Below are 144,179 nucleotides of genomic sequence, written 5' to 3'. Positions count from 1 at the left end.
CAGCATGCACACATGCAGGAGGAAACCTGGTGAAGCATCAAGACCTGGAAATGGAAAGAAGGTCAGACTGTCATATGAATAACCTGTGGAGAAGAAACAAAGAGAAAAGATCAGAGGCAAGAATGGAGCCAATCCAGGGATGGAAAAGGAGATGTAAAACAAGAAAGACTGAATAAAGAAGGGAGACCCCAAGGAAGAGGAGCCTCCCTGGAGAGTTCATCATGTTCCCAGGAGGGAGAAGGCAACAAGGTCTTTAAGGGGAAAGAAAATGAAAATCGATTATTTTATAGTCCTGGGATTACAGAAAAAGAAGAATGGCAAGCAATCATGTTTCCAGTGCTTTCTTCCCTGATATGCAAAAAAGTCCTAATGTTCATGCCCTGTTTACCCCCATTCCCATTCATAGCACAGAAGTGGGGAGTCCATGGGTAAGTCACAGAGTATAAGAGGAGGAAAAGAACAGCAGGAGCAGTCAGCACAGGGATCTGCCAACTGCTTTCTTCCCAGAGAACAAAGGGAATATATCTGCCTTTCTCTGCCCTTCTCTTCTCCAGAGCCAATAGTTCCTCCACCTTTATGCCCTTTCATTTCTGGATGTTCAACTTTTATCTTTATGATATGAGGAAAGCAAAGGGGGATAAAACAAATCTTCCAAGCTCTCCTATCCCCTAAGATACATCTTAAAAAAAGAGATGCCCTTTGACTACAGTCAAATTTCAAATATGGATTTTTCCTCAAATCCACAACATTTTTCCTTTCTTACCAGAAAACATTCTGATTACAATTAATTTTCCCAGTGGATATCTTGAAACAATGAGCCAGTGTGCATGGGTCAGTCAGGCACTATCACTGAGAAATCCAGCCCTTAGCTAAAGGATAAATTTGGTACAGTTAGTCTTTCTATGAGGGAAAGCCAAGGAAGAAAATTACTAATTGATGGCAGCTATTAAGTGCCAAGTACTGAGATAAATATCTTTATATAAATGCATACTTAATTTAAAAAATCACCCCGGGAAGTCAGCACTAAGATCCATGATTGACAACTAAAACACTGAGGCTAAGTGGTTAACAAAGTAGCCATCTCATCAGAAAGCAGTGGAATGGAAGCCTGAACTCTGCAATGCTGAATCCTAATCTTTTGTTCCCTTTGCCTTCATTACAATGTATCTCTGCCCACATAGGTGTGTTCATCCTTTAGGATGACTCCCTGGCCCCTCACATGGAACCTTGCTCTTTAGGAAGGATTTGTCACCAGTCATTTTAACTTCGTATATTTTCCCATGTAAATATGTTCCAGATAACACAGATACCATGAACTATGGATTCCATAGGAAATTAAATTTGGAAAGCACTAGGTTAAACAAATGTAAACACATTTCTTTATTTAATTCTCAGACCCTTAATTATAGATATGTACAATGTGAAGTAAGAAGCTGAAATAGCAGTAGGACAAAGTGAGATAATGGGAAGGTACATCACAGTGCTCCAAAAAGGAATATTCTAAGACGATACGATGCAGTGGTTAAGCTCTCAGTCTCTGGGACCAGACTTCTTAGGTTCAAATCCCAGATCCATCACTTATCACATCAGATCTAGGGTTTTGGGTAAGTTACTTAACCTCTCTATGCTTTGAAAAATTGAGATAGTAAAAGACTTTACACTTTCATAGGTATGTCATAAAGATTAAATGAAGTTATACATACAAAGTACCTTTAGAATAGAGTCTGTGTGACAGCCATGAAAATGTGTCTCTCAGATCTCCTGCTGCAAAGAGCAAAGTCAACTGATAGCCCCAACTGCCACACCTCTCTGGGTCCACCAGTGTGTTTGTGTTGAGGCCACATTTTCATGGGCAGTACACAGTGCGGGCACTAATATAAGCCTATTCCTAAGGGACACCTCTAATAGGTGTCTTCACTCTAGGACCCTTCATCCTGGCTGAAACGTTCTTAGCATGCACTGTAATCTAAATTTCTTCCTACCCAATCCCCCTCCTTTTCTGTCTCCACCTGATTCTTCCCCTGTATGCTTCAGTTGTTTCCCTAATAAATCTCTTAGGTATCTAATCTCATTTTAGCATTTGCTTCCTAGAAGACCCAAACTGACATGGCTAAGTACAGTCAGGCACAGTCCACAAAGTTAGTTGCCCATGGATACCCTTACTCAAAAGCATCTCATGAGACACATTCCATGAAATGCATGAGTGAATATATCTGTTATTACATTTACCTATAAGGCGAGGCATTCTTTAAACCTTTGTTACAAGGAAGTGTAGATGAAAGATCTTCAGGTTAATCTAAAATCAAACTACATACCAACTACCCAACCTAACACATATGACTGGGAGTATTTGTCATAATAAATACAATTGACTAGTATTTCAGAACATAAGATAATCTGAAATTCTCTTCCTATCATAGGACTCTATGAATTTAAAACACCTTCATGAGAACCCAAATTGCCCTACTGAGGCTAGGAATTAAATGAAGGGCAGGGGGTATATGGATTGTATGACACCAGCTCTCAGTCATCCAGTTATTCATTGACTCATTTAATAAATATTGAGCTCTCACTATGCACTGGTTCCATTTGTAAGTGCTGAGGATGAAGTGATACAAGAGTCACATGCAGAAACAACTTCAACAAAATGTGATAAAGGCTGTAAGACGGAATCAAGTGTGATAGGGGCACAAAGGAGAGAAAGCCTGACTCTGCCTAACACTGAGAAGGAGTCTTTCAGAAAGTTAAAAGGTAAAGGGAATTCCAAGAAGAACTCTGTATACAAAAAATTACAAGTGTGAAGGAAAGAGCACAAAGTTGGCAGAAAGCTGATGCTGATTATAACATCCAGAATCAAAGTTCATGGAAGGTGGATACTGTAAAGACAGGCAGAGGTCAGAACCCAATGGGCTCCCTGTGGCACACTAAGGATAGTGTACTTCCCCATGCAGAAGACAGAAAGTCACATGGTTCTGCTTAGAACTGAGCCCCAACTACTAGATAGAGGAGTGCTGGAAATCTTTAATTGGGTTGGGCCGAAATTGGCAGTTGTTAGGCCCTATCAGTCGGTGACATGGATGTAATAAAGCAGGAATGGAACACATGAGAATTTGCACAGGAATATATGTGCATTATTTTTTTATCCCTAGAAGAAAATAAATATATTCCATTGAAAATCATCAATATACAATTGCTTTGAAGCACTTACAAGTAATAGAAATGGCCCTGTTTTCTGTCATTACAACAAAATAAATACAAAATACAACTTCAGAAAGAGTTGTATTTCAGAGAGGCCTGAATTTTCTTCCTAGCAAATGCCAGGATAAACTGTATTCAACCAAAATAAAAGTTCTAAATCTGAAAAAAAAAAAAAAGTTTCAGGGTCTTTGTAACATGTGACTGTTCTTTGTGCCCTCATTTTACTCTGTGCTCAAATTTTTTGAATTCCTATTTTAAAAACCCATGCATATTTTATGAATTGAGCCTAAATGTCCCATCATCACAAATTCCTAAGACTCTTTCTGCTCAGGAGCTGATCATTAGTGAATTCATTTTGTATTCTAGTGGTTGTCAAAGGCCGTTCTGAAGGTGTTACATTGGATTTTGACATTAATTGATGAACACTTAAACTCATCATAACTCTGCTGGGATTCAGAACAGCAGAAATTAGAAAGATGAATTTCAGGAGATGAAACCATTGAAAGGAAATGTAACTTCAGAGTCATTACTGTTGAATGCTTGGAGTTCCGTGACATCCACACAGAATGCAGTAAGGCCTCCGGCTGCAGTCAAGCATAGTGCTCTGATGGGAAAAGAGGGTTATTCTGCATGTTTCCAGCAAAACCGGACAAAAGCAGCAATCCACCTTCACAGCCTTATGTCCTGGGAATACAGAAGAACTAGATTTACCTTATTCTGTTAACTAGTTAAAGATGAGCATCTCCAAAAGGAGAAAAATCTATTTAGGTGAAAATCATAAAGAGCTCTTATTTCTATTGCTACCAAAGGATTTGTAGAAATGGAAAATGTCACTCTTAGGCTAGCAGACAGGAATCAGGGCCTTGGAATCCCATCAGCTTTGACAAGTAAGTATTAAATAAAGACATTGAGCTAAGAAGAAAATAGAGCAGTTTTCTTTGGCAACAGTGGGTACTTGTTCAGCCATGCTGTTTGAATAACTCATTGGGAGCTTGGTAAGGTTCAAGGTATTACAGAGCTTTCTGAAAACAGGAAAAGATGGTGAAATTATTATTAGGTTGAAAATCAATACATATTCAAAATCCACAACTGCCATCTCAACTTCTCAAACTTCTCTGGGGTCACATACTTGAACTCAAAAAGTCAATCAACAAATACATCGACTTTTCTTTCCTTCTATTTACTCTTCAAAACTCCACAAAGGAATTTGTTTTGCTTTGTTTTTTCATTTGTCCTGTAACCTACAGAGGGGTTTCAACTGGTCAGAATAAAAGACTATATGCCAAAAGGTATGGAGGAACATAGAGGGTTTTGTGAAGAATTTATCTCAGTGAAAGCAAGAAAGTAATTAGCATTTTAGAAACACTGAATTCATTAATATGATTAATAGCAACACCTCCACTGGGTCTGGCACAGTGCTAGCCCCTATAAACTTTCATTTCTCACAGTTTGTATATGAGGAAAGGATATGATTGTCTATGATTTACAAATAAATAACCTGCAGCTTGGAAATGTTCATTGAATTTTCAAAGTCTTAGGCTAGCAGACAGGAATCAGGGTCTTGGAATCCCAAAGCTGGTAAGTTTTGTACCCAGGTTTCAATTCCAGGAACTTTAACCCAATGAACCATTTTATCTCCCAACCTCTGACTCAGTTAACTTGTTTATCAGGGATGTGAGGTGAGCTCTTCCACTGAAGGCAGAAAATAATTGTTCTTACCAAGGCCAATCTTTCATGCAGCCAAGTGACTGACTGAGGTCATGTATTTAAGGTGTAATAGCAAGTCTGAGGATGAATTGATATTCTTATAGATTACAACAGCATCACTGATGATCATTAGATTCATTCAGTCATAGAATTTTCAGAGCCTTTTTGTGAGTATTGTATTCAATTTTTCCACTAGAAACCATTTATAAATGTGGAGGTCAAATGAGTAGATTATATTTTCTTGAATCTAGCATGCACCTTATGTTCTCATGAGTTTCTTGCCTGTTTTGTATTTTTTAAGCAGTTTTTTTCTGGTAACAAAAGCAATATCAGCTAACACAAAGTATCAGATTATCAAATCAGACTTACAAGGAATCAGAGATCATAACCAGTTTCAAGTCTTACCAATCACTTCAAGAATTCAGGTGATCACAAGGCAAGACAGCATGGAAAAGTTGCCCACACTGTACCCTGGGTATTTCTTGCCACATTAAGACATGCTGTGGTCAAGATTAAATATAGAAGTTCTTTATGTGGTGGATGCAAGTAGCAATTATACAAAAGGGAGCTAATTTAGTCAGGAAACATCCTTATTTTATACTTTGATAACTACATAGCTTATCTGACACTTTCTAGTGAGCCATGCCCAGAAACCCATAGATTCCGAGTTTACTTATGTAATACAAGCAAGTCTAGACACACCAGATACCTCTTGCTAAAAAGTATATGGTAGATAAATAATCTATCACTATTAAATGTCACTGATCTGTATGCCAGATGGACTATCACTAGCATATTTACAAAGGTACTTGACCAAGTCATCCTTCTTTCTTTCCCCAGGCTTTCCTCCAAAAACTAAAAGAACAAACGCATAGCTGCTGCTGACCCTTTCCTTTCCAAATAGCATACTCATTACAGACATGTTTGAAAATATAGAAAAAAGTGGCTGAAGGATAAGAACAGACACTTCTCAAAAGAAGACATTTATGTGGCCAACAAACATGAACAAAAGCTGATCATCACTCGTCATGCAAATCTAAACCACAATGAGAAACCATCTCATGCCAGTCAGAATGGCGATTATTAAAAAGTCAGGAAACAATAGATGCTGGCAAGGCTGTGGAGAAATAGGAACACTTTTACACTTGGTGGGAGTGTAAATTAGTCCAACCATTGTGGAAGACAGTGTGGCAATTCCTCAAGAATCTAGAATTGGAAATACCATTCAACCCAGCAATCCCATTACTGGCTATATGCCCAAAAGATTATCAATCATTTTACTATAAAGACACATGCACACATATGTTTATTGCAGCACTGCTCACAATAGCAAAGACTTGAAATCAACCCAAATGTCTATCAATGATAGACTGGATAAAGAAATGTGGCACATACACACCAGGGAATACTATGCAGCCACAAAAAAGAATGAGATTGTGTCCTTTGCAGGGACATGGATGAAGCTGGAAGACATCATTATCAGCAAACTGACACAGGAACACAAAACCAAACACCGCATGTTCTCACTCATAAGTGGGAGCTGAACAATGAGAACACATGGACACAGAGGGAAACATCACACACTAGGACCTGTCGCGGGGGTGGCAGCAAAGAGGAAGGATAGCATTAGGACAAATACCTAATGCATGCGGGGCTTAAAACCTAGGTGACAGGTTGATAGGTGCAGCAAACCACCATGACACATGTATACCTATACAACAAACTACACATTCTGCACACGTATCTCTAACTTAAAAGTAAAACCAAAACTAAAAATGCAAAGAAACAAAAATGCAAAACAAAAAATAAATAAATAAATAAATAAAAATAGAAATCACTTATAAATACTAAGCATCACAAATCCAGAAATATTTACTCTTAAAAATAGTTTGTGGCCAGGTATGGTGGCCCATCTCTATAATCCCCACACTTTGGGAGGCTGAGGTGGGAGAATCACTGAATGAACCCTGGAGTTCAAGACTAGCCTGGGCAACACAGTGAGACTCTATCTCTATTAAAAAATAATAATTAAAATTTTTAATCAAAAATAAATAAAAATACTTGTGTTTTGTTCTAATCATTTTTCTATTCAGATTATGTCTATGCAAATTACTGAGATCATACTCTCATATATGCTGCATTATATAACTGCTTATAACTCTGTATAATACATTGAGGCTATATTCTCATATTTCTAAATAATTTTCTAAAATAGTGTTAGTGATTGTATACTATTATCATGTTTGAATACACTGTTCTTATTTAATACATAGCCATTAATGTATATTTAGATTATTACATGCTGGTAGCTTTTTTCCCCAAGAAAATTTACAACCTACACTACACTCCCAATGAGCTATTCAAATAGCAGAACTAAGATTTTTCTCTACACATCTTAATGCTAGATTTTAAAGCTGTTTTTTTTTTTCATTTTATTAATCAGATAGGAACCTATGCCAACTGGGATCTCTGAGTGGCTACAATTAGTAGAGCTCTCTCATTGCTCCACATTGGCTATATGTACCTATATATAGATGAGAGAGCCATGTGTAATAAGAGAACTCTACTATATAAATATATAATGAGAGTTCTACTATATACATATGTATACACACACATATATATACACACACATATATATAAATATGTATATTTATATATATATTTTAGATGGAGTCTCACTCTGTTGCCTAGACTGGAGTGCTGTGGCATGATCTCAGCTCACTGCAACCTCTGCTTCCCTGGTTCAAGCAATTCTTCTGCCTCAGCCTTCCAAGTAGCTGGGACTTCAGGCACCCACCACCATGCCAGGCTAATTTTTTGTATTTTTAGTAGAGATGGGGTTTCACCGTATTAGCCAGGATGGTTTTGATCTCCTGACCTCGTGATCCACCTGCCTCAGCCTCCCAAAGTGCTGGGATTACAGGCATGAGCCACTGTGCCCAGCCCACACTGGCTATATTATGTGAAAAGGAAGTAAAGTGTTGTATTAAGCACTTGCTATTTTGTGGTTGTTACTTTAGCACAAGCTAGTCTATCCCTATTGATCGATAGATACATTTGCAAGTATTTTTCTAGGTTTTCTTCTTTAATTTAAATATAGCTAATACATTTTATTGCTGCATATAATGTTTTATAATGGCAAATATCTCAAGCTTCAAAAATTGTGGACTCTTTATTTGCTTTAATGCATTGAAAGTGTGTTGCTGAAGAGAGATGAGATAATTCTCCTACATTTCCTTCTGGTTCTTTTTTTTTTTTTTTGCCTATAGATGACTTTTTTTATTATTATACTTTAAGTTCTGGGGTGCATGTACAGATTGTGCCGGTTTGTTACATAGGTATACACGTGCCATGGTGGTTTGCTGCATCCACACCCCTGGTTCTTTTATGGTTTTGGTTTTTGCACTTAATTCTTTTCTAAATAGCATTTACTATATATTTTTTCTAATCATGGTACTACCATTTTACATATTCAAAGCAAAAAGAAACTTAAAAAATATAACAAACAAATGAAATAAAGACAAAATCGTATATTATGCCATCACCCAAAGATAACCAGTCCTAAACACTTAATTATATGAATTGTCAGTAAATTACTTTCCTATGTAGAGACATATAAGTGAATATTATGGGATAATACTTTATGTAATATTTTGAAACTCATTTTTCAGTTACATAAACATAATATTTTCTAAAATAAATAAAAATAGAATGATTTATTTTCTTTTGGATATGAAGCCAGCAATTAGATTACTAGGTTGAAGGACAGTTCTCTTTTAAGTTCTTTGAGAAATCTCCAAAAGGTTTTCTACAGTGGCTGAAATAATGTGCATTCCCATCAACAGTGTATAAGCATTCCGTTTTCTCTGCAGCCTTGCCAGTATCTGTTTGTTTGTTTAACTTTTGATAACAGCCATTATGACTGCTGTGAGATAGTATTTCGTGGTGCTTTTTATTTGCATTTCTCTGTTGACTAGTGATGTGGAACATTTTTTCATATGTTTCTTGGCCACTTGTATATCTCCTTTTGAGAAGTGTCTGTTCTTGTCTTTTGCCCATTTTTAGTGGGGTTGTTTTTTGCCTTGTTCAATTGCTTAAGTTCCTAATCAATCCTGCATATTAGTCCTTTGCTGGATGCATACTTGGCAAATATTTTCTATCATTCTGTACATTGTCTGTTTATTCTGCTGATAGATTCTTTTGTGTGCAGAAGCTCTGTAGTTTTATTAGGTCCCACTTGTCAATTTCTGTTTCTGTTGCAAATACTTTTAAGTGCTTAGTCATAAATCATTTTCCAAGGCTGATGTCCAGAGTGATGTTTCCGAGCTTTTCTTCTAGGATTCTTATAGTTTGAGGTCTTAAACTTAAATCTTTAATCCATCTTAATTTTTGTATATGGTGAAAAGTATGGATCCAGTTCTAATCTTCTGCATATGGCTAGCCAGTAATTCCAGCACCATTTATTGAATAGGGAGTACTTTCCCCATTACTTATTTTTGTTGGCTTTTTCAATGATCAAATGATTGTAGGTGGGAAGCTATATTTCTGGGTTCTTTATTCTGTCCCATTGCTCTATGTATCTGTTTCTTTTCCAATACCATCCTGTTTCGGTTACTTTAGCCTTATGGTATAGTTTGAAGTGAGGTAATGTGATACCTCCAGCTTTACTCTTTTTGTTTAGAATTTCTGTGTCTATTCAAGCTCCTTTTTGGTTCCACATGAATTTTAGAATCATTTTTCCTAGTTTTGTGAAAAATAACATTGGAAGCTTAATAGGAATAACATTGAATCTGTAAATTGCTTTAGGCAGTATGGACATTTTTAATGACATTGATTCTTCCAATCCATGAGCATGAAATATTTTTTCCATTTACTTGTGTTACATATGATTTCTTTCAGTGGTGTCTTGCAGTACTTGTAAAGATCTTTTACCTCCTGTTAGGTGGATTCCTAGGGTGTGTGTGTATGTGTTTATGTGTGTGACTATTGTAAGTGGACTTGCATTCCTGATTTGACTCTACCTGGAATGTTATTGGTGGATAAAAATGCTACTGATTTTTGTACACTGATTTTGTATCCTGAAACTTTACTGAAGTCATTTATGAGTTCTAGGAGGCTTTTAGTAGAGCCTTTAAGGTTTCCTGGCTATAGAATTATAACATTAGCAAACAGAGATAGTTTAATTTCTTCTTTTCCTGTTGAATGCCTTTCATTTCTCTCTCTTGCCTGATGATTGCTCCAGCTAAGACTTCTAGCACTATGTTGAATAGAAGTGGTCTGAGTGGGCATACTAGTCTTACTCCATTTCTCAAAGGTAATGCTTCTAGTGTTTACTTATTCGGCATGATGTCAACTATGAATTTGTTGTAGGTCTCTTCTATTACTTAGAGGTATGTTTCTTTAGTTCCTGCTGATCACTTCTAATTAGAATGTTCCTTCTTTCTTCATGAATACATTAGACCTTTTTTAACTATATCAACTCTTTGTCTATCATATGTGTTGCAGGTAGCTTTCTCATTTTATCCTTTTTCTTTTTGTTTTACTTAAGCTTTTAGCATCCAGAAATATTTACATAGTCAAATTTATCCCTCCTTTTTTATGGTTAATTAATTTTGTTCTATTACCAGAAAAATTTTCTTTCTAACATTACATAAATAACTATCATACTTGAGTTATTCTGATTTCTCCCCTTGCCTAAGGGAGATGAAAAGCATCACGACAAAAAATTTCAGTTTCCTCTAGCCTCTTCCAATGTCTGAAAGGCATCTTATACATTAGTCTTACCTTCCTCTTTCTAGGCCCCCTACCCCTAAAGATGTTTCTGTGCCATAAGGAACCAGAACTGGAATAAAGTATCTACGTAGGCAACTCATGTTACAATTATAAAATTTAGAATCATGGTTGGAGTGGAGAAGATCCACAATTCTTTTGGTTCACTGAAAAATATGAAGCTAACTTTGCCTACTCCTACATCAGAAAGATATAGAGGATTTACCTTTTGTGCAATCTTCAGGCTTTTGGTATGCAGGGTCCTACCATAAATTCCTAGAGGGGTTTATAATGCTGTAGGCTATTTAACAGGTTCAATACAGGATAGGTTGGATGGGGTGCTGTGCAAGTATTGGACCATAGATTAGCATCAGTCCTATCAAATGATCAGCAGATCAACTGATGCCCTGGTTGTGGTTTGTTCCTTTGAGGGGTCATCAAAGTCTCTAGATCTTAGAATCTCCTGTCTTTATATTCCTCTTCATCTTCCCTTTCCCTACCTGAGGCATCTTTTACCTACTCTACATACAGAAAAAGTAGAGATCTAAATACTTTGTAATCTGAAGTACATGACCCATAGCTCACTGTCTGGACTGAAAGGAATAGAAGGAATGTTCTCAAAGTGCAGTTGAAGAATGCAGTGACCACAAAGGGAATAAAAGCCAATCATGAGAGATCAGTCAGAGTTCTTCATTTCAAAACACAAAAAACAACTGGCTAATTTAAGTAGAAAATTAATTGATTAAAAGGATAGAACATGTTTATTCTCTTGATATAATTATGTTTCATTGTATTTTGGGAGTATAACATCACTTTATACCCTATAAGTATATATCACTCTAATTTGTCAATTTACAATAAAGGTATTTTTTTTAATTTTTTATAGAAAAGATACTGGATAGCTTACAGAATTATCGGGAGGGCCGAAAAAAACTAGGTTCAAGAAACTCTACCAGCTTTTGTATGTTTATACAAAATTATGTGATAAATATGGTCCTTTGCAGACATCATTATTACTGCCAAGCTCCAGACATTGTGACAATCAACACCACCAACTCTGGGCCCTGGACACTGCCTTCCACTACACAGCCACAGCTATCTGGAAACCAGATTTTCCTACATGTGCCACCACCATAAGAGAATGTGCCTTCTAGTCTTCTCTTGCATCATGAGACCCCAGTTCAAAGTCTAGAAGATAAGTATCTATTTAATGAAGCTAAGGTCATATGCCTCTACCCTAGGTGCAAGGAGTTCTGGGAAAGTTAGAAGCCATGCTTTTCAGCAGGCTGATGCTACCTACCACTGAAATTAATAAGGCAGGGAATTCCCCAATATAGGAACAAGTTTGGACATAAGTCGCAAAAACATAATGACAAATGCCTTTTGAATTAATATTTTAAAATACTACCCTGACTCAATAATTTAAAACTGTATATATGTCTTTTTATCTCAATGATTTATATACTTTGAATTCAGTTGCTTGCTGCTGTCATAGATTGTTTATAAAGTGGAGGTATTCATTACAATTAGATTAAGTTACAAGTGACAGAGAAACCAAAAATAACTGTGGTTTAATAGGCTTATTTTTTTCAAGTTTAAGAAGTACAAATATAGTCCAAAATAGGATTGCCATTTCATGGTGATGGAGACCTATACTCCTTTAGTCTTCTTGCTCTGCTATGTATGACTTCCATTTCCAAGATACTTTCATGGCTTAATGTAGCTACTAAATCTACAAATATTGTGTTCACATTTTATTCGGTCATAAGAAGAAAAGAAAAAAGAGAGGCATATTCTACCTCTTTAAGGACATTTCTAAGAAGTCGAGCATACCACTTACATCAGTTTATATCCCAATGGGCAGAACTTAGCTACTTAGACATGTGACCATTCTAGCTGCAAAGGAAGTTTAGAAGTAGAATCTTTATTCCCAGAGCCATGTGACCAACTGAAAATTGGGGTTCTCCTTCTATAGAAAATGATCTTAGGGAAAAACTACCAGTCTTTGCCATGCTAAAATACCTTTATAGCTGAGAATGTGGAATTATAGAAGTTAAGTTACCTGTCCATGGTTTGGTGGCAGGCAAACTCTCTAATGTCCTTAGAACTAGATCTGTTTGACCTCCTTGATTATTATTGCAAACTTTTTGGACATGCCCCACCCAAACTTCAAGCACCAGAGTATATGTCACTCTCCATGCCACCTTCCCTAATCAAATGAGCCTACCTGGGCTCTGTGAACTGTATAGTACTTACTATTTCTCTTACTACTGTGGTAGAAGAATTCTAAAATGATCTCCAATATCCCTGCCCCTTGTTGTACCTGCTCTGTAAAATCATCTCTATAGGTGGTGAGAGGGATCTATGAATATGATAATCACCATCATGATTGCTGTATTATATAAAACTTTATCTTAGCAAAGGAGAGAGAGATTATCCTGGTGTCTTGAAGAAATGAGGTGTCATGTTGTGAGAGGGCTGTGTGGCAAGGAAATGAGAGTGACCTCTAGTAGCTGTGAATAGTCCCACTGTTGAGAGCCAGCAAGAAGGAGAACTTTAATCCTACAACTGCAAGGATTAAATTCTGCCAACAGTTGTAAGAATTTGGAAAAGAACCTCAAGCTCCATAAAAAAAACAGAACCCAATTGACACACTGAAGCCTTGTGAGACCCTAAACAGAGAAAGTAACTAAACCATGCTCAGACTTCTGACCCATGGAAACTGTGAGATAATAAATGGGTATTGTTTTAAGCAACTAAGGTATGGTAATTTATTATGCAGTACTACTTTGTATTATTAAGACAAAGAAAAGTGGGGAGATGGAAATAGCAGTGAAGTCTTATTTTGCTGAAGGTATAATGCTAGGGGCTCTACATACACTATTGTATTTAATATCTAATCAACTAGCATATTGGAGGAAAATAGAGCTCAGTTAAGTTAATGCAATTTGCCCAAAGTATAAAGCTAGAAGGCAGCATAACTGACCAACTGGACCAAGAACTGGACCAGCCATTTCTAGTACTTTCTAATGATGGCTTAAATTAAACAAATAAATAAATAAATAAATAAGCAGTAAACTTAAAGCAGTAAACTGTAGGCTTTTTTAATGAAGTTATTTCTATTACTAAAATGTTTGAGTACTTATCACCAGTATTTATTTATAATTACTAAATTATATGTTTATTTATAAATTAGAAATGTTCTTGCTTGAATGAACATCTGATTTTATGTTTGTGGGTTTCTTAATTTATTTAGCCATTAGCTTGTTTAAAGGAAGGAGAAGAGTGTGAGAAAAGAAGGAGGGAGTGAGAGATAGAAGGATAGAAGAAAAAGCAGCTGTGACCCAAGAGTTGAGGGTTATTGAGGAGGAGGAGCCTAAGGAAGGAGGAGATTATGGGACAGAGGACTACATTTGAAAGCTAAAATAGTACAACAAATTCAAGGATTTCTTAAGTGTTTTAATGCAACATAGTATCTTAAGGAGAATTTCTACAAACTTTCCTGGCAACTGTTGTGAGAACATTGAAAGTGAAATGCCGGCTGTTACAGCTTATCTTTAACTAATACTTCCCTATTGTTTAGATTAAATCGTAAGTAGTCCTATTACAAGAGCTCCTGGTCATTGTAATAAAAATTGTAGTGCCCCTTCCACAATTAGATGTTACAGTATGGTAATTAAACTTTTTGAAGTGCTGGTATTCTGGTTTCTATCCTCCTGATTGATTTTATTCTCTCTTTTGTCTTGTTTTTGATTTATTTCAGAAACATTATTATGACTTGTGTTCGTCAATTCAGAAGGCCTCGTTTGTGTAAATTTTCAGTCTCCCAATCTTGTTCCCGTAACGTATTTTATGTCTAATTAGTTTCAGATATTTCAATAGCAGATGACAGTCTGGCTCAAACTAATTACAGCTGTTAATGCAAGATAATGATATAGTGGTAATAAAAATACCACATCTCTTTTCATATTTTGGAATTTACTCTAAGCTCCTCTGGAGCTCATAGAGGATCATGTTTTCATTGCTCATCCCTGAAACTAACAGAAATGTCAGAAATCACATTTCAGTACACAATTAATATTTCTTTGCCCAGCTGGCTGTGTGGGCTTTCAGATTGCAAATCTAATCTGCTTTGCAAGATTTTCTGCCTAATTCTTGGCTTTATCCCCAGATTAAATACTGAATGCTGTTTTAGCTGCTAATTTATTTGGACAGGCCACAAGTACTGCAAAATAGAGGCAACATTTTTTCTTAGCAGTCACTTCTCAAGTTACAGAAATGATTAGTATGGTTTCCACTAAATCAGCTAGGGAAATACATCAATTAATCTCCTGCTGTTTGTATATCTTTCAGAGGTTCAGGGAAGTACAAGTGAATAAATAATAAGAGGATTGACAGCTGCTTATAAGAAGAGACTAAAAAAGACTGAGAATACTTTTATATTTATTTGTAATTTTAAAATGCAGAGGTAGACAAGATAATATCATTAAAACCTCTAAAATCAGAAACCCTGTGAATTAAGTGGCCAAGAGTTGTTCAAGAAATTCTAGAATATCATCACATTCTGATCTAACTGAAGAAGAATGGGGGTAATTGATAATATCAGATTAATATTTGCCAAGCACAGTATAAGATGGACTTAATATTGACTTATCATTTTATAGATATGTAAATGTGTGTAAAATGGAAGATATCAAAAGTTTAAAATAGTCTCTTGTTACGGTTTCTTATGAGACATAAAGACAGAGAAATGAGAACTGAAATTAGAAACTAAAATTGGATGTTCAACAACAGTGTGAATAAGCAAGACCCAGTTCCCATTACCACAAACTGCTTTGAAAGATAAAAGCAAAGACCCTAAGACACTAAATATAACAATTGCTAAAACCCTGTTCTATGCTCCCATGTCAGTTAAAGTGACTACCACCTGCCTGCTTTACCTAATCCCAAATTGTTAGGTCCCATCCCCAAACCACTCAACCTGTAAACCTAATAATTACAATCCTAAGCTGATAAAAACCCAAAGAGTTTTTCAAGATTCCATTAAGTCTTTACTCTTAGCAGTTCTCTACCTTGTTGAGCAGTAACATGAACCAGTTTGTTTGAGACAGGCTTCCTTAGTACTCTTTAAGGAGTCTACAGCACTTATTAGCTTTCATTCTTTTTGTTTTATTTTTCTTTTTTTGTATTCTTGTTGAGTTTCTTTCATTGAGGATTAAAACAAAATCAATGCAACATCAGCTTGCCACTGCGTAAACTATTCCCCTCATCTACTAAACACTCCATGGAGTCCTAGTGAGCAGCTGAATGTTCACCCTATGTGGCTTGTTCATCCTTTGTTCTGCGCCTTTGCTTCAAGCATCTGCCCAGGGCTGTGAAGCCATGATTCCTATACAGCATGTGAAAGCCACTCAAAACTTTCACCACCCTCCTCCTTGATGTCAGAGCCTGGCAATATTTTTCATCTTTCACTCGAAGTGTCTCCTCTTGCTTAAAAAAAAATTGTATAAATACTGTGAAAAAGTATAAGACAAGTTCTAGCCTAAATGCAGACTTCATTTATCAATGCCCCTATTTGGACAATTATACTTGTGGAGTGGAGAATAAACTGACTTGTGTCTTGAAAATCAGAAAGAGATCTCAACAATTTACAGAAATGATAACTTAAATCTTTACTTCTTTCATAAGTCACAGCTGCTCCTGGGGCTTTCTCTGAAACTTCTTCTACCTTTAGCCCACCTGATGTATCAGGCTTCTTCCTGTTCTCTTCTCTCATTACAGTCCTTTTTTATGTAAAGTGTATAATGTGCATTAGCATCACCTGGCGAGCCTGTTAATATACAGATTGGCGGCTTCATGCCGGAGTTTCTGATTCTGGAGGTCTCTGATGGCACACAAAAATTTGCATTTCTAGCATGTGCTCAGGTGATGCTGATGGTCCAGGGATCACTTGTTGAGTACCACTGATGTAGGTCATCTTAGTCTTTCTGGTTGAGTTACTTTTTTCCTCCTGTATCTATAATTCTATCTTCCACTTTCCATTCTCCCAATTATCTGCCACCAAAATACAAATCTTAAAGATATTTGTCAACTTGGGCTGTCATAACAAAATACCATGAACTGGAAAGCTTAAACCATAGGAATTTATTTCTCATAGATCTGGAGGCTGGGAAGCCCAAAATCAAGATGCCAGCCTAATCAGTTCCCCAGTGAGGGTTTTCTTCCAGTCTTGAAGATGGCCACCTTCTCACTGTGTCCTCAGATGGAAGAGAGAGAGAAAGAGTTTAGGCCTCTCTTTCTCTTCTTTTTTTTTTTTGAGACGGAGTTTCGCTCGTTACCCAGGCTGGAGTGCAATGGCGCAATCTCGGCTCACTGCAACCTCTTTTCTCTTCTTAGAAGAGCACTGATCCCATCATCAGGGTCCTACCCTTATAACCTCATCTAATCCTAACTCCCTTTCAAAGACCCCCTCTCCAACTACCATCATATTGAGGGTTAGAGCTTTAACAAGTGCATTTGTGGGGGCAGGAATATTCCATTCACATGAACAATTAACTCTCCTGAGATGGCAAAAACTGAATGACTCTTTATGGGCAGATAAATAAGGGGAAAACTCTGTAATCTTGTTAATAACAATTGCACCAACACCATGGGTGAATCTCAAAACTAGAAAAGAGGAAAGTCAAACACAAAAGATTATATATTATATGATTCCATTTACATGAAGTGCTAGAAATAACAAAAGTATAGTGCCAGAAAACAGACTAATGGTTGCCTGACACTGGGGCCCTAAGGAGGAAATTGACTACAAAGGGGCTCAAGGGAACTTTGTGGAATGATAGAAATGTTCTAAGTCTTGGTTGTGCTAGTGGTCACATAGATGTATGCAATTGCCAAAATTCATTAAATTGTAAAAATGAGTGAATTTTGTCATATATAAATTATGCCTCAGTAAATAAGGGAAACATATACATGCTTTATATGTATATTATATATTACTTTATATATATGAAATGTTAAAACATTTCCAAAAACAAAAAAGATTTCATTTAAATTAAGCTGATGTGACAACCAAAGATGTCTGTGGAAAAATAAATAAATAAACTGATAGATTCTCTTCTGATTTTAAAGGAATTTTCTTGTTTTGTTTTGTATTTTGTCTTTTATCTCATGTCCAAAGGGTGCCTGCTCAGACACAATCAGTACCTCAATCACACAGAATCAGTACCTCAATCAATGAAGTAAGTGTGGCTCACTCTCCTCTTTCTGGGTGGGGTTCAAAGGATGTCTAAAGAATTTTATTTGTTAACTAAAGAATGCTACATTTGATTTAGCTGAACACAACTTACCTAATGAAGAAAGTACAATACAGGTTCAACTAAGGAAAATGTTTTCTTTAGAGCAGAATCTTCACTAATCTCTTACTATGGTAATGCTTGGTGTGGTCTCTTCTTTTCCATCTCCCAGAGGAATAATTACACAAGTTCTGCTTTCTGCTCACCTGCCCCCTCATGTCAGATTTGGCATCTCTATTGTAAGATAATTGCTGCTTGGAATATTCAATTAGCTTTTAATTAAATATTGCTCATTAATATAACTGCAAGACAATAAAACATATGTCATTTGATTAGCCAAAAATTCAAATATAAATTACATTCATTTTTATGCCAACATGCACTTTACCTAATGAGACATTTTTCACACTGCTATAAAAAGATTGTCTGTGATCTTATTTTCTTTTAGATATTTTTTTAATGCCTGTAAGCAAAGTTTTAAAATTATATATGGCAACTCATATTCTATTTCTCATCTCTACATTAACTATTTAGAACAGAAAGGTATATATACTTAAGTACAATGAAACTTCTTTGTAATCACAGGTGTTAGAATATTAACATACCACTGAGTTTTAAATGTCATTTTATGTATAAAACTTTGTTGTTTGTAGTGATCATATATATATTAGAACACAAATAACATTTTATTTAACAATATATTGTCTGGTTATAAAAGTAATATATAGTTATATAAGAAGCTTTTAAATATAGAAAGGTAACCTATTAATACACTTATGTATTTTGCTCCCGTTCTATTCTGTTTTAAAAAATTAAAATTATACAATATTTAATCTGGATTAAGATTATATTGTGATCATGTATCATGTCACTTTTTTAGATTTGAAAAATCTGAAATGCTGTGTAATATTTCATTATATAAACTGATTATAATTTTTAGACATTAGGGTTTATTTTCCCAGTTTTTCACTATTATAGGTAAAATTAAGGCAAACATATTTATTCACAAATCTTGGCCATATCTCTGATCAGGACTGATTTCTGAAAATAGAATTATTGGATTAGAAGCATTAAGGGAATACTTGTATTCTCAGCTTCCTATGTCTTTACAGGGTAGAAAGCAGCCTGGTGCTAACTCTCCAAGGCCCTGTATAACCCCTGAAATTGATCCTCCCATAAGAAGGCAGGGTGACTAATACAGTTAGAGAATTGGAGAGAGTTGATACCTCTGATTTCCTGTGATTTCTGTGAAGCACATCCCATGTCTTGACCTCATGGCTTACTTAGTTCTTGAGGTAAGACTACTAGGGCAAGGTGGTACCCACCAATAGCAACACCCCAGTGAGGAGTGACTGCTGTTTAAAGTTACTCAACCTGTAAGTGAGTTGTGGTGGGGATGGGCATTAGGAGGTCAGAATTATCAGGCCCCAATGTCCAACATAGGGAGAAGGGGAAAAGGCCCCATCAAGTTCACCAATCACCTTTATTTGATAATCATGTACTTTAGAACACTTTGCACTCCTTCACTTAGTTTGGACTCTGCTTCATCTGCAAGAAGCCAGGTAGGAAATAATTGCAATGAGTAGGATGCAGGTAGCAAACTCTTCACTTAATCTCTAACAAATAATATAATACAAGAGTTCACAAGAGATAGAACAGTATATTCACACTTTGATACTCCTTCTATTCCAAATACATAGCAGTAACAGAAAAAAAAAAATGAGGGCCAGGTGCAGTGGCACACACCTGTAATCCTAGCACTTTGGGAGGCCGAGGCAGGAGGATCACCTGAGGTCAGGAGTTCAAGAAAAAAAAAATAACAAAATAATTTTTAAAACTGTCAAAAAAAAAAAAAAAAAAAAAAAAAACCACTTTCATAGACCAGATAGGAAAAAGAAATGAACAATGGGAGCTGAACTCTTGGTCAAGAGGCAAAGAGAAGTAATTAGGAGTTTGGTTCCTGTTGAATTATGGAGAATAACAATGATCCACTAGGCTGGAAATGAAATCAGATAAAGACCTATTGACTAAGACAGGCTTTGGTAAAGATCTTTAATTCATGAAAACAGGCTTAAGAAAATGACTACCAACTCTACTTAAGACTGCAGATTATAGGAGTCATGAAAGCCCAAAACACACATATAGTAGGAAATTTCAAATGACATGAAAATTATGTAATGCTAAGAAAGATGTTCAATGAACAACAATATGAGCTTGAATTCACTTCAATTGAATTTAACAGTATAGCACAGTCAAACCAAGGTTTTAAAATAAACATGTTAGTAGGCCCTGAAATGACAAAAATGAAGGAAATATAACCATACAAAGGACAATTATAAAATAAAAGCAGAAATTTATAAAGGACAGATGGATATGAAAATAAAGAGGTCTTAAAAAATAAAAATATGTCCCATTTGTCTATTTTGGCTTTTGTTGCCAATGCTTTTGGTGTTTTAGTCATGAAGTCCTTGCCTATGCCTATGTCCTAAATGGTTTTGCCTGGGTTTTCTTCTAGGGTTTTTATGGTGTTAGGTCTTATGTTTAAGTCTTTAATCCATCTGGAGTTAATTTTAGTGTAAGGTGTCAGGAAGGGGTCCAGCTTCTGCTTTCTGCACACTGCTAGCCAGTTTTCCCAATACCATTTATTAAACAGGGAATCCTTTCCCCATTCCTTGTTTTTGTCAGGTTTGTCAAAGATCATATGGTTGTAGATGTGTGGCATTGGCTCCAAGGCCTCTGTTCTGTTCCATTGGTCTATATCTCTGTTTTGGTACCAGAACCATGCTATTTTGATTAGTGTAGCTTTGTACTATGGTTTGAAATCAGGTACCATGATGCCTCTGGCTTTGTTCTTTTTGATTAGGATTGTCTTGGCTATGTGGGCTCTCTTTTGGTTCCATATGAAGTTTATGGTGGTTTTTCCAGTTATGTGAAGGTCACTGGTAGCATGATGGGGATAGCACTGATCTATAAATTACTTTGTGCAGTATGGCCATTTTCACGATATTTATTCTTCCTAGCCATGAGCATGGAATGTTTCTCCATTTGTTTGTGTCCTCTCTTTATTTGTTGAGCAGCGGTTTGTAGTTCTCCTTGAAGAGGTCATTTACATCCTTTGTTAGTTGTATTCCTAGGTATTTTATTCTCTTTGTAGCAATTGTGAATGGGAGTTTGCTCATGATTTAGCTCTCTGTTAGTCTGTTATTGGTGTATGGAAATGCTTGTGATTTCTGCACATTGATTTTGTATCCTGAGACTTTGCTGAAGTTTCTTATCAGCTTAAGGAGATTTGGGGCTGAGCTGACAGGGGTCTTCTAAATATACAATCATGTCTTCTGCAAATAGAGACAATTTGGCTTTCTCTTTTCCTAACAGAATACCCTTATTTTTTTTCTTGCCTAATTAAACTCCAGAGCTTCTGTACAGCAAAAGAAACATCATTAGAGTGAACTGGCAACCAAAAGAATGGGAAAAAATTTTTGCAATCTACCCATCTGACAAAGGGCTAATATCCAGAATCTACAAAGAAATAAAACAGATTTACAAGAAAAAAAACAAACAAACCCATCCAAAAGTGGGAGAAGGATATGAACAGACACTTTACAAAAGAAGACATATATGAGGCCAACAAACATATGAAAAAATGCTTATCATCACTGATTATTAGAGAAATGAAAATCAAAACCACATTGAGATACCACTTCATGCCAGTTAGAATGGCAATCATTAAAAAATCTGGAGACAACAGATGCCGGAGAGGATGTGGAGAAATAGGAACATTTTTACACTGTTGGTGGGAATGCAAACTAGTTCAACCATTGTGGAAGACAGTGTGGCGCTTCCTCAAGGACCTAGAAATAGAAATTCCATTTGACCCAGCGATCTCATTATTGGGTATATACTCAAAGGATTATAAATTATTCTATTATAAAGACACATGCACATGTATGTTCATAGCAGCACTGTTTACAATAGCAAAGATGTGGAACCAACCCAAATGCCCATCGATGATAGACTGGACAAGGAAAATGTGATACCTATACATCATGGAATACTATGCAGCCATAAAAAATGATGAGTTCATGTCCTTTATAGGGACATGGATGAATCTGGAAACCATCATTCTCAGCAAACTGAAAAAAGAACAGAAAATCGAACACTGCATGTTCTCACTCATAGGCTGGTGTTGAACAATAAGAACACATGGACACAGGGAGGGGAACATCACACACTGGGGTCTGTTGGAGGGGGCAAGGGAGGGACAGTGGTGGGGTGAGGAAGTTGGGGAGGGATAACACAGGGAGAAATGCCAGATGTAGGTGACAGGGGTGATAGAGGCAGCAAACCACATTGCCATGTGTGTACCTATGAAACAATCCTGCATGATCAGCACATGTACCCCAGAACCTAAAGTACAATAAAAAAAATATGATCACTAAAATTCAAAACAAGTCAATTAATAAGAAAAAATCTAGATAGGACATAGTAGAAAAAAGAATTCATGAATCAGAAGGTAGTCAGGATTTGTCAAAGAACAGTAGTAAAAAACAAAAATAAATTATATTTATATGTAATATGTGTATACACGCATGTACATATATACATATATATGTGTATATAACTCCTATATATAGAATAACCAAACTCCTAATTACTCCTCTTTGCCTCTTGACCCAGAACTCAGCTCCCATTTTGCATTTCTTTTCCATATTAGGTCTATAAAAGTGTTTATTTTTTTAGCACAGTTTAAAAAATTATTTTGTTTTTTGTTTTTTTTCCATATTTTTTTCTGTTACTGCTATGTATTTGGAGTAGAAAGGGTATTTGAAAGTATGAATATATTGTTCTATCTCTTCTGAGTTCTTGTATATGTATACTTGTGTATATATATGTACATATACACATGCATGCATATATATATATAATAGAGCAATAAGAGACATGGATACAAATTAATAAATGACAGCATATGTCTAATAGGACTCTCCCTAACTACAGGGAAGAGTAGAGCCACAAGTTAGTGGCTGAAATTTTTTTAGAATTAAAGGAAGCATATGTCCTTAGAATAAGCATGAACTCCAACTACTGAGCAGGATAATAAAAATAAATTTATACTAAGCTATATCAGAGTGAAATTATACAGTATCAAGGAAAGAAGAGAAAATCTTAAAAGCTATCAGAGAAAAAAAAAAAAAAATTATTTAAAAGAACCACTGAGACCAGACGCAGTGGCTCAAGCCTGTAATCCTAGCACTTTGGAAAACCTAGGCGGGTCGATCACTTGAGGCCAGGAGTGTGAGACCAGCCTGGCCAACATGGTAAAACCCTGTCTCTCCAGAAAAAAAAAAAAAAAAAAAAAAATTAGCCAGGTGTGATAGCTGGCATCTGTAGTCCTAGTTACTCAGGTAGCTGAGGCACTAGAATCACTTGAACCGGGAAGATAGAGGTTGCAGTGAGCTAAGATCACGCCACCGCACTCCAGCCTATGTGACAGAGCAAGACTCCATTTCAAAAAATGAAAGAAAGAATAAATAAATAAATAAACCATTGAGATTAACAAGCAGCAGATTTATTTCTTGTAAAAGGAATTTCAGAAGATAATGGTGTAAAATCTTGAAAGCACTGAGGGGTAGTAACTTTGTTCTATCTTTTGATATTGTTGCTTGTCTTGTTTGGTTCTTCACAATCTCTACGACATGAAAATTTTGGAGCATCCTAGGTTTTAATCCTTAAATGTCTTTTCTTTTTCTCTTCCCTCTCCCTCATGAGCTCATCCAGGCTCACAGTTTTACAAGACATCTGTATGTTGATGAATTCTATTTGTTACCTTTTGCTACACAACAAACTTCCCTAAAATATGGTAACTTAAAACAACAATTTATTGTTACCTCTCACTGTTCTGAGGGTTGACAGGCTCAGCTGGGCAGTTGTGGTTTGTGGCCCCTCATATGGTTAAAGTCAGCAGTAGCTGAGGCTGTAGGCATAGGGAGGCTTATTCATTTACAGGTTTGATGCCTGGGTTTGGATGACTAGTATTGTTAGAGGCACGTTAGACATCTCTACCTGCATGAAGATTTTTACTCTATCACAGCATGGTAGCCTCAGCACAGTAGATAGTCCTTCATGGTGGCTGATTCCAGAGTAAATATTCAAGAGAGCCAGGCAAAAGTTGCAAGGTTCTTATAACTTAGTGCTGAAAGTCTTAGAACATACTTTTGCCACATTCTATAAGTAAGTTGTTAAAGCTTTATCTATTTTCTTTTTTTCTTTTCTTTTCTTTCATTTATTTATTTATTTTTTTGAGACAGAGTCTGGCTCTATCGCCGCGACTGAAGTGCAGAGGTGCAATCTTGGCTCACTGCAACCTCTGCCTCCCAGGTCCAAGTGATTCTCATGCCTCAGCTTCCCAAGTAACTGGGATTACAGGCACCCGCCACCATGTCCAGCTAATTTTTTGTATTTTTAGTAGAGAAGGGGTTTTGCCATGTTGGCTAGGATTGTCTCAAACCCCTAACTTCTGGGGATCTGCCCACCTTGGCCTCCGAAAGTGCTGGGATTATATTACAGGCATGAGCTACCACGACCTGCCTATAATCTATTTTCAACACAGTTGCTAGAGTGATTATTTTTAAAATGATGTTGGATCATGTTACTTCTTTGCCCAAAACTCTCCAGTGGGCTTCCTTATCATCCAGAACAAAAACCAAAGTCCTTAACATTGAATGACATGACCTTATATAAACTGACTTTTGTTTTTCTCTAACAATTCTTCCTCATCCCCTTTTCCAACCTTCATCTCATTCATGGCACAATAGCCCCTGATGTTCCTTGAAAATACCAGATACCTGAAGCTCTCTGACCTCAGGGCTTTGTACTTGGATCTTCTACTCCGACAACTTTTCTACCAGATAGTTGTAGAGCTTGATCCCTCAGAGCTTTGCTCAAACATTATGCTTCCAGTGAATCTTTATTTGCAAATCTGCACAACACCCCACATTTTGTTATCCCTTCCTCCACTTTAAATTCTTGCCATAACCATTATGACTGTCAGAAATACCATGTATTTTATTTATTTATTTATTTATTTATTTATTTATTTATTTATCCAATCATTCACTTATTCATTTATTGACTGTCTCTAAGGATTTTATTATTTTAATTTTTTTAATTGACATAATAATTGAACAGAGTCATGGGGTACATAGTGATGTTTACATAAATATAATACATACTGGTCAGATCAGGGAAATTAGTATATACATCAACTCAAATATTTCTTATTTCTTTGTGTGGGGAACATTCAATATTCTCCTTCTAGCTATTTGAAGCTATATAATATATTGTTGTTAATTGCAGTCGTCCTACAGTGGGAGAGAACACTAGAACTTATTTATACTATGTTGCTTTAATTTTGTATTCTTTAACAAATCTCTACTTATCCCTCTCTTCTCTCTACCCTTGCCAGCCTCTAGTATCCTCTGTTCTACTTTTTACTTGTGTGAATAAACTTTTCTTAGCTTCCACATATGAATGAGAATATGTGGTGTTTAATGTCTTATTTCTGACTTATTTCACTTAATATAATGTCCTCCACTTCCATCCATGTTACTATACAAATGACAGGATTTTATCTTTTTGTGGCTAAATGGTATTCCATTATGTATATATTGCATTTTCGTTATTCAGTCATCTGTTGTTGGACACCTAGGTTGATTGCATGTCTTGGCTATTGTGAATAGAGCTACGATAAACATGGGGGTGCAGATGTATCTTTAATATACATATTTCCTTTCCTCTGGATAAATGTCCAGTTGTGGGATTGCTGGGTCATATGATAGTTCTATTTGTAGTTTTTCTTTTAGGAATTTCCATACTGTTATTCATAGTGGCTGTACAGGTTTACATTCCCACCAACAGTGTGTGAGTTCCCTTTTCTTTACATTCACCAGCATTTACTATTTTTTGTCTTTTTGATAGTAGCCTTCCTAACTGAAGTGCAATGATACCTCAAGGTGCTTCTGAGTTGTATTTTCCCAGTAATGAATGTTATTGAACATTTTTTCACATATTTGTTGTCCATTTGTGTATTTTCTTTTGACAAATGTTTGTATGTTTGCTTAGCCTTGCCCATTATTCTATCAGATTTTTTTTTTTGCTGTCAAGATGTTTGAGTTCCTTGTGTATGCTGTATATTAATCTCCTGTAGGATGAGTAGTTTACAAATAGTTTCTTTCATTCTGTAGGTTGTCTTTTCACTTTGTTGATTGTTTTTCCTTTGCCGTTTTTGTCTAAATAATATCATGTCATTTGCAAACAGGGGCAATTTGACGTCCTCCTTTCTATTCTGGATATCTTTTATTCTTTCTCTTGCCTAATTGCTCTAGCTATGACTTCCAGTACTATGCTGAAGAAGAGTGGTGAGAATAGATTTGTTCTTGTTCTTAGAGAAGAGGTACTTAGCTTTTCTCCATTTAGTAGCATGTTAGCTGTGGGTTTGTTATACATGGCCTTTATCATGCTGAGATACTTTTCTTCCATACCTAATTTATTGAGGATTTTTGTCATGGCACAATGTTAAATTTTATCAAATGCTTTGTCTGCATCTATTGAGTTGATCATATATATTTGCTCTTTATTCTATTTATGTGATGTATAACATTTATTGATTTGTGTATGTTGAAACATTCTCGCATTCCTGAGATAAATCCTACTTCATCATGGTGTATTATCTGTTTGATGTCTTGTTGAATTCAGTTTGCTAGCAGAGAATTTTTACATCTATGTTCATGAGGGATATTGGTCTGTAGTTTTCTTTTCTTATTGTGTCCTTGTCTGGTTTTGATGTGAGAGTTATGCTGGCCTTGTAGAATCAGTTAGAAAGAATTTCCTCTGTTTTAATTTTTTGGAACTGTTTCAGAAGAATTGTTGTTAATTATTCTTTAACGGTTTGGTAGAATTCAGCTGTGAAACCATCCCATCCTAGACTTTGCTGTGTTGGGAGACTTTTTTATTACTGATTATATCTCATTACTTATTATTGGTTTGTTCAAGCTTTCTATTTCTCCTTGGTTCAATCTTAGTAGGATGTATGTATTCAGTAATTTATCTATTTCCTCTAGGTTTTCATATTTATTGGGATATGGTTATTCATAGTAGTCTCCAGTGATTCTTTGTATGTCTGTGGTATCCATTGTGATATCTACTTTTTCATTTCTGATTTTATTTATTTTGGTCTTCTTACTTTTTTTTTAGTCTATCTGAAGGTTTGTCAATTTTGTTTATCTTTTCAAAAAATCAATTTTTTTTTTTTTTTTTTTTGAGACGGAGTTTCGCTCCTGATACCCAGGCTGGAGTGCAATGGCGCGATCTCGGCTCACCGCAACCTCCGCCTCCTGGGTTCAGGCAATTCTCCCGCCTCAGCCTCCTGAGTAGCTGGGATTACAGGCACGCACCACCGTGCCCAGCTAATTTTTTGTATTAGTAGAGACGGGGTTTCACCATGTTGACCAGGATGGTCTCGATCTCTTGACCTCGTGATCCACCCGCCTCGGCCTCCCAAAGTGCTGGGATTACAGGCTTGAGCCACCGCGCCCGGCCCAACTTTTTGTTTTATGTTTTTAGTGTCAATTTTATTTCTGCTCCCATCTTTATTATTTCTTTCTTTTTACTAATTCGGGGTTTGGTTTGTTCTTTTCTCATTTTGAGGGGGTGCCTGATTAGGTTGCTTATTTGAAATCTTCCCTGTTTTTTGATATAGACATTTACTGCTATAAACGTGCCTCAATACTATTTTTTGCTGTGTGTCATAGGTTTTGGAATGTTGTGTTTCTATTTTCATAATTTTAAGAAATTTTAAATTTTATTCTTAATTTTTTTCTTCACCCATTAGTCAGTCAGAAGCATGTTATTTAATTTTCAGGCATTTGTATGGTTTCAAATTTTCCTCTTGTTATTACTTCCAAGTTTTATTTCATTTTGATTAGGTAAAACACTTGATATGACTTTCATTTTTAAAAACTTGTTGAGACTGTTTTGTGTCCTAACATATGGTCATCCTGGAAAATGTTCCATGTGCTGATGAGAAAAAAAAAAAAAAACCCTGTGTATTTTGCAGTTGTTGGGTGAAACGTTCTGTAAATGTTTGTTAGGTATATTTGATATATGGTAAAGTTCAAATTTGATGCTTCTTTGCTGAACTGTCTAATGCTGAGAGTAAGATGTTGATGTCCCCAACTATTATCATATTGAGGTCTACCTTTTCTTTAGATCTAATAATACCTGCTGTATATACCTAGGTGCTATGATGTTTGGGGTGTGTGTGTTTGTGTGTGTGTGTGTGTGTGTGTGTGTGTGTATGTCTGCTCAGGCCAACATATATAATGTCCAACAAGACATTATATATTATATATATAATATATACATATTTCTGTTATATTCTCATGCTAATTGATCTCTTTATTATTATATAGTGTCCTTTTTCTCTTTTTACAGCTTTTAACCTGAATATTACTTTGCCTGATATACATATAGCTACTCCTGCCCAAGACCATGAACCCACCTCTTGCATCAGGGTGACCTGGATGTGAGATACAGAGTCAAAGGAGCTCATTTTAGAGCTTTGAGATTTGACTGCCCTGCTGGATTTCAGACTTGCATGTGGCCTTAGCACCTTTGTTTTGGCCAATTTTTCCCATTTGGAATGGTTTTATTTATGCAATATCTATACCCCCATTGTTTTTTATTTTACAGGCTCATAGGCAGAAGGGACTTGCCTTGTCTCAGATGAGATTTTGGACTGTGGACTTTTGAGTTCATGCTGAAATAAGTTAAGACTTTGGGAGACCGTTGGGAAGGCATGATTGGTTTTGAAATGTGAGGACAAGAGACTTGGGAGGGGCCAGGGGTGGAATGATATGATTTGGCTGTGTTCCCATCCAAATCTCATCTTTAATTCCCACAGTTGTGGGAGGGACCAAGTGACAGGTAATTAAATCATAGAAGCAGGTCTTTCCCCTGGTGTTCTTGTGATAGTGAGTAAGTCTCACAAGAGCTGATGGTTTTATAAGAAGTTCTCCTGCATAATCTCTATTCTCTTGTCTGCCACTATGTAAGACATACCTTTCACTTTCTGCCATGATTGTGAGGCCTCTGCAGCCACATACAACTATGAGTCCATTAAACCTCTTTCTTTTGTAAATTGCCAAGTCTCAGGTGATGATAAATTAGTATAAATAATTAGTATAAATGGTCTTGGGTGTCAGTTGAGTGGGGTGTGTTGGCCTTGGTTCTAGGTGGATGTAGTGTAGTCTCCATGAAGTTTCTCCAGCTGTAATTCACGCTGGTAGTATGAGAGTTTCTCAGTGGGCTGGAATGAGAGAGTTTTTGGTGATGATGGTGTGCCTTTGCCAAAGGTTGGTGTATTAGTCAGGGTTCTCTAGAGGGACAGAAATAATAGGATATATGTATATATGAAAGAGAATTGACTCACATAATCACAAGGTAAAGTCCCACGATAGGCCATCTGCAAGCTGAGGAGCAAGGAAGCCAGTGGTGGATCAGTCCAAGTCCCAAAACCTCAAAACTGAGGAAGCCAACAGTGCAGCCTTCAGTCTGTGACCAAAGGCCTGAGAGCCCCTGGTAAACCACTGGCCTAAGTCTAAGAGTCCAAAAGCTGAAGAACTCGGAGTCTGATGTTCAAGGGCAGGAAGCATCTGGCATGGGAGAAAGATGAAGGCTGGAAGACTCTGCAAATCTGCTCTTTCCAACTTCTTCTGCCTGCTTTATTCTAGCCACACTGGCAGCTGATTAGATAGTACCCACCCAGAGTGAGGGTTGATCTGCCTCTCCCAGTCCACTGACTCAAATGTTAATCTTCTTTGGCAACACCCTCACAGACACATCCAGGAACAATACTTCGCATCCTTCAATCCAATCAAGTTGACACTCAATATTAACCATCACAGTGGGCCCATGGAGCTATTCCTCAATCACAGTATGCAGGCACATAGCTGCTTAACTGGTCTATGGGTGTGTCTTCTAGGGGTGGGCCCCTAGGCTGTTTCTCAGGACCAGGATGCAGGCTCTGGTTGTTCCACCAACCTGGGGGCATGTCTGCTGGGGGTGGTCCTGGGGGCATGTCTGCAGGGGGTGGTACTGTTTTACAGGTCAGATACAAGTACAAGCCTGCTAGGCTGGCTCAAAAGCATGCCCTCTGGGGGTGACACATAGGGCTGTTTATCAGGACCTTATGGCTGCTTACCTGGCCTGGGGCATGCCCACCAGTGGTGGCCCACAGGGCTATTTCTCAGGTCTTAGACATGGGCTCCTGGCTGCTTTGGTCATCTTGGTGCATGCCTACCAAGGGCAGCCTGTGGGACTATTTCTCAGGCCTTTATTGAAAGAAGCTGTTGAGCAAGCCAGGAACATGTCTGCAGGGATTTAAGGGTACTGTAGGGCTGCTTCTCAGATCCTGAGCATGGATGCATAGCCACTCCTCTGGTCCAGGGCCTTACTAGCTCTTCAGAGGCTTGGGGTGTCTCCTGCTTGAATGGGAGGGCACACAGTGGTTTGGCTTGCCCTGGGTAGGACTGCCAGGCTGTTCCTCAGGCTGGAGCTGCAGTAGTGGGGGTTGGTTTCCCTACTTTGCAGGACCAGGGTCACAGCTGATTCTGAGTCCAGGTTTCACACAGCTGGGGTTGTGGCATTCAGCTACCTGTATGGGTTTGGCATAATGAAGATAAAGCCCTAATGCTGGAGAGGTGCAGTGGCTATTGGTCCTCCCGCCTCACAGTAGGGTGCACTCCAGAGGTGGCTTTGTCCTCAACATGGAACCGTGCTGCAGCAGCTTGGCTCACAGTGGGTGGGTGGGAGGTGCGAAGTACAGACTTTGTGCTCCTAATCTAGATGCCCAGCAGCTCTCCAAACTGGGCTCAGGGCTTGCAAGGACTCTGGGATTCTTTTAAAATAAGAACTGTAGGTGTTTGTGGTGGCAATGGGAAATGGTAGGTATCTTCTGCTTACCTTTTCCCTTCGATGAAAAGTCCCTTCTAACTCAAAGTAGATCTGATTTGGGTAGGGGAGATGAGGCTGCAGAAACTGGGTGCCTCCATCCTGTCCTTCTGGACTTCCAATTATCGCAGGCACATCTCCACTCTTCCACTGCACTCCAGAGCTCTCCCTTCAACACTCCAGTCAAATCTGAGGTGTTTATTTACTGCCTTGTCCTGTCTTGTGGGCAGAACAAACACCAGGCTTCTCTAGTCAGCCACCTTGCTGACATCACTCTCAGGCAAGGATTTTTAGCCATTTTCTTCCCTGATATATTGTCACACCTAAAACAGGGACTGGCATATTATAGGTGCCTAATAAATAATGGTGTGCCGATAAATGTCTAATGACAAGCTCCCATAAACAAAAGCAAAACAAAAACATAATTTATAGAATGTGCTGGTCTCCCTGGTGTGTGCACTTCTATGACAACCAATTTCAACTGACATGTCGCTGAATATGGAATTGGTAAGTGATAACCATAATTGGCTCTCATGACTCATTACAAGTCAGCTACAGCTGTAACACTTGTTTTAAAAAAATTTAAAGAAAGGAAGGAAAATACAACTATACTGAATTCAAAATGGAGAAAAAGGCTTTCTTAAAACAAAGACTTCAGGAGTTCACTATCCACAAACTCTCATTGAAGGAACCAATTAAGAATGCTTTAGTAAAAAGAAGAGTAGAACTACAGAGATTACATAGAATACAAAAATTGGTGGTGCTGAAATTATAAAATATATTAATAAATGTAATTATCAAGTATATAAATGTCTAAAAAATACAATTTTTATGTTTAAAAATGTGATACAAACTCTAGACAACAAAAAGACGAAGGGGTTCAAAGATAAACAGACTACTGATAGAGCCACTGTCTTGCTTAGGAGTTGGATAGAGATATTGAACAACTGTATGTCAAATGTTTAAGAATACCACTAATAGCCTAAAAAATACAATCCGTAGCTTCCAAATCTTCAGAGTGAATAAACAGGGAGTGAATATGGAAATCTTCACATCCCAATATACCAGGGGAAATAGAGCAATGAAAAAGAATAATAAAAAGAAAATATAAAACAAAATGATAGAAATAATTCACAATACATATAAACAGATTAAATGCTCCTATTAATTGACTGAAGCATATTATTTTTTAATTCAACTTTAAATCCAAGATATACACCTAAATAAAGACAACACATAGAGGTTGAAAATAAATGAATGGAAAGCTATACCAGACTTGCAGTTTAAAAATGACAAACAGAACACATAAAATTACTTATGATTCATTTTGAAATCTCATTAAACTGGCAGCTAATGTTTTTAAGGCCTAAATCTATTAAAAAAACAAAGACAATGGTAAAAGAAACATTAGCTATAAAACACTGAAAGCTGTAAAGCAAGTGCATATTGGTAAATGACTTAGCAGGTAGTGAGGAAAGCAAGAAAGAACTATGATTTACACTGCAGACTCAAAAGGCTTAGGATTCAGTGGCACCAGGGATCTCTGAAATGGGGTAAAATAATAAAAATTATACTGCAAATAGATAGATTGGCTGCAAGTGTTTAAGAAGCAGTTCCCCAGATCCCCTCATAGGGTTGCTTTGAGGATTTTATGAGTAATATATGTAAAGCACACAGAGAAGTGCCTGGCACTAAGTAAGTGTTCTACATATGTTTGCTATTATTACTCCATAGTGGGAAGTTAATAGACAATTCTATTAAAAGATAGAAAGGCAGCAATAGAAGCCTATTATAGAGATAGAGATTAATATTAAAAGAATTGTCTAAAAGAAATTAAAGTTGTTTCATCTTGGCAGGGGGAGGAATAGGGGTTACTAGTTTTTTATAACAAGCCATAGAGTATTTGACTATTACCATGATAAACAATTAAAACATAAAAGGAAATAGGGAATAAAAGGCAGTGTAGTTGGTAAGCATAGTAGCTAATACTAACCAAAAGAAAGCTAGTATAACAACTCTGTGCTATTTTTATTCACAACATTTCTAACACCAAATGTGTCAGTTTTTTCTTCATACCAACCAACCACTTTTACAACTCTCCAGAAACCAACTTGATGTCCCACAATTCAGTGTAATTCTGATTCTAACTACCCGGAGTCAGTGCAGACATCTCAGGTTAAGGGATCAGTCCCACAATACTATGCTAATTTCAGATGCCCACTGCAAGTCCAAGTCACCCATACTTCTGACCAACCAGTTTCCATGACTCCCTCCTCAGGTTTGATAATTTGCTATAATACCTCACAGAATTCAAGAAAGCACTTTACTTACTATTACTGGTTTATTATAATGAATACAACTGAGGAATAGCCAAATGGAGATCTATCTGTGCCTATCATATTGTACTATACAGAACTAATTCCTATTTTAGACAAAATATTTCATAAAATAGAAGAGGAAACACTGTCCAAATTATTGTAGGAAGCTTTAAAAACTCTGATACCAAAACCAGACAAGAATAGTGCAGGAAAAAAAATGTGTAGAACAATTTCACTTAAAACAAAAATGGAAACATTCTAAACAAAATATTACATGAAATTCATATGAAAAAACTAAAGGTTAAGAATATCCAAGATAGTTTGAAAACAAACAAGAGAACTTGCTCCACCAGGTATTAAGATTTATTTTAAAGCTCTGCTAATGGGACTGTATGACATTGGTGCAGAGAGAGACAAATAGGCCAAAGAAACAATATAGAGAACATGACAGACGTAGAATTACAAAGCAGAAGGCAAGAGAGTCCTGTTCAAGGAATAATACACAGGTAGATGAAATTACTGTTAGTGATCTAGTTCTTGGGTTGGGTAATATTCATCATGTTACAAATAAAACTTCTGATATGGTTTGGCTGTGACCCCATTCAAATCTCAGCTTGAACTGTATCTCCTAGAATTCCCATGTATGTGGGAGGGACCCAGGAGGAGGTAATTGAATCATGGGGGCCAGTCTTCCCTGTGCTATTCTCATGGTAGTGAATAAGGCTCATGAGATTTGATGTGTTTATATGGGGTTTCTGCTTTTGCTTCCTCCTCACTTTTCTGTTGCCACTGTCATGTAAGAAATGCCTTTCATCTCCCAACATGATTCTGAGGCCTCCCCAGCCATGTGGAACTGTAAGTCCAAATAAGCATCTTTTTCTCAGTCTCAAATATGTATTTATCAGCAGTGTGAAAACAGATTAATACAGTAATTGGAACCAGTAGAGTGGGTCATTGCTGAAAAGATCCCCAAAAGTGTGAAAGTGACTTTGGAAATGGATAACAGAGGTTGGAACACTTTGGAGGGCTCAGAAGAAGATAGGAAAATGTGGGAAAGTTTGGAACTTCCTATAGATTTGTTGAATGGCTTTGCCCAAAATGCTTATAGCAATATGGTCCATAAAATCCAGGCTGAGGTGGTCTCAGATGGAGAAAAGGAACTTGTTGGAAACTAGAACAAAGGTGACTCTTGTTATGTTTTAGCAAAGAGACTGGCAGCATTTTGCCATTCTCCTAGAGATTTGTGGAACTTCAAAATTGAGGAAGATGATTTAGGGTATCTGGCAGAAGAAATCTGTAAGCAGCAAAGCATTCAAGAAGTTATTTGGGTCCTGTTAAAGATATTCAGTTTTATAAGGGAAGCAGAGCATAAAAGTTTGGAAAATTTGTAGCCTGACTATGCAATAAAAAAGAAAAACCCTTTTTCTGGGGAGAAATTCAAGCCAGCTGCAGAAATTTGCATGAGAAATGAGGACCCTAATGTTAATCCCCAAGATTATGAAGAAAACATCTCCAGGCCATGTCACAGACTTTCACGGCAGTTCATCCTATCACAGGCCCAGAGGCCCAGGAGGAAAAAGTGGTTTCATGGGCCAGGTCCAGGGTCACTGTGCTGTGTGCATCCTAGATACTTGATGTCCTATGTCCCAGCCACTCCAGCTTGTCTCAAAGGGCCCAATGTACAGCTTGGGCCATGGCTTCAGAGGGTGGAAGCCCCAAGCCTTGGCATCATCCACATGGTCTTGAGCATGCAGGGGCATGGAAGTCAAGAACTGAGATTTGGAAACCTCCACCTAGATTTCAGAAGATGTATAGAGATGCCTGGATGCTCAGGTAGAAGTTTGCTGCAAGTTCGGAGGCCTCATGGAGAACCTCTGCTAGGGCAGTGCAGAAGGGAAATTTGGGGTTGGAGACCCTACACAGAGTCCCCCTACTGGGACACTGCCTAGTGGAGCTGTGAGAAGACGGCCATTGTCCTCCAGACCCCAGAATGGTAGATCCACCAATGGCTTTCACTGTGTGCCTAGAAAAGCCACAAACACTCAACACCAGCTTGTGAAAGCAGCTGGGAGGGAGGCTGTACCCTGCAAAGCCACAGGGGCAGAGCTGCCCAAGACCATGGGAACCTACCTCTTACATCAGTGTGACCTGGATGTGAGACATGGAGTCAAAGGAGATCATTTTGGAGCTTTAAAATTTGCTGGGTGTGGTGGCTCACGGCTGTAATCCCAGCATTTTGGAAGGCTGAGGCAGGCGGATCACCTGAGGTCAAGAGTTCAAGACCAGCCTGGCCAACATGGTGAAACACCATTTCTACTAAAAATACCAAAATTACCTGGGCATGGTGGCACATGCCTGTAATCCCACCTACTCAGGAGGCTGAAGCAGGAGAATCGCTTGAACCCGGGAGGCAGAGGTTGCAATGAGCTGAGATCGCACCTTTGCACTCCAGCCTGGGTGACAAGAGCAAGACTTCGTCTCAAAAAAGAAAAAAAAAAAAAATATTTGACTGCCCTGCTTGACTCTGAACTTGCATGGGCCCTGCAATCCCTTTGTTTTGGCCAAATTTCTCCCATTTGGATGGTTTTATTTACCCAATACCTGTACCTGCATTTTATCTAGGAAGTAACTAACTTGCTTTTGATTTTACAGGCTCATACGGGGAAGGGACTTGCCTTATCTCAGATGAGACTTTGGACTGTGGACTTTTGGGTTCATGCTGAAATGATTTAAGACTTTGAGGGACTGTTGGGAAGGCATGATTGGTTTTGAAATGTGAGGCTATGAGATTTGGAGGAACCAGTGGTGGAATGATATGGTTTGGCTGTGTCCCCATTCAAATCTCAACTTGAATTGTATCTCCCAGAATTCCCACATGTTGTAGGAGGGACCTAGGATAAGGTAACTGAATCATGGGGCCAGTCTTTCCCATGCTATTCTTGTGACAGTAAATAAGTCTCATGAGATCTGATGGGTTTATCAGGGGTTTCTGCTTTTGCTTCCTTCTCATTTTTCTTTTTCCACTGCCATGTAAGAACTGCCTTTCACCTCCTGGCATGATTCTAAGGCCTCCCCAGCCATGTGGAAGTCCAATTAAACCTCTTTTTCTTGTCAGTCTCAGCTATGTATTTATCAGCAGCATGAAAACAAACAAATACAACTTCTATAAAATAGAAAACAGCAAATAAAATATAATTCTCAGACTGAGAAAAGCTATTTGTCATAATAAAGCCAACAAATAGATTTGAATACATAGGAATATGCAAAAATCAACTTTTAAAAAGATAAAAAATCCAACAGAAAAATGGACAAAGAATATGAGAGTAAAGAATTATACACCAAAAATAGAAATGTAAATGGTTATTAAACATATGAGTAAATGCTCAGCCTCACCAGTGATCAGACAAATGCAAATGAAAACAATCACAGCATAACATTCACAAACTCATCAGATTGGTAACATTTTAGAGTTTGATGATTCCAGGGATCAATGAGAATATGCAGCGACAAGATCTCTCAAATGCTGCAGATGGGTGTGTGAATTTGAACAACTACTTTGAAAGGCAATTTAGTGTTATTAATATAAAGTTGAAAAATGTGCAAGCCACCTCAGGCATCAATTACACTTCTAGATAAACAGTCTTAATAAACTCTTCTTGTTTATTATACAGACCAATTTCGTTCTCTCAATTTGTCCTAGTTTTACCCTTGTAGAATAGGTCCAGAGGAGGCTCCCATTCCTGAACTCCAAAACACATCATGGTATATCATGGTGGTTTTCTTATACCAACTATAAAAACAGCTTCCCCAAGATTATGCCATTGCCCAACAGTAGTTGTTAAGGTTCGATGTGTTTAAAATAGCATTCTTCACTTCCAACACAGATACAAATTCCATTGTAGTAAGAAAGTACTGTTAATAGAAATGATAAAAATGAGTCCTACTGCATTTAGAATAAAATCCAAAACGCTTAACAGGACCTGTAAGATCACTGATGTTCTCCCTGGCCTGCCTCTTCAGCAGCACATTGTTTCACTCTCTCCCAGCTCTCCACTCCAGCCACAAGGAGCATCACCTAACTTCTTGAACACACCATGCCTCTCCCAACAAAGGGCTCTTGCTGTCTTCTCTGCTTGAAAGCTATCTTCTCTACCTCTTTGTCTTGCTAATTCATGATATATTTACAGGTAGCAGTTCTTGGTAAATAATACTCGATGAATATATTTTGCCTTACGTAGACTGGCTAAATACACAAATGATATTTGTCTTATTTGCCTATTTGTCTTTAGGAGTTGAGTCTAGTACAATGCCCTTCAAAATCAGGCCACATATGAGAAGCTGCATTCAACCCTAAAGGGATTGGCAACATGGGAGGACAGATAGGGTGTTAATCAGGATGCCAATGGGAATGGGTGCAGGATCACTAAAGGCTGGCACCTTTAAGAAAATATTCATCATTCCCAAAGAGCATGACATGAGTGCGAATGTGAAAAGGGATGTCCTGTAAGGCAAAAAGCATCTCAAGGATTTTGCCAAAGAACACAGCAGTTCTTTTTGGTATAGGGGTATTTTCTTTTTTCTGCTGCAAATATCAGAAATGCTGTTTTTCAAACTTGATCTATAGAGTATAAAGCCAACAGAACCCTTTTGGATCGTGTGTGTGTGTGTGTGTGTGTGTGTGTGTGTGTGTGTGTGATATAGCTCTTTAGGTGCTGTCACGGCACAGTCAAAGTGCCTGAGCAAGGGAACTTACAAAGGACAGATAGTCTGCCACTTCTGAGACTAGCCTACCCAAACATTTGGCCCTGAACAGTCTGGGAGCCCTTGGGCTCTGGTTCTCTTGGAGACTCTTGTATGTGTATCCAAGCTTCAAAATTCTCAGGCTGGAGGGTTTTTTTAGAATGTTGCTCTCTGCTTGGTCCTGCAGTACTTTAGATTCCAGGATAGAACATGCCTGGCCAGCAGTTTAGGTGGATAGGTAAAGGAGAATAAGACATTCAAATAATGTATTTCTAGAGCACTGTAAATGACCTGTCTTGCCTGGCTGCTCCAAGCTTAGGTAGCCTGCATGTTTTGTTGTGGCATGCCAGGCTCTCTCAAGGCATGCTTCAGGCAACCTAGGTGTCAATAGCAGCTGACTCCTCCTAAGATAACTGATTTCAAATGCAGCCAGTTTCTTGGAGACTTGGCACACGTATCTTAAGTCAAAAAGCTATAAGGTGCCTGGGTCCATCATCATATAAACAGGAAGGCAAGAATCTACCACCCAGAATTCCATAAAACATCCCTTCCTGTGACCAGGACCCAGGATGAAGTACAACATTTGGGAGTGTTGAGTCTTGCAGCAGAATAAGTATCTATCAATAGATCCAGCACCCTAGGAAGAAATGGTCTATCCACTAGAGTATATGCTCTGCCACCTGATTTTGCAGTAATTAGGAGAATAGGTGGATCAAGGGGTCCAGAACAGTAGCCACAGGAAGTTGTGAACATGATACCAGATATGCCTCACTATTTGCAATGAATATATCTACTCTGGAATCTGCAAGGTGTCAGAAACTCTGGCTATCACTTCACCCAGTGAGCCTTGAAGCTTCTCATAGAGACTGCCAGTCACCCAAGCCCTGTCAGGGTCTGTGGATGGCACTTTGACCATCCAGGCCAGGCCAGGCCACCAAACATTGCTTGGCTCAGGATGGAAGTCCAGGTTGCTTTTAAGCAGCAGAAAAGAGCTGGAAGAGAAGTACTACTGACTTCACCTTTTCTACCAAACAAGGAATTGCACTATGCTTAGCTCCCATGTAAAACTGTATCCTGACATTTACAGGTGCAGTGGGATTAAACGGTTTTAGAAATGGAGCCACAACCTCAATGGGCAAAATGAGAAATACGTTCTTACAAAACTGGCAAAGCCAAAGCCAAAGCAGACAGTGCCCTCATGTGGAAGAAAAAAAATTGTTGAGAAAACAAATTCTCATTTGGTTTTCTGAGTGACTGTAGCTGCGTATTTTTCAGAAATACGCAAGAGGAAAGTGAACATTCTATCAATAAGAACTAGGTGACAAGTAGCAAATGATTAACTTTATCATATGAAATTTAAACTCAAGAAATTATCTGGGGTTCAGCAAAACTAGACAACTTATTTTTAATACAAAGAAGTGTATTGGCCCGTTTTTTGCATTGCTATTAGGAAATACCTGAGACCAGGAAATTTATAAAGAAAAGAGGTTTGGCCGGGCGTGGTGGCTCATACCTGTAATCCTAGCACTTTGGGAGGCTGAGGGGGGCGGATCACAAGGTCAGGAGATTGAGACCATCCTGGCTAACATGGTGAAACCCCGTCTTTCCTAAAAATACAAAAAATTAGCTGGGCGTAGTGGCACACACCTGTAGTCCCAGCTACTCAGGAGGCTGAGGCAGGAGAATCGCTTGAACCTGGGAGGTGGATTTTGCAGTGAGCCGAGATCACACCACTGCACTCCTGCCTGGTGACAAAGCAAGACTCCGTCTAAAACAAAAAAGAGGTTTAACTGGCTCGGCTATACAAGCATGGCTCCAGCTTCTGCTTGGCTTCTGGTGTGGGCCTCAGAGAACTTACAATCATAGTGGAGGGTGAAGGGGAGCAGGAGTATCATATGGCAAGAGACCAGGAGCAAGAAAGAAAAGGTGGAGGTCCCAGATCTTGTGAGAACTAATTGAGAAGGAACTCACTTACCATCAAGGGGATGATGCTAAGCCATTCATGAGGGATTCACCCTTACCCCCATGATACAGTCACCTTCCACCAGGACCAACTCGCAACATTGGGAATCACATTTCAACTTGAGATTCGGAAAGGACAAACATCCAAACCGTATCAGGAAGTAAATATAACATCACGTTAATAGGAAATATGTTTTATTTATCTGCCCCTACTCCCAACCACCCACTAAATAAAGATGATTTTTTTTAAGATTGTTTGAAGGAGTACCTAATTAGTAATCTTCCCCTTGGTATCCACTTATTTCCACTGGGCCAGAGGTCACAGCCATTCCCCAGGGGACAGCAACATGGTTTCACAGGCTCACAGTGATTTTTTCTTTTCTGGGAGTGGTAAGAGTAATGGTATTTGAGTGCACTGGGCCCTGAGTCAGATCTTTGCTCAGTCTCCTGAATACAAAGCACCTGCAAAGCGGGTGAGAAAGCATTTCTGAAAAAAGAGGCAAAGTTGGGAGGAAGAGAGGAGGATCTAAACTCTCATAGAACTGGAGTCTTGCACTGGCCACTAGCAGCTGTGCAGCCCAGGACATGCAGCAGAGTCCTGCTAGTTAGGTTAGAGTGATAGTATCTATACCACTACCATGGAAAGTAGCAAGACTTACAAATCAGGGCTTTTCTCCTGGAAAGCCAGCTATTAAATGCTTACCAGCACACTACCGCTTCTGTGATTTACTTTCCCCCCTTTAGGCACTCACTCTCCTGTTCCTGCTACCTGCACTCTTTACCAGCTACACTTTCATCCTTTGTACCTGTCCTAATGGCCCTATCTGGGAGCCCTCTTTGGGCCTCACTTCCTTTCACATTGATTCCAGATTCCCTGTTCTGTCGCATTGCTCTGTTACTTGCACTCTTAACAAACTAGCACCTATTTAAAAATCCCTAACTATGAATCCACCAAATCTATGCATTTTCTCCTACCTCATGGCATCGAAGCATTACTGAAGAATATCTCATAGTCCTGAGTGTTGGGACCATTTAAATCTGTGGTATGCAGCCTCATAGATTTTTCAGTGCTTCTTACAAGTCTATTTACTGTGCACAGCCAGCTGAGCTCTTCTGAAACTTACCCACTTTCCCAAAGTTGGTTATTTTCTACCACCCTTTCCCACACATACTCTCTACATGTAACCTCACCTCCTACTTGAAGAGAAAGAATTAAAATGGAAGTAATGATGCAGGAATTCTCTCAATTTCTTGGTGGCCAGCCACCAAAAGTATTTGTTTTTTTTTTTTTGAGATGGAGTTTCGCTCTTGTTACCCAGGCTAGAGTGCAATGGTGCGATCTCGGCTCACCACAACCTCCGCCTCCTGGGTTCAGGCAATTATCGTACCTCAGCCTCCTGAGTAGCTGGAATTACAGGCACGCACTACCATGCCCAGCTAATTTTTTGTATTTTTAGTAGAGACGGGGTTTCACCATGTTGACCAGGATGGTCTCGATCTCTTGACCTCGTGATCCACCCGCCTCAGCCTCCCAAAGTGCTGGGATTACAGGTGTGAGCCACCGCGCCTGGCCCCACCAAAAGTATTTTTATCTACATCATAGTACCTAACTTTCTCTTATTTCAGTTACAGTATTATTCTTGCTCCTTTCTTTGTTTCTTCAGAGTCCTTTAATTTCTTCATCAGTAAAATATGAGTAATAACATTGACCTCATGGGATGTTTGTGAACACTATATGAGTTATTACTTAATCAATTGAATACATATTTGTAATGCTTAAAAAATCTTTAGGGATATATAATTCACATACCATACAATTTTCATATTTAAAGTATATAGTTAAACGATTGTTAGTATATTCACAAAGTTGTACAACCATCACCACGATCTAAATTTAGAACATTTTTATCACCCCAAAAAGAAACCCTGTACCCATTAGCAGTCACTTCTCATTCTTCCCTCCCCAAAGCTCCTGGAAACCACAAATCAACTTTCTGTCCCTATAGACTTACCTATTCTGAATATTTCATATAAATGTCATTGGCTTCTTTCCCTTAACATGATGTTTTTAAGATTTAACTTGCAAGGATTTTGGAACAGTCTTCACACATGGGAGGTCTACTGTGAGTCTGCAGTTACTATTTCTTGGGCTATTCCTCCTCAAGGACTAAATTCCAACCTTTTCCATGCTTCTGGGGTTCCACTATTTTCTCTCTGCAGTATTTTTAACTCCTCTTTTCTACTTCCATCTCTGTCTTTGCATATAAGCCCTCTGAAGTCTCTCCAATATCTAACTCTCTCCTATCTTTCTCTCTAGATAAAAATTATTTAAAAGCTATCTACTGTTTCTACCACATTTTCCTATTAACTCCTGATAACCAGTCTATCATCTAGTAGTAGAAATATAAGTTGAGTGTTCCTTATCAAAAATGCTTGGGACCAGAATTCTTTCAAATTTTAGATTTTTTCCAGATTTGGGAATACGTGTACATACATAATGAAATATTTTGGAGATAAGATCCAAGTTTAAACATGAAATTTATTTATGTTTTATGCACATGTTATACACATAGGCTGACAGTAACTTTACACAATATTTTAAATAATTTTGTGCATTAAACAAAGTTTTGACTACATTTTTACTGTGCCCCATCACAGGAAGTCATGTGTGGAACTTTCCACTTGTGGAATCATGTTGCCACTTTAAAAGTTTTAGATTTTGGAACATTTTGGATTTCAGGTATTTAGACTAGGGATGCTCAACAAGTAGTAGTAGGGTATTTTTTCTTAGAATTACCACTGACTCTCAGAGGTGTACCCTCAAAACGGCCACATTTGTTGTATTAAGTTGAACCGTATGAAACGGTCAATATGCAACAATTTTTTGCTTACAACAATGGCAATTTTATATCAATCTGTCAATTTCATCCAGTCAAAGACTACTATGAATGCACCTCCAATTGTGGAACTTGGGTTTACGAATCGTTGCAATGAGGGTGAATGCACACAATTGGGAACAGTGAACTGTCCCAGTAGGAAGGTTTTAGGACTTGGGTTTGTCTTAGATGACTGATGGGGGTGTTAAGGATGCAGGAATTTGCTCCAAATTGGATATCAGAAAACAGAAGCAATTCTTTTTCTCAATCCCCTTCTTAATCAAAGGAAGAAGATATCGTCAATATCCAGATTTTCACCATTGCTGAGATTTTGCTGATCAAGATCAGAAAGTTGTTGATATGGTTTGGATCTGTGTCCCCACTCTAATCTCATGTTGAATTGTAATCCCCAATGCTGGAGAAACACTTCTGGTCCCTTATCAAAAATGACTGGGACCAGAATTGTGGGAGCCTGGTGGGAGGTGATTGGATCACGGAATTGGATTTCCCCCTTGGTACTGTCCTTGCAATGATGAGTGAGTTCTCGTGAGATCTTGTCATTTAAAAGTGTGCAGCATCTCCTTCATCTCTCTCTTGCTCCTGCTATGGCCATCTGATCTGTTCTGTGTGCTCCCCCTTCACCTGAGGAGTTTCAAGTTTCCTGAGGCTTCCCCAGCAGCCAATCAGATGCCACCATCATGCTTCCTATACAGCTTGCTGAACCATGAGGCAATTAAACCTCTTTTCTTTGTAAATTATCCAGTCTCAAGTATGTCTTTATACAGTGCTAGAATGAACTAACACAGTTGTTCAGAGAACAGAGTTCATATTAGATTAGGGTTAACGCTTCCTTCTGTCATAGGATGAGTTGAATCATCTGACATGACAATGGCTGTGCAGTCATATTTATATCTCTGAATATGATATATTGGCCAGTTGCAAAAAAAGTAATAACCTGAAATGTATGATTAGTTATTCAACTTTACAATAAGTCTCAGAGATAGGAGCCTAGAATATAAAATAAAAGTAATGAAAATATATCCTAGAATTCACCTGGATCTGTTTTAGAGAAGTAGATTTTTATTTTAGCTTAGACATGGACTATTCTACTTGTCCTCTAGTATATATAAGCACATCAATAAGTGATCTGTTATAGCATAAAGTTTTCCTTGGATTGTTAAGAATAATTCAAAGGCTATTTAACTATTCATGATAACATCAGTGAATGAATTTAAATTTAAATGGGTTTATCAGGCTTCTAAAGAAAAAGCTGTATAATTTTTAAGTTTTCCTGGATTCAAGGACAAGTTTTTGGTATCCTTCTACAATAGTGTTTTTGTTTGTTTGTTCATTAACTGTGGTAGTTATAGCCCGTACAGTATAAAAAAAGAGGAAGTTAAATTTCCTACAAGGAATTTTTCCAAATAGCCTGTATTTACTGCCATTAAAATTTTGTTTTTGCTTTTAGTTCTGGAGTACATGTGCAGGATGTGCACGTTTGTTACATAGGTAGACGTGTGTCATAGTGGTTTGCTGCACCTATCAACACATCACCTAGGTATTAAGCCCAGAATGCATTAGCTTTTTCCTAATGCTCTCCCTTCCTCCAGCCTACCCCCTGAAAGGCCCCAGTGTGTGTTGTTCCCCTCCCTGTGTCCATGTGCTCTCATTGTTCAGCTCCCACTTATGAGTGAGAATATGTGGTGTTTGGTTTTCTGTTTTTGCCTTAGTTTGCTAAAGATAATGGCTTCCAGTTTCATCCATATCCCCACAAAGGACATGATCTCATTCCTTTTATGGCTGCCTAGTATTCTATGGTGTATATGTATCATATTTGCTTTATCCAGTTTATCATTGATGGGCATTTAGGTTGATTCCATGTTCTTGCTATTGTGAATAGTGCTGCAATGAACACAAACATGTATGTATCTTTGTAATAGAATGATTTATATTCCATTGGGGCCAGGCTCTGTCCCAGTACTTCAGTAGGCTGAGGCAGGCAGATCACGAAGTCAGGAGTTCAAGAACAGCTGGCCAACATGGTGAAACCCCATCTCTACTAAAAATACAGATATTAGCTGGGCACAGTGGCACGTACCTATAATCCCAGCTACTCAGGAGGCTGAGGTAGGAGAATCGCTTGAACTTGGAAGATGGAGGTTGCAGTGAGCCAAGATGCGCCATTGCACTCCAGCCTGAGCGACAGAGTGAGAATCTGTGTCAAAAAAAAAAAAAAAAAAAAGATTTATATTTCTCTGGGTATATTACGATGTGGGGGTGGAGCCAGAGGGGGTAAAGCCAAGATGGCCAAATAGAGGCAGGTCTGCTCTACAGCTCCCATCAAGAAGGACGGAAACTGCCAGTGAACTCTGCATCTTCAGTTGAGGTACCAAAGTTCTCTTACTGGGACTGACTAGGTGGTGAGCGTGACCCACGGAGAGCGAGCAAAAACAGAGTGGAACAAGACCCCACCCAGGAGCTGCAGGTGGCAAAGGGAGCTTCCTCCCTCAGCCAAGGGAGATGGTGAGGGACTGTGCTTCCCCTCCCTGAAAACCAGGCTTTCCCCATGGATCCTTGCCTCTTTTTGGAGGTTTTTGGGCATTCTTTTCAAGGAAACATGATCTCCTGCTACTTTTAAAATATCAAAAACTCTCTAACAATTATCCTGCATATACAGGTTAAGTTAGTGTGTGGCATACAGGTATAAGCCTTGTGTTCACATAGGTAGTACTCTAATAAGTACAGATTGAGAGTGTAAGTATAATTTAGAACAATAGAAGAAGGCTAATATTTCGTCCCTCAAATTGGGCAGGTTGCTTAGATGAAGTTAAATATTTCCTGCAAAGCGGATTGGTATGTCTCTGAAGAGAACAAACTGATTATTGTGGCAAGAATGGGATTAGTTCTTTTCTAAAAGGCTAGGTTTTGCTGATAAAGCTGTAACAACTTTAGCAAAAACATTTTGTTAATGGGAGGCCAAAGTTTAATTTGTATAGGACTAAGTAAAGGTTGGGATTAATGATGTGAGAGAAATTTAAGATACAGAAGGTCTTATAAATAATCTACCTTTTGAAGTGTTTGAAGGTGTAGTTATTAAATTTTGTCAGCAAACAATTAAATTCATAGTCATAGCTATAATATGAGAAAAATACATCAGAAAGTTTTTTCTTAAATGGCCAAAAATTATATGGAGTCAAAAGTAATGGAATTAATATAAGGAAGATCATATTGGAAAGTCTTTTAGTCAGTTAAAGGTACAAAAATATAATAGATAATATTAATAGTAAGGGAAAAGCAAATGGGTGATGAAGAATCAGAAAATTAATCTTGTCTGTTGACATGGGTGGAAGCTGCTTTTTCTGTAGTCATCAACATGGTCTGTCTCATTGTGTGTAAACCATTTATTTCTCTAGTCAGAGACTTCTATACATACTAAATTTAGGGTTTCTGAATGGAATGGTCATAAAGTAGTTAGAAAAAAAAATGTGTTGGGTGTTTTTTAAGTTGGGTGGAATCAACACCTTGGTGTTTTACTGGTATGCCAGTTTTTAACATTACCAGGTAAGACCTAATCTATCAAAATTCAAAGGCAACTTTTCCCTAATGCCTTCTTTAGAAGACTAAATACCCAGGTTCCAGATCATGGAGAGTCCACTTAGGAGGATATTTTAGAAACACAGCTTGTTAGTAATAAAGCCAGAGGCATTATCTGAATCTCTGTTAATGGTCAGTCATACCAGCTTGTAATAGGTTAGAATCTAGGCTTGGAAATAATACCCCAATGCATAAGGCAATCTGTTTTTAACTCAGAGGGAGAAAACCTGTGGTTCCTAGAGAGAACTGATCTTATTTTCATATAGGCTAATTATAATGATTTGAGACCTTGTTATCTGATGTTCCCTCAAGCTTTGATAGTTAGTTTAGAACTTCATTCTCTGCATTCTTTTCATTTCTCCTGAAGGTTGTAGATCATAAGGTAATAGAGATTCTGAGTAAAAAGTAAAGCTAGAATGGAATAGAGTGAGACTTAGCAGCACTTCTGCCCACTATGAAAACTAAGTTGAGAGAGTCAGTTGACAGAGAGATGAATGAAGCAGAGATGCAAGGACAAGAAATGGAAAGAGTCCAATTTCCAGTTTCAGTCCTACCCAAGACCTGCATTCTTAATCACAAGATGCTCTGTATTCTTATAATAATTTATTCTTTTTTTTCTTTTTTTTTTTTCTTTTTTTTCTTTTTTTATTATTGCATTTTAGGTTTTGGGGTACATGTGAAAAACATGAAAGGTTGTTGCATAGGTGCACACGTGGCAGTGTGGTTTTCTGCCTTCCACCCCTTCACCTATATCTGGCATTTCTCCCCATGCTATCCCTCCCCAACTCCCCACCCCCTCGCTGTCCCCCCCACTCCCCCACAACAGACCCCAGTGTATAGTGCTCCTCTCCCTGTGTCCATGTGTTCTCATTGTTCAACACCCGCCTATGAGTGAGAACATGTGATGCTTGATTTTGTGTTCTTGTGTCAGTTTCCTGAGAATGATGGTTTCCAGGTTCATCCATGTCCCTACAAAGGACACGAACTCATCGTTTTTGATTGCTGCATAATATTCCATTGTGTATATGTGCCATATTTTTCCTGTCCAGTCTATCATCGATGGGCATTTGGGTTGGTTCCAGGTCTTTGCTATTGTAAACTGTGCTGCAATGAACATTCGTGTGCATGTGTCCTTATAGTAGAACGATTTATAATCCTTTGGATATATGCCCAGTAATGGGATTGCTGGGTCAAATGGAATTTCTATTTCTAGGTCCTTGAGGAATCGTCACACTGTCTTCCACAATGGTTGAACTAATTTATACTCCCACCAACAGTGTAAAAGTGTTCCTATTTCTCCACATCCTCTCCAGCATCTGTTGTCTCCAGATTTTTTAATGATAGCCATTCTAACTGGCGTGAGATGGTTTCTCAATGTAGTTTTGATTTGCATTTCTCTAATGACCAGTGATGATGAACACTTTTTCATATGCTTGTTGGCCTCCTGTATGTCTTCTTTTGTAAAGTATCTGTTCATATCCTTCACCCATTTTTGAATGGGCTTGTTTGTTTTTTTTCTTGTAAATCTGTTTTAGCTCATTGTAAATTCTGGATATCAGCCCTTTGTCAGATGAGTAGGCTGCAAAAATTTTTTCCCATTCTGTTGGTTGCCGATTCACTCTATTGACTGTTTCTTTTGCCGTGCAGAAGCTGTGGAGTTTGATTAGGTCCCATTTGTCTATTTTGGCTTTTGTTGCCAATGCTTTTGGTGTTTTGGTCATAAAGTCCTTGCCTACGCCTATGTCCTGAATGGTTCTGCCTAGGTTTCCTTCTAGGGTTTTTATGGTGTTAGGTCTTATGTTTAAGTCTTTAATCCATCTGGAGTCAATTTTAGTGTAAGGTGTCAGGAAGGGGTCGAGTTTCTGCTTTCTGCATATGGCTAGCCAGTTTTCCCAACACCACTTATTGAACAGGGAATCCTTTCCCCATTGATTGTTTTTTTCAGGTTTGTCAAAGATCGAGTGGTTGTAGATATGTTGTGTCGCCTCCGACGCCTCTGTTCTATTCCATTGGTCTATATCTCGGTGCTCTACACATTCAGAGAAACTTCTCCAGTAACAGACTATAGAAATGATCCCTGAAAGTATAGTCTTAATAATTTATTCTTTTTAAAAAGTTTTGTTATGTTTAGGTAGTTTGGATTGATTTATGTTATTTGCTCCCATTGCTCAAAGTTGGGATAACATGATTATCAAATAGAATAATAACTGCCATGATCCAAAATGCATGTAATATGTTTAAAGTACAAGCACATTTAAAACTTTTGAGAAATATTAACTGGTCATTATTACAGGATGCTACGAAGTACCTTATTATTTTGAAAATTGTTAGATAAAAGGAAAGGAATAAACATTTATTCTCTCTTTCTTACATAAATGATACCACTGACTGCCTCAATATTAGATCAGAAGATTCTCTTTAAAAAAGTTTCCAGGGGCCAGTGCTGTGGCTCACACCTGTAATCCTAGTGCTTTGGGAGCCTGAGGTGGGAGGACTGCATGAGGCCACAAAACAAGACCCAATTTCTACAAAAAGAAAAAAGAAAAAGAAATTTAGCTAGTCATGGTGGCATGCACCTGTATTCCCAGTTGCTTGGGAGGCTGAGGTAGAAGAATTGCTTGAGCCCAGGAATTCAAGCTGCAGAGAGCTATGATAACACCACCGCACTTTGTCTGGGTGACAGAGTGAGACTCTGTCTTTAAAAAATAAATAAAAATAAAAAAGGGATGATAGAATTAGAATATTATCATTTGTCAAGCCCTAATGAATTATTGGATCTCAATATTAAGTGTTAGTGGCAGCTAACTTCATATATAGATGCACACACAAAGAGACAAGTAGATATTATATGTCTCTAGATGGAAGAAAATAACCCTTCCTGTGAGGTACTCTTGACATAAAACTTGAACCTGAATCTTTACAAGTCTCTAGTTAAAGAAAATGTAGGAGACAGAGAAACATGTTAGAAATGACCTCATATTAATTAAATCAGCCAAAATAAGACTGTGGAACAAGTCTTCAGTTTTTTTGGTTTTTTGGTTTTTTTTGTTTTTAACAGATGGATTGCAAGAATGCAAGTGGGGAAAGCAAGAGCAAGAGTGAAAAAGATTATTATGGATTAAAAGAAACTTGAAAGACATATTAACTAATCCCAATTTGGGGGCTATGTTTAGATCCTGGTTCAAGCAAAAGGTAAAGAAATATATATTTAAAGGAGAATCAGAAATTTGAACACTAATTAAGTATTTTATGATATTAAGGGTTATTGCTAGTTGTTTTTTAAGTGTGATAATTGTATTGTGATTACATTTTATTTTTTAAAAATAATTCTTATGTTTTAAAGATGCCTGATATATTCATGGATGAAACACTATGTCTGTCATTTATTTCAAAATAATATATGAGGAGAGAAGCGGATGGAAGTACAGATAAAACAAATTGTTCATGAGTTGAAAACTGTCAAAGCTGAATGACAAGAGCTCATTAAAGTGTTCTTTTTACTTAATACATACGTTTAGAAGTTTTCTATAGTATAATTTTAATAAACCCAGATCAACTGAATATCCATATAAAAAATAATTTTTTTAAATTGTATGACCAATATGGTGAAACCCCATCTCTACTAAAAATACAAAACTTAGCTGGGCATAGTGGTGCATACCTGTAATCCCAGCTACTTGGGAGGCTGAGACAGGAGAATCGCTTGAACCCAAGAGGCAGAGTTGCAGTGAGCCAAGATCACACCTCTGCACTCCAGCACAGGCGACAAAGTGAGAGTCTGTCTGAAAAAAATAATAATAATAACCAAATGTAAATAATAGTAAGTCAACAATATTAGGATAGATAAGCTGTGGCATATCCATACAACAGACAATAAAATAGACTATGGTTACACAGAAGAACAAAGTGGAATTATAATACAAACACATATTAAGCCAAAAAAAAGCCAAGCACAAAACAAGAAACATGATATGATGTCATAAGTTCTAAAACAGACAAAGCTACATCACAGCATTTGAGTATGCATGTATACTTGCAGTAAAACCATATTTTTTAAAAAGCAAGGAAGTGATTACTGTAAAAGTCAGAATAATGATTACTTTTAGGGACAGGAGGGTGAAATGATTGAAAGGGAGAACAAAAAATATTGCTGGGATGCTAGCAATCTTTTATTTCTTGACTTTGTTGGTGGCTGTGGAGGGATTCGCTTTATGATAAGTTCTTGAATAGTATGTTTTTGGTTTGTGCATTTTTTTGGATATGTGTTACATTTCATATTGAGTGAAAGGTTTTTCATTCAATACCTCAAATGAGAAACCCTATTAAACACATTGAAAAAAAGCTTGGATTTGTTAGAAAGCTGATTGGTTGGAATAGAAGGAAAACTAGAATTTTCCCTAAAACTCAAAGGCAAGGGATTTAAAATGAAGAAAGACACTCATAACCACCCTCTAAACTGACCTTTTTTTGACATTGTTTCCTCTTAATGCCTATAAATTGCCATGTATACCCTAACTTGATCTCCATTTCATGAATAGCTTGTGGTCGGTTACCATAGTATGATTTATTTCATGTGACTCCTTTTACCTTGCCCTGCTTACAAGACCTAACTGAAAATCACCCATGGCATCTTAGTTATTGTGCATAGTGCTGCAGTGAACAATGGAGTGCAATTATCTTTTAGAGGTCCCGATTTTAATTCTGTTGAATATATACCCAGAAATGAGACTGCTGGATCACATGGTAGTTCTACTTTTAATTTTTTGAGGAATCTCCATATTGTTTTCCATAGTAGCTGTACTGTTCTGTCCTTTGAAGGATGAATGGATAAAGGAAATGTGTTGTATAGAGAGAAGGGAATATTACTGATCCTTAAAAAAGTAAAGAAAGCCTGCAATATGCAACAACATGAATTAACCTTGAGGACATTATGCTATGTGAAATAAACCACCAAGAAGGAAAAACACTGTGTGCTTTCACTTATATGAGGAATCTAAAATATTCAGACTCATAAAATCAGAGAGTAGAACTGTGGTTTCTAGGGGCTGGAGAAAGAGGAAAATTACAAATCACTAATCAACTGGTGTAAAGTATCAATTGTACAAGATAAATAAGTTTTAGAGACCTGCTGTACAACAGTATAGTTGGCAATATTGTATCTTACACTTGAAAATGTGTTGAGGATAAACTTTATATTAAGTGTTCTTACCACAATAAAATACATTTTTAAAAAAATCGTCCAGCCCAGGCCCTAAAACTCTGTAAATACCCTGCCTTATTCTTTCATTTTCAGATACTTACAAGATTCCGTCAAGGTGGTATTCTTTCTTACTGTAGCTAATCTTATAAATCTAGCTTTGCTTGATCAATTGGTTTTTCTGGTGGTCCTTGGGGTATCTGACACTTAATCAATAGATTAATTCAGTCACATAAGAGTGACAGCTCAAAGACATCTGCTCATTCTGAAGATTAGGATCTAATATTGAGAAAATTCTCAATACTTGAGATTACAAGATATCATAAAGTATTTTCAATAAATCAGATCCTAGGGCTAATGGGGTTCCTCATGCCTGACCTTTGGAACAGTACCCTACGTGTTTCGTGACCTTCTGATCCCAGCACAGGGTTCCTATCATAGAAAGAGCTTAAAAAATAGATACTGAAAAATGAAAGCACAATTAGTTTCATATTTGTCTGAATGTGTTTCCATAGTAATTTTTAATTTAAAAAATGACATATACATGACTTCCCAAAATTCTATCCTCTAAGAAAGTTTTAAAGAGCCTGGCTTAAAATGAAAATATATTCATTGCTCAGCTCTATAATAAGCAAGGAGGCAATTTCCATGAGATTATTCAATACAATCCTTTTATAAGGAGCACATTTCTCACTAGAGGGAGCTCAGAATCCACTATTAAATGGGAAGACAAGCTGAATAAAATGTCACTTCATTTTAGGGAGAAAAGAGTCTGTTTGGGTAAATATGACATTGATTTCCAGAAGTTGGGAATTTTTTATATGCCACTTTTTCCCATTGTTAACCTCTGCAATTCTAAATGACATAAAAGGGGAATAATATAAACTATCATAATGATCAGCCAATTAATTAATAAGCTAATATTACAAATAAATACAGTGTAGGGCAAATAAAAAGATATAGCATTATCTCTACCTGCTTGGTATGGTTGGGGTGGGCGGTGAAAATCCCAGTATTAATGAAAAGGAGAAATTATATCAGCAGTGGTAAATAGGGGTATCTGGAAAAGCTGTTTGAAGAAATACAGTTTTGTTCTTTGACTGCCCTTTTCCTGTGCCCATATGTAACTCCATAGAGCATCTTCTCCTTTAAAACTGCAGCATCTTGGGTACATTTAGGGAAAGGGGCTATCTCACAGCCACTCCTAAGCCAGCATGCTCAGTAGCCTGCTTCTCTCCTATCATCCACTCCAGGTACTCTAACACCCCCAGTTCAGAATCGTGGAGCCACCAGCTCCTCCTCGTCCACCACCTGACCTCAGCTGCCAACTCCTTCAATCTCAACACCAATGTTAAAATTGTATTTGGAGGCTGGGCACGGTGGCTCATGTCTGTAATCCCAGCACTTTGGGAGGCCAAGGCGGACAGATCACGAGGTCAAGAGATTGAGACCATCTTGGCCAATATGGTGAAACCCCATCTCTACCAAAAATAAAAAAGTTAGCTGGGCATGGTGGTTTGCACCTGTAGTCCCAGCTACTAGGGAGGCTGAGGCAGGAGAGTCACTTGAACCTGGGAGGCGGATGTTGCAGTGAGCCGAGATCACACCACTGCACTCCAGCCTGGCAACAGAGTGAGACTCCGTCTTAAAAAAAAAAAAAAAAAAAAAAGATTTTATTTGGAGCAAAATTTTACTAAACCCTTGAAAGAAAACTGCACTATATCTTAAAAGCACTTCATCCCATTCCCCACTGTAACTGGGAACCTCTCACTGACCCTAATTTCTCTCAGTTTCCAGATCTACAGACAACTCACACCCTCCACCTCAGATTCTGAAGTTTTTCTCTACCCTTTGAAATTCTTCACACCTATCTCTACCCTAGAGTTCCAACATCTACCATGCGTGCATGTCCCAAATATTATATAGGACATATTTATACTAAAATGCTATTCCTTTTTTATCTGAATTTCAAATTTTACCAGGTATTCCGTATTTTTTTCTAAATGTGGCAACTATCCCTCTGAGTCCTCTCTCTCCTTTCCCCGGGGACACAGAAGAAAACTCAGGTTTCCTCTCTCTTTATTAAATAAGTTCTGTTTATTTCATCCTCTCCCATCTAGGCAAAACCCAAAGAAAATCACTTTTCTCACTTCTTTCCCTTAGAACAAATATTTGATCTCTGTTTTAAATAGTAGAGTTGTTTCTTTCTATCTCCATCATATATCATCTATCTTTTAACATGTTTGCATTTAACAAGTTAGAGTGATTTGTTTTCCAGTTTTATTCTCCTGTTTGGTTTTACATTAACTGCTTGATAGTGTAATTTGGAAAGTTGTCCTCCTCTGCTAAGGGAGAACAGAGTAGTATCCATGGTAAGACTTGGGAATTCTGCATGGAAAGATGGCATCTGAAAAGCACTGGACCGAATGGAACCCACTTCTCCATCCCCAATCTTTAAAGTTAATTCTAACTACAAGGAGCACTTGGCCCATGGTAGGAAGCTATTATACCAGATATCACAAGTATCTCTATTCTCCAGAAATATCCTTTGCACATCATTTGCCAATTTTCTAAAGAAAAACGTCAAGTAGTAGTTATCTAATTTTACCTGCATTTAAAAAGAGAAGCCTCTCTTTATAAGACAATAATAAATTGTGAATAATTGATAATACTGTATCAGATAATTTCCCAAGTTTATATCAAGAAGTATCAGTTTATTGAGAAAAGTCAAGAAAAAAGAATCCTGGGGCCAGATCAATCAGAGAGAGTTTGCCTTTTCTCTATTCCTTTGATGAAGTCAGTGATATGATGGTAAATGTTTAATGACTGGATATCTGGGAGAAACACCTGGACTTGTAAGGTCTTCCAATTTATGTGGCATAAGCACTCCTATTATGGCTGATTTTAAGCTGCCACCAAACATGGAGTTGGTTACAGGTGTGCAGTAGCTCAACGTTATATAGTATTTCTACCATAGAGATACAGTAGACATAAACCTCAAGAGCATAGATAACAGTAAGAGTTAGTGGTAAAAGGAAGTGATGAGTTTTGAGGATTTATTACTGTTATTCATAATATCCTTTAAGGAGTAAATTACATAATTTAATGTTTAATAATGACTATGTTAAACAACTGGCTCCTACAATTTTTGAACATTTTGCAAACAGCCGTCCAGAGTCCACAAGAGCCAACTCCAGCTTACCACTTAAAGAGTATTTCATAGCTCAGACATTCCTAGAGAAAGGCTCTAATCCATCTACCATGGTTGTAGTGTCTCTTTTGACCCTGTGAGCCATGTCCCAGGAGGTGAACATGGCTATAGAAACCTAAGAGAAGAGAAGTTTCTACAGGAAAATTGGCTTATTGGTTGGGTATACCCCCTAAAACGTACTACAATCCCTATTTTATCTATGACTCTATCCTCCAAGCAATTATTAAAATAGTATTCCTATGAGACTGCCCAAGAAATGTGTTTTGAGCAACTGGGGCATCCATAGTCAGTATAAAGAAGACAGAGTTGGTAATGGTCATCTGTGATGGTGGTTTCATACCTTCCTGCATGTATACTGTTTTAGGAATTTAAAAAATATACTATCCCAGCATCTTTTTAGGTAGACATCTCTAAGTCTGGACATTTGCAAAGAATGCAATTTCTGGTGTACTGTACATGTTGGGACTTATTTGTAAAAAATTATATTACTCATTTAAATGTATATAATGTAACCTAAATGTCAAACCTATTTAATACTCAGTATCATTCATTTAATAAATGTACGAACTATTTGCATCATTGCTTTTTCTCCTTGAATTCATATTTCTATTCCCTACAACATTTTACCTAATAAAATACAGTTGATACTTGAAAGTCTTTCATTCATCAATCTATAGAAATCGGCTTATACTTGAAAGTTCTTCATTGATCAATCTATATTTTCCCATAAAAATGTATATGTATGTCTAGATTTAGTTATCTTTACAATTATTAATAATGAGAAAGCCAGCTCTGCTGGAAGTCAAGACCATACTGCAGCTCTAAGAAGTATTTTCAAGTGATTGCTACTTTCTTACTAATGACATCCAAACTCCACTTCCTTCCTCTGTTCCTCTCACTTCTTTAACAGAATTACTAAGGTACCCAATTGTTAAACTATCTAGCTTCTTGACATTATATGATACAAATATGGCCTTGCTTCTCTTAGCTCTCCTTAAAATCTAGCACAAGCCCAAATCTTAGAAGAAACTTCTCTCAACTCCCTCTTACCAATACACCATGGTTTCCTTGGTCTGTGCTCTCCCCTACTTGGACAAGCTAAATAAACCTAACTTTGACTTGGTATTCTCCTGGTAGCCTTTAACTGGTGGTTTCAACAATAGGTACACTTAACACAATATAAAAACATCAAATTTTTTTAAGCAAAAGTAATATTTGTTGAAAATGCATCTCTTGGCCGGGCACAGTGGCTCACGCCTGCAATCCCAGCAGTTTGGGAAGCTGAGGCGGGCAGATCACTTGAAGCCAGGAGTTAGAGAGCACTCTGGCCAACTAGATGAAACCCTGTTTCTATTAAAAAAACAAACAAACAAAAAATTAGCCAGGCATGGTGGTACACACCTGTAATCCCAGCTACTTGGGAGGCTAAGACAGGACAATCGCTTGAACCAAGAGGCAGAGGTTGCAGTGAGCAGACATCATGCCACTGCACTATAGCCTAGGCAACAGGGCAAGACTCTGTCAAAAAAAGAAAAGAAAAGAAAAAAAGGAAAGAAAAGAAAAGAAAGAATGAAAAGGAAGGGAGGGAGGGAGGGAGAGAAAGAAAAAGGAAGGAAGGAAGGAAAGAAAAGAAAAGAGAGAGAGGGAGGGAGGGAGGGAGGGATGTCTCTTAATGACAAATACAGCTCCTCCCATATTAGTTCATGTATCCATAGATAGCTATTACTTATTGCTAGGTTATTATTCATTGTCAATTATACTATTACATTTTAATTTTATATTATGTAAGCACTGAGAAAACTCTCCACATATGAAAAAGTATGTCTTTTCAATAACATTCATTTTTTAGAATTTCTGAATTGTATGCAAAAATCACATTGATTCATCATCAAAAATTATTTTGAATGGTCAGCTGACCATTGGATTTGGTCCTCCAATTTTGTTGAAAGCAAAACATTGGAAACTGCCTGGTTTGCAGGAGGATGGTAATGAAAACATTATTTATTTGTCATCTAGACAACAAAATATCAGATGTTGCAGAGATTTTTACACATGGTACGTACTTTAGTATATTCAGGATGAACACAGAATTATGTCTCTCCTTTGGAAGAAGAAAAGAACACTATATTTGTGAGGGGCAGCATGAATACAGTGGTTCTCAGCCAAACCAGTTTTAGCAAAGAATATATATGGAAGCTGTTAAATTAAGTTTAACCTAAAGCTGCCTCCTTACATATTCTAAGTTCAGCCTAAAGGTTTCTCCCTACCTAGTGAACTAGAACCTAACTGGATGTGTAAAGAAACTGCAACCTACTTACTCGTTGACATTATACAATACAAATCTGGCCCTGCTTCTCTTAGCTCTCCTTAAAATCTAGCACAAGTCCAAATCTTAGAAGACACTCCTCTCAACTCCCTCTTACCAATACACCATGGTTGTGCCAAACACAAAACATTTACTTTTAGCAAATCAGAGCTGGCCAACTGTTCAAACCATGTTCAAATAAAGCAAACAGTAAGCTGTAACTAATCTGGCTGTTTCTGTACTTCACTTCTGTTAAAAGAAAAACTTCAGCTGAATTAAATTTAAAAGAGTTTAATTGAGCAATGAAAGATTCGTGAATCAGGCAGCCTCCAGAATCATAGCAGATTCAGAGAGACCCCAGGGATGCCTAGTGGTCAGAACAAATATATAGACCAAAAAAAAAAAAAAAGGGAAGTGATGTACGGAAATCAGAAGTGAGGTGCAGAAACAGCTGGAATGGTTACAGGTTGGTGTTTGCCTCATTTGAACTGTTTGAACACTCAACAGTGCATGAGTGATTGAAGTATGGCTGCTGGGATTGGCCAAGACTGAGCTAGGTACAGGTGCTTACTTCTAAGTTAGGTTTTCAACATTGTCTACCTGTTGTGAAAGGAAAATCTTGGTGCTCCCAAATTACTAAACTAAAGGCGAAAGTAAAGCTTGGAACTGCTCAGGGCAAAACCTGCCTCTCATTCTATTCAAAGTAATTCCTCTGCTCACTGAGATAGATGCATATTCTGATTGTCTTCTTCGGAAAGTCTTATCAGAAACTCAAAATAATGTAACTATATGTCTCTCACCTTCCTGTGAGCTGAAAACCCCCTCTCTGCTTTGGGTTGTCCCCACCTTTCTAGAAGGAACCAATGTACATCTTAAATATATTGATTGATGTCTCATGTCTCCCTAAAATGTATGAAGTCAAGCTGTGCCCTGACTACTAGGCCACATGTCATCAGGACTTCCTGAGGCTGTGTCACTGGTGCATGTCATTAACCCTGGCAAAATAAACTTTCTAAATTAATTGAGATCTGTCTCGAATTTTGGGGGTTCACACTGTTAAGTTAGGTAAACATTCCTCCACAAGGATTCAGATATAGAAGTACAGAGTCCTTCTCAAACCATATTTAGTTTCTGTTTTCTGTATATCACTTTCCTTTTTCCATCCATAAATCTTCCACCAGGAGGCTGGCTGCGATGGCGCTGCTCTGAACCTATTCTGGTTTGGGGGGCTGTGATTTGTGAACCATCCTTTGCTCAATTAAACTCTATTAAATTTAATTTGTTTAAGGTTTTTCTTTCAACAAAGCTGAGAGTCTGGAAATTTAATCCCTTAAAATATCCCCTTCTGTGAAGCCCTGGGAACATCTTGTACTCTAAAGCAGAGGCAGAAACGTAGCTGAGCATGGAACCAACTGCACCAAGAGGGATTAAATGAACTGGATGAATGGCTCCAGTGTAGACAGTCAGAGGCATCCAAATAACAAGTTTTACCAAGGGGGTCAACCACTCAAAATTCGTGGTAGAGGCTTCCTTTCTCTAGACACGGCTTAACGCGTATAGTACAAATTAGCCTCCGACAATAGCCTTTTTTTGCTTTTAGATACTTTCTTTAAGGGTGAAAGTATTTAATCAGGTTCTCTTGAAGCCCTGCGGCCTGGGGGAAGTCACTGATTTTTGCTGGTCTGTATGCATTGTTTTCGTGCAGACTATACTGTTTTGCTCTCAGAGGCATCTCCTCTTACCCCGAGCCTCACACTACTGGGGTTTCATTTGTTTTAAATCTTGGTTGAAGGGGTTCTCTCTCTGGAAAGTAAAAAGACAACGGATTTGGCTCCAGTCTAGGACGGAAAGCATAACGCCTGATTCCTGGATAGGGTGTGCACAAGGAGAGCACGTAAGGTCTGCTCCCCGTGGGATTCAGCCCGGAGAGGCCTTGGAAATCTCTAGGTGTCAATCCACGCAACCTCACCTGGCAAAGGGACCGCTTTGCCGCTCCAGACTCCACACTCAGGCCTCAGAACACAACTCAACCTACTAGGTCCAGGTAGCCAAAGCACGCAGGCGCAAACAGAGAAGCGGGAAGTAGAAGGCTAGCGGCACGGGCGCGCGCACGCGGCGTCCAGGAGAGGCGGGAGCGCGCGCTGGGGGCGGGCACTGAAGCTCCGCCTTGGGGTTCGCGGGTTACTGGGGTGCTGGGCCCTCAGCCATGGCTCACAGACCGAAAAGAAATTTTCGGCAGCGCGCGGCCGATTCCAGCGACAGCGATGGCGCTGAGGAGTCGCCTGCTGAGCCTGGGACGTCGAGGGAATTTGCGGCCCCGGGCCCCGCGGAGGAAGGGCCGCCCTCTGGAGAAGGCCGCGCGCAGGTGGCGGGACGGCCCCACCGGGTTCGGGGGCCTCGCGGCCGGGGCCGAGTCTGGGCGACCTCCCGACGCGCCACGGAAGCGGCTCCCCGCGCGGACGAAGGCTCAGGCGTCCAAGGTGACGCGGGGAAGCGGGGAGGTGACGGCACGGGGCGAGAAGGGGCCGCGGGGTCTCTGGATCCTTCTCTAAGGGTTCTATAACTTGCAGCCGACCACCAGCCATGCAGTCAAGTCCTAAAGGTAGTGAGCGAGTAAACAACTAGACTGCAAGCACTTGCCCGCTGCCTACGTCTAGCTTTTGGACTCCTTAGAGGAGAAAAAACAATCCTGTACAGTTTGGAAGTTCTTCGTTTTCACCATCAGGTGACTCCACTAGTTAACTGTGTTATCAAAGTTTATGAAGAACCTAACTTGTCACAACGGAGTTCAATAATTTCTAATACTATTAAGTAGGCAGAAGTTATATGTACGTTTTAGACACTTGCCCAGCTTACCTTTCTTGAAAACATTTAGCCAGAATCTAGGTTTTGGAACACTCCCCTTTGCTTGTTTTCTTTTTTCACCAATTATTTGCAAAAACTAATAAAAATAATACATGCAACACGAGGGAGCATGATAGAGATTCATGACACTGTAGATTTTACCAGTAATGGTGTTAAATATAGTGTTGTCATTTTGAAGTACCTTTGAGTTCCTAAATACAGGTTTAAGGCAGCCTAAAATTGTTTACATAAAATGTGCTGCTCTGAGTTTGAATTGTAGCTTAATGAGGAATACAGTTTTTGGTTAGTCTTGAGATCTGAAATCTTCCTACTATTTTTTATTCTCGTTAAAGTGATTTTTAATTAATTTCTTTATTGAGAAGTAAAAATTGTGTATACTTAATGGTATACAATATGATGTTCAAAATGTGTCTACAGTGGCTAAATGGAGCTAACATTTGCGTTACCTCAGATACTTTTTTTGTGGTGAGAACACTTAATAATCTACTCTTAGTAATTTTCAAGTATGCAGTGCATTGTTATTAACTTTAGTCACTGTGTTGTAGGATAGAATTCCTCTTGTCTGATTAAAGTGTGCCGTTTGACCAGTATCTCCCCAACCACCTTCAACCTCAGTCCCTGCTAACCACTACGAGACTCTCTGCTTCTGTGATTTCTGATTTCCACCTTTGTAGATTACACATTTGAGACCGTGTGATGTTTGTCTCTCTGTGCCTTTTTTATTTCACGTAACATGATGTCCTCCAGGTTTATGATTTTTGTGATTTCTTGGTTTTCCTTGTGACCTTCTATTTGTCTGAAGTTTCCGTGATTTTTGTCTCTGTCCTCTGGTTAAACTTTGTAGATGAAAATCGAAGTCAGGAGTTGTGTTTTCTCTTGCCTTCTAGAATAGTGGTTCTCAAACTTTTTGATATTTGGACCTCCTTTAGACTCTTAGAAATGATTAAGGATTCCAAAGAGCTTTTGTTTCAGTAGGTTATATCTATCAATATTTACCATACTAAAACCAAAAATAAAATGTATTAATTCATTTTTAAAAATCTATTACATGTAAGGACAAGTAAGATTTTTGTGAAAAAATATTTCCCAAAAAGAATAGTAGCATTGTTTTGAATTTGCAGATGTCTTTAATGTCTGGCAAAATATTAATAGAAGACGACTGAATTCTCATAGCTGTTTCTGCTTTTAATCTGTTGTGCTATGTTGTTTTGGTTGAAGAATTTGAAGAAAATACAGCCTCTGACAGATATATGCTTAAGACGAATACTTAATAGCCTTTTTAGATCATTGAGGGTGTTGTGCTTTAATATGACAAAGCTCAAAGAGTCTAAACTAACAGTTCTGAAAAGTTAGTTGTCTCATGTAATCTTAAACCATAGGATTAAATTTGGGGTGTGCTTACATAAAACTATGTTCTGTTTTGTACTTTGGATCTTTTACTCATGCACGATTGGTAACATCTTGCATTATTTGGAAAGTTCATTACCTGAGTTTGCAGCTCTTGCAAATGTTGGAGCATTTTATTGTACGACACCAAAAAAAAAAAAATCACTTAGTGTTACCACTGATTAATCAGTCTTTAAGTATTGGAAAGCTGTTAGGTTCACAGTAGAGAAAATAGGTTTTTCAGAATCTCAATTTTCACTTGAAATCTCTGATTCTGGAAGTGATAGGCACAACTTAGCTCATGTCTGAGGAAATATAAGATAGCCATGTCTGAATAACTGGTTTGTTTGTTAGTCATTCTTTTAAGAAAATGATGCTTCTCCTTAAAAACAATGTTTAGTTCAGCCTGCAACACAGTCACACAAATGCTTTTCCTTAAGGCAGTCGTTACATATCAAGATGCAGCCAAAGTGCCTTATGCATACTTCTGTTTTGTTACAAAGAATATTAAACACGTGTGTACTTAAGGGTCAAAATTTAATAAAATAAGAATTTTTTCATTACTTTATGAAGAGCAACTGGCTTTTATCTGTCAGTGTGCAGTGGTGAAAAATACCATAACTGCTACTACAAATTGATTCATGCTAAGGGGATAGCTGTTTTACCCACCACTGCCTTTGCTTCATTAGATAAATGTCAACATGGCAAAAACAACAAATAACATGTTCGTATTGTGATTAAAGTAGTTTTGATTTCCCAGACTCTCTGAAAGAGTCTCAAGGACTTCCAGGGATTGATAAACCATGCTTTGGGAACCATTGCTTTGGTGTTAATCCACTTTGGAAACAGGTATGGGTTGTTATAAATGGCAGTTATCTAAGAAAGATGTGAGCTGCAGCTATATTTTAAGTTTTGATTTTACTCTAGCCTTTTTTGAACTGTATGTAAGTCTTCTAACTAAGGTAGAAATTAAAATTAATGAGTACTATGTAATCTTAAGATTACTCATAAATGTGCAGATTTATTGTGAATTAACAAATCCTTTCTTGGCAATAATGTCAAGAATTCCTTTACTTTGTTCACTCAATTTTCACAACACCCTGTGGTTTTTATCTCGGTGTTATCTTTAACAGATTAATTGAATTTAACAGACTATGTGACCTTCCCAAATCATGCACTGAAAAGATAAACCCGTGGTTTAATTTTGACCAAAGTGCTCCTTATAATATTTCTTGTTACAAGCTATTAAACTATGGCATACTCTAAAGAGAGCCTAAACTCTGGAGTTGGATGGGATTAAGTTGAAAGCCCTGCTTCTCCACTCATTGTGCTGGTATTCTTTATCCTCTCCATCCTTAGCTCATCAGAAATAGTGTTTACTTTATAGAATTACGAGTATTAGATAAGTCATGTAAAACAGATTTCAATGTGCCTAGCACATAGTATACATTAAATATTGTTTTTCTTTTCTACTTATTCACTATTATTACTTTTCTAAATATTACTTCAATTTTTGTCTTTTTTTTCTCTAATGCCCGCTTCCCTCTTCTCATTACATCTTTTTGGAAATATATTATTAGATGCCTAGATAATACAGATAGGATCTTTGTACACTTAGTAGATCATTCAGTTGTTTAAGGAAGATGGGAAGTTGGAGGAAGATCAATATGTCTACTTTAATATGTGGAGTAGGTTTAAAACACTCTTATTATGTTTTTAAAATGTCCTGTTAGAATCCAGAACAGTTGATGTGTCAACAGATGAAGAGGATGAAATACATCACTCCTTGGAGAGTAAGGATGATCAGGGTTTGTCTTCTGACAGCTCTAGCTCTCTTGGAGAAAAAGAACTTTCATCAGCAGGTTAGTAATTTGTATGATTTTGGTTAAGAATTTTATTTTTAATATAGTGTTTTTGATATAGTTATTGATAACAAAACAAACTCTGGTGACATGGGGAAAGTAGGTTATTAATGATGATTGTCAGAGTGCCCAAATTGACTGCTCATTTTTATTACATTTTAACGTGCACAGGTCAGACAGCTTATAAATATCAGAGCTAGGATTTAAACCCAGTCTTTTCTAGAGCCTGTGTTCTTCTTAACCAGTGTGCTATACTGGGTGATTGACACTGTTACCTTGAGGATGGTAAGAATTTGTCATGAAGGATGTTTCAGGTATAGGATGTAGCACACCTGAAACTCTAGAGAAGGTATATAATATGTGCAGGAAACTAAAACTAGCTCTGTTTGGCTGAAAGTATTTGGTTGGGAGTTTAAGGAAAAGAAAACAGAAGGGACAAGTTGGAGTTGTATTTATACAGGGCTTACGCAACCACTGAAAATTTTATGCAGATGACATGAACGTTTTTGTGTCATAGAAAGATCAATCTAGTTCAGGGATTGGCAAATCTGGCCCACCACCTGTTTTTATAAACAAAGTTTTATTAAAACACAGTCCCAGTCTTTCAATTACTTATTGTTTGTGAGTGTTTTTGCACTGTAGCAGTAGAGTTGAGAAGTTGCAACAAAGACCTTATGGCCTGCAAAATCAAAAATACGTATCTGGTCTCTTAGAGAGGTTTATAACTTGTTTTGTCCTTTTTCAGTGTAGTGAAGCCTAAGATCCCTTATGAGAAAATAAAGTAAAATACGTAGCTTTGTAAAGGAAACAAATTATATTGAAATAAAATTATTAAAATATATGTTATAAGGCTTGTAATACAGTAATAAGTGCTTCTTTATTGGCCTATTAAATAACAACAACCAGTAGTTCTGTAACCTTATAATTTTTTTTTCTTCTCCATGTCCATAAAGTACAGAAATACTAAGTGATTAAGCCACTATTAAGAATTGAAATCTAGTAAACAGTCGAAGCCTTGTCTAGATTCTGGATACAGTGCTATTCAGCAGAATTTTCTGTGGTTTAGAAAAATTTTCTATCTTCACTGTCCATATGGTAGCCAGTAGTCACAAGTGGCTGTTGAGTTCTTGAAATGTGGGACTGAGAAATTGTGCAACTGAGAAATTGAATTTTTAGTTATATTTTAATAGTCACATCGGGCTAGTGACTACTGTACCAAACAATGCTACTATACAAGATGGTGGATTAAACCAGGTGTAGTGGCTCACACCTATAATCCTATAATTTTGGGAGGCCGAGGCAGATGGATCACCTGAGGTCAGGAGTTCAAGACCATCCTGGCCAACATGGTAAAACCCCATTTCTACTAAAAATACAAAAATTAGCTGGGCATGATGGCACGCACCTGTAATTCAGGAGGCTTGAACCTGGGAAGCAGAGGTTGCAGTGAGCCGAGATCACACCACTTCACTCCAGTCTGGATGACAGAGCAAGACTCCATCTCAAAGAAACAATCCAAAAAAGATGGTGTTGGTATATTAAATAGCATAAGGAAGTGATTGTAAAGTGTTTTGGCAGCACTGCCCACCTAAGAAGAGAGGGCATCATTTGAAAATGTATGGGACCATTTTAATGATTGTAGTGGTTGAGTTGTTGCTCGCACATAGTGCCCTGGAAGCAAGGGATGATAAATGTCCTACAGGAGTGCAGAACAGTTCGGCATGGTGAATTGCCCCTCCCCCATGCTCCATTGAGAAACACTGATTAAAAATTGAAAACTTGTCCTGTGAGAAACACCGGAAAGTTCAAAGGACTTATTGGCTGGAGAAGAAAAGATGGAGGAATGTGTTAATTTTAGGTGCTGGCATATGGAAGGAGAGCCTTTATTCTGTGTTCAGGTGATAGAACTATTAGAATAATTCAGTAATGGAATACCTGCCTTGAAATAGTCCCTCTAGCAGAGATTGCTTTTTACTAGTAGGAGATGATAATTTACCTCTCAGGCCTAGATGATTATATATCAGATAGGATGATGTAGATGAAGAATTATTCATGAGTTATAAATCTGTAAAAACATGATATATCTATTATTGAACAATATGCTGACCTTATTGATTCATCCCATGTCTGCCCACCATCTGCTGTGTGAGAACCGTTGAACTAGGTATTGGATACGCAGAAACAGGACAAATGGAATACTCTTCTCTTCCTTGAACTTTTACTTCTTTATTTTTGCTTGAGCGGTTACCTTTACATAGCACTAATATCTTAACTAGTGATTCCCATTACTTGTGACTTACTAATTAAATCCCACCAAGTCATTTGCACGTGTATCACTTCCAAAATAAGTATTTCTGTGTCCTTATTCATACACCTGAGTATTTGAACCTAAATGTCTTATCTTAACCCTGCCTACACATTAAAATCCTCTAGGGAGCTATAAAAATATACTTCTGATTAGCTCTGCCTCAGACCAACATCTGAATCTCTGGTATGGAGGCCTGGGTATCAGTAGTTTGTCAAGCTTCTCAGATGACTCAGATTTGTAGCCGGGGTTGAGAATTTTTACCATAACCTGCTGTGATGATTTTGAATCTTAAATGCTTTGGAAGGAGGAAGAGATACCAGACCTTCATCATGTCCCTGACAGTAGTCTATAAATAAATACTAGTCTATAAAAAGGAAATCATCTGATTTTATATTACTTGTTCTTAATTAATATGTATTGATTTCTAGTGATTTCTTTATTGCTTCATGATTCACTCAAGCACTTTTAATTTTCCCTAGGGCTGATGTCAAGCATATTGGTCTGTGTTTTCTAAAATCTCTTTTTATGTTTGTTTCAGGCATTGGAGCTTTTGTGCATCTCCAAGTACATGGCATTTTTCTGTTATGTTTCTAAGAATTTGGGTCAATTTGTGGGAACGTTTAGAAAACTCACTTGAGCCTCAGTAGCTTGACATCTCTTTAGTAGTTTAAGTGCTTAAAATGGTGAAAATTTCTCTTGCCATTTTTTTAATGTAGTATTTTTCTTAAGAAACCGTTTTTTCCAGAATGAAGATAAATTTCATCTTAGATCATGCATAAAGAAACTTGTTTTAATGCTAATGATGTTTATACTGTACAAAACAAAGGAAAAAAATAAGATAAGACTCTTAAGAGTTGTCATTTAAAAAATTTTCGCCTGGTAAATGAACCTGATTATTTTCTTTACACTTTGTAACGTCTCATGTTTATTCATATGGGGCTCACTACAGAACTGCAGAGGCTGACTTGGCTTTACTCTGTTGCTGTTTGTAGTCTGTTTCTGATTTGCTGTTTGTAGTCTGTTTCTGATTTCTTACAAGTGTGGGTGCCCACAGGGAAGGAGGACATCATAGTGTAGTATCTCTCTTACTTGGTAAGTCAGACTGGTCTGTCATTGACTCTTTTAACTTCCGCAGCTCTCGGAAATACTTTAGGAAAATGGTGCTTCTTTTCTTTTTCTTAAATGTGAGGAATATTTACTTATATTGGTCTTTGGTTTTTAGTGTCCTCCTCTTTGTTTCCTTCAGTTGAGATCCCAGATGCAGCCTTTATTCAGGCAGCTCGCAGAAAACGTGAATTGGCCAGGGTGCAAGATGACTATATTTCTTTGGATGTAGAACATGCCTCCACCATCTCTGGTATGAAGAGAGACAGTGAAGATGACCCTGAGAGTGAGCCTGATGACCATGAAAAGAGAATACCATTTACCCTGAAACCTCAAACACTTAGACAAAGGATGGTTGAGGAATCAAGTATGTATTTATCAATATATGAAGCTTAGGTTATTTTTCATTAGAATATAATATTATGAGAGAATCTCCATAAAAAATGTAATGTGCTGTCTCACATTGTAGAGTGTTGATATTGGTTTTTAATATCAATTTGGTCCATGATATTATGACCTCTAAAGGCTGTATCTGTATCAAAATGTTATTATCAAGGAATATGTGTAATAATGGTTATTAATGCCTGACCCCCACTTGATCTTTTTTGACAGGTTAAAAAAATTGTGGTATCTTATTTTCAAAACATTGAAAGCAATCATTGTCACATTTATAAATATTTTTTTAACATGGAAGCATCTACAGAGATTTTAGATGTCATGTATTAAAAATCTCTGCTATAATAAAAAATTTCTTCACATTTCTCATTTATAATATATGCATTTTACCAAGGTTTTTGTAACCTTAAATAATATATTTGGTTTTTTTGGAGACAGAGTTTCGGTCTTGTTACCCAGGCTGGAGTGCAATAACAATATCTCGGCTCACCGCAACCTCCGCCTCCTGGGTTTAAGTAATTCTCCTACCTTAGCCTGCCGAGTAGCTGGGATTACAGGCATGCACCACCACGCCTGGCTTTGTATTTTTAGTAGAGACGGAGTTTCTCCATTTTGGTCAGGCTGGTCTCGAACTCCCAACTTCAGGTGATCCACCTTCCTCGGCCTCCCAGAGTGCTGGGATTACATGCCTGAGCCACTGTGTCTGGCTCTTTCTCAGTTTTTTACATTTCTAGGGCTGTAGTGTTTTGAGTGGGACAGTTTGGTGATAAGAGGGCAGGTTCTGGAGTCAGATCCCAGGATCCAACTTCCAGCTTCAACATAGTCTTAAGACAGTTATTTAACCTCCCAATATCTGAGTTTCCTAATTTGTGAAATGAGGGCAATAATAGTGCCTTCTTCCCAGAATTATTGTGAAGAATAAATAACACACGTAAAGTAATACTAAGCCTGTATATAGTAAGCTCAAAAAATGTTGGCTGCTGCAATTAACATGGAAAAATATTAAACATTTACATGTGAACTTTTTTTTCCCCTAGAAAACAGATACGAAGAAACAAGTGAAGAAAGTCAGGAGGATGAAAAGCAAGATATTTGGGTACAACAACAAATGAGGAAAGCAGTTAAAATCATAGAGGTAATCATTGTTTATACCATGTGTATTAGATTCCTGTGGCTGCTATAACAAATTACCACAAACTTGGTGATGCAAAAGTGTTGTTCGTAGGGTGCCATACCCTGTTCATTGGGCGCCAGATGTTGGGAACCAGCCCAACCCCGTACATGGGTGCTCTTAATGATGACGGTAACAAGGGATTGAGAAAGGGAAATAGAGACACAAGAGAAGTTACAGCATGGGTCCAGGGGACCAATGCAAGTGTGGAAAACATGTTGGCCCCGAGCTCTGGGCTCCAAACACTTTTATTATGTGTACAATCTCATTGATCTTATGGGCATGGAAGGGGAGGGTAAAGGAGTAGGTAAGGTAGCCAGGTGGAGAGCACTTGAGATCCTTCTAAAACATGCTAAACTAGTGCTCTGAGCATTGAACAGCACTTGAGATCCTTTTAAGACATGCTAAACATACTGTGAGTTTATCACCAATTGTTATCACAGTGCAGCTGCAACAGAAGTATAGTGGATGAGGAGCCACCCAGTCTGACCACTCCCAGTGCAACAAGGGGCTTTTATCTCCCAAGAATTGAGGACATAGAGCAATTAAAATCACTCCATATTCTGAGAACCCAGGCAGAGCCTGAGATATTCTGTGATCTCTGCCCTGCAAGGCTTTTCTCCTCCTTGCCAGCTCCCTTCTGCAAAGACCCTCCCAGATCTCTTAAGTAGAGGTCACCTCCATTTTCAGAGATCTTTGCATAAGCCCTCTTTACAAGGCCCTCGTGCAGTCTCTATGTTGAGAAGGCATTTGTGGGACCAGAGCAGTATCTTGCCTGCTCTGCAGCCACCCCGAGGTGTTCCCCATTGTTACTGTGCTCTCGGATGGTCTTTACCTTTGGCCTTCTGTTGCCGCTTGATTTCTAATTAACTGCACCAATAATATAGTTTAGTTTGGTGTATAAACTTCAGTGTACTCTGAGCCAAGCAAGCTTATAATTATTTAGCTAGAATTAACATAGGTCTCCCCCTGGCCATCTTGACCCACACAAAAGAACAGACACTAGTTCTCTCACAGCGCAGAGGCCAAAATCTGAAGTCAAGGTGTGGGCAGCACCTTGCTTCCTCCAAAGGCCCTGGGGTGTTGGGGGTAATTTTTCGTTGCTTTTTTCAACTTCTGGTCACTCCACGTGTTTCGTGGCTTGTACTGCATAACTCCTATCTCTGCTTCTGTCTTCACATGGCTTTCTCCATGTCTCTACTGTGTGTTTTCCTCATAAGAAAACTTGTCATTAGATTTAGGGCCCACTCAGATAATCCAAGGTCCTTCACTTAATTACAAGCACAAGGACTCTTTTTCCAAATAAGGTCATATTTACACTTTCCAGGGATTAATTCATGGATGTATCTTTTGGGAGGCCTCCATTAAGCCCACTGCACTTAATGGAGTGCATATTATGTTATTTTTCCACTAGATTATAAATACCTTCCACTTGAGGGTACTTTTCTTTTTAAGCTTTAATTTTTTTAGTAATTGACAGTTTATATTGTACAGGTACTCAAAAGTTTAGACCTCAAACTTTACTTTTAAATACCTGTATAATATAAATATATCCAATTTTCTCTTTGGAAACTGTTTTTTTCACTTCACAGTATAACAGAGACATCTCACCAGAATGGTATATCTACTTCTATTACATTTTAATGATTCAATAGCAATCTAGTGAATAGATGTATTATCATTTATATATTAAATCTCATTTGACATTTATGTGATTTCTCAGAGAATTTTTTATTGTAGTGAACCCTGTGGTAAATATTATGCCCAAATACATTATACCTATATTATGATACATAACTGTGTTACATTTCTGCATACACAAATATATTTTTGTGCTTTATTTAATTTTTAAAAAGATGTAAACAAATATCTAACAATGGGGATCTTGGTACAATACAGCAGGATGGGATACTATGAAGCCCTAAAAATGTTATTAGAAACCAAAGTGCAAGAGGCTGAGGCTTGGATCATTTGAGTCCAGGAGTTCAAGACCAGCCTGGGCAACATGGCGAAACCCTGCCTCTACAAAAAAATAGAAAAACTAGCCAGGCATGGTGGCACACACCTGTAGTCCGAGCTACTTGCCGTGGCTGAGGTAGGAGGATCGCTTGAGCCCACGAGGTTAAGGCTGCAGTGAGCCGAGATTGTGCCACTGCGCTTCAGCTTTGGTGACAGACTGAGACTCTGTCTCATTTAAGAAAAAAACATCAACACTAAAGCACAGATTTGGCCAGGCATAGTGGCTCACACCTGTTATTCCAGCACTTTGGAAGCCCAAGGTGGGAGGATCACTTCAGCCCAGTAGTTTGAGACCAGCCTGAACAACACAGTGAGACCTGAGCTCTACAAAAAATAAATAAAGCTAGGCAGGCATGGTGGGGCATGCCTATAGTCTCAGCTACTTGGGAGGCTGAGCTGGGAGGATCACTTGAGCCCAGGAGTTCAAGGGTGGAGTGAGCTATGATCACACCATTCCACTCCTGCCTGGGCAACAGTGAGACACTGTCACTAAAAATGAATGAATAAATGAATGAATGAATGAATAAATGAATGAATGAAAAGTTTAAACAAATAGTGAGCTTTGAAACAAACCTAACAAACAAAAATGTACTGTATTGGGGGTTAAAAGTTGTAGATTTGGGCTCTGAGTCTGCTGCTGGAATATAAGCTCTGTAAGTGTACATTAGAGTTTGCAATCAGTGTACATTAGAGTTTCCCAAACTTTGTCATTCATGGAGCCCTTAGTGTCTTGGTAATTTTATCATGGTGCTCATAAGTCAAAAGAAGTACCAAACAATTGTATTCATTAAGTAGTTAAGTCCAAAGAATTTTATACAATTTATGTCCTAAGAACTAACCATTTGGAAAAATAATACAAATAAATTGAAGGCAAAAAATTTTTATTATTATTATTATTTTGAGACAGAGTCTCGCTCTGTTGCCCAGACTGGAGGGCAGTGGTGTGATCTCGGCTCACTGCAACCTCTGCCCCTCTTGGTTCAAGCAGTACTTCTGCCTCAGCCTCCCTAGTAGCTGGGATTACAGGCATGCACTATTATACCCGGCTAATTTTTGTATTTTTAATAGAGACAGGGTTTCACTATTTTGGCCAGACTGGTCTTGAACTCCTGGCCTCAAGTGATCCACCTGCCTCAGCCTCTCAAAGTGCTGGGATTACTGGCATGAACCACTGTGCCTGGCTTACTTTATTTTTAAATAACCAAAATTTCTTACTAATGAGATGTGTTCCTGTTAGATATTACATGACTTTTCAAACCTTGGAATCAGGTTGGACACTGCCACTCTCATTTCCATATTGATATTCACATAATACTTATTTTATATCATAGCATCCTCCCAAAATCCAGCTCCACAAATATTACTTCATCAAAAGGAATGAAACACATTCTTTTTGTTTTTGTTTTTGAGATAGTTTCGCTTTGTTGCCCAGGCTGGAGTGCAGTGGCATGATCTCGGCTCACTGCAACCTCCGCTTCCTGGGTTCAAGCAATTCTTGTGCCTCAGCCTCCTGAGTAGCTGGGACTACAGGCACACGCCACCATGCCCAACTGATTTTTTTGTCTTTTAGTAGAGATGGGGTTTCACCATGTTGCATCGGCTGGTCTCAAAACTCCTGATTTCAGGCGATCTGCCAACCTCAGCCTCCCAAAGTGCTAGGATGACAGGCGTGAGCCACCATGTCTGGCCATATGGAACACATTTTAATGTAACTGTGAACTAAGAGCTACTAGTCCAGCAGATGTTGAGTATTGCATTGTTTCCCTAAAATATTTAAAATGTCTCACTATACCCCTTTGAATTTGCTAGGATGCCTTTGCACACAGTTTAGGAACCACATTATGCATACAGTTTTGAATTCTGATTTCCTTGCTTGACATATTATAAAGTACCTACTCTTCTCTTTACATAGTTATAATAACTAATTATAATAGCTTCATAATATTCACTGGAGTCACTGAATCATAATCTTATTACCATTCTTTATTTTGGATATTTTAGGTTATATAGGAGGGAAGGTAAATGAGCAAGTTTGAGAAAGCCTTTACAGAAGTGGTGATATTTGAATGGGTCATTGATTGTAAAATATCAAGAATGTTTGGAGATTTGTATATATGAGTAGTGCTGGATAGGAGGCTTGGTGAGAACTGAAATGAGAAAAGATGATGCTTCATGGAAAATATAAAAAGAGTAGCTAAGCCAGTGAAATTGGCTAAATATCTGCTCGATTTTTTTCGTGTGTCTTTGTCTAAAACAGAGGTTTCTTCAGGATCTTTTGAACATTCCAAGCATGGTGGTGATGAGCTGTGATTAGACAGAGGACATTAATGTGAAATATACCATGTTATAAGTTAGGAGTGCATTTCTTCACAAGGAACAGAAAACCCAAGTAAGAATGTCTTAAAGAAAAGTAAAAACTTCACCTACAAACCCTCCTGTGGACTTCCATTTATTTTTCATTGACTAGAATGGAGTTGAAGTTAAATAGATACTTCTATCATGGAAATAGGTGTTAGGTCAGCCAGACAGGTCTGTCTACCTCACAAATTAATATTCACAAAGGATTGTTGTTTCTTCAAAAACTGGGTGACTTTCTGAGAGTACATTAGATGATAACCAAAATTAGCTTCAAAACTAAGCTTTTTAAAAAATACGATTTTTAGCATTTGTGAATTTTAACTTCTAAAATGTAAAACTGTGAATTTAAAAACATTTTGTTGGGACCATGAAAAATTACAAATGTATGGAATTCTTTAGCTTGAAGGGACTGTGGATCATCCAGTCCCTTTTCATGCTATTAATGTTTATAAGATAAATTGAATGTTTTTTTTAAAATCTATGTTTTTGTTTTTGTTTTTTTTTAGGAAAGAGATGTAGATCTTTCCCATAGCTGTGGATCTTCAAAAGTGAAGAAATTTGATACTTCCATTTCATTTCTACCAGTAAATTTAGAAATTATAAAGAAGCAATTAAATACCAGGTAATACTCATTTTGAAATTTACATTTGTCCTAGATATCTAATAGTGAAGATACAGCACTATATTCTTTTAGATTATTAAGTTTTAATATTAAACAGACTTATAGGGAAAAAAAGGATCTCCTGTGTTATACTAACACAATTGATTACATTTTTGTATACAGTAGTCCCCCCCATATCTGTATGTTTGCCTTCTGTAGTTTCAGTTGTCAGTGGTCAAATCATGGTCCAAAAATATTAAATGGAAAATTCCAGAAATAATACATATGTTTTAAATTGCATGCTCTTCTAAGTAGTGTAATGACATCTCGAGCTACCCTGCTTCATACTGCCCAGGATGAGAATCATCCTTTTGTTCAGCATCTTTTTGTTCTGTAAGCCAACTGCCTGTTAGTCACATAGTAACCTTCTTCGTTACCAGATGGACTATTGCAGTATCACAGTGCTTGCATTCCGGTAACCTTTATTTTACTTAATAATGGCCCCAGAGTACAAAAGTACTGTATGTAATATATAAATTAAACTTCATCATAGTTATGTATGTATAGGGAAAAAAAAACAGCATATATAGGCTTCAGTATTATTTGCATTCACTGGGGGTCTTGGAACGTGTCCCCATGATTAAGGGGGTACTACCCTGTCTTTTTTAGTCTTTATAACATACTTTACATGGTTAAAATCAGTAAATACAAAATTCTACTTTTTTATTTAATATGGTTTTAAGCATTTTTCTGTATTACCGAATAGCCTTTAATTTTTTAAAAAACTATCATGTTTGTCCAAATAGTTGTTATATCATAATTAAGCATTTCTCTGTTGGATATTTTGATCTAGAACAGGAGTCAGCAAGTGTCTTTTTTTGTAAAAGGCTGCATAGTAAATATTTTAGGTTTTAAGGGCTAGATGATTACTGTTGTAACCGCTCAACTCTGTGTTATAGCATTAAAACAGCCGTAGACAATATGTAAACATATAATCATGGCTGTTTTCCAGTAGAACTTTATTTACAAAATAAATAAAGTTTTTGTAACTTTATTATAAAAACTTGGGCTAATACTTTGCCAAGCCCTAGAATACAAAGATAACCTTGCATGAGAGATAGAAAAGAGGCAGCAGATCATTGATTTGCAGTAGCATTTTATTTTATCCACATACTTTATTACATTTTTTATTAACTAGGCTTTTCATTTTAAAAAGACCATACACTTATGATTAAAAAATAAAGTAATCAGTAGAAAGGACATACAGAACAAAGGAAATTAACCTCTCTAGAGGAAACCATTCCTACCAGTTTCTTTCTTTTCTTTTTTTTTTTTTCTTTATTTAGACAGAGTCTTGCTCTGTTGCCCAGGCTGGAGTGCAGCGGCACGATCTCAGCTCACTTCAACCTCCACCTCCCAGGTTCAAGTGATTCTCCTGCCTCAGCCTCCCAAGTAGCTGGGACTGCAGGCGCCTGCCACCATGCCTGGCTAATTTTTTTTATTTTTGGTAGTTACGGGGTTTCACCATGTTGGCCAGGCTGCTCAAACTCCTGACCTCAGGTGATCCACCCACCTCAGCCTCCCAAAGTGCTGGGATTATAGGCATGAGCCATCATGCCTAGCCACTACCAGTTACTTATGTTTTCTTCCAGAAGTGGTCTGTATGTATAGCTTTACAAGCACATATGCTTATATATTCCCCTGTTCCCCCTACAAAAAAGGAAACACATTGTATACCCTTCTCTGTACCTAGCTTTTTCCACGTAATATTTACTTAAAAGTTCACTGCTATAGTCAATATTTTACTTAATTAAAGCATTTTATTAATAATGCCTACTATATATTATTATCTTGATTAATTTCTTAACTCTCACTGTCCTTCATATAAAGCAAAGAAAGATTATGAAAGATAAATGCAAGAAAACTTGAAGAGATAATATTTGGCCAAAGCAAGTGCTAAAGGGTTTCCTCTTTTATTGTGGTGCTCTTTGCTTGTCAAGTCTGTAAATCCAGATTTATATGATTGTCAGTTTCTTTGGTGGTCTTTGAAAATATTTGCATTAGATCGCTACTTTTTAAAAAATTTGAAAAATAAATTTTATTCATTTTTTTATTTAGATTAACATTACTACAGGAAACTCACCGCTCACACCTGAGGGAATATGAAAAATACGTACAGAATGTCAAAAGCTCAAAGAGTACTATCCAGAACCTAGAGAGTTCATCAGATCAAGCTCTAAATTGTAAATTCTACAAAAGCATGAAAATTTATGTGGAAAATTTAATTGACTGCCTTAATGAAAAGGTATATATCAATATTTATATCATTTCCTTTGTTGGAGAAAACCCTTTACCACACAATTAAGAAAAGTCTAGCCTGGCACAGTGGCTCATGCCTGTAATGCCAGCACTTGGGAGGCTGAGGTGGGTGGATCATGGGAGATTGGGAATTCAAGACCAGCCCGACTAACATGGAGAAACCCTGTCTCTACTAAAAATACAAAATTAGCCAGGCATGGTGGCATGTGCCTGTAATCCCAGCTACTCGAGAGACTGAGGCAGGAGAATTGCTTGAATCCAAGAGGTGGAGGTTGTGGTGAACCAAGATTGCACCACTGTACTCCAGCCTGTGCAAGAAGAGTGAAACTCTGTCTCAAAAATAAAGTCTGATGTCTAAATCTCACAATTGGATTCTTTTCTCTAGTATTTTTCCTACACATTTTTAACGTAAGATGATATTAAGCATTCTCTTAATGTTGGATATTCAAGTTTTTTGTAGTTATTTTATTATTATAAGTAACATTGTATGAAATTTTATATATGTAAATTTGTGTTACAATTACATCTGTTTAAGGAAAGTCCCTTAAAAATGAAGTCAAAGAAAATGAATTAATAAGTCTAAATATTTTCAAGACTTATGAAACATTGCAAAATTGTCCTTCAGAAAGATTGTTCCAGTTTTATTAGTTTACTAGATTAGGAAGAAATAAATTTTGTTTTCACATATTATATTTTTATCTCAAGCAAACTCTATGGTTTTCTTCTTGTGAATTATGTTTGTCATCTTTGTCCTGTTACCTTTGTGGTTCTTAGTGGAGATTTTTCCTTTTTCTTTTCTAGTTTTCTTAGAGTATGAACAATTCTTTGTAGCTTAAAATTTTTTAATGCTTTATCTTACTTGATGTAAACTTTCCAGATTTGTCTTTTGAATTTGTTTGTGATGGTTTTTCTTTTAACATTCAGATGTTTTGAAATTTTTGTTTTTAGTTTTTGTTTTATGCATACTAAGTTCTTACATTGGGGCCTTCAGTTGTCTGTTTTTAAAAATAGATTAACCATTTCAATTAATTATACTGTACTTTCCACATTATTTTTATTTGTTTTTTGGGGGGGTGGCAGAGTCTTGCTCTGTCCCCCAGGCTGGAGTGTAGTAGCGTGATCTTGGCTCACTGCAACCTCTGCCTCCCGGGTTCAAGTGATTCTTATGCCTCAGCCTCCCAAGTAGATGGGACTACAGGCATGTAGCACTATATGCAGCTAATTTTTTGTATTTTTAGTAGAGACCGGGTTTCACCATGTTGCCCAGCTGGTGTCGAACTCCTGAGGTCATGAAATCCACCTGCCTCAGCCTTTCAAAGTGCTAGGATTACAGGCCTGAGCCATTGGGCTCACCCACATTATTTTTTATTTATAATTGAAATGTTGCTAAACAATGGGATGCTTTGTACCAATTGTTGTTTTAAGTTGGCTACCTTCTACTATCACTTGGTACATACTTTTTGAAGTATTTATTACAATGTAATTTTATTTCTTCATTAACCTTTGAAGAATTATACTGTTAAAATTTTGTCATCCTGTGCATGAATGTATTCATAGCAGCAGCTGTGGAATATCAATGGAGTGGGAAAAATTGTTGCTCCCCAAAATATGAGAGTTTCAGTTTCAACTAGTCTCATTTCTGTATCACATGATAGCTTTCTTACCTGTCTCTGGTTAGTTTTTCCTCCATTCCTCAATTTTTCAAATTTCAACAGCTTCAAGTGCCCCCACCTACTTTCCACATCCTAGGACTGTGAAAACATCCACACTCTTCATTTTCACCTATTATTCTAGCTCAGAAAAAAAAATCTTCTATCTCAAACTCTTATCCATGTTCCTGACTCCATCCATTTGGTTTTTTTTTTTTTTTTTTTTGAGATAGAGTATTGTTCTGTTGCCCAGGCTAGAATGCAGTTGTGTGATCTCAGGTCACTGCAACCTCCCCATCCAGGATTTAAGCAATTCTCCTGCTTCAGCCTCCTGAGTAGCTGGGATGGAAGACAGGCACCATTGCGCCTGGCTAATTTTTGTATTGTTAGTATAGACAGGGTTTCACCATGTTGGCCAGGCTGGTCTTGAACTCCTCAAGTGATCCGCCCTCCTCCCAAAGTGCTGGATAACAGGCATGAGCCACCACACCTGGCCCCCAACTGGTTTCTCTGTCTCTGATATTTATAACAGTTCCAGTAGACTAAGTCAGTTTTCTGATTTTTAATATTAAAGGTATTAGCAGCTAGGTGTGCTGCATACAATGTTTTATAATTGAGATGTGATAGTATTGGAAATGTTTCTTTGTATGAGAATTGAGCATATAAATATGCTTATATATCTTCTAAATATTACCTTTATATATATGTATATGTATTTTATTACTGATGACCTGCAAAATGTTACTTATATATGTATTTCAGATTATCAACATCCAAGAAATAGAATCATCCATGCATGCACTCCTTTTAAAACAAGCTATGACCTTTATGAAACGCAGGCAAGATGAATTAAAACACGAATCAACGTATTTACAACAGTTATCACGTTAGTGTTTTTCATGTTCAATATAATTTTTTATTCATTAAGCTAAATTATGTGAATAATAAAAATATTTTTATAAACTTTTTTTTGTGTATTTTCCCACAAACCCTTTACCCACCAACTTCCAAAAACTCAACATATTTAGAAATAGGACTTAATAATGCTTTAAATTAAGTCTAAGACTAAAAAATAAACATTACTTCCTATTATTTACTATTTCAGGCAAAATATTTATATAATCATTTAATGAATGTTTTGAGATAAGTTCATGTAGTTCTGTAAAGTCTGTCAGAAATCTAACTTAATGGTTTCAAAGCCCTTTCAAAGATTGGTTCTGGTGAGTTTCAATATAGATTTATCTTTAGGATCTCATTATATAAAATATGAATGCCTCCTTTTTTTTTTTCTCACATTGGTTTTGTACTTTCAGAGATACCTTCCTTTGTTTAAGGTGCTATCAAGAGATAGTGAAAGACCATAACCAAATAGCTAATAAATGAAAAGGCAGAGTGACTTTCAGTGAAACACACGACCTTAGTGGATTGTAAATAATGGTATCATATATTAAAATAAGAAATAATGTGACTAGAATACAGTAGTCCTTCTAATCTGCAGTTTTGCTTTCCACAGTTCCAGTCAACAGTGGAACTCATCCAAAAATGAATGAGTACAGTACAATAAGATATTTTGAGAGATACCCCACATTCATATAACTTACATTACAGTATATTGTTTCCATTGTTCTACTTTATTGCTATTGTTAATCTTGTACTGTGCCTAATTTATAAATTAAACTTTATCTTAGGTATATATATAGAGGGAAAAACAAATAGAGTTCGGCACTGTGTGTGGTTTCTGGCATCCATTGAGGTTCTTGGAATGTAACCCTGCAGATTAGAGGGGACTACTGTATTGGTAAAGCCAATATTTCTTGCATTTGGCTATGGAAAAAAATGTTAAAAACTACTGGAAAAGAATTTGAGGAAACGAAACTTTATGGAAGAACTTTGTCACTGTTCTCAAGTGCCAAACATTCACCAGCCAAAGTACATTTTTAGGCTAAAGAACCTCATGCCTGTCAATATTGCAGTAAAGAGTTAACATTGAAATTCCATCGCATAATAAATTGCAAAATTTAAGTATGTTTGTATATTTACATATGCATATATGTTTATACATCCATGATATTACCTTCATTTTCAAAGCATTTCACTGTTTTCTTTTGAGAATTTGTAGTATGAAGTCACTTTTATTTATTAACAGACAAAGATGAGACATCCACAAATGGAAACTTCACAGTAGATGAAAAAACTCAATGGATTTTAGAAGAGATTGAATCTCGAAGGTAGCTATATAAAGTGAAGATTTAAAGAAAGCATCATTGAGCAAGTACTTTTCACTGCTTAAATATAATTAACCACAAGGTATCATTAACCGTACCTGATGTATATTATTAATTTGTGAGAATAATAGAAAAGCAAAATTCAATAAAACCATCTTGACTGCTTTAAAGACATACTGGTTTGTTTGAATCAGTTAAAAGGAATAGGTAAAATGACATTTATCAGGCTGGGGATTGCTCGTAACTAGAAACTGGTCCTAATTATATTGCTACCCCCTCTTCAGAATCTGGTTAGCTCACGGGAATGTCTTATAAGAAAACAAAAACAAAAAAACGGAAAACCACCAACTCAAATGAAACTAAAAATGTCAAAACCATTAAGAAAATTATACGTTGATATGATAGTATATTTCTAGCCATTTAAAATAAATGATAAAATGACTTATTTTCAGCAAGAGGTAAAAAAAAAATTTTTGAAACATTTATTTTCAGTAAGAGCTATTTACTTTTTGTTATTTTTGGTTTGTTGAAAAATATAGGACAAAAAGAAAACAAGCAAGGGTGCTTTCTGGGAATTATAACCATCAGGAAGGAACATCTAGTGACGATGAATTGTCTTCAGCAGAGATGATTGACTTCCAAAAAAGCCAAGGTCAGTTACCAAGTTTCTAATATATCATGGTTTGAATTTTGAGACAATGAGAAACACTTTGCTGTGATTGCCCTTAACAAGTAAATAATCTATATGAAACAGTTGGGCAAATTCAGGAAAAATAAAACACATTTTTCCTCTGTAAGACTCTTTTCCTACCTCTGAAAAAACTGGAATAAAGTGAAGGAGGAATATTGTGAGTATTCTTGCATCTTCATAGTTTTTTCTGTTAGACTTTTTTTTCCATAAACATCTTCATTTCTTTACCACACATACTTTGTATATTACCATTTTTAATTTAAAATATTATGAAAATATCTTCTCATCTTTTTAGCATGATATGAAGATAAGATGCATATAGTTGAAAGATTCTGGGCTCTGGAGTTAAATAAATTTAGATTCTAAGGGAGATTTTATTCTGTGTAATCTTAGACAAATTTCTTGTCCTCCCTAAATTTGATGTTATTTTGTCTGTAAATAGGTAGGCTCTACCTATATGGTAGGAAAGATAACTACGATGGGGAAATGAGATAAATATATTTCTGTTGACATATATAGCAGGAGTATATATGGTAGCTTTTATTAGTGTTGATATTATTACTTTGTTGCTAAAATGATTTTTTAAGAAAAATTTATATGTTACTATTAAAGGACAAATTTTAGCTCAATTGAATCCAGTCCTTCATGGCCGTGTTTTTAAGGAAGCAAACTTAAAAGTTCACAACTGAAAGTGCATAAAGAGACTTATTTTGCTTACAGGTGACATTTTACAGGATCAGAAGAAAGTTTTTGAAGATGTGCATGATGATTTTTGTAACATCCAGAATATTTTGTTGAAATTTCAGCAATGGCGAGAAAAGTTTCCTGACTCATATTATGAAGCTTTTATTAGTTTATGCATACCGAAGCTTTTAAATCCCCTAATACGAGTTCAGTTGATTGATTGGAATCCTCTTAAGGTATTTATACTTAACATGTGAAAAATTATCCTGATTATATTAGTTACTTAAATTCCCTTTCTGTTATGTTAACTATTAAATACCTTACCCTTAAGAGTTGGAGCTGAAATTTAGAGCTTTGGAACAATAGTCAGAAAATATGTGCTTTAAGCTACATTCCTGTTTTCTTGGCTCTCACTTGATTTTTAGACTGAGACAGCACTAAACATCAGTAAAGCAAACATATTTTTTTTTTAGCTTCTTGTATATTAAATTTAAAATATTCCCAAAAAGTATAAGATACTGTTGGGTTTGGGGAAAGTAGGCATAAAAGCCTTGTTTCAAGAATTCTTAAGTTGGAGTTGACATACTGGAAAGGGTTGCTTAGGGTTGCATTGAGAAGGTGGAATACAAAACTTTGAAAGGTTTATGGTATAAAGAGGATGAGACATAAAGGGAAAGGTGTAAGGCATAAAGGGAGAAATATTAGTTCAGGAGCTAGAAATTGCACAGATATTTAGATCGTAAGTTAAGAAATATAAACTTAATTCACTGAATTTGACTGACTACAGTAAGAAATAAAAGAAATATGAACTCAGCAACTGCCTACTGTGTAACAGGACCTTTAAATCACATACAAATTACATAGTTATGCTTACGAGAATTGAAGGGGCCAGAAATAAACTTTGCTTGAAGTGGATGGATTTTTTTAAATAAACAAATTCCATGACTGTTTCAAGTGCCTAACAAATGTATATTTTGCTCCTAGCAGACTCCTTGCCATGTGGTAGGCTCTAAAGGCTGTGGCACACACTAGGTAGTTGTTGAGTGTTTGTTGTGTGATTGAATGCATGAAATGCAGCTGCTTCTTATATTGCTTAGACACCCTTTCTCAGTCATGCTGTCCTGCCATCCTGCCTAGCCTTGGTAGTCTAGTGTTACAATAGGGAATTAATCTCCTCTGATCTTTAGAAAAGCTCTGGTAATTATTGAAAAAATTAATAACTATTTTAAAATATACTAATTTTGAAGGGTTTCTTTATAACTTCTATAATTTTCTTTGTAAGTTGGATTCCACAGGTTTAAAAGAGATGCCATGGTTCAAATCTGTAGAAGAATTTATGGATAGCAGTGTAGAAGACTCAACGAAGGAAAGTAGTTCAGATAAAAAAATCTTGTCTACTATCATCAACAAAACAGTTGTTCCCCGACTTACAGGTACTGCATTGTAACCTTGATAAAATTAAAGTATTTTTTAACAGAGTATGTATTGTTAACTTCTGTTATGTTCACAAATTTTTTACAGAAGTTTTTAAACACAAGGATATGTTATGTGTAGTAAAAATCAACAGATGTCAAATTTAAGCTGGTTAAAAAATTTTTGTTTGTACAGGCTGTTGGCCATGAAACTGGTAATACTCATGCTGGTTCTAATCCTCTTCTGACTTACCATCAGCAATTCCAACAGTTGATCATTCTTTGTTCCTAGAAACACTGTCTTTACTTGGCTTCTAAGATACCACACTTTTAGTTTCCTGCCCACCTCGCTGGTCTTTACTGTCTGCTTGTCACCTCTTTCACTTTCAAGTGCCACAGTATCTCAGGATTCAGGTCACTTACCTTCTCTTTTCTATTTACATTTACTCACTTAGTATTTAAAGTCAGTTTAGTGTTTGTGGCATTCCTGGCTGCTTCAGTCATTTTTTAGCACACTTCCATCCATACTACATGTGTCTTCTTTTTCCCTTCACTTCTCATTACGTTTCTTTTCCTTTTCTTTAAAAAACATTGCTTTGGCTGGGTGTGGTGTCCGACACCTGTAATCCCCGCAATTTGGGAGGCCAAGGCGGGTGGCTCACGTGAGGTCAGGTGTTTGAGACCAGCCTGGCCAACTGAAACCCCATCTTTACTAAAAATACGAAAAATTAGCTGGGCATGATGGCAGATGCTGTAATCCTACTCTAGAGGCTGAGGCAGAATAGCTTAAACGTGGGAGGCAGAGGTTGCAGTGAGCTGAGATTGCTCCATTTTGCTCCAGCCTGGCTGACAAAGGTGAAACTCTTTCTCAAAAAAAACAAAACAAAAAAAAAGTTGCTTCATTCCACTCACATCTGCCACTAGCATCTATAAGCGCTTAACATTAATGCTTGTGCTTCAGACAAGCAAAGACAAGTGAAGTCTTTTGTTTTACCTCTGTACTTGATAAGGATCTGTTTCACTATGTCACTGAGAAAGAAGTTTGACAGCAAAGACTGCACAACTCTATTTTATTTTTTGTGTGTTCATTTTTGAGACAGTCATCCTCTGTCACCCAGTCTGAAGTACAGTGGCATGAACATTGCTCACTGCAGACCTGAATTCCTGGGATCAAGTGATCCTCCCGCCTCAGCCTTCCAATTAGCTGGGACTCCAGTCCCATGGTAGCACAGCCAGCTAATTTTTAAAAGATTTTTTTAGAGACAAGGTCTTGCTATGTTGCCCAGGCTAGTCTCAGACTCCTGGCCTCAAAATATCTTTCCCCTCAGCTTCCCAAAGCACTGGGATAATAGGGGTGAGTCACCATGCCCAGCCTAGAAGTCTGAACCAATCAGCCTTATAATTGCTTCTTAAGCAATTTGATTAAACTTTAAAAGATTTTGGCTGGGCGCGGTGGCTCATGCCTGTAGTCCCAGCACTTTGCAAGGCTGAGACGGGAGGATCGCTTTAGCAAAGGAGTTTGGGACCAGCCTGGGAAACATGGTGAAACCCCATCTCTATTTATAAATTTTTAAATTAAAAAAAAAACTTTCAAGATTTTATTTCAGTGAACCTTACGGTGCAGTTGTGGGGTGTATTAGAAAGTTACTATTTTTAACTAGCTCTACTAATGATAGAGTGCATGTGCCTCATTTAAGCACTCTGCTGAAAATAATCTAAATACTTATGATGAAATGTCCCACAAATAAGTAGCTTTGTGAGAAATTAACACTGACTGAATCCCGATAGTGGTTGAATTCTACATATATTTCAAAGGTAGCACTAACAGAATGTGCTAATGGATGGGTTGTGCAGCAAGAGAGAAAGAGAGAAATCAAGAATGATTCCATGGGTCTTGTCCTGAGCAACTGGAAGGACAAAGGTGCCATTTCCTGAAATGAAAAATTCTGCGAGGAGTAAGCTTAATGTGGGAAGCTGTATTAGAAGCTCCATTTGGGACATGTTGAGTTTGATGTAACTGCAATCTAAGTGGAAATGTCAGCTTAGTTGTTGAATACAAGAGTCTTAAAGGGGGAGGTCCAATCAGAAAGTATAAGTTTGGAATTTATCCACATGACATTTATTAATGGCATTTAAAGTCATGAAACTGACTTCAAATACTAAGTGAGTCAATGTAAATAGAAAAGAGAAGGTAAGTGACCTGAATCCTGAGGTACTGTAGCACTTGGAAGTCAGAGGTGACAAGCAGACAGCAGAGACCAGAGAGGGGGGCAGGAAACTAAAAGTGTGGTATTCTGGAAGCCAAGTAAAGACAGTGTTTCTAAGAAGAAAGAATGATCAACTGTTGGAGTTGATGATAAGTCAGATGAGGATTAGAATCAGTCATTGGAGTTTGCTATGTGAATGTCATCTGTAATTTGCACATTAGGTGAACTGGTAAGAGATAAGGCCTAATTAAAGGGAAATCAAGAACAAAGTGAGAAGAGAGAAATTGGAGATAGAAGTTTAGACAGTACTTTGGGAGATTTTGTCGTAAAAGATAGGAGGGAAATGGAACAGTCCTTGAGGAGGAAGTAGGGCTAAGAGGGGGATTATTTTTAATACAAGATAAATAGTTATTTGTAGGGTGATGGAAAAAGTCTAGTCCAAATGATGTCAATACCAAAGTGGAAGGACAGAGTTCTGGGGACAAGATCTTTGACTAAGCCAAAAGGTTGGAATCTCATGCACAAAATAAACAGTTCACCTGAAGTGATGGCAGGGTGGGTGCCTCATCCACAGGAATAGAAGACAAATTAGAGCATATGGGCACAGATGCAGGTAGTTGTGTAGATGCTGTGGTAGGAAATTTATAGAGCCGCTTTTCAGATTGCTTCTATTTTCTTAGCAAATTAGGAAGTAGTTAGCTGAAAGAGAAAGCAAGAAAGTAGAAAAAATAAAGTAGGAAATAATCATCTAGAAGAAAAAGTCCATCAACTGAGAATGAGATCAAGGAGAAGGGAGAAGGTATGAAGTAATCATCTAGGTGAGAGGGAGAATGAATGGACCTGAAATAGAGAGAGGCTTGCTCAAGTTGTATAGTGATCAAGTTAATGTGATTTTTTTTCCAGCCACTTTTTATCTGTTTGGTTGCAGGCAGAGACTCAGTGACAAGGTAAACCTAACTATAGAGAGTTGTAGTTTAGTCAGAGGAGTTTAACAAAGCCCAAGAAGAACCAGGAAATTGAGAATGTATGCAAATATGTAATGGTAATAATTGACCATGGATCTTAAACTGAATAAGGAGAGAAGTAGTGTTTGTTAGGTTTTGATTATTTGCATATGAGAAGCAAAACAATCTAGTAAATAAATTTTGCACCACTGAAATATTTGTTTCAGACTTCGTAGAATTCCTTTGGGATCCTTTGTCAACCTCACAGACAACAAGTTTAATAACACATTGCAAAGTGATTCTTGAAGAACATTCCACTTGTGAAAATGAAGTTAGTAAAAGCAAACAGGTAATAATTTCTAGAGCTGTGAACACCATGATGTATCTGTAAAGCATTATCATTTTCTTACAGATCTTTGTTGATAAAAGATGCAGAAGTAATCATCAGAAAACTGTTTTGGGAAAAACATATTTACTTTTGATTTATAGAAACTAGACTTTTTCTCAGACTGCACTGAGATGAAAAAAAAAATTTAAAACTAGACTATTTTTCTTCTTTATAGTAAGATGAAAGAATATACCTTGATACTTCTGAACACTGTGATGGGAGTGGTAATCATTTTAAAATATACACATAGATGTAAAGACCCAGATTACTATTTCCATTCCTATTAGCTTACTTTTCTCTGTTCGGTGATCTGATTTGTGTTCTTATGGTAAAGGCAGCCATCTTTTAGGTTTATGAATATACACTGGCCCTGCAGAGATTTAACAGGTATAAATTCATAGTGCAAATTCATTTATTCGAAAGGAAAACAACACTCATTATCTTTGTTCTTTTAGCAAAAATCTAGTGGCATTGTGGCCGTGCTTGAATAACAGTTTCAAAATTAGACTAACACTTATTATATTAACTAGTTATTTGTAATCTGCCAAATAATAATAATCTCTTTAATATTCAAAGTTTACTAGGACAGATCTTGATCTTATAGTGACCTAGAATTGAGTTCACTGAACATAAGACGTATCGAGGAACTTTTTAGAGCAATCTTGCTGAGAATCTGCTAATTCTTTCGTTCTGGTATTTTGTTTGTTTGTTTGTTTATTGACGAAATTGTAGATTCATGCAGTTTTATGAGTAAACCTATTTCAGGATGAGCTTTAGGAAATTAAGGAGAGATTGACAAACTGGAGAATGCCCAGAGTAGAATGACAGAGGTGGTTAAAAAGCAAGGAGGTATATCATATTCATATTATGAGCACCATTAAGTTTTTAGCCCTTGGAATTGTGATTATAAAGGAAGAAAGCTGTAAGAAATGAAAGGGAGAAAAGGGATACCAGCCTAATACTGCCTTCAAGAAGCATGTAATCTCAGAGGAAATAAGATGTACAGAAACTATAATTTAAAACAGGAAGTGAGAAGGAGAAGTGGGGAAGATAATAAACACTTATTTAATTCCAATTGTGTACTAGACACTCTGTAAGATCTTGTACCTGTCATCTTAATCCCAGCAGCCCTGTTTAAAACAATGGGTGATCACCAGGCGTGGCGGCTCATGCCTTTATATCCGAGTGCTTTGGGAGGCTGAGGCAGGAGGATCTCTTGAGGCCAAGAGTTCAATACCAGCCTGGACATCATAGCAAGACCCATCTCTACAAAAAAATAAAAATAAAAATTATTAGCTGGGCTCCTCATTGAACCCAGGAGTTGAAGCTGCATTGAGCTATGATTGTACCACCACACTGCAGCCTGGGCAATGGCAAAACCCTGTCTCTTAAAAAAAAAAAAAAAAAATGGATGACAGCCTCATTTTATAGATGAAGAAAATGAATCTTGAAATCTAGTTTTCACAGTGCTCCCATGAATGAGAACTAGGATTTGAACTTGAATAGTCTTGCCTCTAAAGCCCAAGTTTGTCTCACTGACCACATTGCCTCCCCATGAGCAGTATAGATAAAAGTACTATCCCTTCAGAGGAGAGACAGGAGAGAGAGGTTACCTTCAGGAGTGGGGATAAGGAAATAATTTATCTTAGGAGTGGCATTTGAGCTGTGGCTTGAGGGAAAGGATAGGATTTCAACATGTGACAACAGATAGAAAGGTGTTTTCTACTTAACTCCAATAGGGTAAAAACTCAGGTAAAATAGAAACTTTTACAGGAATTAGAGATATTTAATTTGAAAGAAGATATACAGAGAGATGGTTTTTGTATTCAAAAAAGGAATAGATTTATTCTGTGTTGTTACACAGCATAGAACCAAGATTAGTAGTTAAAAGCTATAAAGAAGCAGATATATAATTATGTATTTGCTTTTCATACAGGATTATTTAGTTATAACATAAATGTAAATAATTTTGTTTTACCAATTATTAAATACTTTCACATTGTCTCATTTGATCCAAACAACCCTATGAGATGTGTTTATTTTAATTGCATTTTATAAATGAAGCTGGGGCCTAGAGGGCTAAGTCACAGTTTGTAAAATACTTGAGTACTACGTGGTAGACCTGGCTCTTTGTAATCACTGAAGCCTTTCAGCAGTGTTATGGATTCACTCATGAAGTTTTTATAATGGATGTTTTTATCCTGAAACCCCTCTGCTATGAATGTAGAAAATGGGTTGTTTGCATGCCTAGGAAAATAGATTACATCAGAGTTATCAGTCTCAGCTCTGCATTGGTATTTGGACCAAGTAAATTTTTGTTGTGAGAGTCTGTCCTGTGCACTATAGTATGCTTAGCAGCATCCCTGACTCGTACCCTCTAGGTGCCACTAGCAATCCCTGTTCTTCACAACCAAAAGTGTCTTTACACATTGTCAGGTAGAGATGGCAAAATGGCATCTGGTAGAGAATCACTTACACTACATAATGCCCTAGGTTGCTAAGACAGTTCACCAGGGGGATCACTTTATTTCTTCAGTGATAGAAGAGAATGAGACAGGTTCAAGAACGGAAATTGAGTCAGATGACATAGTTTCTGTTTTCAAAGTTAGAAGCAAATGCTGTAAGCTAATGCCTAGTGATAATAGTTTTGATTCTGACTGAAAATCTAAAGTAAATTATTACAGAAGTAGATTATGAGTACTTAAATTAAAAAAGCAGTAATCATTATAATCTGTCATTGATAGGATTCCCAAATACGAGTGATACTTAACATTGTTTCTTGAAGCAAATGTAATGTATTATGATTATTCTTAGGGATTAAATGGGGAAATAAAAGCTTAAATATACCTAAAACAATAATGACCAGTAGGGCAGTGGCTACCTATGGGGAGTCTTTTAGTATTAGATGTGTTCTCAGTTTCCCCATGTTCAATATTTTTGTTGAACTGAATAAGGAGGTAAAATACATACTAATGAAATGTGTCAGTGACAAAAAGTTAAGAATTCTTTAAGACCTGTGGATGGTAGAATTAGAATCCAAGATGTCAAAAGATTTTAGAAAATGGATTGACTCAAAAGAAAGAATGGAAAAATAAATTCATATCCCACCCTTGTGTTTAAAAATTCAATTATGTAAGTAAAAGATGAGAGAGACACAGTTTTGAAGCAACATTGGTAAGACAGATTATAATCAACATAAACCCCATGTGAGTCAGCAGTGTCACTTGAGTAACAGTAAAACAGATAAGTGGGAGTTCATCCTAGTATGTGTGTGCTATTTTGATTAAGAATGGCATATTTGGTGATAATACCTACAGATTAGACCTTCCTTGGAATATTGCATTTAATTCTCAGGGTAAGAGTATTAAGTGGAGAGTGTCTTAAGATGGTATGGGAAAGAGAAAATGTACAAAAAAAAAAACCATGACATTAATCTTAAAACCTGGAGAATTGTCATATGGAAGTGGGGCTAGATCTATTCTGCATGATCCCAAGAAGTAAACCAAGACCAAAGAGTGGAATTGGAAGCTGTAGGAGAGAAAAATTTGTTAACTCTCATTGTTAACTGAACTCTAATAGTCCAAGGTTATGGGCAGCCTCAGGAGATAATGATTCCATATCAGCAAATGCTTTTAGACCTGGCTGATGGACCATTTAGTAGAAATGTGAAAATGAGTCTAAGCATCACTTGGGTGTTCAGATAGATTGGTGGTTTTCAGATTCACTTTTTGTTTTTTATCAACAGAAACTATTTCAGATACATCTTACACAACCCGATACATAAACACACACACACAGAAGTAAAACTGCTCCTGCTGTTGTGAGCAGCTGCCCTTATTCTTCCCTAACCACCCCAACATCTGTCTAGGCTATCCTGGGATTACCTCCATGGATATACAGAGCAGCATAAAAACCACTGGCATCACACATAAGTGCCCCTTTAAAGCTGTTTTAAAATATATGTGTATATATGTATATATATTGTGTGTGAGTCTGAACATGTGATTCAGAATGCTTGTTAAAACGGTGTGGAGTGCCTTGTTATTTAATACTTAGAAAAGTTAATGACTCGCTGTTTTAAAATATGTGAATTTATGTGGAGTTTTTGTTTTTCTGTCTTTTTTTTTTTGAGACAGAGCCTCTGTCACTCAGGCTGGAGTACAATGGTGCAATCTCAGCTCACTGCTACTTCTGCCTCCTGGGTTCAAGCAGTTCTTGTGCCTCAGTTTCCCGTGCCTCAGTTTCCCAAGAAGCTGGGATTGCAGACATGTGCCACCATGCCTGGCTAATTTTTTGTATTTTTAGTAGCAACAGGGTTTCGCCATGTTGGCCAGGCTGGTCTCAAACTCCTGACCTCAAGTGACCCACCCACCTCGGCCTCCCAAAGTGCTAGGATTACAGGCGTGAGCCACCACACCCGGCCAGTGAATTTATGTTTTGTTTTAAACAGTTTATTTGGAAATATTAATACTTTGAAAGAAAACTTTCATGTATAAGAGTAGTATTTCCATATTCCCTTTACCCAGATTTATTTGTCCTTCATATTTTGCCCCATTGGCTTTATCATTAACCCTTCCATTTTAATATATACATACAATATTTTTTCTCCTGAATACTGAGAACAAGCTGCATATTTGTTGAGACAAGGATATTCTGTTTTATAACCAGAGTAGTTAGCAATTTCAGCAAATTTATCAACATTCAGTCATCATTCATATTCCACTTTTGCCAGTCGATTCAATAATGTCCTTTATAGCATTTTCAATGGAACTATTTTAAGAAACAAAAGTTAGACAATATGGAAATATTTGCCAAGGCTGGCATTCAAAATCATTAAAATTAAATGAAAAAATTGAAGCAGCTTTTTTTCCTAGCACAAACACCTAACTAAATAAGTTACATAAACTCAGATACTATTTTTTAGAGATATTGTCTAGAAAACGATCTTTTTTCTTTTGACAGAATTCAGAATGTTTAAGAAATGGAATAAAATACAACTCAGTTTTTATTTTTAGCATTAATTAAATGTTGATATATGGGCACTTAAGGAATATGTTACAGATAATTAAGTGGAAAGAGAAAACTTCAGTTCATTATGCTTTTTATGAAAAACATATTTATTTGAATTCTACATTTATGGACAGTTAGTATACAGTTTGTGACAGCTGAATTTGTGCTGTATACATTGTCATTGACTTAAAAAATAACTTTCACTCTAGTGTGTAATATGCCATTTTCATTTTTCAAATACGAAGTTTTTTAAGAATGAGAATATTATTATAGAAATACTGCTAATATATGAAAAAAATAAACACTCATTATCTTTTCAACCTGGTATAAGGACTAATACCATTATAGGATATTTTCATCCAGGCTCCTTTTTCAAAGTTACAATCCTAATAGGCATGTAAGTTAGTATACTGCTTCTGCTTAATGTTATCTCATTGCATATTTATAGTTGTCTGTTACTATAGTCAGCATAAACTTCAGCTAAAGTTTATGATAGATTCACTCGATGGATGTAACGTGTCCTTAAAATTCCCTATGATTGAATATTTTGGTCATTTCCAATTTTTTATATACAAAATGGAGTTCCCTAAGTGGATTTTCTGTGTCACAAGACATAAGACAAACCAACAAAGGACCAACAGCTAGAGTATATGAAAGGCTTCTATAATCAAAAAATAAAATAAAATAATTAAAAAGACAGAACTTAATACAAAAAAATAGCAATGTTGGCAAGCAGCTTAATTAGGTACTTTGTAAAAGGGCTTGCCAAGTGGCAAATAGGAATATGAAAAGATGCCCAACAGCACATTACTCAACAGGAAAATGAGAATTAATACAGTGAAATATGAGTGCATACCTACTACAATTGCAAACATTAAAAAACAAGAAAATACCAATTCTCATAAGTATGTAGGGAAACAGGATTTCTTTTATACTGTAGGCAGGAATGTCAATGGGATAGCACTATTCTAGAAACAGTTTGGTTTTTTTGTACATAGTTGAATGTATGGACATGCACTATACTCCAGCAATTCCATTTCTATGTATATACCTATTAGAAATGTATGACCATGCATACTAAAGGACATGTACAAGAATTTTTATGACAGCATTATTTATAGTAGCCACCAAACCAGAAATCACCTAAGAGTTCCATCAGTAATATTCATGCAACAAAATACTATATAGCAGTGAAAATGATCCAACTATAGCCAGATGCAGCAAGATGGATAAATAAGGTTTTTTTGTACCCAATTGATAGTTATTATAACAGCTGATTCTGTGAGTGTGGACAAATTTGTACTCCTGTTAAAATTACTTGTTCTCGGTAAATACATTTCTACCTTTGACTATCACTGACGCTTTTCAAATTTTTAATTATAGGATTTACTTAAATCCATTGTTTCAAGAATGAAGAGGGCAGTAGAAGATGATATCTTTATTCCTCTGTATCCAAAGAGGTAAGAGCTGTTAATTTCTAGATTGTTTAAAATAGCTGATCATAGAATACAGATTTAAGAATGTAATGCAAAAGAAATTGTAGTGTTTTCAAAACATGTACACATATTCTATGAGGATGCAAATTGAGATTTCAACAAGTATTTCTCAGTTACCTACTTTATGCTGTACTTTATGCTTGGCGCTTAGATGTATTTTTGTTTGGTTGATTTTGGTTTTGGTTTTATATATATCCTAGGAACATAGCAGGTGACATAGAGTGGTAAAAAGCACAAGTTCAAGAGCACAAGTCCACTGTTAGTAGATATTTTTAAGTTTTTTTCATCTATAAAATAAGGATAAAATAAGGCACTAAGCCTACCTCACAGGATATTAAGGGGATGAAGAGAGTGACAGCAGTGCCTAGCACAGAGGAAGCACAACGCTGAGGAACCAGAAACTGCACCTGTAAATTCTGCAGTCACTTTAAATTATGAAACAAGTAGTATTTGATGTATGATCATACATTTGGTTAGAAGGCATCAGTTATAATGATGCATGAACTATAGCAATCCAGTGAGTACTGACAGGATGGAGGAGCTTTATAGAAAGGGAAAAAAGGAACCTCAAAGCTTTCTGATTTATTTTGCGTCATGAGATGTCTACGTGTAAAAATTCTGCAGTAGTAAATTTTGCTTTGTAATGTTTTAGATAGGTAATGCATTCACATGGTTCAGATGTATTAATATGTATATTATTTATTTATTTATAAATATGAATTATGTTATTAATATATTAAAATAATAAAATATTATTTATATTAAAATGAAAAGTTTTACTCCCACCCCGACTCAGTTTTTGCCCTTCTCCCTCTACTCACATATGTGTGTATGCATTAATAATCACCTTGAGTAATTTTTGTTTATTTTTCAAGGCTTTCTTCATGCAAACAGAAGTACTTATATAGGCTATAATCTTACGTTACCCTCCTTTCTACAGCAAAGGAAGTATACTCTTAACAGTTGTAATCTGTTTTGTACCTTTTTTTCACTTAGTACCTCTTTGAGATCTTTCTTTACATGTCATCTATCATGTACAGTTTCCTCATTCTTTTTTAACCTGCAGTTTGCCATCACTTAGATGTCCTATGACTGATGGTCATGGGAGTGGTGAACTATTATCATCACTGATGTTGTAAACAATGTTATAGACATATTCTATACTTGTGCATGTATATCTACAAGAGGCATTCTCAGAAATGGGATCGTTGGGCAGAATATGCATACATTTGTAATTCCAGTGGATATCATCAGACAATCTCTGTTTATATTCCATTAAGGTTTAGTGTGGTTGGTTTAAAAGAAAATCTGATCTTAAACTCTGGTTCTGAAAGACTAATAGTCCTTTGCATTTTCTCCTTTCTCTTTCTTTTGTTTCTAATTAGTGCTGTAGAAAACAAAACATCACCACATTCAAAGTTCCAAGAAAGACAGTTCTGGTCAGGCCTAAAGGTGAGCAAAAACTGCAAAAATGAAAAGGCAAATTTTGTAAAAATCCTGTTTACTATAGAATAAAGAACAACAAACTTCTTCTGTAAGAATTAGATAGTATTTTAGGCTTTGTGGTTCACATGGTCTCTGTCAAATTACTCAGCTCTGCCACTGCAGCAGAAAAAACAGTACATAAACAGATGAGCATGGCTGTGTTTGAATAAAACTTACGAACACTGAAATTTGAATGTCAAGTAATTTTCTCATGGTACAAAATATTTTGCTTAAAGACAGGTTTAAAATGTCCTTGAAAAATGTTAAAACCATTCTTAGCTTATGGGTCCTACAAAAAACAGGCAACAGGCTAGATTTAACCCACATGCTATAGGTGACTAATTGCTGGCCTTAAAATTATTGCTAAGTCAGTGGCACTAGGGATGGGAAGGAGAAGAGGGTTCAAACAATGTTTAGAAGGAAGCTTTGAAGGGACTTGATAATTGATCGAAGGAAGATATATCTGGGACAAATAGAGATACAGAGTTCTAGGAGGTGGTTGGATACATGCGTCTGAATTTCAGGAGACAGATCTGAGCTGGAGATTTGGGAGTCCACTACCTGTAGGCAATATTTGGAGCCATGGTCATGAATGACAAGCTCTAAGGAGACTGAATGAAGCATGAAAAGTAGGCTAAGGACAGAACCTTGGGAAATACAGAAGAGAACATGGAGGCTTCAGGGAAACTGTAGAATCAGTTATGAGCCTAAGGATGATTACAAGAAAATGGCCTCAAGGAAGCTAAATGAAAGATTTTCAAGAATGAAGAAAAGAGTGTTAAATGCCACCAAAGAGAATTAGAGAAAGACTGAAAATGTTTCTTGGATTTGACAATTAGAAGGACATAGGTGACCTCAGCAAGAGTGTTTTAATAGTGTGAATTAATATGTATCATGGGTTGAATAGGGGAAAAGGCTTTCTGGGAAGAAGGAAAACAATGAGATAAAATGTGAAAAAATATTGCATTTTAGCAAAACTAATAAATATAGTACTAGAAAGAAAGTAGGCAACACCATAAAATTCACAGAAAGATCTGAATTTAGTAGAGGGAAAGGGCAACCAATATTTATTTTATAAGACTTTGTTATGGTTACTTAATCCACATTATCTTAAAACTCACAAGTGATTATTAATCTTTATGTATCAGAGCAGTGAAACTCTCAGCATTGATTGCCTTCTCAAGGTCACATGTTGGTAATATTGTCCCCAGTTTTGACAGTAGCTCTTTATGAATCATGTCGTTCTATGGTCTTAAACTCGATGGCCCCTGGCTCTGAGAGAAAATGGATTGGGAAGGAGAATTATTTATCTGGAAAGGCTCTAGTGAAGTTACTTGAGACTGACTTGGGGATGGTTATCTTAGAAAATGAAAATAAGATGAGCAAATACATGGAGTTTGGAAAGAATCAAGTATTTATTCAGAGATGGTCTATTCTAAACTCGACAGTTCCAACAGGGCTAATTGTAGTGAGAATTTGAGTTAGACCAACTCCTTAGTTTGTTAGAGACTATTACAGTTTCTTTTTGGAGAAAAGGTACATGTTTACTTGATGTTTTAATTTAGCTCTTCCGCAATATTCTTCTTTGGAATGGACTTCTTACAGATGACACCTTGCAAGAACTAGGACTAGGGAAGCTGCTAAATCGTTACCTTATTATAGCTCTTCTCAATGCCACACCGGGGCCAGATGTGGTTAAAAAGTGCAACCGGGTAAGTTGTGTAGGAACTGATTCTAATTTTATCATTTCTAAAAAAATTAGCTATTAAAATCTATTATTGAGTTAAATAATTAAATGTGTGGTACTCATATAAAAATAGACAAATGAATTTAACAAACTAGAAATCCAGAGCACCTCTTCCGTATTTAAGAATTAGTGTACTGGTTTGAAAAGGAAAAATCACTTCATAAATGATGCTAGATGGCTGGCTGTTTACAAAAAGAATGTTAGATCCTCACCTCTCACTATACACCAATAAAAATTTCAGATAAAATTTTTAAAAATATAAAAATGAAACTGTAAAATATACTAAGTGGTAAATGACTGTGCTTGAGAGTGAGCGAGTTCCTTCTAAACTTAAAGACAAAAGGAGAAATTCTGAGAAAAAGTAATAGACTTGACAAAAAATATAAAACTTCAGTGGATCAAAAAACATAAAAAGGGGAAATAAAACCTAAATAAAACTGGGGAATGTGTGCATTGGGCTCACTATACTATTCTTTCTACTGATGTTTATGTTTGAAATTTTCTGTAATAAGTAAAAAGAAAAGTTAAGAATCTAGGAAATAAAAAGTTATTAACATGTAACAATTAATATTCACATTAAATAAAAAAGCTCTTTACAAATTAGTAAATGATTCAAATGTTCTGATTAAAAGTAGCCGAAACACATGTGACAGTCAAGTCACCTAAAAGGACATGTAAAATTAACCTTAAAATATGTGAAAAATAATTAATAGTACTAATAATCAGAGAAATGGAAATTATTTATAGTAAGGATATTTATTTTACGAGTTGTGTTGGCAAACATTTTTTTGCTGTTAATTATAATTTCCAGTGTTATCATAAACACAGGAAAACAACAGTTACATCATTGCAGGGGCACCATTCACCTAGAGTATGCAGTGCAGTGGTTCTAGAAAAGTCTCCTGCACTGGTAGAAGGAAGGATACAGCTCTTTGGAGAATATTTTGGCATGATGGATACAATACTTTTAAGCTTATATTCTTTGGCTTTGCCAAACTAAGTCAAAAATTAGAGATGCACATATAGATTTTAAGTATGAAGAATATTGTTATAGCATTATTATAATAGAAAATAGTTGGAAACACCTAAATATCCCTAAAAACATGATGGTCTTCTTATAAGATAAAAATGTGAAAGGAAAATAAATCTCAGGACCTGTCTTAGATACTTTTGGATTCACAAAAGTTACATTTTTGAAGAATTTTTAAGAATATGGGGAAATACTTATTTAATAATATGATTTAAACACATACACACACACACAAAACTGTTCCCAGGTAGATTAGGGTACAGCTGCTTGTTCTCACAGTCCAATAGCAAGATGCAGACAGATTGGGAAAGAAGAGAGCTTCTATCTGCAAACAGTTACAGAGAAAAGGTTTTAGTAACTCACCAGACCAACTGAAAGTTACAAGTTTGTGTTTTTCAGCACTTGTATGCATTCTAAGCTCCATGCTACTTATGAGAGTGCACCTACAATTGAGAGTGTCGCATTCAGTATATACCTAATCTTTAACTAGGGTCTGGGGTATGGAAAGCTTTCTCTAGAGTATTGGAAAGTTTTTTAATCTTAAGTGGGCCCTGGTATGAGTAGTATGTGTAAGAACACTTTTATTATTTGATCAGACTTTAAGGTCTGGGAAAACCCAGGTGGGGTCTCAATGGGTTTGTTTTTGCATTCCAGCCAGCCCTTGTACTCAGGTACCAATTTCTCCAGTTCTTTAATGTTTAACTTACACATTCATCAAAATTATAGAAAAGGGTTAGTGAAAACTGATTCTTCTAGTTGCTAATGGAAATCTAGCCTGCCATAAAACTATGTATCAATTATTAGCCAACCATGATTGTTCTGGCTATAGTTTTTATATCATACAGTTTTAAGCATTACATATTAAAATTTTAAATAATCATCCATGTTATGTTGTTCAGGTTTAGTTTAGTCCCCTCTGACCATAGGGTCTATTACAAAGTGGAGAAGAAGAAATATATTTTACACAGCATTCTCTCCACAGCAAATGGTTAGAAAACCAGGCCAAGAAAATAGATTTTTAGTGCTGGGATCACTAATGGAAAAGTTACATGGTTAAATGAGAATTTTATTGAGACTTGTGATACAAAACAAGAGGAAAACAAGTGCAATTGGCATTGAATTCCAAGCTAGTAAAGGCTGGTTTTAAAACTTTTAAAAAGAGATAGTTTGTATAACAAAACTTGTAGGACCTTCTGCCTTAGGCAGTCAGTGTGTCTGTATTTTTCCTGAATAGTTGAAACAGGTGATTAAGGAATAGAATAAGTCTTTTTCCTCAACCATATTTTAAATGCTGACCAACCTTAGAAAGAGCACATTCTAGAACTTTTATTTAGTATGTTATATAAAATATAGGGTGCATGTTAATTTTTTACCCAACTCTCTATTTTCTATAAATATTGGTCTTGTTGTTACCAACTGTAGCATAATCTGTGTGATTGTCTAGGAATTTCTTTGAATAGTGTGATATTGTGGCAGGCCATGTTTCCATTAGCAAACAGAACAGTCGGTTTCCACAAACCCATTACTATAATTTTATGAATGCATAAGCTAACATTAAAAAACTGGAGAAACTGGTACCCGAGTACAAGAACTGGAATGCAAAAACCAACCCATTAGACCCCACCTGGGTTTTCTCAGGCCCTAAAGTCTGATAGAATAATAAAAGCATTCTTACACATACACCTCGTTCTGTATTAAGAAACTTTCCAAGACTAGAGAAAGCTTTCCAGACCTTAATCCCTTTAAAGATTAGACAGAGATCGAATGAAACACTACCACTTACAGGTACAATCCCACATGTAGCATGGAGCTTTAAATATATACAAGCACTAGAAAAAAGCTTATAACTTTGAATTGGTCTGGTGAGTTACTCTGACCTCCCTGTAACTGGTTGCAGAAATAAACCTCCTTCTTTCCCCATTGTCTGCATCTTGTTTTTGGACCTCAAGAACAGGCAGCCAGACCTTGTTCTCTCAGGGAACAATGAGTTTTTCCTTTCTCCCCTTTTCTCTCCCTTTTTTTCTCTTGTTTCTGCTATGAGGAAGTTTTTTTTTCTTTTAAAATCTTTCTAACATTCTTTCAAAACTTTTCTCAAAATCTTAAATTACTCTTAGGATGACATTGATAAAATGTAATTTCTATTGCCAAAAGAAAAATTGAATGAACCTACATTGATTCATTTTGCCATTTTACACTTAAAGCAATGTTGTAAACTGATAGAAGATAACCATAATTAATTTCTTTCATTCTGTATATCTTCCATTTGATTCCTTAACTCTTAATTTATACAGATCATATGCTAGGCCACCCAATTTCTTTATAAAATAATAGTGAATTTATGTATTTTAGAGTTGTATTGACCAAACATTTTGTGTCTAGACATTTCTGGGTTTTAGTTGTAAATTATGTTTTGTACAGATTTCATGACTCAAAATACAAGAGTATAGAATTACTAGCACTACTAGGGAATGTTCATAGACAGTAGTGTATTTTAAGTTCTTACCATTAAAGAATGAATTTTCAAAACATAGCCTTTGACACAAAGGGAAATTTTTACAAATTTTTATTTAACCATAAACTATAAAATGGGGAGAATGATACTCAGCTTGCAGTATCACTATGAGATTATGTTAGCAAGAGTTCTTAGATAACTGTCATTGTAAACCAGCCATGTGTTTTGATTAACAGGTGGCAGCATGTCTACCAGAAAACTGGTTTGAAAATTCTGCCATGAAGACATCTATTCCACAGCTAGAAAACTTCATTCAGTTTTTGTTGCAGTCTGCACATAAATTATCTAGAAGTGAATTCAGGTAATGCATATTTTATTTTCACCTCTATAAACATAGTTCAAGTATTCTGTATGCTCTCTGCAATTTTTAGAAAGATTTATATTTTTACTATACTTTAAAAAATTTGTTGAGACTTTGTGATACTGTAGGGTTAGTAGATATTTTTATGGTGACCTTTGGGATGGCTTATGTATATTCATATTTTAAAACGTAAATTTCTCCCATATTAAGCACATTCAAAAAACTATAGCACAGGGGAATATAGAATTAAAACTATAAATCAAGAACCTTTTATTAAGCACTTTTTAAATGTGCTTTTAATTTTCCTGACCATTTTTAAAGACTCAACAGTTGTTAAGTACAGGTCTACAGCTTGGTATTTATCCAGCAGTAGCTAGCTATCTGTTCTGAACGTTTCATTCACAGCACCAGATGTTCAGGGGCTTAAACACAGTGATATTCCCATTAACTACCTCTTCAAAACAATTATTAAGCCCAGATTTGGCTGGCCACAGTGGCTCACATCTGTAATGTCAGCACTTTGGGAGGCTGAGGTAGGAGGATCACTTGAACCCAGGAGTTTGGGAACAGTCTGGGAAACATAACAAGACCCTGTCTGTAGAACAAAAAATTTAAAAATTAGCCAGGCATAGTGGCACATGCCTGAGTCCTAGCTACTGAGGATGCAGAGGTGGGAAGATTGCTTAAGCCTGGGAGGTTGAGGCTGCAATGAGCTATGATTGTGCCACTGTACTCCAGTCTGGCCAACAGAGCAAGACTAAGTCTCTTCAAAAAAACAAGAAAGAAAAAAAAAGGCTCAGATTTGTATTATTTGCTAATGTCTTGATGTGTGAATACACTCCCACCATTGCTCCCACCACAATGTCTCATAAAAGCTGATAGCAATACAGCACTACTAAAATTTCTGATGATAGACTTACTCTGTGGTCTTCTACTTTTTACAGTAATTCACATTGGAATTTGCCAGAATACATCCACTAATGGTCTATATTTGGACTTTATAATTAATTGGAGATGGCAGCATCTCTCTGTATTTTATGCTACTTTTAGATATTGGCTTAAGGTAAAGCTTTTATTTTAGATTAACAACAGATGATTAGGTTCTGAATTGACCACTGTTCCCTCATACATTGCATTTTTAAAGGGAGAAATTTGTTTTTGTGTTTTTTTTTTTTCAGGGATGAAGTTGAAGAAATAATTCTTATTTTGGTGAAAATAAAAGCTTTAAATCAAGCAGAATCCTTCATAGGAGAGCATCACCTAGACCACCTTAAATCACTAATTAAAGAAGATTGAATATATTTTATAGGAAAATGCTAAAATTTTAATATAGTTACACTCAATTCCTTTGCTGAGAAGAAGCTGGTGCCTCTTCTTTATTCCCTGTAATAAAAGGTAGGATTTGCAAAAAAGTAAGACTCTACCTCTACATTCTCCCCATGCTCTACCTTCTGGCATCACGAAAAGCTGCCATGATTCTGTGCTGTTCTAAGAAATTAAATGCACTGGAGCATTAAGAGGTCAACGTGTTTCCCTTTGATTTTTTTGGCAGGTCTTTCAATTTTCTTAAAAGGGGAACTGGAGTAACTTTGCCATAGCTTAGGTGAACCATAATAACATCTTTTAGTTATCTTTAACTACCTTTATTTAAAAATAAATTAATATGAAAAGCTCAGTTGGAGTAAATTATTTGCAGAGTATAAATGAGTAAGGCATTTGCTGATTATCAAACTGTGCTTTAGAAATCTGTACCAATTTAATGTACCAACACAAGTGTGAGTGCCAATGAATCCCTACCAGCAGTAGGTATTATCATTTTTTAAAATGCATTGAAAATTTGATAGGTAAAAATAATCTTATTTTAATAGTTTATTTTGTTTTGGCTATTAGAGAGTGAACATACAGGTTTTGTCCATTTGTAATTATTTTTGAAATATCCATCTTCTTCTTGTGGATTTTAAGACCTTTATATTTCTAAAGATATTGATCTTTTGCCCATGCTATGTGGCAGTTTTCCTTATTTGCCATTTTTCTTTTGTCTTTTATTTTTTGAGACAGGGTCTGGCTCTGTCACGAAGGCTGGAGTATAGTGGCACTTTCTCAGCTCACAGCAACCTCTGCCGGGCTTAAGCAATCCTCCCACCTCAGCCTTTCAAGCAGCTGGGACTACAGGCATGTACCACCGTGCCCAGATGATTTTTGTATCTTTTTGTGGAGAAGGTGTTTCGAAACGTTGCCCAGGCAAACTCCTGATCTCAAGCAGTCTACCCACCTTGACCTCCCAAAGTGCTGGGATTACAGGCTTGAGCCACCATATTTGGCCTTTTAATTTTGTTGATGTTTTTTGTTGCATTAAGTCATTACTTGTTAGCAAGTTACTACTTTGGTTTTTTTTTTGTCACTGGTGGTAGGACTAAGAAGGAAACAGGTATTTTAAATACTCAGAACATGTGATTCCTTTTTTGATAAAATATTTGTCTAATAAGACTGAGGCAGGATAATTTAATCAAAAGAAATTAAGAAAATTTTCTAAAATGTTAGTTTACTAGTAATTTTTCTAAGTCTACTTATTAAGTAACTTAATGGAAACCATAAATATATTTTGCAAATTGTTGCCCAAAAGATAATTGGAAAAAATTGATTATATTGTAGGATTTGAATATATAGCCGACTTTTATGTTACCCCCTGCCTTCAAAACTGAGTATAATTTATTTTAGGAGTTGGGTGTGTTATGTTTATTGCAGTGAGTACTTGTGATTCACTAAAGAATTTTTTAATGTTTATATTAGCTACACAAATTATACAAGAATAGAATCTCATCTAGAAAATTCAAACCATTGTTGAAAAGCAGTTAGCATTTCTGCACAACTGTTGTCCCCAGAGGTAACTGCTGTTTTCATTTTAATGTTATCTTTTGAGACCTCTTCTATTTACAAAAATGTTATGTGTTTGTATGTGTACATAAAGTTTTGGGTTTTTTTACGTAAGTAGCAGATACTTTATTGCATATGAAAATTATAATTTTTTCTATTAAAATATGCATTTTGAAATTATCCTCTGACTTTTGGATTTTTAACTAAAGATATGTTGGATATTTCCTTTATATTTTTAAGTTGAGCAGAGAAACCTTCCTAGCTATGATTGTGCCACTGTACTCCAGTCTGAAATATACCCATCTACCATTCTACCAAGGTTGACATGTGTTTATCAAGGCAGTAAAAGAACAGGTTTTAATAGCTATCTTCTAACAAGATAGAGAAGAAAAGTATAAGATACAGGCTTTTGTTAATCTTTTGAGAGGTTCTTTTTAGAGGTTATCTCAACAAATAATCTAAACAAGTGAAGAATAGGTTATCTATCACTTGTTGACAGTAGTTAGATGACTATATAATCATTAGTGAAAAAGATGAAGGAAGCAGCTGAAAGCTGCTGACAGACCCCTAGACAATCTCCCTGGACAGACTGCTCCAAGGAGATTGGAAGCCTCTATTCTAGAGGATCTGACCAAACCAAAACGTTCATATGGAGGAGGGGACTCCCAAAAAAGCCCATTCAGATAACCCTAAAGACAACCCCTTCCCACAAGTCCAAGGCTTTCCAAGTTTTTTAGTCCCTTCATTCAACCATAAGAAGACAGCCAAGGATTACCAGATATCCTGGAAAAGCCTGAAATATAGACAACAAAAATAAATACAGAAAGAAATTTGGAGGAAACAGACGTGCAAACTATTTTAAATGAAAAAAATACAAACACTATAATGAATCACCTTATCTATGAACAAACCCATAGATAAAGGCTTTTTGGTTACAAGAAAAGAAACTTTCACAAAGCAAGAAGGGTTCTTAAGATTTAAAAATAGCAAAGAGTTGGAAGATTGAGCTAAAGAGCTAAAAAACAAGAGATTGGGGTTGGGGAGGGAGGTAAGAAAACAGATACTCAGTGCTGGATATCCAACATCCAAGTAACAGTTCTGAGAACAAAGCAGCAGAGAATAAATCATCAACCAATGCTAAACATTTCCCAGATCCGACAGAAATGAGTTACTACCTTGGAAAGATTCACCTAAAGCCCAATAAAATGGATAAATAGAGACCCACACCAAGGCACATCATCATGAAATGTATATGAGAAACAGAAATCAAAATGGCTTTGGATTTCTCAATACAACAATGGAAATTAAGAAAATGGAGCAACAATATTTTTAAAGTTCTGAAGGAAAAGTATTTCCCACCTAAATGTATAAAGTATCAATCAAACACGAAAGACATGCAAGGTCTCAAAAACTTTACCTCCACACAAACTTCCTCTAGAAGCTACCAAAGGATGTGCTCTAACAAAACAAGTTAGTACTCAATAAAATGGAAAACATGGAATCTAGAAAGCAGCTGAGCACAGGAAAGAAGTTAGTCCTAAGATAGCTAGGAACCAGAGGGCAGATCTGAAGGTAACTCAACGGACAGGTTAAGAGTTGCCTGCAAGATTTAGGATACTACTGTACTTTTTAACTTGAGCAACAGTATGCCCAGGTGAATATGGACCAAATTATATGCTTTTCTTTAGCATGTTTGATTATATCCCAGCTTTCCAATCTATGCTGCATGGATCAGCAACAACACTCACATCATCCCAAAGGTACTGTTTTGACCTAATCCTAAAATAGAGTTTGATTCATCATGCTGTAAGCATAAAAATATATACTTCCTTTCACCACATTTCTGTCACATTCAGTTACCCAGTCCATGCTATAATCCTGCCAGATACCCTGTCATGAGCCTTCTGTTTAGCAGAACTCACTCACAACCTTAGCTATGAACACGCTCAAAATTGGCTTTTGTAAACTCTCAGGGGGAGCTGAAGCCAGACTGTGACCCAAAGATTGTAATGTTTTCCTTGAAGCCTTCATGCAATAATAGCAATACTGCCCCTTTATACTGGCTAACAGGTTTTTCAAAATTAAATATATTGTTGAAGAATAGATATGTCAGAAGTAAACTAAAAGAAATGCAAGGGAATGATTAACAAGTCAAGATACTTACATTTAAAAAAGAGAAGGGTACAATTGCAGACATACAGGAGGAGTCTTCTTAGATCTTTTTAAATGTTTTATTTCTTAACCTTAGATATTACTAAATGTTCTATTTCTTAACCTGATAGTGGGTACATGAATGTTTATTTTATTATTCTGTAAATCATACATTGTTGTGTTTATAAACTTTTCACAATTTACAAAAAATCACGCCATCTATTCCCCTTGCTCAGATTACATGCTCATTAAAGAACATTCTGGTGATGCTCTGACTTCTATTGTAGCTTTGCCTCCAATAAGCAAATGGACATGGGACCATTTGGCATGTGTAATTCTCTTTTTAGAGTAATAAACTGGTGTACAAGTTTTATTTTAGAAAAAAGTATTAGTAAAACAATGAAAGCTTAGTTCACATAATTACTATGTTCTTATAAATGAAATTAAATTGGTCTCAAAATATATCCTCTTAGAGCCAATATATCTTCTGCAACTAACCAAATTCATTCTCAGAATCAAGACCTTTGCGATGCTTTAATTTCTTCCCATATTGCAGCTTCAATTTTTGTAGTATCATATTCCCTCATCATATCAAATTCAAGCCACGGCTGACTCCACTTCTGAGCTTCTTTCATTTGCTTTTCAGTTAAACAAAGATCAAATCTGATTCCTTTAATATTAAAATTTGGGCGTTCCCAGCGTTTAGACCAGGGCTTAGGCTTCATTTTCACTTTCAGCTAAGGAAGATTTAAACAAAAGAAAAGAAAAAAAATAATTAGGCTGATAGGCATAAGCAAAAATTCTTCTGAAGTTTTCATTAAGATGATTCTTTCTTATTTTAAACTTGAACTTCTAGTTTCAAATGTATAACACGTACCATATTAACAGGAATTACTTGGGTAGGCTCTTGTGGTACTGGCTTCATATTCACATCAAAAGTGCTATATTCAGGAAGGGCATCTCGTAAATATAGCAAGCTATCATCCAGCCGTTTCTCTAATTTAACCACTTGAATCTCCTGGATTCGAGGATTATAAAGTTCAAAGCAGATCTCAACACCTAAATAGAAATGAAAACATATTCTTACAATCTAAGTCCACATTCCTATACATGTCTCATACTACAGTAAAAGCATTTCATAAAGGAATTAGCACAAAGTTTTACATGTAGGAAATGTGCCATTAATTTGAAATTTTTAAGAAAAAGATTACTGAAAGAAATAGAAATAAGCTAAAATCCATTTAAATATAAAGTGAGAAAGTCTGAATTGGAATGATAGTCTAAAAAACACAAAATGGCTTTTATAAATATGTTGTCACATATCTTTTCAATTCTCATAGTAGTAACTTCAGAAAAAGTTTGAATTCTTCCCTATGTCATGTTTTTATCTCCCAATTACTTGAAGAAAAATCAGTCTTCCATGTTAAGAGTATAAGATTTATGATGCAAAAGGGTAAGTAAATTTTTAAGTTCCAACTTTGGTTAGAAGCTCCTTTGATTAAGGATTAGTTGCTTAAAGGGCTGGAGAGAACTAGTTTTGCCTATTGCCCTTCCACCTTTCAGATGTGAGGGCACAGTGCTTGGCCCTTCCAGAGCACAAGCAACAAGGCACCATCTCAGAAGCAGGGAAGGAGGCCTTATGAAATACCAAACCTGCCTGCACCTTGATCTTAGATTTCCCAACCTCCAGAACTGTGAGAGAAAATTTCTGTTCTTTCTAAATTACCCAGTCTGTAGCAATTTGTCACAACAGCACAAACAGAGTAAGACACCAGAAATGTAAACCAGAGAGACTGCACAAATGCAGGCAGACGATGGTGACATGGATGAGGGTGACAGCAATGGAGAGGGAAGAACAGACAAAATCGCAATATAGTTTTTGGAGACTGTGCCAAGAAAACTTGATTGACTGCGTGTGTGAAAATAAGTGGGTAGGCAGTGGTACCATTTATGGAAATAGAAAAGACTGTGAGTGGAACACCCTGCAAGGGAAAATAAAGGGTTCTGTTTTCAAACTATGCTGATAAGACATCTCAATAGAGTATTGATCAAGTAGTTGCATATGCAAATCAGGAACTTGAAAAGGGTCAGTCCTGGAGTTATAAATTTGGAAGTTATCATTATACAGATGGTATACAAAGCCACTGGACAAGAAGGAAACACTAATGCAGGAAGCAGTGATTTTGAAGCGGGTTACAATAGTCAGACATATTATAGAGAATGGAAAAAGGGAGCTAATCCTTTTTGAGTATTCTGTGTCCAGTACTTCAAGTACAGTATCTCACAGCTGACTGACTAGAACCATGCAGAGTAGAAACTATTAACATCTTAATGCTTAAAGAAAACCAAATGACTCACTCCTATGCTCATTTACTTCTATTACAAGGCCTCTCCAAGTATTTGACCTGATTTAAGGCACAAATTTCTGTGATCAATCAAGTCCTGCTGAATGCCTACATGCACAGCCCACTAGGTCATTACAGAATAAGCAAGACAGCAACTGCTCTCACGATCTTTGAAAATAAGAATACTTTGTTGTTGGAAATCATGAAGCATACAACTTTATAAACTTAACTGTACCTGCCATTTTAATTCATAATCTTGCCAGTTTTACTACTTGTTCCTCTGCCTATTAGGAATAGTATACAAACACAATTTTGCCTTTTTAAAATTCCTCCCAAATCATATAAAACAGTGATGATTTTGTTTTGTGTCATAACATAAAGTAAAATGTGGGTGTTCATTTTAGGAGCAAGTAATTCATGAGGATATTAATGTTTGTCTTAAAGTACTCATGGGTTATTTACTCCTAAAAGGAATATCCCCATACTGCTTTATAGTCATTTATTTCTCCGCTTTGATGTTACCATGGTTTGCAAAGTCTACTTCTAATGACTGTTGTCCCAATAATATAGGAAGCCTTCAAGAGAAAGAAGATCATCAACCATATTTAATCATTAACCTCAAATCTCAATCCATTTTAAAGCCACAGGCTCCACCTCTTCCCTCAGAGTCCCCTTTTACTTTCAAGTTTCAGATTTTTTATCCCAGGATGCAGAAACAAAAAGAAATCCTGAGATAACATTTTCTAGACACTGAAAATGATGAAATAAAACTTACCTTGTCCTTCAATAATATTCCTAAGGATAAAAGTAGCTCCAAGTCCTTTTCCTGATCGCTGGATGCAAATCCCCAGAAACTGGCTGATTTTTCCATTGGCATATGGGTCGGATGTAGTAACACGAAGAATACTTCCTACAAGTTCAAAAGAGAAGTGAACTTTTTTTCAGCACACCCAGCTGAAAAGTAAACTTTATATATGATGCAGAAACAAACAAACAAACAGCATTTCTAGATAACTTCTTAACTGCCTAAATCTTTTAATGTAGGAATAAATACCTCATATGGCATAACCCAGGTATGTAAAAAACAATCTTCTTTATGCAAAGAAACTAACCATCCAATCACTAATAATAAAAGTATACAGCTCTTACTGACCAACATAGAACTCTGGAATGTGGAGTACTTTTCTCCTTTCTAACATATCTTTTCTTTCTATTTGAAATTTCAGAGGATGTGTTCTTCCCCTTCGAGGAATGAATTCAGGACTCAAGAACCTGTGAAAAATATAAATAAATTAATTAATTAAAAGTAAACTTAAAAGGCTGCTAGAAGAAAAATTGTTGCTTTTCAAAGAAATTAAAGAATATGATATTGACATGTTTTATTCTTCATTGTCTAAATAAAAGTCAATCTTATTTCTAAAATTGTTAATGCTCATGAAAATAGCTAACAATTCCTGAGTACTGACCTGGTATTTTGTTAAAAGCTTTATGAAATGTCTATTGCATAAATTAATCCTTCTAGCAACCATGTGGGTTTGGTGTCATCTCCTTTTTACAGAGCAAGAAACTGAGGCTTAAAAAAGGTGAATAACTAACCCATTACCATAATAGCTATAAATCTGTGAAGATTTAAATGTAAGCATGTCTGTCAATCTCCAAAGCCTACAACCATAACTACAAGCCTCACACTGAGCTATACATGCTATAGTAAATTATGTCAGAAAATACATAAACATATAAATCAGTATTATAAATGGACTTTTAAAATGATCTTCTTGATCAAAGAAGATGGCCCTGGAGACAGTGCCGAAGAACTTGTGGCATCTATGGGCTTGTCTGCTGTGTTTGCTGGTCAAGTCTATAGACCAGTTTGAATATGATGGTTGTGACAACTGTGATGCCAATGTACAGATGAAGAGTAACCGAGAGATGGTATATGACCACAATAGCTCTTCCTTTGATGGAATCATTGCAATGATGACTCCAGAAGACAGCTAGGTCTCCAAGTGGCAGCGAGACAGTAACTTTAAGCCAGGTGTATATGCGGTGTCATTCACTGGTTGCCTGCCCCAAGGAATCATGTGGAAGTGAAAAGTCGAGGAGTGATCTCTAAATCCAGAGACACAGCTTCAGCACATCATGTCCCTGAACCATTTTATCTTCTTTGGATGACAGGTGAGGGTGGGAGGGATTTGGCCTGGTGGATTAACAGATGGAATTGAGGAGAAAGTACAATGCTGATTTTCCTATCCATGGCCCAGGGCTGCGCCTTGCCCATGGCAAGGACTCTAGGTCAAATGCCAATAAATATGAACCTCTAGAAAGTTAAGGCCATGACACATCCTTGCCTCCCTCTCCCTTTCTCTTAGGCATGGTAAGAGCTTATTTACCCTGAAAGAGTCTTCCCAGAGCAGCAGAGGCCCTTCTACTCTCTATTGGCTGTCTCTGAACCTCTAGCATTGCAGCCTTTCTAGTTTGCTTCCTTACTGCCTATCGTAAGGTGCTGTCCAGAGGCTACGTAACCCCATCAGCTTGGTAGTCCTGTTGTCTCATGGTTGTATCTTTCTGCCCTCTAGACCTGGCGCAGCAGTATCCCTTGAAGAAATCCTGAGGCTTCATAGTGCTCTTTGCTCCTTGACCACGTTTAATAATTCTTGTTTTTCCCCTGCTCCTCCTATACCTTAGGCCAGTCCCACATCCTTGCATTTCACACTCTCCTAACTGGAGACCCTTAGGTGACTGCTGGGTCCTAGTCTGCCTTGTTTCTGCCTCTGTAGGAGATAAGCCCTTCCTTTTCTCCTCTGGCCTAGTAGGGAACCTTGAGTAATGTCCCATTTTTGACCAAGGTGAGGTATTTGTTTTAGAATAAAAAATTTACCATAAATTCTTATTTACTTAAATTTCTATAAATTTAAGTAAATGAAATTTACTTAAGAAATGAAAGAAATCCCGTTAATGTCCCCATTTTGATTTCCTTGAGTTCCTGGTTCTCCCTCTGTAAAAACAATGATTAGACCCTGCCTGTTTGTCTCAGGATTGTTGTGATTGCAGAAATGAAGCTATATAAAAACTGTGTGAGTCTTACAAAGGTGAAATCCTTTTGCTCAAAAAATAATAATAATAATCTTCCTTTTTGCTTCTATAACTAATTTTAAACTCATGAAATATTTAATCTACATAAAAAATATAAATGACAGTACAATGAATATTCATGTCTCTACCACCCACCTCAAGAAATAAATTATCAATATTGTGGAAGCCCCTGTGTATTCCTTCCTACTCCCTATAATTAACTATCCTAAATTTGGTGATTATCCCCATGAATTTTCTTCAATTTTCTACTTTGAAAATTGTAAAAGCTACCAAAAATAGTAATACAATGAACACCTGTAAATCCTTCATTTACTTTTACCAACTGCTCAAATTTTGCTATATTTGCTTTAAGTATACATATTATTTTTTTCTGAACCATTTGAAAATGTCAGCCAGGTGTGGTGGCTTACATCTATTATCCCAACACTTGGGAGGCTGAGGAGGGTGGACCATTTGAGCCCATGAGTTCCAGACCAGCCTGGGCAATATAGTGAGGCCTCGTTCTAAAAAAATAAATAAATAAAAAATGCCAGGCATGGTGGTGGGTACTTGTAGTCCCAGCTGCTTGGGACGCTGAGTAGGGAGGGGTCCAGGAGTGGGAGGTTACAGAGCCAAGATCATGCCACTGCACTCCAGCCGGGGTGACAAAGCAAGGCTCTGTCTCAAAAAAAATGGAAAAGCAAGGCATTTCATTCTTCAATAATTTAGAAGGCTTATTCTAAGAATAAGGACTGGCTCCTATATTATTGTGATACCCTTATGACACCTATAAAAGTTAGCATTAATTTGAAAACATAATCCAATACAAAGGTTTCCAATCTTTAGGCTTCCCTGAGACATGCTGGCAGAATTATCTTGAGCCACACATAAAATAAACTAAGAATGATTGGTGAGCCAAAAAAAAAAAAAGGCAAAAAAAAATCTCAAAATGTCTTAAGAAAGTTGACAAATTTGTGTTGGGCCACATTTAAAGCTGTCTGCTTCATGATGGGCTACAGGTTAGACAAGCTTGATCTAATACAGAGTGCATACTCAAATACATGTCATTAACCTGGGAAGGTATCTGATACCTGACATCTATTCATTGCCCAATTCAAAATACAATCAAGCTTCACAGATCATATTTGGTTGTTAGTCTCTTAAACTAGGACTTTTCCCCATCTTGATACTTTTATAACATTAAATGTTTTGAACAGTCAAGGCCTACTATCTTATTCCTGGATTCTGGATTGTTTCCACATGCCTAGACTAAGGTTAAATAATTTTAGAATATTACAGAGATGATGATGTGAACAACTTATTCTGTCACATCAGGAGACACATAATATCAGCTGGTACCACTAGTGGTAAAGTTAGGTTTGACTGTTCCGAAAAGTTTCAGAATGCCCCCTTACATTTTTTTTTACTTTACATATGCATGTATGTCAACATATATTGTTTAGTATAGTTTTTTGTTTTTTTCTGAGATGGAGTCTTGCTCTGTCACCCAGGCTGGAGAGCAGTGGAGTGATCTCAGCTCACTGCAACCTCCACATCCCGGGTTCAAGCAATTCTCCTGCCTCAGCCTCCCGAGTAACTGGGATTACAGGCACATGCCACCAACACTGGCTTTTTATTTATTTATTTTTTTTTATTTTTAGTAGAGATAGGGGTTTCACCATGTTGGCCAAGCTGGTCTCAAACTCCTGACTTCATGATCTGCCCTCCTTGACTTCCCAAAGTGCTGAGAGCCAACACACCCGGCCTATAGTTTTAAACTTCATAAAAATTTCACCCTACTACATTAATGATTCTAAAGGGTTTTTTTTACACACATATTTATAAAATCATCCATGTTTAAAAGTTAGCTCTAGTTCATTTTTCACTGCTGCTGTACAATATTCTGTCATATGAATGTATCTGCCTATTCACCTACTGATGGATATCTAGGCTGCCTCTGAATTTTTGTTAGAAAAAATATTGTTACATTCATTCTTGTACTTGTCTCCTTGTACATACATGTTAGAGTTTCTTTAGGCTGTGTGCCTTCTGAGAAGATACACACAACTTAAACTTCCTAAATTCTGTCAAATTGTTTTCCAGAGCATATAATTTACATTCCTGTTTGAGTGAATTCTATTAAATATCACCCTTTATGAGAGATATTCCATGGGTGGTCAGCAGTTCGAGACTAGCCTGGCCATGATGACGAAACCCCGTCTCTACTAAAAATACAAAAATTAGCTGGGCGCGGTGGTGCATGCCTGTAATCCCAGCTACTTGAGAGGCTGAGGCAAGAGAATGGCTTGAATCGGGAAGCGGCACTCCAGCCTGGGCAACAAGAGCAAAACTCTGTCTCAAAACAAAAAAAAGAGAGAGAGAGATTCTAGTTTTACCTTCAAAAAAAAGTTTTAATTAGAAAATATTTTCTGAATTTCTAGGTTCTCTAACTCCAAGTTTACTTCTATTTAAATCCGTGGAATATTTTAAACGTTAAACAACAACAAAAGCCAGGTGTGGTGCCTGTAGTTCCAGCTATTCAGGAGGCTGAGACTAGAGGATCACTGAAGCCCATGAGTTTGAGGCTGCAGTGAGCTAAGATCACCATTGTATTCCAGCCTGGGTGACTGAGCAAGACTCTCGAAATTAAAAAAAAAGAAAAGAAAAAAAAAATTCCAGAAGTAATCCAATCAACAACCTACAACCCTTTCAAGAAGTCTACAATCACATCAGGTTTTTCCTCTGAAATCTGGCTTTTAAAAAATATTGTTACACAGCTCTCTTTTCAGGTCTTAAGTCCTTCAAATTTACATGTTCCTTCAAATTTACATGTACCTTCAAGATTACCACCTCATTTAAGTTTTTATTCACACAGTTTTGATAAGTAAGTTTCAGACACGATTCAGTGGCAATTTTTACTATGCCATATCTGCCAAAACTTCCAACCTAAACCATAACACATTTTTTAAGTTGGCCAATCGATTCCTATCCAGGGTTAAGGGTCTTTTGAAAGAAAAAAACGGCTCGTGAACGTAAACCAGTACAAATAAGATGTACCTCAGAGAAAAATTCTGATATAGGACAAATACCACAGAGGAAAGTGCTTAAAATACGGGGAATCCGTACTTGAAGTTCTGACTCAATAAAACTGCAAAGAAGTTCAATGCTGGTTTGGGGAGACATGAGGAAGACAGAACAGAGAGGTGCGCTTTACAAACGCAGGCTCAGGAAGGCTACACATCCCCACGTGCAGGGGGAGGTGCACTCCCCACCTTAGAGCTGGGACGTCCAACGTGAATGCGCTCACGCGCGCATCGACCCCAGTTGCCGGCCTGGCGCCAGGGCAGAGCCTCACCCGCGTTCCTGTTGCGCGAGGCGGTGCTTATCCTCAAAGACTGGTTTCGGCGGCGGCTGGAAGGCGCCGGGCTCGGAAGGCCCAGTGCTCTGTTGCCGGACGTACCCCGCGTGAAACCCTGGGAGAGAGGACGACGGAGGTCAGGGCTTTTGTGCCCGCCCTGAGATCCTGCAGACCCCCGCAATCTCCCTCAACACCGGGGTTGCCTCTGATTTCCAGGCTCGCCTCCCCCATCCTGACCCTAGGCCCCTAACGCCCCAGAGCTCGCAAGTCCCCCTCCACTTACTGCAGGCGATAGAGGTTTGCGCGGGAAGCAGCGTCCTGGCGGCTTGGAAACTCCGGCCTAGGCCCATTGCAGCCCCTTGCCGCGCTGCAATGCAGGACGCCATGTCAGCTAGCTCACGTCAACACTACAACTCCCGGTAATCAGTGCGATGCGGTTGCAGCTACCTTCCACCGGATGGCGGCTGCTATGGGACAAAATGAGTAAGTCTCTTCCCAACTCCTTTCCTGATGTTTTAGGAAAAGTGCACATTTCTCTAGTTATCCATAATGCGCCAAGTTACACCTCTCCCACAGGGGTGTTCTCCCAGCCTAGAAACCTCTTTCCTCCCCACCTCTGAATCAACTGTCTTCTCAGGCAAGCTTTCGCTATGCAAAAATCATTGTAGGCCCTCATTCCCACTAGGTGCCTTGATGGGCAGCTCTGATCTCATTTGCAATTCTTTCTTTCTTGTGTAATTATTAGATTAGTATTTAAATCTGCCATTATAGTGTAATGAGGCAATGGAAGGGACAAAGTCTTTTTGCTCACCGTTTTATCCTAGCACCTAGAACCGACCTGCGCCTTAACTAAATCTTTGTTTTTCTTTTGTTTTGTTTTTTTGAGACAAGGTCTTCCTCTGTTGCCCAGGCTGGAGTGCAGTGGCCTGATCATGACTCCGCAGCCTCCAACTCCTGAGCTCAGGCAATCCTCTCACCTCAGCCTTCTGAGTAGCTAAGACTACAGTCTCGCACCATCACTCCCAGCTAATTTTACTAATTCTTTGTTGAATGCACAGAAAGAAGAATCTAATAGTTTCTGACAGAACTGCTGGCCCAAGGTCCTTGAGACTACAGAACGCATTAAGCCTTTGAGGAACCCAAATGAATTTGGGCTGGGCAACTGTGGATATGGATAGGTGGGAGAAGTAAAGCTAAAAAAGGTAAATTGTAAGTCTTGTTAAGAAATATGGAAAATGACTGGGCATGGCGGGGCATGCCTATAATCCTAGCACTTTGGGAGGCCAAGGCAGGAGAATCCCTTGAGCACATAAGTTGGAAACCAGCCTGGGCAACATAGTGAGACCTTGTCTCTAAGAAACAAACACAGAGCCAGGTGCAGTGACTACACCTGTAACCCCTGCATTTTGGGAGGCCGAACTGGGCGGATCACCTGAGATCATGAGTTCGAAACCAGCTTGGCCAATATGGTGAAATCCTGTTTCTACTAAAAATACAAAAATTAGCCAGATGTGATGGCAGTGCCTGTAATCCCAACTTCTTGGGAGGCTGGGGCAAGAGAATCGCTTGAACCTAGGAAGCAGAGGTTGCAGTGAGCCAAGATTGTGCCATTGCACTCTAGCCTGGGCAACAAGAGTGAAACTCCGTCTCAAAAAAAAGAAAGAAAAGAAAAAGAAACAAACATACCAAAAACGAAATTTGGTATTTGTTATGTCAGCAATGGTGACAAAATAGAAGGATTTAACACTTAAGAGTAATGTGATTATTTAACTATATGTTAGTCATACCAGTTGCATTAGTGTCCCAAAGCTCCCTCAAATTCAGCATATCCATACTGAGTTCCGGACTTCCTTTCCAGTATTGTCGATATCTCAAGGAATGAGTTCAGCATCTACTCTCTTGCCTAAGCCAAAAATCTCAGTGCTATCCTTGATTCCTCCCTATGTTCCCCTGGATGAAGTTCCAAAAACTATTCCTGGCACCATCAGATATCTCAGGAATCCATATACTTTCTCATCCTCCTACCCATATTTCCAATCTAGGACCCCATTTTTTCTCTTCAGGATCCCTGGAGATCCCTGCAACAGCCTTTTCGTTAGTCTTCCTGCCTCTAGTTACCTCCAGTCCTTCACGCAGCAACCAAAAAAGATGGCTCAGAATGCATACCCTGTTCTTGTCTTTCCCCAGTTTAAAGCCTTACTGTTTACTTTGGACACAAATCAAATACTCAAAAAAATCAACCAACCTCTGCAGCTTGGCCCCCATACTCTGGCTTGCCATCCTGAAGAACATGAGCTGTTTCATCAGCCTGAGGAACAGGGTCATGTTTTGAGCACAGAATTCAAGGTGCTGTGAAGAAAGACAGGGCCTTCTATTTTAACTCTAGCTTCTTTGATTAGAATAAGAATTTATTCTATAAATGACAAGAAATTGCACAACCAAAATTTCAGATGAGAAGTATTTTGGCTCTTCTGCCTACCCAAAAAAGTAGACTTCAAGCCCTTAAGAGTGAAAAAGAGGAGAGGCAAAGATAATCGTAACTGGTAGTGGTGAAGATTTTTCTGTATTAACTATGCCCAGAACACTTGGCCTTCACTCTTGCTAGGATTGGTCCTATGGGTAGGGGCAGAGAAATAAGACAGACCTTTACAGGAAGATGGTAGGATTTACTAGACATTATCAAGACACACTTGCTGCCCTCCCCGCTTCTACAGATGAAGGAGTGGTTTTGTAGAGTTTTACAAACTAGAAGAATAAACCTAAAGAATCTTAGTTAATTTTCTCCCACATTCCTGCTCACCCAACATCCATCAGGCCATTTTGACCTTATCTTAATATGGAGAATGAGCTGGAGTTTAAATTATTTCACAAAACAACTTCATGGAGCAAAATCAACGAGCACAGAGCTGCGTCAACCATTTCATCAGCAGATTACAAGAATGGAACTTTAATTATTTACTTCTGTGTTTTACAGCCATGGAAAGGAGATCATGAACATCATTACATGATGTTCAGCCAAGGGAAGAAAGTGTTCCAGGCAAACTGGCTGATTTAGGTTATTGTGACATCAGGATCCTTGTCTGTTTTGCTCATTATTACATCCTCTAATAGAGTATCTGGCATCCAATAAATATTTCCAAGTAAAATTAGGTAGATCACTCTGATTGTACTTTAGAAAAATGGGTGGGAATCAGGAAATTATTGGAATATTCCAAAAGAGAGATGGTGCTAACCTGGAAGCAAAAAAATGGTTCTTAAAATGTGAGCCCTTGACTAGCAACATCAGCTTAACCAGGGAACATGTTAAAATACAAATTCTCAGGTCCCACCCCCAGACTTACTGAATTTAAAACTCTGGGCATGGAACCCAGCAATCTGTGCTTTAACAAATCCTCCAGGTAATTCTAATAGTTACTCCAATTTGGAAACAATAGAGGTAGAGGCAATGGTGATAGAAAGGGGTATTTTTTTTTTCCGTCTCTCAATCTATTTGTGAGGTAGAGTCAGTAAAATCATTTCTGAAATATACTAGCTATTAATCTTTGAGAGAGGTTCCCATCTCTGCCTTCACTTCTTCGTGGGTAATAGGATGGAAATATACCTACCTCAATGGGTTGGTGTAAGGATCAAATTGAGATAATGCATAAGTAAAGTTTGGGGATAAATGTATAGATCATAATGAATTTTTCCAACTTTATTGAGATATGATTGAAAAATAAAATTTGTATATATTTAAGATATACAACATGATGATTTGATATACATATGCAACGTGAAATGATTACCACAGTTGAGTTAATTAACATCCTTCACCTAATTAAAAAAAAAAAAGATTTTTGTAAAACTGACTTTAAAGATGCCAGCAAGAGGAAATTATAATTTGATTCATCTATTAACACATCCAAAAAAAGAATCTTCTATACCTAGAAAACCCTAAGTATGCTACTGAAAGACTTCTAGGCCTGATAAGCAACTTGAGTAAAGTTTCAGGATACAAAATTAATATGCAAAAATCAATAGCATGTCTATACACCAACAATGATCAAGTTGAAAACCAAATCAAGAACGCAATTCCATTTACAATAGCCACCAAAAAAAAAAAAAAAAAAAAAAAAAAACCTAAGAATGCGTCTAACCAAGAGATGAACTCCCTACAACAAGAGCTACAAAACACAGCTGAAATAAATTATAGGTAACACAAACAAATGGAAAAACATTCCATGCTCGTGGATTGGAAGAATCAATGTCACCAAAATGTCCATACTGCCCAAAGCAATTTACATATTCAATGACATTCCTATTAAATTACTGTCATTTTTCACAGAACTAGAAAAAAATTCTAAAATCCATATGGAACCAAGGAGAAGTCCAAATAGCCAAAGCAATTCTAAGCAAAAAGAGCAAAGCAAGAGGAATGACATGACCTGACTTCAAACTATAGTACAAGGCTACAGTATACAAAATAGCATGGTGCTGGTAAAAAAAAAAAAAGAAACATATAGACCAATGGAACACAATAGAGAATCAACAAATAAAGCTGCATATCTAAAACCAACTGATCTTCAACAAAGTCTACAAAAATTAGCAATGGGAAAATAACATCTATTCAATAAATGGTGCTGGAAAAACTGGCTAACCATATGCCGAAGAATGAAACTAGACCACTACCTCTCACCACATACAAAAATTAACTCCAAATGGGTTAAAGACTTAAATGTATGACCTCAAACTATAAAAATCCTAGAAGAAAGCCTAGGATATACTCTTCTGGACATTCACAGAGACATAGAAATTATGATTAAGTCTCAAAAGCAAATGCACCAAAAACAAAAATTGACAATTGAGACCTAAATAAAGAGCTTTTGCACAGTGAAATAAACTATCAACAGAGTAAACAGACATCTTACAAAATGGGAGAAAATATTTGTAAACTATGCATCTGACAAAGGTCTAATTCATATTCAGAATTCATAAGAAACTTACATAATTGAACAAGAAAAAATAACACCATTAAAAAGTGGGCAAGGGACATGAACAGACACTTCTCAAAAGAACACATAAAAACAGCCAACAAACATATGAAAAAATGCTCAGCATTACTAACCATCAGACAAATCAAAACCAAATGAGATACCATACTCACACCAGTCAGAATGCCCGTTATTAAAAAGTCAAAAAATAACAAATGTTAGCAAAACTGTGAAGAAAAGGAAACACTTTGCTGTGTTGGTGGGAATACAAATGAGTTAAGCCCCTGTGGAAAGTAGTTTAGAGATTTAAAATAACTAAAAATAGAATTACCATTTGACCTGGAAATCCCATTACTGGGTATATACCCTAAGGAAAATAAATTATTCTACCAAAAAGACATATGCACTCATATGTTCATTGCAGCATTCTTCACAATAGCCAAGACATGGAATCAAACCAAGTGCCTACAAATGGTGGATTGGATAAAGAAATGTACATATATGCCATAGACTACTACACAGCCATAAAAAGAATGAAATCATGTCCTTTTCAGGTACATAGATGCAGCTGGGGGCCATTATCCTCAATGAATTAACACAGAAAACCAAATACTGAATGTTCTCACTTATAAGAGGGAGGTAAATGGGCACTCAGGGACATAAAGATGGAAACGATAGACACTGGGTATTCCCAGAGTGGGGAGGGTGTGAGATGGACAAGGGACAAAAAGGTATCTATTGGGTACTATGTTCACTATTTGGGTGATGGGATTAATAGAAGCCCAAACCTCAGCATCGCCCAATATATCCATGTAACAAATCTACACATCTAGCCACTGTTTTTTTTTAATTTTAATTTTTAATTTTATTTTTTTGTTGGGGGGAGACAGAGTCTTGCTCTGTTGCCAGGTTGGAGTCCAGTGGCAAGATCTCAGTTCACTGCAGCCTCCACCTCCTGGGTTCAAATAATTCTTATACCTCAGCCTCCCAAGTAGCTGGGATTACAGGTGTGCACCATTACACCTGGCTAATTCTTATATTTTTAGTAGAGGAAAGTTTCATCTTGTTCCCCAGCCTAGTCTTAAACTGCTGCGTTCAAGTGATCCCTCTGCCTTGGCCTCCCAAAGTGTTGAGATTACAATTGTGAGCCACTGTACTTTGCTAGCTGCTGAATGAAGGAGGAGGAGGAGGAGAAAGAAAGAAAAAAGAAAGAAGATGAAGGAAGAAGAAGAAATCTCATTCCAAAGAGGGGTTAGTCATAATAGTAGTCTAGAAAACCAGAGTTACAACATGAAAAGTTGGCCAGTGCCCAGCCAGGAAAGGAAAGAGCCTTAGCCAAGAAATTTGGGGAATTTCCAAGCCCACTGATGAGTCCATCCTGGAGCAGACATAGATGCAGGAAGTTGTAGATAGCAGTTGTCAAGTTATCTGATTCCACTGATGAAATTATCCTTAATACGAGCCTTAGCTTGTTGCCAATAAACACTTGAAACCTATATTAAACTCCCTTTGTTCTGTGTTCATCAAGCAACCCCTTCCATATTTGACATTAAATTTTGCCTTTAGAGAGAGAAAGTGCTGGTCACAAAGACATAAATGTTCTGGTATTTTGGTCAGCATGATTGTTTTTTGTTCACTTATAAGTTAATAAACTAGTGTTTAGTTTTGTCATATCAGTTTCATAAATTTGGTTCATGTAAGTCTGCCTTAAATGATGTATCTATTTCATGCTATGATGAAAATCAGGTTCTGGGCTTCCAAAATCCAAAGTCAGACCCAGGGCCATGACAGATTCTCCAAAATCAATATTATCTGTATCTGTAAGGCCTTAAAGTATATATTTTGCCTGGCTGAAAGAACTTCATATTACCTCATAAGCTCACCCCCACCACACATACACTCCTTTATTTACTACCTTTTGCTATTTAATAAATTGCTCCTAAATTTAGCAGCTTAAAACAACAAACATTTATTATTGTATGGTTCTGTGGGTGGGAAATTTAGAAGTGGCTTAGCTGAGTGATTTTGATTCCAGGTCTTTCACAATGCTGCAATCAAGAGGTTGGCTGGGGCTAGGATCAACTCAAGGCTCAACTAAGGGAAGATCTGCTTCCCAGCTCATTCCCGTGGCTAGAAGCAATCCCCCAGGTCCTTGCTGGCTCTTGGCTGGGGACATTGGTTCCTTGCCACATGGGCCTTTCCATAGGGCAGCTCATAACAGGAACCCGGCTTCTCTCAGAGTGAGCCAGCAGCAGAACAAGAGGATGAACAAGGCAGAAATCACAGCCTCACAGTCTTTTTGTTACCTAATCTCAGAATCAACATGCCATCACTGTTACCGTATTCTATTCATTAGAAACAAGTCACTACATCCAGCTCACACTCAAGTGGAATGGACCCCAAGGCCATAAGTATGAGGAGGTGCGGAATATTGGAGGCCATCTTACAAGCTGCCTGCCACAAAATCATTTTCACATTCAAATATAGAAAAGCATAATATTTTTCTTCTAAAAGCTAGCCAATATTTCATTGCAATGACTATTAAACAATGCCATAACAGTTCATATTTGCTAATCTGTTCCATTGCTTCACAGAGGAGCAAACCTGGAAAAAAGGAACAAGAAAAAATATGTTGTTGACATAGGAAGAACAAAGTAGGAATAAAAATTAAAAACTTAAACAATTACACATGTGTATGAGAATTTATGATACGGGCAAACTGGCATTTAAAATCAAATGTGGAGGACGTGTGCGATGGTTCATGACTATAATCCCAGCACTTTGGGAGACTGAGGCACAGAATCGCTTGAATCTGGGAGGCAGAGGTTGCAATGAGCTGAGACCATGCCACTGCACTCTACCCTGGGTGACAGAGTGAGACTCTGTCTCAAATAATAATAAAAATAAAATAAATATGGAAAGGATGGACTACTCAATAAATGATGTTCAGACAATTAGATACCTGGTGGAAAAAAATATGGATTGATCCATACTTCACAAGTTTGGAAAATCAGTATCTTACATTTCTATCTACTTGATGTGCATAAAGAACTTCTGGAAGAATATTATGTATATATATATATATATATGAAATTAAATATATGTATATCCCACACATGAAAAAACTTAACTTCCATGGGATGGAAAAGGCTTAGAGAAAGAAGAAACAAGGTTAGAGCTAGCACTTTCACTGTATGCATTTTTGTATTGTTTGACTATGAACCTTATAATTATCTATTCTAGGAATTGAATTTTGAAAAATGAAAACTTTTGAATGGAATAAAGAAATAACTATAAAAGAAAAACATGCAAGACATTATAAGAAAAAATAAATTGTATGTCTTCTTAAATAGGATGAAAACACCCCAAAGCCATAAAAAGAGAGATTAAGTTTCACATTATTACCACTGAAATCTTCTAGATGAAAAACATATCATAAATAAATTTAAAATCCTGGTGATTGCCGGGCGTGATGGCTCATGCCTGTAATCCCAACAATTTGGGAGGCCAAGGTGGGCAGATCATCTGAGATCAGGAGTTTGAGACCAGCCTCACCAAAATGATGAAACACTATCTGGACCAAAATTACAGAAATTAGCCAGGTGTGGTGGTACACACCTGTAATCCCAGCTACTCAGGAGGCTGAGGCAGGACACTCGCTTGAACCCGGGAGGTGGAGGTATCAGTGAGCCAAGATCGCACCACTGCACTGCAGCCTGGACGACACAGAGAGACCCTGTCTTAAAAAATAAAATAAAATAAAAATAAACAAATAAATAAATAAGACACGGCTGACCACCTTGGAAATATTTTTTTTCAAATTGTAGAAGAGATAAATGATGTTCACAAATTACAGCATTGAGTGCAAAAAAAAAAATTGAAAGACTGACGATGTCACGTGGAGGAAACATAAATTATAACACTTTAACTCAGCTGCTCTACATCTTAATCGCACTAAATATAAACTCGCTGGGAGCTCTGGAATGTTCTAATGGATGACAGTCTTGCCAGAAGTGTTCATTCAATGTTCAACGAAATCTTAGGGAAAAATACCAATATTCATTATAATGGGAATGACTAACCAGAATCTGGCAATTCAGTAATACATAAAACTGTGACAGAATTAATAATTAACTGGATCTATATATCATTTTTATGACAATTATGGTGATATAAATTATGATAAAATCACAAATAACATATATTTTTAATTACACCTATAAATATAAACAACCAAGGGCAAAATCGTCCATTTCTGGGAATGATTAAGCTCCTAGGCAAGACATGCACTAGGGCTTAACCTACAAATTTTTGTATTGAAATGCATTTAGAATGTTATTTTACAGTAGAAAGGCATTCCCTTTAGAGGTGCTGCCAAGGCCCACCCAACCGAGTCCTGCAGCTTCTGTCTGTGCAGAGGAAAGGACTGAGTAATAGCATCAATTCATTGTTGTTTACATGGAGTTTTTAGACATCAAGTATTTATTAATCACAAAGTTCTATTCCCAATGCCACATTTATTTGTACATCATCTCCTACCAACTTATCTGGGGAAATATTAATATTTCTTGATAATCACTTGCAATTGGCTGTTGATATATACTATGTTAATCCGGAATTCTGAAACCCAAGATTTCTTTAAAAATTTTTACTTAATAAAGTCTATAAATTCTTTCTAATAAAATTTCTGTTGCTTGAGGAGTTTTCTAGAAGGGTCTATAACAACATTTTTTTCCAAAATAGTAAGATTGCAACCAGCAAACCCTTAGTGACATGCGTATCTAAAAAAATGCCAACCTAGGAGGATTCATATCAATTACGCCTACACTCTTAGAGATTGCTTCTGACATATGCTACTGTGAAAGTTGTTCCTGGACATGTAGGGTGATAGAAACCATGATGATGGGCTGCAGTGCTTCCGCCTAAGTGTGGGGCTGGGGTGTGATGTTCTGTAGTGACGGCTGCCACTTCTTGAGCTTTCTCCTTTTTGTCAATCTATCTAATTAGATATGAGTAATTATCTTGACTGTTGTGCTTTTTGGTTCACAGGGGTGAATCTTCATATACGGGCTGAACATCCTTTTCCTACTGATGTCAAGTACAATCTTGGACATTTATTTATTTACATAACGATTTGAGTCTTGCCTGGACTTTTGTGTGTGTATGCGTTTTTAGCTTTGTCTTTTCCTATGCCAATAACATATCAGTTTATTTCATTTCTGTTTGTATTATTTTATATGGTGGTAAAATATGCATAGTATAAAATATACCACTTTAATCAGTTTTAAGTGCACATGTCAGTGACAATTCAATTGTACGACCATCACTACCACCCATCTCTAGAACTTTTTGATCATCCCCATCAGAAACTCTATAGTCATTAAATAATTCCCCATTACCCTCTCTTCCCAGCCCCTTGTAACTTTTTAATCAGGACTACCAAGAGAAGCTTGGAAGGAAATAACAATTTGTTAGAAAAGAATCTTTTCTAATTTTGTAATCATAGTGACTGGTTTGCTATTATAAAAGTAACACATGTTTGAAGGAGCTGGGATTTGGTTTTACCGTACTTAAACATAAATAAATTAGCATCTTGTTTCATGAACTCTGGTAGAAGACATAGACTCCTGGGTTGGAGACAAAGCACTTCATTTCATGACCTAGTGTGAGCATCAGCATGTTTGCAAAGGTTCTCCTTGTTCCCAAATCCCAGATGGGTGACACCACAGGCCCAGATGAATGGTGCACACATAGTAGGTTTGCTTCACAGCTAAGGAGCACTGGGCTTTATGGAATATGATGCTCTTATAGCAAGCAATAAACACACCTATTCTTTGTTTCAAGTGACACAACCTCATCCTTCATGGTTGGCCACAGCAAACCCACACCTGAGAAATGTCCTGGGTAAAGAGTGCTGAGGGCCTTGCATTGTTGGTATACCCAGCAAGACGTGTCGGAGCTCAAGAAACAAACAAACGAACAACCATGGAGGATGTCTCCTCTAATATTTGCTATAGGAAGTGTGCATAATAATGGTAACAATAACAAAACCCACTTTCTAATTGCATTACCCAGAAACTACAAGTAGTTGATTTAGTCCTACAAACTAGATCCAGAGTTGAGAGGAGCTTATGGGCAGCTGCTGGAGTCACACCTGAAGTTCAGGTGACAATATTATTTTTTCATGACAATTGAGTAAGGCGCCAATGTAGTAATAAGGTTAGAGGGAGGAACATCTCACAGGAGAGTGTGAAAACCCAATCGTCATCCTTATGAATCGTAAAAGGATTCCAGTGATATTTCTGAAGAATATATTCCTGTTAGGACAGCTGAAGTTCCTCACATACCTTTGAGCTCACTACTTGGGGTTGAGATTAGTCTTTCAGGTTGAAGTCACTAAAGAACCCATTGTCCTTTTCCCTAAATTTCAAGGACTGTCCTTCAGATGTGTCAGAGATAGCATTGTCTGTGAATAGTGAGGGCTTCCTTGCATAGCCGATCTAAAATTGTCTGCTTCTAAGCCTTTGCCTCTTCCCAAGCATGTAGTCAAACCTGAGCCAGTTAAGGCTTTATCGTCACAGCAGGCTATCTATCCACCTTTTCTTTTGTTTGTTTTTCGATGGCATCTTGCTCTGTCCGCCAGGCTGGAGTACAGTAGAGCAATCTCGGTTCACTACAATCTCTGCCTCCTGGGCTCGAGCGATTCTCCCACCTCAGCTTCCTGAGTAGCTGAGAGTACAGGCACCTGCCACCACGCCCAGCGAATTTTTGTATTTTTAGTAGAAATGGGATTTTGCCATTTGGCAAGGCTGGTCTCAAACTCCTGCTCTCAAGTGATCCACCTGCCTTGGCGTCCCAAAGTGTTGGGATTACAGGAGTTAGCCACTGCGCCTGGCCTCTTCCTTCAATTCTGAGCTCAGAAAACTCCCTGTTCCTCAAGCTTTGAGGCCTATTCACTTTGCTTTATCATGTATTCATTATTAATCCTTCATTCTGTTTAGTAAATATAATTGGAGTTACCACTAGGCTGGGAGCTCTGCTATACAATGAGGGTACTTGCTGCCTGCCCTCAGGACACCAAAGCTAAGGAAATCTCATGCAAGTTTTTTTTGGATGAACTCTGAAATGTTGAATGGAAACAAACCAAGTGTTTGCTATGCTGTTAGTCAACTATGGTATGTAATTTGTGTGTGTTTTAAAAAAAACAGCCAAATAAAACCCAATATTCCCATTCAAAATTAAATTTGCAGGAAAAATAATTGCTTTATTATGTAGGATGCTTGAACATGTTTATATGCCTTGAAATTATTAGCAAAGATGCACTTGTGATTTTAAAAATGTAACAAAAATTGAATTAAATTGTACGAGAAAACATCAACAGATCTCTTGATAGTCTTTTTAAAAAGGATGAAAAGGTCCAGATTGAACAACTAACTAAAACTTAGCTCTTAGAAGCTAATGACTTAGGTTGTATTCTCTGCCTTTCCCTTGCCCAAAGGAGAAAGAACAGTCACTTAGGTGACAGCCCAGGCTAGCCGTGTGCGTGCTCTCAGCATTAAAGCTCATTACGTTGGTACGAGTGAGCTGCAGGTCCAGAAATACCTCTCCAGTAACACACTTTAGAAATAATCCCCCACAGGGTAGTCATGTCACTTGTGTTAGTTGTAAAACACACCACTCACTTTTTGCTGGTGATAAAATGATTACTTCATTGACATTTTTGGAAAAACTGCAGCAACATACTGTCTTAGCAAATGCTTTGAAACAACAAGTTTTTTAATTTTTAAAGAAAAGTGTTGTGGACACTATTGATTAGTATTTATTTAAGAAAGTTTTATGGGCATGGTGGCTCCTACCTGTAATCCCAGCAGTTTGGGAGGTCAAGGCAGGAGGATTGCTTGAGTCCCAGAATTCAAGACCAGCCTGGGAAACATAGAAAAACCTCCATCTCTACAAATCATTATTTAAAAATTAGCTGTGTGTGGTGGCATGTGCCTGTGGTCCCAACTACTCAGGAGGCTGAGTCAGGAGCATTGCCTGAGCCTGGGAGTTTGAGGCTGCAGTGAGCCATGCACTCAAGCCTGGGTAACAGAGAGAGACCATGTCTCAAAAAAAAAAAAAATGCCTATTAGAAGCCACTAGATTTTAGCCAATAGTATTAACATTCCTTAGGCCTGCTTATCAGAAAAGATGTGAAATGCTTGCAATTGTAGGGACGGAATTTTGTAGTGAATAAACCTTTGACATGGCAGAAATCTAACTAAACAGTATTTGATTCAGGCTATGACCTACCCTTTCCTCTACTGGGGAGACAAACCTAAGGGCCCTAGTCTGATGGGCCTTGGCACCCAGCCACCCAAGGGAGTGTGTTCAGGTCAAATCCATGCTCCGGAGAACTCTGTTACCTATTATTAACGGTTCCCAATTTATAAAAAGAATATTAGTTTAATAACTGTTCAAGGTCACGTTGCTCAGCCAAATGAATGATGAGAGTTTGATTCAAACCAGGCCTATCAAATCCCTAAATCTGTGCTTTTCAGGGCTGGGAAGAGAGAAAGTTTGCTAAGGTAGAAATCAGAGGGTGGAACGCCAATCCTTACCCCTTCCCTCCCCAGCCAGAGCAGCTCTGACTGAGATCACATTTGAAGAAATCCTTTTGCTATTAAGAAGAAAAGAAAAAAAGAAAAGAAGGGAAAGAAAAGAAAGGAAAAATTCTAGCCTTGCACTACTCTGAGATATTTTGAGGCTGAATTAAATAAAACCAGATGTTAATTTATTATCAAAATTCTCAGCCTAGTGCTTGTTTAACCTGGAGACTCTTAGGCTCCACCCTTAGTGATTGGATTGAATAGATCTGGTCTGGGGCAAAGCACAGGAATTTGCAATTTTAACAGGTGTCCCAGGAGAATTGGATGCAGGTGGTGAGAGAACCTCATTTTGAAAAACTGAACAAAGATGTTTTGAAAAAAAAAAAAAAAAAAAAAAAGCAGTGAGCTCCAGAAGTGCTCACCCATTTGGCATATGTGCTACTCCCTTTGAAAGCCTTCTGTGAATGACTCAGCAAGGCCTGTCTTAAATTGTGCGTCTCTTTCCTGGTTTGACAATGGAGAGAGAGTAGTTATTGTCATGGAAAGGAGAAAGTGAGTTTTAGGACGCCATCCTTCACTTGGAAGGGAGGCTACTGAAGAGGGGAAAAGAGGGAAAAGCTCAAAAGTGATCTGAAGCCAGTGAAAGAACACATGAGCAGAAACAAAAGAAATGAACAGAAAAATTTTCCGCCCTGAACAATAGTGGGTAGAATTTCTTAGGAACTCAGAGGCAGTGGCACGTTGCTATCCTATAAATCGTGGCCTGACAGCCAGTCACAGGCCAGTCCTTTTCAGCAGAGAGAAATGTTTGGAGAACAGTTCCTGCTTGTACTCAACATCACGACCCCGGCAAGGCTTCACAACAAGAATATGAACTCCTGGAAGCATCAGTGATGAGGTTGGTGGCAGCCCAGATTTTTGTTGCAGAAGCAGCTAGATGCAGTAGCCTGTAGGGGTAGAGGGAGGGTGAAGGTAAATTTGCTGAGGATTTCATATAACATTGAACACATAATAGTCCATATCAAGTTTATGTCCTTGATGACACAAATGAGATCTGGTAGTTGTGGCCACTCATGCACGTGTGATAGAACTTGATGATTAGTTGGTTTCACTGTCTTTCCTACTCCCTGCTGTTTTCCCCAGGAGAGACATGGGTTATGAAGGCTCCAGCATTACTGAATTTGTACTCAACTTGCCAAGGTTTGGTTCAGCTCCACGTCAGGGAGGGCCCACATGGAGAGTCAAGGTCAGCCTGGACTGTCTGCATGCTGGATCCTCAAGGTCCCGGGCAAGCTGCACTGGAGAACCACGGCTGGTTTAGGAACCAGGGGTCTGTGTGTGTTGCTGGAGCATTTCCCTCATATGCCACTAATCCATGTGAACATGTAGGCCGTGAACATGAACATCTAAGCCTGCCTGTTCCCTGTCTCTTGCGTATGAGTTTTTTCCATACCTGTTTCTTACATGTCCAGGTTTGCTGGGCATCCCCACACAATCTACCTACAGTGACCTCAAATTCACAATGTTCTAAACTAAATTAACATTTCCTACCTATGCAGACCTGCTTCTGTCTTTCTATCTTGGATGAGACAGCCACTCAGCTGTGCATACTACATCCTTGGGAATCTTCATTGACTCCTCCCTCTTGTTTACGCTGATCATCCAGCTGAGACCAAGTCCTGTGGAGTCTACCCCATAAATAATCATTATACCCATTCTCTCCCCTGGAGCCTTTGGCACTCTCAAAGAATGTGTTCTTGGCATTTTCAGAAGGACAATTGTGCATTTGTGCAAAATGTTTCTAACATTGCATTTTTTATTTTTTAGACAGAGTCTCCGTCTGTGAAGGCTGGAGAGCAATGTGCAGTAGCATGATCTGTCACCCAGCCTGGAGTGCAGTGGCTTGATCTCAGCTCACTGCAACCTCTGCCTCCCTAGGTTCAAGCAATTCTTGTGCCCTAGCCTCCCATATAGCTGGGACTACAGGCGCATGCCATCATGCCGAGCTAATTTTTGTATTTTTAGTAGCGACAGGGTTTCACCAGGTTGGTCAGGCTGGTTTTGAACTCCTGACCTCAAGCAGTTCACCAATCTCAGCCTCTGAAAGTACTGGGGTTACAGATGTGACCCACTGCGCCCTGGCCTTGTATGATTTTTTCATCTGCGGCCTGAATGCTGAAAATGTTGGTAGTGCCACCCTAGTGCTAGAACTTAACTCCTTTCTAGCACCATTTGTGGAAGGAGTGGTGCTCTGAATTAAGCTCCCCTCAGGGATGTGAAGAGACAAATTAGAGCCACAGTAGCCATTGAATGATCCGAGCAAAATCTGAAGGCAGAAGCCTGTGCTTTAGGTGGGGCTTCTATACCCTCCTAGTGTAGGAATGCAGCTCCCACAGGGAGCTTTGATGCAGCACACATTGTATCTTTACCCCATGCCCTGTCAGCCTTCAGTTGTGTCTTCTGTCACTTTTATTTTCTTCTAATTCTACACAGTACCTCTAGGAAACTGATTTCACTTGTTATATCCTCCAAATATCATGTAAATGCCAATTTCTCCCTAACTTGCATCTCTACTTCAAGATTTCTCAGGATGAGGCACAGTGGCTCATGCCTGTAATTCCAGCACTTTGGGAGGCCAAGGCAGGAGGATCATTTGAGGCTAGGAGTTTGAGACCAGCCTGGAAAATACAGTGAGATCCTGCCTCTACAAAAGTAGGAGAGAAAAAAAATAGTCAGTTGTAGTGGTGCATGCCTTTAGTCCTTGCTTATCAGGAGCCTGAGGTGGGAGAATCACTTGAGCCCAAGAGTTTGAGGCTGCAGTGAGCTATGATTTCACCACTGCACTTCAACCTGGGTAACAGAGTGAGAACATGTCTCTAAAAATGTGAAAATTTGAGCTGGGCATGGTGGCTCATGCCTATAATCTCAGCACTTTGGGAGGCTGAGGCAGGTGGATCACTTGAGGTCAGGAGTTCAAGACCAGCCTGGCCAACATGGTGAAACCCTGTCTCTACTAAAAATACAAAAATTAGCCAGGTGTGGTGGTACAGGCCTGTAATCTCAGCTACTCGGGAGGCTGAGACATGAGAATTGCTTGAACCCAGCGGGTAGAGGTTTCAGTGAGCCAAGATCACACCACTATACTCCAGCCTGGGTGATGGAGTGAGGCTCTGTCTCAAAAAGAATTTTTTAAAAATAAAACTAAAAAAAAAAAATAAAAATAAAAATTTTTTAAATGAAAAATGAGGTATTTCTTCTCATCTCAAGACCCTTGTATATATTGAAATTTAGTATGTGAAAAAAAGTTCCTATGCAAATCAGTTCAGAAAGGTAAACTATTCAATAAATAGTGTTTATACACTCAGGAAAAGGTTAAGATAGATCTTTGAACCATTTACAGAAACATATACCTGATTGTTAAATAAAATTAATATAAACATAAAGTCATATAAAAATATAAAAGATATGTAAAGTCTTCTTAAAACATAAATTTTTAAAAAAGATGAAAGAAGAGGTTGATAAACCTGATGATATCAATATTGATAACTTCTGAATATCATTTCACAAGCAAAATTAATGACTAGACTGGTCCAACCCAAAATTAATATCCAGAATCTACAAAGACATGCATGCAAAAAAGAAAAACACGTACAATTCAATACTGAACTGTATACATATATTAATAGGCATTTGCAATAGAAAATAATGTGAATGACCATGGAATATAATAATTTTAATCTAGTTAGTAATAAGGGGAATTAAATTATAGCAATAATTAGATATTATTTCTTCTGTCTAGATTGAAAGAGAGAAAGAGTGAGATTGAGAGAAAGAGGCAGAGAGAAAGAAGAAAGAGGAGACTAGATATTTACTCCACACACTGTTGACAGGGGGTGTAAAATCTCCGTGCTGAATTGAAAGAAAATTTGGTAGTGGCTTAGAACTTAAAGTATACTCTTTGACCCAGTAATTTCACATCTTATTTACTTCCAAGGAAAACTCATGCATGTGCAGAAAACACACAACGATGTTCATTGCAAGCACTGCTTGTTATAGCAAAGAATTGAAAGAACTGAGAGAAAACCAATGGTTACATATACTGTGGCACATCACTGGCTAAATAAATATGCTATAATTTATTCATATCTTAAAACAGTAGATAAAAACTAATTAGATACATATATACTGATGTGAATGTTTAGTGAGAAGACATGTAAAATTAAAATTTTAAAACATTTCGTATTTCATATATTGTTACATAAAAATAAGCAAAGAACTAACTGCTTTACTTGAAAAAGGAAGTTTTCGGTAAAGGGTGAGCAAGTCAAGAAGGAGATATACACCTTTAGATAACTGAAGTAAAGGAAGGTACTAGATGTTACCCCTTTTCTTTATGGAAAAGTTAAAGGAACAATCCCTGAGAATGAAAAACAAAATACAATGAATCACATCAGAAAGGAACCCCGAAACTTGTGTTCTCTTTGCCCAAGGAGCAAAAGAACAGTCATCTACAGCAAGCAGTGGCTACCACCAGGTGGCAGCACCTGCCAGCTTCATGCTCAGGAGAGCTACTGCCGCTATCATTGTTTTCTCCCCACTCTGTTCAAAAATATTTCTCTAGTAAGCTACTATAGAAGTGATCCCTGAAAGTATAAAGGTCTGTCCTGTGCCTTAGTTGGCGCTAGGAATTTTATTCCTATTTTGTTGATGGAGACATTTCTTCCACCTCCATCCCTACAACCATTCTATATATATAAATATATATAGAATTACATATATAATAAATATAATACATTATGTATATAATATATAATTACATATATGTTTATACATATATGCATATACATATATACACACATATGTATATGTGTATATATTATATATACAGTATTACATGTTATAGACATATATACATTACATATGTACATTACATTCATGTATACATATATGTAATTACATATATATGTATTTGTGAATGTAATTATATATTATATATGTATGTATAATTCATATTCTATAAACATATTACATGTACATATATATAATTACATTTCACAAATTTAACAAATACCTTGGACTTTAAAGTATTATTTCTTGGCTGGGCATGGTGGCTCACACCTGCAATCCCAGCACTTTGGGAGATTGAGATGGGAAGATTGCTTGAGGCCAGGTGTTTGAGGCCAGCCTGGGCAAAATAGCAAGAACCTGCCTCTACAAATGTTTCTTTAATTAAAAAAATCAAGGAATCTTTTTTAAAAAAAAGAAGAAAGAAAACATAGTTTGTTACCTGTTACTCGCAGCTCCCAAGAGGAGGAGGCATGTCACATCTTAGGGGCCCACACAGGGCCTGTGTGTTGGAAGCACTGGGGTTGGTCAGGAGGCAAAGGGAGAGGGAAAGATTGCAAGAGCCTTATTATTATGAATTTTGTGCAAAGAATGGGGTAAGTTAGAAACACAGGTTTAAGCTTGGCTGGTTTGAGTAATTCTGGGGATAAAAGCTATGCCTGGTTGTCTGATACCTGGTCCTGGGTGATTAGGGCAGGTGAATAAAGGCCTGGAGTATGAAAGCTCAATAGACGAGGTGATTGAGTTTGTGGGCTCTGGATTTGGTTGATTTGTATTTGAAAGTCACACTCATGGGTGGGTTTATCTTTAGGAATTCGCTAATCCTAGGAGAGGCAGTCTCCGGCGTCACCAAGGCTCCAGATGTCAAAGCCTCAGAATATAGAAAAGATGAGGTTAACACACACGGGCTGTGTACAAATAGGTGATGGGCTGGGTTTGGCTCATGGGCTGCGGATTGCTAACCCATGGGCTAAGAGAAGAACGATGATGTCAAATACCAAACATGCAGTTGTGAAAAATAAAAAGTAAATTAGGAGTATCTCATGAAGCCTCTTATCTTTGCCAGTAAACACTGAAGAAATTGTTATTTATCATAAAGGTTGAGCACCTCTAATCTGAAAATCCAAAATCTGAAATTCTCTGAGCACTGACATGACACCACAAGTGGAAAATTTCACAGCTCATCTCGCGTGGTGGGTCCCAGTCAAAACACAGTCAACACTTCGTTTGATGCACAAAATTACTTAAAATATTAGCAAATTAACTTCAGGCTAGATGTACAAGATGTATATGAAACTTAAGTGAATTTTGTGTTTAGCCTTGGGTCTTATCCCCAAGATACTGCATTCTGTAAATGTAAATACTTCAAAATCTGAAAAACCTCAAATCTGAAACATTTCTTTTTCTAGAAATTTTAGATAAGAAATAATTAATCTGTAATAGGAAACAACTTGTATCCATTTAAATTTAATGAAGACATTTCCCCCATTTGGCCAATTATTCTGTTCATTCTGCTCCTGTAGCCTCCTAAAAATAAATATTTCCTAACCTGCTCTTTTCTCATCTTTACTGAGAAGGCCAACAGCCAGAACAGACATGGAATTCTCAGATTAGTTAGTGTCACCATGATTGTATCTTCCCAAACCCTCTTTCAAAATAGTAGTATAATCTCTCTTTTTTGTGTGTGTTCTCGTCATTTTACCCAAGGCTAAATTAACATTTTTGGAGCTTCTAATCTAATTATATCATTGTGAATTCCTTGAGGGCAAGAATGATTTTTTTTTCTCATGTTGCTTCCTTGCTCAGATTCTCTCATTGTCTTCTCCCTGCAGTTGGGAGACAATCCCGTGTCTGTTCATGGCCCTACACCTTCCCCGATCTAGTGCCTTCTCCTGCATGTTGTTTCAGATGCATCTCTTGACAAGTTCTCCCACTTTCAGTAGCCATGTTGTTGATCTTCTGATGGACAAATGTATTGGGTCTTTTTATTGGCTGTTCTTTCCATCTGCAATAACTTCCACCCTTTGCCCATCTCATTCCTAATTCTTGAGATATTACCCTTCTCATCAACTTGTTTCCCTGCAAGTCTTTCCCTCAGCTGCCTGTGATCTTTCTTCACAGAACATTTTACAGTTTGTATCTGCACAATTATAAGCGTCATCACATTCTGGTGCTGGTCTCTTCTATTAGGCCTTAGACCCTTGAGGGCTGAGTGCCTGGTACACATTAGCGACTCAATAAACATTCGCGGAATGAATGAATGAGCAAAAGCAAATGCAGGGCCCCTTGAGGAACAGTGAGGAGCCTGGAGCGTGGAGTTAATAGTGATCACTGTGCTGTGTATATTGGTTCTCAGATAGTTCTATTAGTTTTGCAAATCCTCATTCATATTTGATAGCATTTTCAAGGAGCAGCAGCCTAGCAGAAAATGCTTCATGCAAACTCCGTGAAAGAATTCTCAGCCTGTCCAGGAAGAGAGGGAATCAGACAAAACTTTAGGGCATTTTAAGGATGATCATAGGTGTGCATGTGGGGGTAGGGCAAGACCCCTCAGTGATGATCCTCCCACCCAGAGAGCAGGGGAAGGTGAGGCTCATAATCCTTATTTAGTGTAGTTTGGCAAAACCCTTAAAACCACTGTTATGGTTTGAATGTGTTCCTCAAATTTTATGTGTTGGAAACTCAATCCCCAAATTTATGTTTTAATGGCATTTGGAGTTGAGGCCTTTGAGAAGGAGTTAGGATTAGATAAGGTCATTAGGGTGGGACCCCCATGATGAAACTGGTGGCTTTATAGGAAAGGGAAGAGAGCCTTGAGTGGATATGCTCTTGCTCTTTGACTATGCGATGCCCTTCACCGTGTTTTGATGTAGTAAAAAGGCTGTTGCCAGATGTCAGTGTCATGCTCTTGGACTTCCCAGCCTCCAGACCTGTAAGAAATATACTTCTGTTCTTTATAAATTACCCAGTCTGTGTTATTCTGTTATAAGAACAAACAGTGGACTAAAACAGACACTTTAGACATTTTCCTCAATGGTATTCTTGCAATATTTACTTCACCATCATCAAAACATCAACTGATGGCTTTACTGATCAGCATAATTGTTCCATTATTATCCTACTGGATGTTGTGAGTAAAATGAGAACTTTTACACGAGTTGGTGGATCCAGGGTCCTCCCTGTTTTTCATTATGTTCATATATATGTGTGTGTGTGTATATATATGCTCATTTCAAAATGGAAACTTCATTTCTAAGAAATAAATGCACTGTCCACACCCAGATCTCCACTCCATCATGTACTCTTCTTTGCGTAATGCTGATTGGACAGCTGAAGTGTAGTGTGAGCATATGGGCTCCAGAGCCATGGTGGTCGGGTTTATATGTTGTGATTTGTGACCCTGAGCACCTCATTTAACTTCTCTGGACCTGTTTCCTCATTGGGAAAATGGGGTAACAGTAACACCCATTTTCTATAAATGTTATGAAGACTTAATAAGCAAGTGTAAGTACAATATTTAGAATGGTGTCTGAAACATACTAAGACCAAAGTAAATGCCAGCTGTTATTACTATTTGTATATGAAGTTGATATCTAAAAAGATAAAACATAGCCTAACTTGACACAAAATGGTTAGAAAACTCATTTACAGTGTTGTGTAAATTTACGCACTTTGGAAAGCTTTCCATTCAAAATAATTAGAACAGTTTTGTTGCTCAAAACAGCACCCTGCGGTGTTTGAGAAAACCCAGCTCTCAGAGCCACGTGGGGGCTCAGGAAGGCCAAGGTTCGATTCTTTAGTCTGCCTCCAGTGGGGATCTCTCAAAAGGGCTGGTGGCTTAAGGATAACAACTACGATATATATATATATATATATTTTTAAGATGGTCTCTCCCTTTGTCACCCAGGCTGGATAGCTCACTACAGTCTCAAGCTTCCTGGCTCAAGTGATGCTCCCACCTCAGCGTCCTGAGTAGCTGGGACGTGCCACCACAGCTGGCAATTTATTTTTTATTTTTTATGGAGACAGGGTCTCACGATGTTGCCTAGTTTGGTCTTTAACTCCTGGGCTCAAGCCTGCCAAAATGCTGGGATTACAGACATGAGCCACTGCTCCCAGCTCATAATTGTATTTAACACAGGATAAAAACACGTACACACAAGTTCTCTTTACTGCTTGTACAAAGTCATTTTTAAAGTGAACTTTCTATCTTATTAGCAAACAGCCAGAGTAGGGACAGGAAGAAGAAGAAACCTGTGGTGTCGACTCTGGGTTTGATGTTCACATCTGCCCTTTCTGTGAGGACCACTGTGTCTCTACAGCACCCTTCACTGCACAAAACATTTGTTTAATCCTTACAGCTACTCTTGGAATGGGCACATTTACACCCTTTTTAATGATGAGACCAGTGAGATTGATAGAGGGGCGACGATGTGGCCAATGTCACATACCAAAGTGTTGGGTCATTCATTTATTCAATGTGCCAAGTAGACCTGAGTACAAGGAACTGAATAACTCCTTCAAAAGGGCTCAAAGTGTGCTACGAGGAAACCATCACAATACCCTATGGTCATTGCTGGAGTGTAGGGGCTGTCAGTAGGCTGGGAAATGCTTGCAAATAGCATTTTACTTGAGCAGGGAAGGTCCCCAGAAGTGGAGCATTTGTGCTAAGTCTTGAAATAGAAGAGGCACTTTGGCAGATGATAAAAGTGAGGAATTTAGGACTCCTGACTCAAATTGTAATATATGTGAAGGTGACCCATGACTCTCTAACTGAAATATATATATTTAATCTTAAATTACAACTTTTTCACATATAATTTTCTTATTATTAAAAATTTTGAAAGGTACAGAATAAAGAAAAACAAACATTTTGGTGTACATATTTTAGCCCTTTTTTTCTGCACGGAAAGTCACACGTGGCTGGGTGCATGGCTCATACCTGCAATCCCAGCACTTTGGGAGGCTGAGGCAAGAGGATCTCTGGAGCTCAGGAGTTCAAGACCAGCCTGGGCAACATGGCGAAATCTGCTGTCTCAGCTACTCAAGAGGCTGAGGTGGGAGGATCATTTGAGCCCAGGAGATCAAGGCTGCAGTGAGCCCATGATGGTGCCACTGAATTCTATTCTGGGTGACAAAAGGAGACCTTGTCTCAAATAAATAAAAAAAGTAAAAAGTCATGTGTATGTAACTTAAGAGGCTATAAGGAATGTGCTCCTCTGTCAGTAACCATGCACCTTCGACACTGTTGTTAATACTTGCCCAGTGTTAAACCATGTGGTTGCACCACACTTTATTTGGCTGAGGCCCTACTGGTGGGCATTTAGGCCAGAGAATGAACAACTCTGAAGCTATGCCAAGCTGCATGGGAGAATGTGGCAGTAGAGGAAGCTGGGGACAAATCAGGCAATAGTTATTTGTGACCCGCTTCTGCCTTTCTTGTAAGCTATTTGCTTTAGATTCAGCTGCAATTTTGAAAGCTAATCTGGGCATTTTGCAAGAAAAAAAGATAAGCAGAAGTACCTTCTGGAGCCTGGCAAGGTAGAAATTGGTTTTGTGCAGTGAAATCTCAGAGCTTGCTGAAGTGGCCTCTAGGAGCAGGAGGAGATGGGAAAATGCTAGGGAAACTTCATCTCCCTGAGAGCAAGTTCATCATGCCATGCGGGTAGACTCTGAAATGCAATACAACTTTGAAAGAAACCAAAGAATAGGTAAGGGATTAAGGATCTGTGTGGTCTTGCAGATGCTGGGAAGGGCCTGCAGGGGTCAGATAGGTAAAGACTCTGGGAGGATGATGGTGGGAGATGGTTGGAGGATGGTGGTGGGGGATGGTTGGGGGATGGTGGAGGGAGATGGTTGGGGGATGGTGGTGCGGGATGGCTGGGGGATGGTGAAGGGAGATGGTTGGGGGATGGTGGAGGGAGATGGTTGGGGGATGGTGTTGGGGCAGGGAGATCAAAGAAAAGCTGTGAGCCAGGAGAATCAGGGTTCTCCAGGCCTGAGGGTCCCCATCAGCCATCTCCCAGCCCCAGAGTACATTACTGGGCTTTGGGAAGCCCTGGGACAGCAGTATCCTCTGACAGCTGGGCAGAGGCCTCATGCACAGGCCCTCACTACAGAGTCTTCAGTGAAGAGAGAAAGAGGTACCTGGTTGCAAATATGACCTCTGAATTCAAGGGCACCCAGTCTGCGGTGTCTCTCGGGCCCTGGACTACTTCCTGGCCCCAACTAGGGCAGGGGCTATAGGTTTTTCTCTCCACTGTGACAGGCAAGTCTTTGAGGGTAGGAGGTCTGTTTTCTCCTCCCATTCTGTTCTCCAAAGCCTCAGCATAGACAAAATGCTCGATATAGATTTGTTGTACATACCACAAACTGAATGTTGAACAAACGCAAGTGGGTCCTAATCAAAGCCCATCTTCAGTTGTGGTCTCTTACCATCCTTTAAAATTTCTTTTTGCCCTGGACTCTTGACTTTTCTTCTCACAATCAGGTAATAACAATATTGCCATCACTTAGTTGCAAATAGTCTATAAAGGCTAGTTTGTGTAATAGTAAGAACTCAGAACCTGACTGAGTCTGTAATCCAGTACTTTGGGAGGTCAATGTGGGAGGATTGCTTGAGTCCAGGAGTTTGAGACCAGCCTGGGCAAGATGATGAGACCCTGTTTCTGCAAAATAATAATACTAGTAATTTAGTCAGGTACAGTGGCATGCATTTGTGGTCCTAGCTACTGGAGAGGCTGAGGTGGAAGGATCCCTTGAGCCCAGTAGTTTAAGGCTTCAGTGAGCTATGATTACACCACTGGGTGACAGAACAGGACCCTGTCTCTTCATTGGGAACCTAAATTACCATTCAATCTTGTCCCCTCCTCCTGGCTGGAGAGAAGGCATGGGAAACCCTGTTTTCTGAGAGGACCCAATGGTCAGCTTATCTCATTCTCAGCTCACGTTCCCCCAACTTGCTAAAGAAAGTTGGCAATGGGGCTGGAGGCAAGGTCATTGGGGAACAAGGGCTGGGTCTCTTGTAGTGGGGACCTGTGTCTCGTGGAGCCTGCTGGCAAGGCTGATATTTGAAGCTGACTCTTTCTCCAGCGGTACATTCCTGGACTCTTCAGAGGCTCCCTGCGGTGTCTCTGACCACAGTTCTGTGATGTGGGCATTGCGTTCAGCCCTCTGGATGTCTTCTTCCTCTACTCCTAAACCCCCTGATTCAATGATGGCCCATTCAGCACGGAATCTCACTGTTGGGGGCCCCTCAGCCCCCCAGACTGTGCTTTCAGGCAGGTCCTACAACGGCACCATCTGGCTTTCCTACCTCTTCGTGGTCTAGGAAATGCACATCCTAGTTCTGAGTAATTCTGGGAGTGCAGCCCAGTTCCGGGGCAGCATTCTCTATCCTGTTGCACAGGCTGCCTCAGTTGTCTTGGTGTGAGTCTGACACACATTTTCTGTGCCCCCAGCCTGTGGGAACACAGTGCAAGGCTGCTTACTGCTCCCAAGGAGGCCTCCTCACTAGGCTTGAGTGAAGGAGGCATCCCCTCCACACTCCTTCAAAAGGAAGTGGGGACTTGGCAGCAGTGCACTCCAAAGAACCTTTCACGGCTCCCCTCTCCTCCCTCCACTCTGGATGCTTATACAGATCCTTCTGCGTTCTCAAGTAGGGGACAGTGTTCAAGAATGGTAGAAACTGTTCTTAGAAATCTTCTTTGCGAATTGTACATATTGTGAGCCATCTTTCACTTGAACATACCTGTGCCTTGGTGGAGGCAGGGAAAGTCCTATCTATCACAGATCTGTGGCAGTGGGGGTGAAAACCCCAACGGGTTCCCAATGGAAATTCAGAAACCCTCAACTCACTCCTTTCCTTGCTCATTCATTTACTCACATGACAATTGTTCTTTGAATCAGGAACCTGACAACATCCCAGGGCCTGGACATCCCTAATGTTTAAGCAGTCTTGATTTCATTCTATTTGAATTGTCTTTAAATCATCAATTTTTAGGGTGAGACTACTACTGCCTGAGACTAAATTCAGCTGCTCCACACACTTGGAGAGAAAATGTGAGAAAACCTCTCTCGTTTTTCCAAACTGCATGGCAAGTAGTGTCCTGTTACCCTGTTATCGGAAAACCAGCATCTCCTTGAGACCCACCTGCCCAGGTGTGTGAGCAGACAGCGCTGTCTGCCGCTGTCCGGCGCTGCCACACGGTGGCGTCGTTGGACGGTCCCTCGGCCTTCCACAAAGCGGCTTTTGTCCGCGTCCCCGCACTGCCGCGGAGGTTCTCTGGGGAGGATGGCCCCATTCCCTCAGCGGTAACCTCAGCCAGGGGTGACCCCACTTGAGCTCACGAGGTTGCAGCTCAGCTGAGTTCTGCCGCCAGTTTCCTTTCACAGCCGCCTTCCAGGTGCCAGCTCGTCCCAGGAGCCCCAGGGCAGCGCAGGCTCCGGTGAATCCCAGGGATCCTTTGTTTTCAACTCAAAACACAAACGGTCCTGTTACCACCTCCCCTTCCTGGACAACAGAGCTACTTGCCATCCATCTAGACGTCTGAGAAAAGTACCCTCAGTGACCTCTTAGGGGACCCCAAGGTGCTCAACCTCCTCCCCGCCCCTGCTCCTTTCCCCCAGGTTAGCACCCCTCGTGGAAGCCAGGCTGGTTTTCCGTCCAGGTCTGCAAGGCAAAGATGCTGCCGCTATTCTCACCAGGAAAGGGAACTACAGATTTAATTTTTAAATCTTTTGCAAGCACCCCTCTTGTAAGTCACCTGCCTTAGAGAGAGTAACAACGTGTCTAACATGCTTTGAACTCTAGAACAGTCTGTGGCCCTGACCTTCGGAGTAGACCTCTGGGAGCACATTTGAAAACCATGTAGGAGGCTGACCCTTCTGACTGTTAAGGAAGTGACTTTGGATTCCAAGGGCTTGTTCATGCATGACAATTAGTTTTTAAAGCTTCTAAGAGCAAAGGGTAGACTCCATGGAGTTGCAGAGTGGGGAACCCAGTGTTTTTGCATCAGGGATGGAAGTCAGAGAGTCCTGGCTGTTTCACCAGGCAATAAGCCACATCCCGCCTTCGCTGAGTAGGAGCCAGTCACTGAAGGGAGCAGAGGGCTCTCAGGGTGAGACAATTCAGCTCACAATCATAACATGAGATGCCATCCTTGGACATAAGCTATATGCAAAGCATTTTGGGGAACACTTTGTATATGTTATTTCTAACCCTCATGACCACACCATTTGGAAAGTATTATTATACCCATTTTATGCATGAGGAAAAGGTGGCTCAGAGAGGTTAAGTAACTAGTCCAATGTCACACAGCTAGTTATTAGCTGAGTTGGGATTCAAGATCTTGAGACTCTAAAACTTATTCTTTTCTCATAATTATATGTTGCCTCTGAGAATGGCGTCCATGTTGGAAGAGGAAGGCAAAGAGAAGGTAGTAGAGAATGGATCTCACCAGACAGTAGATTTCCTTGTCAGATTTAAAGTTCAGACAAATGATAACTTAGAATACAAGTCAGTCATAAAAATGGTTTTGACATGCAGTCCCTGGGGAAAGAGAATCAGTGGATAGGAGCAAAGGGCACAGAATAAACCTGACCACATGTTTTCCTTGGCAGTGGGTGGGTTTCTTGTTCATCTGGCTGTCCTCCTCACATTTCTGTGTCTTCATCCTCCCACCTTGATCCCCCTGTGGAAAGGCTGACAAGTCACCTCTTCTGAACAAGGCTTTCTTTCCCTGATGCCTCCCAGCAAACACACCCATAAGGTTAGGCACACATGGGGTTAGGCACGCTCTCCTGGCATTACTGTTGCTCTTGCCCAGGCACCAGTACAGCAGGTATTATTCTAGGTACAGTCATTGTTTGTGTAGGCCTGGGGCTGCCACACCTGGAGGGGAGTCTCTTTTACCCAAGACAAAAGCAGATGCCAGGAATCATCAGAGCTCCACTCATTCAAGAATAAAAAGATCTGAAGGGAATCTGCAAAACCCCAAAACCAAAGAGGGCTATGGTAACAAGTGAAGCAGGGACCATTAATAGAAACCTGGACAGATTGATGAGAGCGAAACTAACAAGTTAGGCCTAAAGGGGCAGCATCTAGCACATGGCCAGCACATAGCCGGTCCTCAGGAAGTGGGTGACAAGTTAGGGATGAATGGATGGTACATGATGAATAGCCTTTATTAAGCCGAACCTCAGGCTGTATTTGTTACAGGCAGTCACCGCAGTCTGGGTTGAAGTCGTAATTCTCTCAGGAACTCGTCACGCTCCTGGAACTTCCCACTATATTTCTCAACTGATTTCCCCATGAGTTTGACCAAGGACGTGGATCACTTGAGTTGGTAAACCACACCGACCACCCCGGCCACACTGAAAGCAGCAGCAGCTCCCCATCCAGGCTCCTGTCTGCAGAGCTGGAAATGCTCGAGGCCTGCCTGGTGGTTCAGCATGACTCAACCTCCTTGTTTGGGGGCCAGCCCCACTCCTGGCCATGAATCTGACGGAGCCTAACACCCCCTTGTTTTTCTAAGTGGGTGTTGGGAATTTCCTTGGTTAAGCCTCCAGGTCTTCCCTCCTCCTGGATTTAATGAGCTCATTTATTTTACTTTTTCACTTAGCAGGTTTTAGGACCAGTTAATGAGTGGCAGGGTTCTCTTTAAGAGCCAAATTGGGTCAGAGCTCTGGGCACTTTTCTTGCATTTCCAACTCTCAAGTCCCCAGTGGCTCTGGAAGTCTCTCCACAATGCTGGCAACTGCCCTTCCCACGGCAATCCCCGTATATGGAACTTTCTGGAACATAAGGACAGGGAGACCTCTGAATACTTTTGTTGCTGTTGTTCTGTTGTTTGTTTTGATTTGGTTTGTTTTTTCCCTCCACACATTTTTCTGGGATGGTTGTTTCAAGATGAGCTTGTGCTTTCTAAAAAGCAGCAGCTGTGGAGGCATCAGTAGAAGAGATCCATTTTTTAAATGCAGGGCCTCCACTCTGAGTTCTGCCTGAAGTATTTGGTAGATTTTTGGGGTGGGGCAAGCTAGTTGTGAATTCCAGGGAGACTTGCCAGACGCTGTTTAAACCTCCTTTGTGTGAAGTTGACTTTAAAGAGCCACCAGGAGGGTGCACTAGTGGAAAGAAACGTGGAAGCCAACCTTCATCTTAGAGAGAATGAGAAAGAATACAGGGTCCATATGGTGAGAATGTGTGCCTGCAGCAACTCAATGACTGACTCAGTTCCTAGAAGCTCCTCTCAGTAATTCCTTCTCTGCTACTATGTTGAATCATATGCTGGAGAAACCTTAGTCCAAAGAGTCTCCTGTACCTTTGTCTGTCCATCCATCCATCCATCCATCTAGTCAATAAAGATTGAGAATTTACTATGGGTCAGACACTGAGCTAGGCTTTAGGGCATCAGGAGAAACAACTGGTCACAGTCCTAATGAATGCCCACAGGTCAGAAGAGTAAGGATTCCTGTGTGGTGGGGATGACAGATAGTGGGGGCGGCACTATACGATAAGTCCTAGAAACCTCAGCATGTCGCCCTTGGATAGCTTGCAGAGCAGTTGCTCACTGCTTGTTTCCTGCTGAAGCGCCAAACCTTGGATACAATGTTCCCAACTGGGAAGGCAGAGCGCATGGCTTGCTTCTGCATGGGGCACCAGGCTGGGGGTGGCAATGGGAGCCTGAGTTTCTCTGCTAAATCTTCATACCAGGCAAGAGCCTGGGGCCAATGTTATTGCAACCAAAAACATATTTTGAAGCTAGTTGTGATCTGACTCCCTACTTGACCCGGGAAAGAATAGAGAGAAGGGCTCAAGTGGGGGAAGGCAGCCCAACTTCATCTGCATTGGGTTGCTGTGTGTATTGGCTCCCTAGGGCTGCTGCAACCAAGTACTGCAGACTGTGTGGCTTAAACAACAGACATTTATTTTCTCACAGTTCTGGAGGTTAGAAGTCCAAGATCAAGGTAGCAGTAGGGTTGGTTCCTTCTTAGGGCTTTGCAAGAGAAGCTGTTCCCTGCCTCTTCCTTAGCTTCTGGTGTTTTTTTTCTCTTTTTTGCAATCTTTGGCATTCTTTGGCTTTTAGGAGCGTCACCCCAATCTATGCCTTCATCTTCATATGGTGTTCTCCCGGTGTGCATGTCTCCATGTTCAAATTTCCCTTTTATATAAGAATATCAGTCATATTGGTTAACCACGCCCACCATGATTTCAGTTTAACTAATTAGATCTGAAATAATTCTATTTCCAAATAGGATCATATTCTGCAGCACTGGAGTTAAATTTCAATGTTTGAATTTTAGAGGTATACAATGCAATCCATAGCACCATGATTCTGATCCTTTTTCTCTTGCCATCAGCAGTGCCTATGAGGAGGAGGTCAGGGCTGAGTCCATCTCAAGGACGGTCAGGAGTGGTGTCCCAGGAAGAACCCAAAGGGTGGCCTGCAAGCAGGGAAACATATACTGGAAAGAGAGTTTGAGCTAGAGAGTAGCCTGGCACATGGATCTCTCAAAAGAAGCTGCAGAAATGTAGAAGAGCAGTTATCAGGGTACCCAGATTTGATCCTCCACCCCATTGTGCTTGGAGCTAGCAGAAGTCTAAAGGAGAAGAAAGCCCCAAA

General features: G+C 37.9%; 2 protein-coding genes, 2 non-coding genes and 2 pseudogenes across 12 annotated transcripts; 2 read left to right on the top strand and 4 right to left on the bottom strand.

Annotated features, from left to right (window-relative positions):
- Nucleotides 1-48,485: 48,485 nt before the first annotated feature.
- On the bottom strand, nt 48,486-48,563 carry LOC135275637 (small nucleolar RNA U3; annotated as a pseudogene).
- A 10,773-nt stretch (nt 48,564-59,336) lies between these two features.
- GCFC2 (GC-rich sequence DNA-binding factor 2) lies at nt 59,337-108,145 on the top strand. 9 transcript variants are annotated; one of them, XR_001107450.1, is made up of 18 exons: nt 59,367-59,663; nt 63,168-63,296; nt 66,851-67,075; nt 68,142-68,239; nt 73,159-73,274; nt 75,372-75,558; nt 77,984-78,107; nt 79,368-79,449; nt 79,986-80,098; nt 80,858-81,057; nt 82,104-82,254; nt 85,612-85,733; nt 92,166-92,242; nt 93,664-93,730; nt 95,329-95,475; nt 99,229-99,353; nt 100,532-100,748; nt 107,950-108,145. XR_001107450.1 is itself a non-coding variant. In XM_012452117.2 (17 exons), the coding sequence occupies exons 1-17, from the start codon at nt 59,390-59,392 to the stop codon at nt 100,647-100,649; spliced, it is 2,346 nt and encodes a 781-aa protein (XP_012307540.1). In that variant the 5' UTR covers nt 59,337-59,389; the 3' UTR covers nt 100,650-102,407. The 9 variants fall into 9 exon arrangements, 6 of the variants coding, with proteins under 6 accessions (XP_012307540.1, XP_012307539.1, XP_012307541.1 ...); XR_010343225.1 differs by lacking the exon at nt 107,950-108,145 and adding an exon at nt 101,412-102,407; XR_010343226.1 differs by lacking the exon at nt 107,950-108,145 and adding an exon at nt 101,408-102,407.
- On the bottom strand, nt 104,445-113,556 carry MRPL19 (mitochondrial ribosomal protein L19). Its single transcript, XM_012452120.3, has 6 exons — nt 113,437-113,556; nt 113,151-113,268; nt 107,877-107,995; nt 107,499-107,633; nt 105,256-105,437; nt 104,445-105,115 (listed from the first exon to the last, which is right to left on the bottom strand). The coding sequence occupies exons 1-6, from the start codon at nt 113,537-113,539 to the stop codon at nt 104,894-104,896; spliced, it is 879 nt and encodes a 292-aa protein (XP_012307543.1). The 5' UTR covers nt 113,540-113,556; the 3' UTR covers nt 104,445-104,893.
- On the top strand, nt 108,249-109,052 carry LOC135275595 (transcription elongation factor SPT4-A-like; annotated as a pseudogene).
- A 10,752-nt stretch (nt 113,557-124,308) lies between the features above and the next one.
- LOC135275664 (small nucleolar RNA U13) lies at nt 124,309-124,412 on the bottom strand. The gene has a single exon (XR_010343268.1). It is a non-coding gene; the product is annotated as a small nucleolar RNA U13 (small nucleolar RNA).
- Nucleotides 124,413-131,158: 6,746 nt separating this feature from the next.
- On the bottom strand, nt 131,159-131,373 carry LOC135275635 (small nucleolar RNA U3). Its single transcript, XR_010343243.1, has one exon. It is a non-coding gene; the product is annotated as a small nucleolar RNA U3 (small nucleolar RNA).
- Nucleotides 131,374-144,179: the final 12,806 nt, after the last annotated feature.

Source organism: Aotus nancymaae, unplaced genomic scaffold (genome assembly GCF_030222135.1).
Source record: "Aotus nancymaae isolate 86718 unplaced genomic scaffold, 86718_ANA_hifiasm-v0.15.2.pri h1tg000017l, whole genome shotgun sequence".
NCBI classification, from domain to species: domain Eukaryota; kingdom Metazoa; phylum Chordata; class Mammalia; order Primates; family Aotidae; genus Aotus; species Aotus nancymaae.
The sequence above is the reverse complement of the archived record's forward strand: the minus strand, read 5'-3'. Positions and strand labels throughout refer to the sequence as shown.

Bases quoted from the DNA above. Each gene is read 5' to 3' on its own strand.
- GCFC2 (XM_012452116.2), top strand. From the start codon at position 59,390: ATGGCTCACAGACCGAAAAGAAATTTTCGGCAGCGCGCGGCCGATTCC. The intron at 63,297-66,850 runs GTTAGTAATTTG...TGTTTCCTTCAG, and splicing joins AAAAGAACTTTCATCAGCAG to TTGAGATCCCAGATGCAGCC. The intron at 82,255-85,611 runs GTACTGCATTGT...TATTTGTTTCAG, and splicing joins AGTTGTTCCCCGACTTACAG to ACTTCGTAGAATTCCTTTGG.
- MRPL19 (XM_012452120.3), bottom strand. From the start codon at position 113,539: ATGGCGTCCTGCATTGCAGCGCGGCAAGGGGCTGCAATGGGCCTAGGC. The intron at 113,269-113,436 runs GTAAGTGGAGGG...CCTCTCTCCCAG, and splicing joins GCAAACCTCTATCGCCTGCA to GGTTTCACGCGGGGTACGTC. The intron at 105,116-105,255 runs GTACGTGTTATA...AATCTTCCTTAG, and splicing joins AAGTAATTCCTGTTAATATG to CTGAAAGTGAAAATGAAGCC.